The 144,179-nt window shown below is 35.0% G+C and overlaps 5 protein-coding genes and 1 pseudogene across 7 annotated transcripts; 2 read left to right on the top strand and 4 right to left on the bottom strand.

Moving 5' to 3' along the window:
• The first annotated feature begins 19,792 nt into the window (after positions 1–19,792).
• LOC115966539 (chaperone protein dnaJ 20, chloroplastic-like) lies at positions 19,793–24,740 on the top strand. The gene is made up of 2 exons (XM_031085755.1): positions 19,793–19,900; positions 24,387–24,740. The coding sequence occupies exons 1-2, from the start codon at positions 19,793–19,795 to the stop codon at positions 24,738–24,740; spliced, it is 462 nt and encodes a 153-aa protein (XP_030941615.1).
• A 3,241-nt stretch (positions 24,741–27,981) lies between these two features.
• Positions 27,982–32,845, bottom strand: LOC115968571 (high affinity sulfate transporter 2-like). Its single transcript, XM_031087991.1, has 14 exons — positions 32,779–32,845; positions 32,312–32,673; positions 32,143–32,191; positions 31,828–32,035; positions 31,425–31,599; positions 31,245–31,310; positions 30,876–30,989; positions 30,664–30,780; positions 30,454–30,580; positions 30,056–30,342; positions 29,751–29,941; positions 29,164–29,249; positions 29,000–29,076; positions 27,982–28,400 (listed from the first exon to the last, which is right to left on the bottom strand). Exons 2-14 carry the CDS (start codon positions 32,630–32,632, stop codon positions 28,257–28,259), a joined length of 1,962 nt encoding a protein of 653 aa, XP_030943851.1. The 5' UTR covers positions 32,633–32,673; positions 32,779–32,845; the 3' UTR covers positions 27,982–28,256.
• Positions 32,846–54,563: 21,718 nt separating this feature from the next.
• LOC115968570 lies at positions 54,564–69,960 on the bottom strand (annotated as a pseudogene). Its single transcript, XR_004086772.1, has 15 exons — positions 69,806–69,960; positions 69,284–69,440; positions 60,591–60,887; positions 60,441–60,489; positions 60,135–60,342; positions 58,546–58,720; positions 58,364–58,429; positions 58,011–58,124; positions 57,798–57,914; positions 57,588–57,714; positions 57,190–57,476; positions 56,883–57,073; positions 56,340–56,425; positions 56,176–56,252; positions 54,564–55,571 (listed from the first exon to the last, which is right to left on the bottom strand). The product of XR_004086772.1 is annotated as a sulfate transporter 1.3-like (transcript).
• Positions 69,961–75,050: 5,090 nt separating this feature from the next.
• On the bottom strand, positions 75,051–93,585 carry LOC115968242 (protein TIC 40, chloroplastic). 2 transcript variants are annotated; one of them, XM_031087578.1, is made up of 13 exons: positions 93,068–93,453; positions 92,923–92,980; positions 92,791–92,808; positions 89,203–89,461; positions 86,582–86,688; positions 86,369–86,495; positions 83,678–83,750; positions 82,193–82,233; positions 81,390–81,435; positions 80,987–81,081; positions 76,507–76,610; positions 76,276–76,323; positions 75,051–75,559 (listed from the first exon to the last, which is right to left on the bottom strand). In XM_031087578.1, exons 1-13 carry the CDS (start codon positions 93,313–93,315, stop codon positions 75,500–75,502), a joined length of 1,284 nt encoding a protein of 427 aa, XP_030943438.1. In that variant the 5' UTR covers positions 93,316–93,453; the 3' UTR covers positions 75,051–75,499. The 2 variants fall into 2 exon arrangements, with proteins under 2 accessions (XP_030943438.1, XP_030943437.1); XM_031087577.1 differs by having other exon boundaries at positions 75,119–75,559; positions 89,200–89,461; positions 93,068–93,585.
• A 20,704-nt stretch (positions 93,586–114,289) lies between these two features.
• LOC115968937 (protein RAE1-like) lies at positions 114,290–128,707 on the top strand. The gene is made up of 11 exons (XM_031088479.1): positions 114,290–114,554; positions 114,639–114,725; positions 114,854–114,931; positions 117,411–117,604; positions 119,111–119,252; positions 121,530–121,610; positions 123,626–123,754; positions 124,983–125,060; positions 126,383–126,454; positions 128,059–128,139; positions 128,224–128,707. Exons 1-11 carry the CDS (start codon positions 114,507–114,509, stop codon positions 128,272–128,274), a joined length of 1,041 nt encoding a protein of 346 aa, XP_030944339.1. The 5' UTR covers positions 114,290–114,506; the 3' UTR covers positions 128,275–128,707.
• A 1,808-nt stretch (positions 128,708–130,515) lies between these two features.
• LOC115968936 (beta-xylosidase/alpha-L-arabinofuranosidase 2-like) lies at positions 130,516–135,768 on the bottom strand. The gene is made up of 7 exons (XM_031088478.1): positions 134,974–135,768; positions 133,345–133,629; positions 133,064–133,233; positions 132,880–132,977; positions 132,204–132,554; positions 131,533–131,943; positions 130,516–131,318 (listed from the first exon to the last, which is right to left on the bottom strand). The coding sequence occupies exons 1-7, from the start codon at positions 135,484–135,486 to the stop codon at positions 130,747–130,749; spliced, it is 2,400 nt and encodes a 799-aa protein (XP_030944338.1). The 5' UTR covers positions 135,487–135,768; the 3' UTR covers positions 130,516–130,746.
• Positions 135,769–144,179: the final 8,411 nt, after the last annotated feature.

The following is a 144,179-nucleotide window of genomic DNA, read 5'->3' as shown; positions in this document are numbered from 1 at the left end:
TTATTGTATGGAAGAAGTTTGAATTAAATACTTGTTTTATTTTTTACTTGTGGAATGTATGGATCATTTTTTTTTTTTATATATATAAATGTGTTGTTGAAATAAATGTGTTATTTAAATGTGATGTTTTAATAATGTAATGACATGTTACAAATTAATATCAAAGCATGAAAAAAATAAAAATAGAAAATAAGTTTTAGCGACGAATTTTTCCATCACAAATATAGCAACAAAAAATTGTTTTAGTAATGAAATATTTCATCACTAAATGTAGCAGAATTTTGTAAGAAATGATTTTAGTGACGAAAATTTTCGTCGCTATAATTCTGGTGATTCAATATTTTCAATTTTTGATGTTGATATCCCAAAATTTTAAAATGCTTATATAAAATCTTGACAAATCAACCCCACAAAAATTGAACTTACTATTAGAAAGAGGATCACTCAAGTTTTTGGATTTAAAATCAAAACATGGACCAAAATATATTGTAAATGAACTAAACTGTTTATAAATAGCTTGAGCACAACTTAAGAAAATACTTGTCTATGTTCGTTTATTTGGCAAGAAAACCAAGCTCCAGCCTAAATTTAGGCTCAATTATTAAATGAATCAAGTTTGAACATTATAATGTATTCATGAACAAACTCGTGAATATGAGACTTGATTTAAATATATAATATTATATTTTTATGTATATACTTGTCTAAAAATATAATACATTTATAGACTTAAGATTGGATTTTATATGCTTGTAAATAGGTCCATATAATATCAAAGTATTATTTCTAGTTCATTCATATTAGAAGTAGTCTAATTTTAGTAAAAATTCATAGATTTGTAAAGGAGTAGAAAAATGTGCATTGGAAAAGTTTTACAATAATCAAATGATCCTATTCCTACTAAAATTTAACAACGTTATCCAACACAGCTCTGAGTCCACAAATTTTTTTTGTTATGTAGATGTTACAATGTGAAACTCCTGTCCATAAATCTAAGTAGCCACTTGAAGATTCTAATCAATTCAAAAGTTATGATAACTTTTAAGGAATTGTAGAGTAAATTATATTATGCACAACACACTCTCTTAATCATAATAATTTATTTTTGGATAATCATAATAATTTATCTATTATGATTATATTATATCATTTTATAGATGTTACTCAAATTTAAGTTTCCTTAAAGTCTACCAGTGATATTTGCTATATGTTTTGGTTGCATCTTTGCATTGTGCCATTTTAGGGAGTTGCACAGCTTCACTCTGTAGGTTATTCTTGAGGAGCCTATGAGCTGCTAACTTTGAGGAATATGGGGTGCTTTGCTGAGCATATATTCATGAATAAGTGGTACTTAAAATATTATTAAAACAGGATTTTGAAATTTTATTTATTTATTTAAATTACACGTTCAATAATAATAATCCCTCATCTACTTTTTTACGTCTATTTTCATGTTTTAAGTGTGGATATTTTAATTAAGCCTTTTAAAATGTCTACATCAACGTATCAAATTATCAATTGTAGATATTGTGTAAAATGAAAGATGTAAAAAAAGTAAAAGAAAATATTTTCAAAAAAAAAAAAAAAAAAAAACATAAGAATTGGGAAAGACAATATTGCTACACCTCACCAATTAAATACTAAACGCTCAGGAGTCAGGAGTCCCAAATTTTGGAGGTGCTTCATGAGAATTTATGGCCAAAGCTCGCCTATGATTTTAGGAGAAAAAAAAATTAACTGTTAGGTCCACAATATTGCTACTAGAGGTTGATGCTAGGGTTTATTTCTGGAGCAATATTCGTTTTTTTTAGAGAGTTTCAACTAATGGCATCCGCTCATAATGATAACTATTTATTATTAAACTAAAACACTAATTAGTTTTTGGTATAAACAGGGATAAAATCTCAGATCTCTTATTTAACCATCAGAAACTTTACCAGTTGAGCTAATTGGAATCTACTACTGGGGCAATATTTAGTTATGAATTATCATTATATTTTATCTATTATTTATTTTTGAGTCTTTCAATAATGAGGGAAATTATCCTTATCAATTAGGAAGTGTTTGAATAGGAGTCGATAAACACAATACTTATCCTTACCTGTTGCTCAGATTGATTAGTTGTTTCTTTCAATTGGTGTCTGTAAGTCTTTACAGGACGTAACACTAATAAAAGAAGCATTAAGAAAGCATGATTTTTACACCCATAGAATGGTAGTTTGAAATATTTTGGGGTTAGCAAATCTGTTTTGGGCCTTTTGGCCCGATCAATGATGTGGTGGGTTTGAATTATTTATTTACAAGGTTTATTGAATTTGGATCCATGGGTTTGGCACTTGGCAGTCACTGTTGACTGTTTTGGGTGAATGACAAATTGTCAAAGTCCCAATTTTATCGGATGTCCCCGCAATAAGAGAGTAAAAATGACATTCTCATATGTATTTGACACCAAAAATGTAGTAAGAGTTGATTGAAGAACTAAATTGCTCATATTTGAAAAGTGAGGATCTAAAATGATCAGATTAAAAATCTATGGACGAAAATAACATTTTTGTTTTTGGAAATTTTGAGGAACAAAATAATAGTTTAACCAAATATTATTATTAACTATAAGAGGATTAATTGTATAATTTTTTTTTTAGAATGCTAAGTATTTTAACACATACATACAAAGATGGGAAAATGTCTTAAAGAAACTGATAGTAGTCGTAAAGAATTTGTATAATATATAGTAAGGGAAAAATGCCCACATACCCCCTGAACTTTGAAGTAATCGCCAAATTAAGAGAATAATTTAAATACACAAAGTGGTGGCTCTGAACTCGACGTCGTGCTGTGGTGGTTCTAATTCTACAGTTTCTCTCTCTCTCTCTCTCTCCTCTGTACCACCGGTCAGGCTTAGGTTGTTCTTCTTTCTCTGTTGGTTTTTTTTTTTTTTTTGGTAAGATCTGTTGGGTTTCAATTTCATGAGATGAGTTCATATTTTAAAGTTACATGTGAGTGTCACGTGACTATTCCGTTAACACATTAACAGGAGACTAACTAAAGTATTGATTTGACAGTTGTGTAAAGTTTAAGAAGTAAATTGGCCAATATAAAAGTTGAGGGGGTGTCTTGGCCACTAGCCTAAAGTTTAGGGGGTGTATGGGCATTTTTCCCTATATAGTAATCTATATTTTGTGTAACCACACTTTATGTCTTATGAGCCAAGATTTAAAGTTCATTTGTCAATTACCTATCTTGATTTTTAATTAATCAATCTTCTCCGTATTAAAGAATGAGATCTTAGTCTTACCAATGAACAGTGGCGGCTGCAGATATACTTCAAGGGGTTCAAATGAATCCCCTGACTTGAAAAAAAAATTATATATATAAAATATTGCTTTACTTATTTAATTTACTCTTAAAAATATTTTTGTGCACTTTGTTTTAAATCTTGTACTCCCTGATTACATATCAGCTTATTCCACAATCAAACAACAATTTAGTGTATTATTTATGTATGGATGAGTGTGGTTGTGTGGGTTAATAATTATGTAGTGCAAGTAGGGTTGAGTTTTGTCATTAAGTTTAAAATATTTTTTTATAAAAACAATGATAAATATATAACCACAATTGTGTAAAAAAAAAACATTATACAAACTTAACAAAATAAAATGGTTATACTTACATTGACAATAGATATTGACAAATAATAATAAACTATCATGACACGTTTTTAAAATATAAAAACTCATAGAAGGAAATTGTAAAACTTTACGTATTTGTGTTTTTTTTTTTTTTTTGATAACTCAATATATTCAAGTTTTTTATTTATTAAATTTTTTTTAGTTTAAGTTTCTTAATGACCCCCTAGAAAAAAATTCCTAGAACCGCTACTGCCAATGAAGCATTTCATAAAGCAATGCATTTACTGTATATTGTACAATTACAAATTTACAAGGAAATTGCAACAATATACTAACATCTTTAGAAAGAAATTAGATATTTACTAATGAATTAAGTTATATTGTTTAAAGATTTTTACTAACTTTCTATAATGTGTTATTATGTAACTGGATTGACAACATTCTCAGTATCCTTATGAAGAATAAATGTTGACAAGGATATTAGCATGTATTTGTAAATTTCTTTGGTGTGCTACAAAACGTTCCATATCAAGATTTTTTTTTTCCACCTATTTATTTAGATTCAGTGGTGGAGTCAAGATTTTAATTCAGGAGAGCAAGATCAAAAAATAAAAAATTAAAAGTATAATTAATTTGAAAAATTAATCAATAACAAAAAATATATAAAAAACTATATGTTTATTTATTTTTATCCATAATACATATTTCATATCATCAAAATAAAGAAATCAAGAAAAATAAATTCATAATTAATAACAATCAAATTAAGAGAATAATTTAAATACACAAAGTTTAAAAATATAATTTGATCGTCAAAATAAAATGAGAAAATAAATTAATATGAAGATGTTAAAGAATATAGAAATTTTTTTGTAAAGTTGTACACATGTCTGATTTCTTCCTTGAATGTTTTTACGTAGAATATGACCTTTCTTCCATTGTTATTTTAAGTAGCTAAAATTTGAATTTATATAAAAAGTTAGTATTTGAAACCCACAAAAATATCAAGAGATGAAAGAGAAATGTTAGTTGACACTCTATAGTTTTAAACTTCAAACCATCGATAATGCTATAGATTTAACTTTTTCACAATAAAATTCATACTTATTGAAGTGGTTGACTATAAGTAATGAAGTAAAAGGGTTGGATACAGAGTATCAATTACGTCTACCGTTCACCGTTAATTACTTTAGCAATTGTAAAATTTGTTTGTGAAAAATTGTGTATACAACATTAGTGTTGGTATACAAAGATATAGCATTAAAAAAAAAAAAAAAAATTGCGGCCCCACTAATACTTCAGTGAAAGAGAGTCAAAACAAACATTAAAAGGATCCGTTTGGTTGGAAGGATAAAAAAATAGGGAGGGAATGGAAAAGTGGGAGGATAGAAAAAATTTTAGTTTCCCTCGTTTGTGTTTGGTTGAAAGAGTGGAAAACTTTTTTATTTGGTTGAGAAGAAAAATGGAAAAATAGAAACTAAAGTTTATATAAATTTACTCATATGTCCTTATTAAAAATGATGCTAAATTAAATAATAATAAAAAAGCAAATAAACAAAAAAAAAAAAATCACCCAAATTTGTTAAAAAATAAAAGATATGCCAAGTACAAAATAAAAAAGAAAAAAGAGAAATTAAGTCACGTTCAAGTAAAACCCAAAAAAAAAAAAAAAGGAAAAAGAAAGTAAAAAACAACCAAAACGGCAAAACATGAGAGGAAGGGTAGTTCAGTAATTTGACTGAAACTACTTTTTTCTTCTTTATTTTCTCCCTAAATTGAGGAGATAATGTTTTAGTAGGCTCAGAGAGAAAACATCTAGACTTCAGCAATTTTTTTTTTCTCTCCTCCGTCCAACCAAACACCCGCAAAATTTGTTTTCTCTCCCATTTTCTCTTTATTATTATTATTATTTTCAATCCTCCGTAAAATCCACCTAATCAAATGTACCCTTAAATTTTACCTAAGCCCCCACAAATCACCATCTTTTATGCAAGAAAAGACGAAATGAGGTTGCTAAGTTGCTTTATGGAAGTGAATTGATTAGTGCAAGGGGGGGCAAAATAGTGAAATACTTCTTGTAAAGTGGTGAGCTGTGCTAGCGGTGTTGGGCTGCTTTCTGCGGCACTAGGCCCAAGTTTTCTGGATAAGGGAGTTGGGACCGATCCAGCTGCAACTCAAGTTGGTCCGGCTTGTGCGCAAACTAGGCCAGGTTTACCAGGAACATGCTTGCGGCAGGCAAAGCTGTTTCAGACAAGTTGTGACAGACATACATAATAATAATAAAATAAATAAAATATCTGGCCACTCGTGGGAAATGACCAAACAACCCTCAAACACAACTACAGCAATGATAATCACTTTTACAGAAGGAAAAGAACAGAACGAAAATGAACAAGTATTAATATGTATGGGTTAATTAGAATGTTAGGAAATCAACTAAAATTTGGTCCGGAGGAGCAAAGCCAGAGAGGAAAGAACGTTCCTTCTTAACGCAATTAATCTCTCAGGAGAAGTCCTACTTTGGAAATTAACTGCCTTGAGAGAAACGGACCTGAATGGTTTATGCACAGAGGCTCCTTGTGATTTTCACAGAGAGCAGGACTTCGTGAGGGAGAGAGGGAATCAATCTACCGGTGCATGCCTGCCGTTCTAATTCTCACTTTATTTTCTTTCTGGTTGTTTTCTTCCCTTCCTTCCCATTCGTTTCTTTTTCTATTTCTTGGTTTTTCTCTTCAAATTCTTATTTCTTAGTTAAGGTTCCCGTTGTTGCTCCATTTTTCTGTTCACGGCAAGACTCTCTTTTTATAGTGCCTGTTGTGACCGGATTTTACTGTTTTAGCGCTTAACCTCCTTTGTCTGGTCTGGGTGTACAGGCCGACCATTACTATTCCGTCTGTGTGCCACCCCCCATCACCAGACAAAGAAAGGTATTTTGTTTGCTTGTCTGCCGTGGCATCCTTTCCTGCTACAGTCTAGGTTCTTTCTCTCTCCCTATCCCTTATGGTATATACCTAGTAGTTCCAATTCAGCTTGCTTCTTTTGGGTAGTAAGTCATCCCAGCAGGACACCTCCCCGAAAGAGCCTGAGCCGGAACCCCAAAAATAGATTTTTCCCCTCTCCCTGCCACCAAACCATGCCCTCTGAATATCTGACCCCCGACCTCACCATGCTCTGTATTGGCTGGGTACAGGTTGGTGGTGCCTGGGCCTTACGTATGCCTTCCTTCCATATGTGTCCAAAATTTGCCTACTACCCATTCGTTTGTTGTGGTCTAGAGGCTTACCTACATAGCCTGCCGTCCATTTTCTTTGACCTTTTATGTGGGCTGCTTTTTGATTTCCCGCTCCTCTTAGGAGTTGGGCCTTATTTGATGATGGACCTTATATTTCTTTGGCCCACTTCTTGATTTCCCTCATTTTCTGCCATATTGTTCTGTTATTCCTGCTGTAATGACTCAATTCTGCTAGGCCTCTTTAGGCCAGCCGTTTACTCTTTCCCTCAGTGACTTGGTATGACCACTGGTTTTTCCTACTTATAGGCTCCTGTGTCCCTTTTATCTTTCTCTTGGGCATCCTTGGCCCACTTGCTTTCTTTGGGCTTCCTTGGTCCACTTGCTTTCCATGGGCTTTTACTAACTTCATTGGGCTTCCTTGGCCCAATTACCTTATTCTCATCCTTGGGGTTCATGGGTCTGCCATAAATCCCTTACTTTCTTAGTTTGCATTACTTTGGACCTGTGGCGACCTTTTCTCACTTTTCTACATCATATACTGCCCATGTGTATGTTATTTCTCTCTTTCCGGACTTCTTTAAGCCTACTTGCCTCTTTGAGGCCCATTTGTTTATTTCATGGGCCTGTGATTCATTATTCCTGCTGCTTGGGCCTAATGGTTTTGATATTTGCTTGCCAATTCTTTGCTGCCCTTGTTATTGGGCTTTTCTTCTTTCTACCTGGATTCTCACAAATAGCCCTCAACACTTCTAATAAGTAATAAGCACCAACAAAGATCAATTTTTGGGGAGCTCAAGCCTCAAGGGGGACAATTGTCCCCTCTCGCCCCTTGGATCCGCCAGTGGTTCCCAATACATGTCTTTGCAAGTCTTGTGTAATTATATCTTAGGGCCAATTCCTCGTTTGTATAACAAAAGCTCTTCAAATACTAGATCTCTTTCATTCTAAAACTCCAAACAACTAACACTTGCTATCTGAAGAAGTTCAAGTCTGTCTTAGTGCAAATGGGCAAGCTCAAAGCAATTTATGGCGAGGTTTTTTATTATTGTTATCATGGTACTTGTGGCTTTTATTGGAAACACCCGAGTCTTTACTCTTTAGTTGAGATTCTTGGTTATCCTCCACAATGTAAATAGGTTTCATCATAGCCTTAACATTGGCAATTATATATTAAAATGCATGGGTGAAGTGTTTTAATGTATTGATAATATAATTTCAATGTTTTCATAAAATATTCTTACAAATATAATTTTTTTGAAATAAAACCCATAGTGATTTCATTTATTCAATATAATGAGTAACAATAAGAGAGAAATAAGGGACATTCTTCAAGCCAAACAATGTTCTCATTTTCTTTAGGAGCACTAGCAAGAGCTAGAGTAACTCTATTACATCTTAAAAGAACACTAACCAAAGAAATAGTACAAAAAATTTCACAAATAATAAAAATATCCTCTAAAATTTAAGCAACATCTAAAGGTAGTTCTTACCCTACTTCAACAACTCCACAAGTTCATGAATACATTTTGCAACGAACTCTGGAAATCCACATTCTAAATAGAAAAACAATACTTTCCACTTACATAACGAGTACATTTTTGCTAAAAATATGTTTTGCATTTTTGGGTGGTTGTTTGCTTGTAAAATGTGGTCAAATTTGTAAAATGTTTTTACGTGAGAGAAATTTTATTTGCAACCCTCTCTCTCTCTCTCTCTCTCTCTTCATTGACACCATTGATGGTGTCTGGGGTTGTAGGCTTTGGTGGTTAGGCCACTGCTCATGAACTCTTGAAATGTTTCTACTAAAAATGTTGTATAATGAAATAAACAAAGTGTTTGAGATAAAGCATTATAAACTACCTATTTTATAATTTATTGATACGACAAGTTGTAACTGGTGTAATATTATTTTTATATAGATTCGTTATTGATATTGAATGCGCGAAAATGTGTGAAAACACAAGAGCTATTTAGACCCAAAATTAAAGTTATGGCTCGATTGATTTTACTCTGACTTAATACTAAGTGCGGAATAGAGTAAATGCGAGCGGATAAACAAACAAGCTACTTTAACCCATAAACATTATAACACAGTAGTAAAATGAAAGGCAAAAGAGTAGGGAAGAAGAATGCAAACAGAAAATAACACGCTGATGTGTTTTCAAAGAGAAAACTGAAGAACTCGGAGAAAAACCTCTCTGTCGCCTTTCAAGCGATAATCGATCCACTAGACAATTAGTTGTGATACATGGGTTAGCAAGAGACCCTCCAAACCTAATCTACCCGATGTACCTAAGTCCTCTAAGCTCTTACTCCAACAAGGCTTCTCGGAACCGTGTCTTGTCTAGCTCTCCGGATCCCGCAACAAGCTCCATGTTGCATCTGCCATCCTTGACTTCTTCCAATACTTCCCAGCGGCACCAAAACCTCACTGAACACTCTAAAAGGGTGTGGTAAGTGTTTGGGCTATCAACCTTTCAATGGTATGGAAATGGAAAGGTAGGAGTTGAGGAAAACCCATAAGCAATTGTGTAGAGAAATGTGGGTGTAACAATCTCTAGCTCTTAAGGTTTGTGGCTAGAGTTTTCTCTTTAAAACACTCCTCAACTTTTGTGGGTAATGTGAATATATATAGTGTGGGTATAGAAAGTGTGTATCAGATAACACAGTCTGGCAAAATAGAATGTTTCGCGAGTGTCTTGCGGAAAAACCTTACCCGCGAGCTACTCGCGAAACACAGCTGTTTTCATCTATCCTGACTCTTCGCATTCCAGTCATGTGCAGGCACATGCATCATTTTGTGGGATGCTTAGTCGCGAGATACCCACGAAAACTCTTCTGTCTTCAGTTGCTTGAGTCTTCACACACAGTCTCTCTCTATCACACAACCCTTACAATTAAATCCCACCCTAAATATAGGGTACAAAAGATTGAATAAAATTACAATCAAATTTAGCACAGAATTAAAGCTAACAAAACACATAGTTGTAAATTATAACTTTACAGATATAATTTTTATCGTATATCAGTCACAAAGTATAACTTTAACAACTATAAATAAAAAATATAATGAAAAATTTTGAGGGACTTTGGCCCCATTTGATATGCGAGTTCAAACACATGTTTTCAGTTTTTAAACAATATTACACATATTTTCACATATTTTTTCACTCACACATATTTTCAAAAAAACTGAAAACTATTATTTAAATATACGTACCAAACGGCCATTTACTTTTTGGAGCAGTACTGATTTGGGTCCTGACTTGAAACCCATGTATGAAATATCCCCCCAAAAAAACATGTATAGTGTTTGGACTTGGGATCCGAAAGTGTCCGTTATTGGTTTGAATTTTGAATGGGAACGAATTTCAAAACTTGCAAGCTATCCTTTGATAAGATTTTATCCTTTGTCGCTTTTATTGCTTACAAACCTTTCACGTAATTACATGTGCTTGTGAAGATGATACTATGTCTATATGGAATATATTAAGTTTTCAAATCCAAAATTGTCCTATACTCCTATATGGTTCGAGACCCAGTAGCAGAGGGTACGTAAAAAAAAAATTGTGACTTTCTGTAGTTTACTACATTCATGCATTCATATCTTTTGGAAACAAAAACTACATCAAAAAATGGATTCAACTCTCAACTTCACCTTTCCTTATAAATTCAATAGCAACCAAGAACATAAAGTTTCTTGCCACAAAAGGAGAAACAAACTAAGAAAAGCAACCTATACATAATACATGTCAACATTTATATACAAGAGTCAGATATTAATCAAATTATCAAACAACTGCTAGCTTCCTCCTCTTGGCATTGGCAATAATAACAGGCTTGCTCGACTTGTAAACATGATATATAGACCGAAACCTCCTTTTCCTTCGATCGAAAATCTCATCATCTTCTTCAATGGTTTCTCTGATGTTATTAGTAGAACATACATCAGCTGCATCATCACCTTCGCTCTGTTCTACTTTCACCTCCGAGCTGTTCGTGTTGTTATCATCGTCATGGTTGTGGTTGTCATCCGAGTCTCCGCTGAGTTGTATTAGCTGCCGAGCCACGTCCATCTCTGACTCTGAGAAACTATAGCCGATATGCTTCTTCTGGGTTCTTCCATCTTTGCAAGCCAATGATAGTTTTGCCATTATTTTCCCGTTGAAATCGAGAGAGAAAAGACAGAGAGAAAGAGGAAAAATATCAAAGATAGGCATAGATGCCCCTATATATAGAAGAGGATTGAGTCATAGGTCGGTCAATTATTATTATTATATTTCAATACGCGGCTGCAGATTAAGTAAATAATCCCTCCTTTCTTGCTTGAAAAGTAATCTATATTTTGCGTTAGCTTATCAAATATTCTGTTTTTTTTTTTTTTTTTTTTTTTTTTTTTTTTTTTTTTTACTAAAAAAGCTCACACGTCGATCAATAATATGTGTTCTTTTTGGGCCTACGTTATTATGCAGACTGGGCCTTCGCCTAAAACTTAAAAGTTTAGAATGGCATAAATCTTTTTGTATGGGCTACTTTCTCTTTAAAGGTGTTGCATACTTCTTGGTAAATTTTTTTTGCATAGACCTCACCTGGCTAATGGGTCGGGGTAATCAGGTTCATATCGAAAATGGGCCTTCGTTAACAATAATTAAGTTCTTTTTGGGCCTACGTTATTATACATACTGGGCCTTTGTTAACCATGGCCTAAAACTTAAAATTCAGAATGGCATAAATATTTTTGTATGGGCCACTTTCTCTTGAATGATCTATTTGGATGGAAGGAGTTGAGGAGAGTAGAGTAGAGTTAGCTAAAAATAAGCTAATTTTGTACTAAATTTATTCTACTCTCCTCTACTCCACCTCTCTCCCTCTCAATTCAAACGAACCATAAAGATGTTGCATACTTCTTGGTAATTTTTTTTTGCACAGACTTAACCTGCCTATTGGGTCAGGGTAATCAGGTTCAAAAATAATAAAATACTCAGTAATAAAAGTTAAATACTTTAGAGATTTTTAAATTTACACAATTAAAAGTTCACTAATAATATCATTAATATAAAAGTTAGGTGATTTTCCATTAAGTGCCCAAAAATGGAAATAGGAAACAAAGCTATGTAATGTTTCATTCTAAAATGAAACGTTACATAGCTTTGTTTCCATTAATAAGATTACGTACTTCCTCTTGCCAATTAAGTTGTTGTCCCTTTTTCCTTGGATCAATCCATGGATATCTCACCTACTTGTTAGATAGAATTGTGCTTATTATTGTATTTATTTTTTTTAAAAAAAAATCACTTTAAAAAACAGTTTGGCTATGAGTTGACCCAACCTAACTCGACTTGACCCAGAAATTAATTGGATTGAGAATGGATCAACCCATTTTTTCTCCAAGTCCAAAAAATGGGGATCAAATTTGGTTAGGATCCAATTTTGCTAGGAGGATAAATGACACTAGTGTGTAACCCTATGTATATGCATGGTACAATTAAAAACAATTATAATTACACGGTTCAATTATACATTTTTTAAAGATGTTCAAATTATACATGGTATTAGTTTATAATTTTTTTAAACCATATATTTCTAAAATATGTAATGATTTTTCATATATATAAAATTTAATTGGATTTAAACTTTTTAGTTTTTGCACTCAATAATTTATTTGCCACAAATTTTTTTTTTAAAAAAAAATAGATGGATACTTGGCGCAAAAATTGACTTTAATTAAAATCTCATTTAAATTTAATTTGGACTTTTCAATTTTTACACTTAATAATTCACTTTTAATATATATATATATATATATATGTATGTATGTATGTATTCGGCAGAGTCAAGCCTCCTAGGTACAATGAGGAGAACGTGATTCAAGTAGTATTCTGTTGAAAGAACATTTATAAGTGAGGTTTTTTGTAGCTAATCTAGAGGTATAAATCCATATTTGATTATCTTAAAGTGTAATTGTCTTTACTTTCATTTCCATCAAACTCAAATCAAGCGAAATAATCGCAACACAACATCCCTTAAAAATAAAAATAAAAATTCTAATGAAGACAAAATAGGCTGTGTCCAGTGTCCGTACTTCTAGTTTCCACTTTCCAGTTTATTTGATAGATCACAAGAACCTTTTTATTTTTATTTTTTTATTTTTAATTTTTATCTATCCCCAATCACTCTCAATCCCACATAATGGAACAAATTAAAAATTAATAATTGATTGAAAGTAATTACGTTGAAACATAATATTCAAAAAAAAAAAAAAATTGATAGATCACATGAACTTTGTTTTATCTATACCCAATCACTCTCAATCCCACATAATGGAACAAATTATGGAAAGCCAACATTAATAAATGATTAAAACTTTGAGAGTTTATTTTTTTATTTTTTTGAAAGTTGAAACATAATAGAAAAAAAGAAAGAAAAGAATGATTGAAATATACGATATTTAACAAAATTATACAATATTTTTGATATCAAGCCAACACTTGATTATTTTAAGATATGTATTGTACGTTTATTTTCTTTCGTACATGGGTACCATGTAAGCGAAACCCTTTATTTAGTTAAAAAAATAAAATAAAAAAGAGAGTAGGATTGATTTGTTTTGTTTTGTTTTGCCAAAAATTAATGAATAATTTGACCATACTGGCCGTTAATGGAAGCATGGGTGGTCACATTGTTTTGGACGAAAACAAATGAAGATGACTTCCTACTCACATTGGTTATATCAGTCAAAGAGGGCTCGAAGTGGGGAAGGGAGCTGTGTGTGTTCAATTCTTTTTTAGGAGAACACTCAACATTCTGTCATTCTTGGCTCCTCCCTTTAACCCATTCAAAATATTGCCTCGTACCTAGTTTGAACTATAATTCAATATTTGGCTTTTAATCCTTATTATTTAACACAGAAACAAAGCTATAAAAAGAAACTTAAGGCGCACAAACACAATCTTTTAGTCAAACTAAAAAAAATAATTCACATGTTTCTACAATGTTATTATTGTGTGCTCTGGGAGTATATTCTCTTCCTCTTACATAAGGGTTATGGGTCCCACTCACTATGACGCTCACCTCTATGTGAAAGGAAAAGAGTATACACCCGGATTATTCAATAATTTTCCATGTCTATATGTTGTGAAAGGAAAAGAGTATACACCCGGATTATTCAATAATTTTCCATGTTGTGAAAGGAAAAGAGTATACACCCGGATTATTCAATAATTTTCCATGTCTATATGTTGTAAATTCATAAACTGTACCGATTAGAAATTAATTGGTTATGGTTTTGTAATTAAAAGATAAGAAATGTTAATAGATGTTTGTGGGGCCAAAGAATATGACAACCTCGGCCCACTTTATACTGAGCCCAAGACCCACGCCAAGGAGGGAGAAATGGCCGAGGACGAACAAAGAAAGCCCAAATAGCCTAGAAACGTTGCCGATGACGACCCTGCTCTTGGCATCCCAAATCCCAGGAGGAAAGAACAGCACGCCGGCAAAGGCAGCCTCCCAGAGTGCCCCTAGAAGAAGGACAAGTACAGTAGGATACCCATGGGCGTATGATGCAGGAGCAATCTAAAGAGAAACTATCACCTCCGCATTGAATGCACCCAACTAACGTTCTGGCTGCATTAATGAGGAAATGACCCTTGAACAGTGCGGTCTTGGTTGCCGCAACTCACAGAGGGTTTGAGAAGGTGGCTGATGGGATGAGCACTCGAGTAATGACCTGCATGATCAACAGGTGGAGAGTCAAGATCGACTGGAAAGAAGTATATAATGTGAGAGACCCTTCAAGAATGAAAGATAGCGGAAGAAAGAGCAGAAGGAGAGAAAAATGAGAAAATTGTAGCAGTTTGCATGATCTTGAAAACCTCTGTAACCTAGTACTAAAGGAAGAAGAAGAATACTAAGTTCCTCGGACGAAACGCTCGAGGACAAAATTTCATGCTTTAACCCATATCCTTGTTACTCAGCCCATACATAACCATGTCTAGTAATTGTGGTTCGGACTAAGACCTAGTTCTTAAACCCACTATCTACAAATTTATTATATTGGGCTAGTTGGGCTTGAGACCTTTCATCCAATAGAAGAAGTGCTCGAACCCAGCCCCTACAATTAGCACCGACTGTGGAGAGAGCTTATGTGTTGATGAGTGCAACGGTTAATCATGGTGGGATTAAGCTCCTATCAACAAGAGTCCCTCGAGAGTGCCATTTTGGCGATGATGCATGCTACACGGAGGCCTCCCCATCGTTTCCAAGAATACACAGTTATCGTTATAACTCAGCCTCCGCTCAGGGCTACTTTTCGAGGTACTGATTACGCGGAGAAAGTTGCTAAATGGGGCACAGTTCTAGGGGCTTCTGACGTCAAGTATACGCCTCGTACACATGTCAAGGGGCTAGTCCTCGCAGGTCTAGTAGCCCAGCTTGATGAATCCCCATTGGGGAAAGTACTAGATAGAACCAAGGTCTTGTATGGTCCTCAGACTCAAACCTATGGGGAAACTAGCTACTTCAAGAAAAACCTAAGTACTAGACAGAACCAAGGTCTTGCATGGTCTCCGGACTCAAACCTATGGGGAAACTAGCTACTTCAAGAAGAACCTAAGTGCTAGACAGAACCAAGGTCTTGCATGGTCCTCGGACTCAAACCTATGGGGAAACTAGCTACTTCAAGAAGAACCTAAGTGCTAGACAGAACCAAGATCTTGCATGATTCTCAGACTCAAACCTATGGGAAAACTAGCTACTTCAAGAAGAACCTAAGTACTAGACAGAACCAAGGTCTTGCATGGTCCTCGGACTCAAACCTATGGGAAAACTAGCTACTTCAAGAAGAACCTAAGTGCTAGACAGAATCAAGGTCTTGCATGGTCCTCGGACTCAAACCTATGGGGAAACTAGCTACTTCAATAAGAGCCTAAGTGTTAGATAAAACCAAGGTCTTGCATGGTCCTCAGACTCAAACCTATGAGAAAACTAGCTACTTCAAAAAGGTTCAAGTACTAGACAAAACCAAGGTCTTACATGGTCCTCGAACTCAAACCTATGGGGAAACTAGCTACTTCAAGAAGGTCCAAGTGCTAGACAAAACCAAGGTCTTGCATGGTCCTTGGACTCAAACCTATGGAGAAACTAGCTACTTTAAGAAAATCCAAATACTAGACAGAATCAAGGTCTTGCATGGTCCTCGGACTCAAACCTATGGGGAAACTAGCTACTTCAAGAAAATCTAAGTACTAGACAGAACCAAGGTCTTGCATAGTTCTCGGACTCAAACCTATGGAGAAACTAGCTACTTCAAGAAAATTCAAGTACTAGACAGAATCAAGGTCTTGCATGGTCCTCGGACTCAAACCTATGGGGAAACTAGCTACTTCAAGAAAATCTAAGTACTAGACAGAACCAAGGTCTTGTATGATCCTCAAACTCAAACCTATGAGGAAACTAGTTACTTCAAGAAAATCTAAGTACTAGACAGAACCAAGGTCTTGCATGGTCCTCGGACTCAAACCTATGGGGAAACTAGCTACTCCAAGAAAAATCCAAGTGCCAGACAGAACCAAGGTCTTGCATGGTCCTCGGACTCAAACCTATGAGGAACTAGCTACTCCAAGAAAAATCCAAGTGTTAGACAGAACCAAGATTTTGCATGGTCCTCGGACTCAAACCTATGGGGAAACTAGCTACTTCAAGATTAGTAAAAGTTGTGGATATGGCCTAAGTGCACGCTCAATACCTCGGATCATAGGCTCGGCCCCTGCCCCCTAAGAATGTGGGAAGACACAAACTAAGTATCCCCTTAATGCCAGTGAGTTAGAACTTAAAGTTTAAATTTCAATTACGATACGTACACCCGGCAGCAATAGTGTGTATTTGGAGCTTAAAGTTTAAATTGGTAAAATCATTTGCTTTCAAATTAGAGTTCACCTTCCTTCATACCCTGTGTCAAGCGATTCATGGACGGATGGTAACGTTTTATTACCAATTGCTTATTTCAATTTTTTGATAGTTGGGGTTGTAAAGCTGCTTAGAATAACCAAGTTACAAGGCACAAGGTTCACAGTAATAACAATAGTAGTAATAACAATAAACCCATGTAGTCGAAAAATTTTAATTACAACAATTCCAAGGTCCTTAAACAAAAAAGCAGTAACTAAAAAAAAAAAAAAAAACTAAGTTAAAGCTGATACAAAAATTGGCCAGGTCCCCTACTTCTTCAACTTTATTTTGGCCCCTTCCTTGGGGAGCTGAGCAGCATTGGCCTCAGGACCCTTGGAGACATCAGCTGGGGGAATGGTCTGAAGGGGCTGAACCAAGAGAGCTGGCTCCTCGACATGAGAGGCCTGAGCACTGACTATAGACTCGGCAGCCTCTTGGGGTGCTTCGGGATTCGAACTTCCATGTGTTTCTGTCACCCTAGGAAGCTCGCCCCCCTCGGCTGGCTCGTCAGGATTGGACACAGCCAAGGTAGCCTCAGGCCGAGCAGCCTCAGCCTCCTCTGGAGCACTCACAGCCTTGGAGCTGGTAGGAGCGGTCTCACGGATGGCCGAAAGGTAGTATACCTTCTTCACCTTCCACAGATCGGATGAAGCCTCAGCCCCAGCTTGTTTGAGGGTTTCATTCCAGACCTGGGAGCAGTAGAGCCTGCATACTCCAGGGATTTGAGCCTTGAGAATGGCCTGAGTCTCAGCCACCCCCAAGTCATAAGCCTCCTCCTTGGCTTTCTCCTTGGAGCTCTCAGCCTCCGTCCTGGCAAATTTAGCCTCCGTCTTAGCCCTCAGAGCTTTGTCCCTGGCTCACTCCGCAACATTTTTGTCTTCCTCCACCTCAACCAGTTTCTTCTTTAGATCAACGATTTGCTCCTTAACAATCTTCAGCTGATCTTCAGTTTCAAGTAGGCGCTTTGTCTGGCTTTTGACTTGCCTTTGGGCACCGGCTAGGCCAGATTCGGCGTTATCCCTAGCCCTGGTCATCTCCTTCAGCTCCTCCCTAGCCTTAAAGAGGTCAGCCTTGGAGTTTTTGAGGGTCCGCGTAGCGTTCACGCGCTTGTTACGTTCAAGCTCTAAGGACTTGCTCTGCTCCTTAGCCTCATCCTCTAGCCTATAAATGGCCTGGACGGCTTGCCAATTGGAACAAACACCCGATAAATGGGAGATCAAGGAGTAGAAATCAACGGAGTCACAAGTGTAAGAAGCCTTACCATACCCAAATACCTCTTGATGTTGAGGAAGACCTCTTGCCTCCTCAGATTCTTCAACTCGGCCATATCATTAGGGAGCAGCAGGTCCTCTCCAACGCGTCGACCACGTAAATGCCTTCACCGCCCTGGAAGTCCCTTAGGGAAGCGTTGTCCATCAGCGGCTCCCCATGAAGCATTGGGGCAGGAAGCCAAGCTTGGGGCGCAGGTTGGGCATCGACCTCTTTTCCTTGACTTTGATGCCCAATCTTTAATTGCTTTTGAGCCCGAAGGGCTTCACCTTCCTCTTGAGAAGAGCGAGACTTCCCCCCATCCATTGGCTCCTTACCCTTGGAACTCATGTTCCTCTTTGGGTCGATGGGCTCAGGCCCAGGAGGCAAAGTCGATTGGGGAGGAGCAGGAAGTTTGGATTGGGGAGATGGTGGCTGCGATCGGGAGGGAGAAAACCTGGTCTGAATAGGCTGGGGCTGTGGTGGAGGAGGAGGAAGCTTGGATTGTGACTTCCCTGGTGCATCCTTCCCCGGCTAGCCCTCAATCAGGTCGAACAGGCTGGTCGGGAGCTTTCTCTTAAACCCTATCTCCGCCTGAGAAGATGTCCCCACTAACAAGAGATCCGCCTCGGACAAATCGGGGTCACCCAAGTCATCAGAAGGATCCTCGGACGAACTAGCTTGGTCAAACACACTTAATCCTTCTTCGGATAAACCAAAATCACCCTCGGCCTCCGCTGCTTGGTAGGACAAAGAAGAGCCTGCCAACGGGATGCCTTCTGGGACAGGAGATCCTTCGAGAATCAAAAATTCATGCTCTACTACAGTGATTTTCTGAAGCCGAGGATCGTTAGCTCTGATCATGTTCTTCGGGGCGGCAAATGATTCCTGGATAGGATTGTACCCTAAGATCTTGTAAACAGCTCTGACTTGGTTGTCAGTTTCGTTTACAAAAACCGCCGCCTTGAGAATAGTCTCTAAATCTCCCCGGTTGGTCAGGTGAAAGTGTCGTTGAAAGGCGTGTGGATCTGCAAAAAGAAGACATGTTCATATTAATAACCGAACCGTGCAAATTATGATGGCACAGAAGATTAGCCCTCTCATACTCTTTATACCCCACCTAGTTCCCCCTCCTCTGTTGGGCAATGAAGGTCATCGTGACACTCCCCAAACACAATGAGAAAGTCCTTGTTTAACCCTTTCCTAGACTCGGGAAGGCACTGAATAAGCCGAACCTTATCGTCCCCTGTCTTCATCTAGTAGGATTTGCCCTTCAGGATGTGGAGGTTGTAGCACCAGTTTACTTCGTGATGGGTTAATCTTAGCCCTATTTTCTCGTTTAAGGCATCCACACAACCCATGATCCTAAACACATTAGCAGTGCACTGGGTGGGAGCTAATCGGAAGTGCCTACAATAATCCCTCATTACTGGCCCCATGGGGATTCTCACACCACCTTCTATAAAGGCGATTAGGGGAATCACCACCTCGCCCTCGTTTCTCCTAAAATGCCATTCCCCTTCCTTGCAGTACCTTAAACTTATATTGGAGGGTATCCTATAATCGACGATGAATTTTTCCATCGCCTCTTCGGTCTCAACCAACTTTTTTAATTTACCCATCTTTAAAAACAACTAAAGAGACTCAAGGAATGACGAAAGAAGGAGAGGAACAAGAGAAAAAGAAACTTAGAAGAGAGAAAACGCAGGTTGGAGAGAGAAGAAAACTTACAGAAATGAGGAAAAGCTTCTCGGACAGGCTTTTTATGCTGGAAAGAGACTTGAGTTTGGCTGGAAGTTTGACTGAAACTAGGATATGTGCGCAAGAACTCTTAAGTGCAAAGGTAAAGAGACAAATCAGTTCAAATGGGTATTTATACCTCCCATTAAAAGTAACTGTGCGAGTTTTCCCGCCTATAAAGGTAAGGAACTCTCAACCGTTAGATTATCATCGTACCATTGAACGTGAAGAGCACAGAACCGCCATAATTTAATGAAGACAAGCTTCATATACCAAGGTGCCAGGAACGTGCCTCAGGCAAGCGAAGAGGCTCTGGCATTGATGAAGATAAGACTTGACAAGCCATGACAGAGGCCCGATGTCACCAAAACCCTCATTTCCGTCCAAAGAGCTGGACAACAGGATTTTGAGGGGCTATTGTAGGGCCAAAGAATTTGACAACCCCGGCCCACTTTATACTGAGCCTAAGACCCACGCCAAGGAGGGAGAAATTGCCGAGGACGAAAAAAGAAAGCCCAAATAGCCTAGAAACATTGCCGATGACGATCCTGCTCTCGGCATCCCAAATCCCAAGGGGAAAGAACAACATGCCGGCAAAGGCAGCCTCCTAGAGCGCCCCTAGGAGAAGGATAAGTACACTAGAATACCCATGGGCGTATGGTGCAAGAGCAATCCAAGGAGAAACTGTCACCTCCGCATTGAATGTACCCAATTAACATTCTAACCGCATTAATGAGCAAATGACCCCTGAACAATGCGGTTTTGGTTGCCGCAACTCACAGAGGGTTTGGGAAGGTGACTGATGGGATGAGCACTCGAGTAATGACATGCATGATCAACAGGTGGAGGATCAAGATCGACTGAAAAGAAGTATATAATGTGAGAGACCTTCCAAGAATTGGGGATCACAGAAGAAAGAGCAAGAGGAGAGAAAAATGAGAAAACTGTAGCAGTCTGCATAATCTTGGAAGCCTTTGTAACCTAGTACTGAAGGAAGAAGAAGAATACTAAGTTCCTTGGACGAAACGCCCAAGGACTAAATTTCATGCTTTAACCCATATCCTTGTTACTCAGCCCATACATAACCGTGTCTAGTAATTGTGGTTCGGACTAAAACCTAGTTCTTAAACCCATTCTCTACAAATTTATTATATTGGGCTAGTTGGGCTTGAGACCTTTCATCCAATAGAAGAAATGCTCGAACCCAGTCCCTACAATGTTCTTAGGGCAATGATTAATAATCTATTTAAAGAAAGTTTTATGGGGGGGAAAAAAAACAATTAATGTTTTGACAATTTTTTTCATTTTCCATAAAAGTGGTTTTAAAATTTTTAAAAATGGATTGTTAACTATTCCTCTAAAAGCACTTGTTAGTATGATCCTTAAAAAATAACTATTTATTGTTATATATTAGTTTTCATTAAATTTGCAGAATTAATTTTTATTATGGATGGCAAATGTGAGGCGGCTGGTGTTAGCTGTGGTGATTGGATCTTAGGTCAGTGGTGTATGGTATTAGTTGGTCAATTTTGGGTTGTAAGAGACTTGGTATTGTGGATGGCTGATTGGGTGGTTGATGTGGAAATTATGGATGGGTTTGACCACCACCAAAACCAAAGTGGTGAGCACTGACCAGCATATATAGACATATAAGTAGGCGGTTTTGTTTTTATATTTTTATTTTATTTATAAAAAAATATAATGGACGTCATTTAAAGATAACTTACAATTGGCATTAATGCATTATGGTTAATCTTTCTTAATGACATATGAAACTTCAATACTAACATAGATATTGTCAAGGGCCATAGTTGTCAAATCGTGAATCGATTTTTGATTTTTTGTATCGTGTATCAATACACAAACACCTAATAAAATTATAAAATAATTTAGATATACATATATAAAAGGTATATTCATTATAAATTCAAAATATATTCAACTAATGACCAATTTAATCATTACTTATATAATAAAATTTAACAAAACTAGCTAAATAAATCAAATTAACTTATGCTTATAACATGCACATTCAAATTAATTAAACTCAGAAGTAATACATGATATTTGAACCAAAATAATAATATTTTTTCGTCATCTTGGTTAATCAACTCGATCCATCTAAGTCAATGTTATCATCATATTCAGCATCTTGCAAAATTATTTTTTCATAGACATTTTCTTTATTATTATCAACATTTACTTTTTTTTTTGGTTTTTTAATTCTAATAATTTTTTCTTTATATTTTTTCTTGGCATTCTAGCTTTTTAGACTCAAAATAATAATAAAAAAATAAAAAATAATTATATTTTCATTTAATACATTATTAATATCATAGAAAATAAATTTGCACATATGAAAGTGAGTGTTATGAGTATAGTCTAAATTCTATAGGAGAAAGAGAAGGGGGGAAAAAACTCATGGACTTGTTATTTCATTAGACTCAATTAAGTTTCCCAATAATTTTGTATTAACAAAGTCTAACAACTTGTTTAAATCAAATAAAATCACAAATTTTAACAAAAAAACCCATTTTAAACTCACATGTCTATGTATCGTACGATACGTACGATTCACCAATACGATATGATTCATACAACACGCACCTATGTATCGGATGATTTATAAGCACTTACAATACACCCTTACGATACGAAACTTTTTATACACGATATGAAACGTATTGCGTATCGTACGATACTAACAACTATGTCAAGGGCCTTTTAACTCAACTAGAACTTTATATTGTTTCCTATAAAAATATTTATAGTTCAAATCTCTCTCACAATTATTTGAATTATAATTTTTTTTTTTTTAAAAAAAACCTAATGTAGACATCTCAAATCTCGCAATTCTCTCTTGTTGCTCTCTTAAAATTCTAAAATAATTATATTCTTAAAATAAGTTGTGAAGAGCTTTATAGTTTAACTAACACACTCTGGTGTTTCCATCGAGTACATTGAGAGTTTAAATCCCCCCACCTCTACTATCAAATATTTAAAAAAAAAAAAAAAAAAAAAAAAAAAAGCTTCTATACATCATTTTCATTTATGTAGGGTGGGGATTGGAATGGCAACAAGGAAAGAAAATGAAGAAAATAAAGAGAATATAAATAATTTGTTAGAAAGATTTATCGAAATTTTTTTTACACTAACATTTAATTAAAACTTTTGGTTGTCATATGTGCAATCACATCATATTATTATTAAGCAATTATAAAGCGGAATTAATTAGGTACAGTTCATTAGGATCCTCAATTAGATTCAAAGAAATGTTTATATTGGCTAATGAAGCACAAATAATGTTTTTTTTTTTTTTTCAAATGAAAATTAAATTCTACGCAACTATATCTTTGAATTTAATTGAGAAACTTAATGTATTGTAAGTAAGGAATTGTATTTAAGTTTTACTTAAATAAAATGTTAAAGATCATATTTATATTGGTTTATGTTTATTATGTGTAGTGGCCCAAGTGGCCTGATTTAGTATAAACTATAAACTACACCTAACCCTAGACTTTATATTTTTTGTGAAACACCTAACCTAAGACCTTGTAGCATCTATATATACTCTACTAGGGTTCTTTATAAACATGTACCCATCTAAAACTTCTATATCTTCTATATCGTAGATGTAGGCCATCAAGTCAAACCATGTCATTATATATATTCTCGTGTCCTATCTCTCTTTCCTTGCTTTTACATCTTCTTTTCATTAATTTTAAAATAAAATAATCGTATTGATATAGGTTTCACGAAGTAAGAAGTAAAACTAGTAACTAAAATGATTGGACATATTAAAGAAATTGATTTATTCTAAAACTAATAGCTTCAAAATATATACCCATACAAAAGAGCAGTTTTCATTTCAATAATTAAGTGTTAGAGAACTTTTTTTTTCCCACAATGATCTTAATGGTTAATTATTAATAAATTATCTAACATATCAACAAATACGTAAAATACAATATTTTTAATATCCTTGTTATAAAATTGTGAGTTTGATGTGAAGGAGAGGAGTATGATGTTTTACCAACACTAGATATTTAATTATTATTGTTTTATATATTCTTTTGTAAACATGATTAATTGATATAAAAAAAAAAAGCGTAAAATAAATTGAATCAAAACACTTGGAGGCCGCACACCACGATAACAACCAATCGATTCGATGCTTACCAAGGAGAAAACGCGTTTAGCTTCGTAATTACCAACTTCACCACTATTTCAATCTCCATGGCAACTTCAAGAGCCAAGTCAATGCTTTCACGTCGTGCACATTCATTATACTTTCATTTCCTTTAATAAATAAAGAGACTAAAACCGCAAGCCCAATAGACTGTGCTCCCTATATATAAGGATCGACATCAATGACATATATTCCTCTTTCTTTCAAGCTTTTGATTTTTAAAAGTCATGGCTTTTTTGCTAAGTTCAAGCCAAACCAGTGTCAATTCATTGCTCTCTCTTTCACTTCCCATTAAACAACAACGGCCTCGTGTGCTTGTCAATAGTGTTTCCTGCAGAGCCACCAAAGTTATTGTTAGTGAAAATAATTCAACCAATTTCTATGAGCTCCTTTCTTTGAGTCCAAACAACGCAAACATCAACGAGATAAAGAAAGCATACAGAAGCAGGCTCTTCGATATCACCCTGATGTTTGTCCACCTCCCATGAAGGAAGAGTCGACCATAATGTTTGTTCAACTGAATGCTGCATACAAGACTCTGTCAGATCCTATGTTGCGCAAAGAGTATGATTGTGAATTGTTGGGGCTGAGAAATAATTATGGATCAACATTGAAGATGGATGTGGATGTTGCAAGAACTAGGTGGCAAGAACAAATTAATGGATTGAAAAGTAGGTCAAATCGTCGTATGGCTCAAAAGGAGGGGTCAAGGGGTAGTAGAATAAGGGCTCAGAATATGAGGAACAAGGACTAATATTTTCATTTAAAAAAAAAAAAAAATTACACGTTAATAGTTCTCAGGGTCTGGGCAATTTATCTGTTGTATTTGTTATTACTTTGTAATAGTTTGTTCTAAATTTATTTATTTATTTATTAACATTTTACATGTACGTATGAAACCGTGTATAGTACACCTTAGGGGGAATTCTTTATTTATTTATTTTTAAAATGTCAAATTTCCAAACTTTTTCATTTCAAATTGCTAATGTTGTATGTGATTATTAATAAATAGAAAAAGTGATGTTAGTAGTGTAGCCTAAATGAGAAATGGTAAGAATTTGTCATGTTAATAATTTGTAAAAATATTGTATAATAATTTACAATTGTAGCATTATTATTTATTTTTGAATGCTTTGATTTTTCAGCATAGATATCGATGTGTGAAGTATCTTTGACGCGTGGGGGTTATTGTTAAGATAATGTAATACCCATTCTTATTTGTATGTATGGTTTTGAACTTCAAAACTCACATTAATTTATGCTGAAAATAGTTTCACAAATAAACAAGTTTTGATTAGACAAGTGTAAACCAAATAATTAGTACGTAAGAACATAAAAATAAAAAATAAAAAGAGAAGTTTAGGAAATGTTGTATAGAATCATGGAAAAACGTTGTCCTTAAAGATTGATTTGTACAATCCAAAATAAAAATTTGGTGTAATTGGTTCTCAGCACTAAATAACATCCTAAGATTGGACTATAGTATTGACTTTTGTATTGGACTCACTTCCACACACAAGGTTTCAAGGAAAACCTTTTAATTTGCCTTTCCTTTACAATAGATATGGTAGAATACTATTCACACAAGAGAAAATACGTGGGAGATCGATGAGTAACACTTTCAAGAGAAGAAAAGAACAGTGTTATTGTTCAGAGAGAGAGAGAGAGAGAAAGAGAGAGAGAGTAATTAGTTCTAATGAAAATTAGGTGTCCTGATGGTGTGTAAAGTAAGCCACTAAGTTAGTTAGATAACAATAAAATAATAACTAAGCTTACAAAGAAAGCTAAATTCAATGTGCAGAAATAAATCATAAATGCTCATAATATCTTGAAAAAATAGCAAAAATAAAAGTCCAAAGTAAAATTGATTTGGACCTAAATGTTCGAGATGACACAGTGTACGTACACGTTTGTTATAGATAAGATACAAGTTCATACTAGACCCATATATTAATATATCAATGGAGGTACATAATTGCTCATAAATACAAGAATGAGCTCACTTCAAACGAATGTGAGTTTGACCATAAAACTCAATATTTGGTACATGTGCACAAAAACAATTTATTCGAATAAAAAGAAAATCTTATAAATATTAAATAGGTGTCCAAGAAAAGAATAAGCCAAAACCACAAAAGACATCCGCATTAGCCAAAAGTGAAATATTTCTCAAATATGAAATTATCAAAACTGGAGGTTCATGGAGTAATTGAATTTATTACAATGAAATTTAGGTTATGTTGGAGTGTTCTTGAGGACTTGCAGGAGCTTTTGAGTATACATCGATTGATGTAAGTAAAGATTGTTGGCTCGCTATATTATGTTTAAAAATACAATTTTTATTTATTCAATATTCATTTGTTATTTTTTTTTCTATATGTAATTTAATAATTTTATCTATGTTGATTTATTGCTTATTAAAATATTACTCCTATAAATTTATTTGACTCAATTGGCTATTTAGAAAGTTTCTATTTTCTTCAAGGCCGGTTTGGATCAAGCACGTGTAAATTTTGTGAAGGAAACTAATGATTTGATGGAAATATTTGTTTGAACTATATATATGAAATTATGATATATGATTCTTCTAGGATATGGAATGAAATTAAATTAAATACAAATCCGAAATTAATTATACCTTCTTTGGACCTACCAATGGGGCTATACATTGGCCAAGAGACTAGTTTTTATTCTAGGGCTTATCACCAGAATTGATTGGAAAATACATTCTGAAAATTAAATATAGCATGATCATATTAATAAAAATTATTAGGTATATCAAAATTGATTGGATATGTGTAGAGTTTCAAGCCAAATGATACATATATACACACACACACACACACATATATATATATATATATATACATATATATATTTATATTTATTTTAAAGTTTTTGGAATTCATTGCAAATCATATGCCAATTTTTTAATTGAACTGACAAACAATTTCCAAACCTATGAGTTTTATTATATAAATAGTTTATTTATTTGTTTTACTTGTTTTTATGCTTAATCTAGTTTAGTTTGGATTTTGGTTACTTGTAACAAGTTTGGACATTTATTTTTTTTTTTTTTGATGAGAAGTTTGGACTATTGTTGGGGTGGTGCGTGTGACTACTAGAATATTGAAATTTGTGAACTGATTCTGATAATTAAAATATTCTAGGAAATTTCATTTACGATTTATTAGAGATTAGCTCATGAACAATCGTCTTTTGTTTCTTAGAGATTAGTCAATAGAATTTATATTTATTACCAAATCCCTATTAATTATTGAATTTTGATGAGACCATATGCACTTTGGATAAATAATCTTGCTGACCGCAAAAATCTCTATTTCTCTTCTCTTTTGTGCTTGTAATTTTTTTTTTTTTTAATTATTGTTGAGAAGAAGTAATTTTCTTTATTTGATTTTATGGGATGGGCTAACAGTACTATATCATACATACAAGAAATGTAAGAGCAAATAACCTATATATAAAATAGAATAGATGGGATCGTTGTCTATAGATGAGCATCATTGCCTTCCAGGTGAATAGGGGAGAAAATCATCAAGATGCAAAATACTAACAGTGCATTTGGTTGGGCAGAGAAGTGAGAGCATAAAATGGGTATAGAGAAAATAGACAATAGATTGATAAACATGATCCCTTATTTGGTAGAGTATAGTGGAAGAAGGGGAAAAAAAAGTGAAAAATGATTATATTTTATTCGGACCATCATTTCTGATCTTTCTAAAATGTTAGTAAATAAGAGAGAAAAGTCTTATATAGATGATTTAGCAATCTTATTCCTTTACTTTATTATATTACAAATACATTAATAATAATTTATATAAGATTGGTTGTTTTCTCTGCACCTTTTTCTCAAACCTTTAAAATGATAAACTTTATACACTTTAATTTATCCTCTTTTTCCCTCAATCTTCTATCCACTCTACGAAATAAAACCTGAACAAAATTGATTCAAATGAAAGGAATAACAAAATAAGTACAAAGAAACTCAGAGAGTCAGAGTTCATTGAAAAGAAAATGAGTGGATGAAAAAGAAAAAAGCAAAAGACAAAAGAAACAAGATGCCCAACGACCTACGTTATATTGGCCATTCTACATAAAAAGATTAGGGCTCCCCAGAACTGAAAATAAATTTGCAAACAGCTATGACAACTATCAAACACTCCACACTATTTCACAATTTAAACACCCCAGCTTCACACCTTAACTAACTATTTGCATTCTTTCACAACACCCTCGCTCGTAATATATATTATGGCAGTTCTTTAATTCTCGGCGACAGTGTTTCAATAGCATCTGCAACTGTGAGAAAGATCATGTCTTCACCGATCTTTTTTGTAAACTCGGATGCATGCAGCTTTTCGGTCACGATTGCCCCGGGGTTTGCTAAAACAAGCTGTTACAAAACCATGATCAAATTATTGTCACTAATACTTATGGTCCTTTAATAACTTCACACTAATGAGTGAAATTCAAATCCTAATTCTTCTCATAAAATGATAACATATAACTTAATCGAGCTACATTATTCTTGGCATATCAGTTAATGAGTAGAATTATAGTCTAGTATGTAGAAAAATAAAAAATAAAGAAAATAAACAAACCCTACAATTAAAGTGTTTAAATGGGGTATGGTTTTCATCAAAGAAGTTTATTTAGGATTATTTAGAAGAAATATGAATTGGTTGCCATAACCAGCTAGGTAGTTACATATATTTGAAATTTATTAGATTATAAGGAAATTTAATTTTGGTGAAACGTGTTATACATGTTAGGTAGCTAGGTTTACTTGTCTAACAAAATTTAGATAATTTATGCTTCAACTAGGAGTATTCTATGTTGATAAAGAAAATGCATTGAGTGTAAATTAATGCTAATTAGCGAACATATAATATATGAAACTGTAAAAGTCCTAGACAAATATCAAGATATATCTACACACAGTTGAGAAAGCAAATAATAGGCACATAATTTCTAAGTTTAAATTAATCTTACCTTAACATCTCTGTTCTGAAGTGTCTTATGTAACTCTTCGAAGGAATGGATACCACTGGTGTCAATATCAGTAACAGCTACAATATTGTGAATCATATGAATATATTCCTCTAGTAAGTATTAGAACTGAATCCATAAGGACCATGACTAAACAAATTGCTTACGTGACATTTCAACGACGAGATATTTGATTCTGGGCCCACTGTTTATCTTCAAATCTTCTTCTTCATTGCTTAGCCATCTCAAAATCCTGCAAAAAATTGGATTTAACAATTGTCTACTGGACTAGAGTTCTTACTTTCAATTTTTTCATTGTAGTCTATTGAACAAAACTAGGCCATTTTTTCCCTTTCTATGACTTTGGAGGTTCTTATGTTTGCAAAAAGTATTCCTTATTATATGTGGAAATTATCACAAAACTTCCGTGAAAAAGTCCGGGGATCATAACATACACAAAAGCCCTACATGCCTAGGTAATTGTTTATTTATGTGCAAAATCTATGATTTTATGCTCACATGTGGGCAGGAGGAGGTAATATCTTATGTTTGGATTGCATGTAGTGGAAAGGTAAAATCTTTTTTTCGGACGGTAGGGGGCCATGCCCTCCAATTGATCTTCTTTATGTTAAATTGAAGGAAAAAAAAAAAAAAAAAAAAAAAAACCCCCTTAATCTAAACAATTTTAATTCGGCAAAAAAAATATATATATATATACTGGGCCGTTAGTCTGTCATAGAGAGTCTAAAAATACCTCTCCTTAATATAGTTGGAGTTTGAAAAGTAGATAGCAGAATCAACTCGAATAATCATAATTCCAGAAACAGTTTTTGCAGTAGAATATTGCTCCACATTCCTGTAAACAAGAGTCCCTGGGAGATTCCCAAGTACTGCAGTTCGTGGCCTTGTAACCTGTAGGAGGATTTTGGCAAAGGATATAGCCACCTATCATTACAAAAGGTAAGAGTTTTCAGTGAGAAAATCAAAAGATGAAACACTCAAAAATGGGATTGAGTATTTTTATTCAAAACACAAAACTTTTGCTGAGCTCTTACATACCGCAATTAAAAGGCCTATCTCCACACTTTTAAAGACCACACCAAAGAAGGCTCCCATACAAGCAAGAAAATCGAATTTATCAACCTTCCATAGTAGCATCGCAGCTGGAATGTCAACTAGGGGAAACACCGCTGCAATGATGATAGAAGCAAGTACAGCATTTGGGGTGTACTTAAACAATGGTGTAATGAGTTCCAATGTTAGAAGAACAACACAAGACATCACAATGTTGGCAACTGCTGTGTTGCAGCCAGCCATGAAATTTACTGCAGAGCGAGAGAATGATCCTGCATGCACGCGACAAAGATGATTAATAAAATGTTGAAAGAAATTAATCTGTGATTAAAATTTAGAAGCTCAGAAATATATAATTTCAATTTGAGCACATTTTTACACACCTGTAGCAACATAACAAGATGTCATGGAGCCAACAATGTTCATAGTTCCCATTGCCACCATTTCTTTGTTCCCATCCACATTGTAGTCCTTCACAGCAGCAAATGTTCTAGCAATCGCTATAGCTTCCTAGAATCCAACGGATTATGGTTTAAGATTGGATAGTATTATTAGGCTGAGTTCTCTTAATGATTGTAAAGAAATTAGCTTACCGTCAATGCTATTAAACCCACAACCACACCGATCTTAAAACCTTTGAGAAGTAAATCTCCAGTCCAATAGATTTCATGAGCAGATGATGGGTTTATGCCCTTTTTTATATATTTCACCTGACACGGTAAAAGAAACCGCAATGTGAGCTTGCCAAATCCTTTTTGTGGCAAGCTAAACACAAAATCAAAATGATAAAATTAAGAGTACTTACAATTGCTACACCTTCCTTATCAGCACGAGTAATATATACACAAAATGTGGCTACTATGACAGAGGTCAATGGAGCAATAGCAGATACCCAAAATAATTTGGGGTATTTTTTGGCCTGTGCCAATATCAAAGAAAAAGTTCATAACAATGAAAATGATTTAATTTAGGTAACATAGGAATTGAAGAATAAAAATCCTCTACCCACATAGAATTCTAGTTTATATTCCACCAAAGAATTCCTATTTTTTATTTTTCTTTATGAAGTAGAAAAAATGAAAATTTAAAAAGAAAAAATCCTTATAGTTGAGAGAGTATAAAGCGAAACATTAAGAGTGAAACATGGTATTTTTATTAGAAATAGGATACTTACGATGTACTTGGTGAGGAAAAGGAAGGCCAAGAATGACAACCCAATTACTATGGTCTGCCAGTTCCACTGTACAACAAGTTAGAAAGTCATTCATACTCACTCATGGGATTTTCGGACCCATAATAAACATTGACATCATTTGATGAAGAGAAAAAAATAAAATAACATTACAAATTATACCCCATGATGTACTGATCCAAAAACTGAATGCATCACTGAAATAATGTCAGTCTTCTTCGTGAAGTTTGTTATACCAAGAAGACCTTTGAGCTGTTGAAGGCCTATGGTAATGGCAGCCCCAGCCATGAATCCAACAATGGCAGCATGAGACAGAAAGTCAATTAAGAAACCCAATCTGCAAGCAAGGGTCAAACCATCAATTTAATGTTAGGGAGATTACAAATTTTATTTTATAACAAAAAGTAATTTAACCATTAAATGAATGTTAAAATCTACCAATTATAGCAATTAAAGTCAAATATGTAGTACTTTTAGCATTTTCCACTTGATACAGCTATCTAAAAAAGTAAAAAGTCTATAACTGAATTGTCAAAGAACAACAGCTAATAAAAGAATAATATACCTGAAAAATCCAAGTGCGAATTGAGTGACTCCAGCAAAAAAGGTAGCAGTGAATACAAGACGCCTATAAGCAAGAGCATTTTTCTGTGGATCAATCTCATTCTGCGCCATAGTTCCAATCAAAAGAGACACCACGGCCACTGGTCCTATGGCAATATCTCTGGAGCTACCCATGAAGGCATAAATAAGAGGTGGAACAAAGCTAGAGTCTAGAGAAAATCAACAACCAACAACATTAATTATTGATTAATAAAGTAGAACATATTGTAGCAAAAAAAAAAAACCGAGGATGTTTATGAGAAACAACGAAACTCACATAACCCATATTGGGGATCAAGATTTGCTAGCTTTGCATATGCAATATCCTAGTAGGGAAAATATTTGAGCATCATTAGAAATGGAAACTGAAAATTAATATATATATATATATATATATATATATTTAGCTAAGCTTATTTTGTTTTATGGAAATATTTTTCACTCACCTGAGGGACACACAGGCTAGCTATGGTGAGTCCAGCAATCAAGTCACCTCTGAACTTTTCCAGATTGTAGTTTCTTGCCCATTCAAGAATCGGAAAAATAGCTTGGAGTACAAGAAAAAACCTTGTATGACCTTTTTGGCCCTGAAAAGCTTTTAAGGGTTCATCGTGGAAAAAAGTTTCCTTGATAACAGTTCGAAATTCAGTGAGAAGATTTTGCTGAGGAGGCCTTTCCACCTTGTGAATATGAGAAGAAGGTTGTGGATGGCGTCGCGATGAATGTTCGCTCCCGATCTCCATTTCCTGAGTAACACGCCCACTCATAGAGCCAGAAACTAGTTAGCTCTAGTATATGTATATCAAACCTGTGTCAAAACAAGGGCAGAGAAAATTGATTAGAACTTATAAAATACTGCTAAAAATGATTTTATTCAACAGAAGCAAATTGTAACAAGTCAGTGGTTACTAACTATGGAAAGTAAGGCTGAGTTAGGCCGATAGATGAAGATGGAAGTACAAGATACAGGGAAGTTTTGCTTATATATATAGGCAAGCCTAAGCTTTTTGGTCTATAAATAAATCTCCCACATATAGCATTACGTTGTGAGTATTAGTGCAGTCTTTTCTCTTTTTCTACAATACTACTTTGGGTGGATAACATTTTTTTTTCTTCTTTATTTAAAACTCACTCGTTTGAGTGAAGCAGTACAAAAAGAAAGTTTTTTTTTTTTTTTTTTTTTTTTTTATATCAGTTCTCATTTCTCCTCTCTGTATTTTTTTTTTTTTTTTTTTTGGTTGTTGTTGTTGGTGTTGAAGATAACTTAAAATTCAGTTCTCATTTTTTATGAGACAAACTTCTAACTCGTATCTCAATCTCTACTTTTACTTAACTCAATCCAGGTTTCCACTTGCATCAAATGAATATGCTCTAGGGAATTTCTCTCAATGTAGACTCTGTCCAAGTTGGCCTTTGCTTTATTATTTTTCTTGTTTGAAATTGAAAGTCCAACTTGGCCTTTCACAGTCTAAAATGACAAGTATGACGGTGATGGATTTCATCATTGTCAAAACTCTCAAAACCAATCCAGAAATAGTTGTAAGCAGAATGTATAAAAAAAAGTCAAATAGCCACAAGACCTCAAATATATATATATATATAGTGAATAAATTAAGCTATTAAACTTTAATATAATGAAACAAGCAAACTCGAAAGACGTATTCATATCGTGCGCTTCCGTATCAGTGCTGTATTCACATATATTCAGCTCAATAAAAAATGTAATATTTTATTTTTATGAAACCAATAAACAATGTCAAAAATGAAAGAGAGGAAAACAAATTACGTCTAGATTCATCGAACCTAAAAGCGTTGAATCTCTGCCCTCTCCATAAAACAAGTAGAAGGATTCATTATTAAGTAGATAATATAGAACAAAATGGGGATATACCCATTTCGCGTAAAACATGTAGTAAAATGGTCATATTTTAAATCTATTTAGGAAAAGTACTTATGTTTTAAACTATATTTTCTAAAAATCAAATTTTAATGAAAAACTCGATTTTTAAATAATCGAGTTATAAGCAATAAAAATAAAAAAAAAAATAAAAAAAAAACTACATGGAACTCGAGTTCCATTCAAGGAACTCAAGTTCCATGTAGTTTTTTTTCAAGTAACTCGATTTTCACCAAAACAAGGTAGATAGGGACACAAACTTATCGATCACACTATGTTTTCTATGAATGATATATTCTTTAAAAAAATAAATAAAAATAAAAAATTTAGTTATTGTTTGAATAAAATCTAATATACACCTCTTAAATTTGGGTCATTTGTTATTTTGATAGGGATAGGAGTAGAAACTTATTGATCAAAATTTGTTATTTTGATAGGTGTGGGGCCCAAATGATTTACGGGCCAGGCCCATCTACCTGGGGAAAATCCGAAGGCCCAAGCCGAGGAGGGCTATGGCCCAAGTTCGACAAAATAGCCTGTGGATATCGCCGAGGATGGCTCAGTCCTCGGCAGACCCAAAGTTCCCCCCCCTGAAGGAAGGGTAAAAACGGTATAGGACCGAAATCAGGACGAAAGATCTAAAATATCCAGGGAAAGCTGCTCTCACTGCCATTCAATGCTCTGAACCTGACAGAGCCGCAGTCTTTGGCATTTACAACCACCCCCAACGACTTTGAATATGGGCTGATGGGACAAGTATCAATTTTGGAAAGGTTGACCCTGTACGTGGGCGAAGGACAGTGGACGCAGGCGGGTATAAAAGGAAAAATAAGTAACCTAAAGAAGGGGGTTGGGAAAAATGGCCAAAAACCAGAGCCTCCCAGCCCACCTCCAGGAGAAAGACTCCAGGGGTGTAGGAAAACTTAAACTGGTACGAACACCGCGAAAAACCCACCGCCTATCAATCAAGGCCTAGCCTTCCAAACCCACGCTCTACAAATGATGTTGTTAGGGGCCTTTTCACGTGCGAACCCGACACTGTTACGGTCCGCCACGAATTGCGTCTTTACAATTGGCGCCGTCTGTGGGGAAGGCTTGTGTGTTGGTATAGGAAGTGGGTCGATAGAGTTTCTTCGTTATATCTAACCGTTGGTTATAGAGTTCTAGTACAAAGTTCTGTTACGGACTACGTTTCTTGACTAGGGGCTTGGTTGAGGAGCTAACTCCCTTAAAGCCAAGGTCCCCCGTAAAGAGCAAACTAGGCACGTGGTAACGTTAACCGTGTGGATAAACTCTAGGGGCTTGGCTGATGAGCTAACTCCCCTAGAGCCAAGACCCCGCACAAAGAGAAAACTAGGTTTTGGACAGAACCAAGGCATTGCATAGTCCTCGGACTCAAGCCTCTGGGGAAACCAACTACCTGGATGTGGAAAACTAGGTTTTGGACAGAACCAAGGCATTGCATAGTCCTCGGACTCAAGCCTCTAGGGAAACCAACTACCTGGATGTGGAAAACTAGGTTTTGGACAGAACCAAGGCATTGCATAGTCCTCGGACTCAAGCCTCTGGGGAAACCAACTACCTGGATGTGGAAAACTAGGTTTTGGACAGAACCAAGGCATTGCATAGTCCTCGGACTCAAGCCTCTGGGGAAACCAACTACCTGGATGTGGAAAACTAGGTTTTGGACAGAACCAAAGCATTGCATGGTCTACGGACTCAAGCCTCTGGGGAAACCAACTACCTGGATGTGGAAAACTAGGTTTTGGACAGAACCAAGGCATTGCATGGTCTACGGACTCAAGCCTCTGGGGAAACCAACTACCTGGATGTGGAAAACTAGGTTTTGGACAGAACCAAGGCATTGCATGGTCTACGGACTCAAGCCTCTGGGGAAACCAACTACTTGGATGTGGAAAACTAGGTTTTGGGACAGAACCAAGGCATTGCATGGTCTACGGACTCAAGCCTCTGGGGAAACCGACTACCTGAATGAGGAAAACTAGGTTTTGGACAGAACTAAGGCATTGCATAGTCCTCGGACTCAAGCCTCTGGGGAAACCAACTACCTGGATGGGGAACCAACTATTTTTAAAAAAAAACTATGGCACATAAACCTCAAAATTCATCCGAAGAGAACTCCGCGTTAACAGATGGGTTAATACCTTGATTGCGCGGATTCCTCGGTCCACCCTCTGATCCCCCAATATCAAAGGGGTTGATGCGATACGGCGTAACATATTATCCAGAAGCACAACCAAAGCCCCTCGCTACTCGGCTACCCTCTCGGACGAATTACTTAGAGTTTGTCGTACTCGGACATCGCTCTTGCATGCACCGCGTAGCACTCAGCCGTTATCCCGGTTAGTTCCAAGAGTTTAATTTATTTGATGACTAACCTTGTTATGTTTGATAATATTTGTAAGTCTAAACTAGTAGGAATCTGTGTTAAGGCCTTTCTCTGCCTAGAATATCATTAAGGGCAAACTCATATTTAATATTCATGCATAAAGTAGTGGTTACGGAGAAGAAAGATATGTATAGAGAAATAAACACATATTTTATTAAGACAAAGGAACAGTACAGTGTACAATGGAAAGCTGAAACAAAGCCTACATCGAAGCTAACTACGTAAGTAACGAAGAATACAAGAGAGTGAAGATAAAGCCGAGGAGGCAGTTCAGAGGAGAGGTTGGCTACTGCCTCGAGACCTTATTCCCCCTCCATGCTTTTGCACGCCCATAACTCAGGCAGCAAAAGAACCCAACTTGGGACCTGCACCGGTACAGAAAAGGTGCAGGAAACCTGACCTCAGGCTAACACCATCTACAGAAAAGGTGCAGGGAGCCGGAAGTTGGGAAGCCCCCGCAAAAATTTGCCTGCTACAAGGCAGACGGCGCTGATGGCGGAAATTCCTTTTTCTGACATACCAAAAATCTGGCATGACCAGAACCTGCTTCGGATTTTGACTAAAAGAAGGAGGAATACCATCTTCCTCCTGTCAAGGCGGAGGACTGGCTTGAATCTGTGCCATCCTTGTCCATACCATATCACCTTGAGGATTCGGTGCCTCTGAAGCGCGCGGAGACCTTTCATCCCTATCCAAGCCTCAAACATCTTGCTTTGGGGCAGTGGCACTAGAAAGAGAGATCGCGGATATGGAAGAAATATAGTTCTGAAGGGAACGGGAGAGTTCATGTGCAAGTGAAGTGATCCCCTATCCCATTTATACCCAGAAGTAAACTGATGGCATTTAATTCACGCAGCGTCCCAAGGAACGCTACAGACAAAATGTCTCTGGCTCGATTTCCAACGTCATCTGCAACCCTGAGGATAAAGGAGTCTCGAGAGGGTGCACCTCGAACACTGGGACGCCAAAAGGTACCGCGTGATCAAAGGTTATGGAAACACCTCTTAATTTGTGGGCCCAGTAAATTCGCGGCCCAGGCCCGTTCAGCATATGGGCCTAGGGACAGAACCAAGGCCTTGTATGGTCCTCGGACCCAAGCCTATGGGGAAACCAAGTACAAAAAATTATAAAAATTACAAGTTTTGGACAGAACCAAAGCCTTGTATGGTCCTCGGACCCAAGCCTATGGGGAAACCAAGTACAAAAAAATTATAAAAATTACAAGTTTTGGACAGAACCAAAGCCTTGTATGGTCCTCGGACCCAAGCCTATGGGGAAACCAAGTACAAAAAATTATAAAAATTACAAGTTTTGGACAGAACCAAAGCCTTGTATGGTCCTCGGATCCAAGCCTATGGGGAAACCAAGTACAAAAAAATTATAAAAATTACAAGTTTTGGACAGAACCAAGGCCTTGTATGGTCCTCGGACCCAAGCCAATGGGGAAACCAAATACTTGGATAAGAAAAGGTTTGAATCCCGTAAGATGGGTTACTTGATAAAAACGTCAGGTCACTTCATCCACGGCTTAAACACCATAAAAGGTTAAGGCCAATAAAGGTGTAAGGAAGGGGGTGGAAAGCCCCAGCACTTAGTCATATAAGAAAGCCGCTCATTTGGTAGGTGCTATATCTTCAAATGGTTATTCCTTACATGACATCAAGCCTTCGTTTCTCTCCTCGGCTAGCATGGGGTAAGTATTACTCTTCACTGATCGGCCTTATTATGTCAAGCATTTCTATTAAAGTTATGGCGACGTCTTTTTATTATCAAATCTTTTGGTCTTAGCCGTCATTGATTTAGATGCTATATTAATATGCCGAGCAGCGTTTGTAGATCCAAAAGAAAAAAAAGCATAGAGACAAAACATGCGAAATAAAATAACAACGATTTTTATTAATACGAAAAATTATTACAATGTACAAAGAAGGGCTCGAACGAGCCTATACAAAATGCGAACTGCCTAAGCGATAGTTACATCCGTAGTACAGATAATTAAACTCCCAGGCGTCTTCTAAACTCGTTTTCAAAGTCTCTCCAATCTTTGCCTCGATACTGCTCATATAATGATAAGAACCTTCTTTGGGAAGAAATGGCGGAGAAGGAAATAGTAAGGAAGAAATCAATGAAGAAGATGGAGGAGATGAATGAAGAAGATGGAGGACATGAGTAAAGAAGGAGGAGAAGAAGAGAGAAGAGATGAAAAGAAAGAAAAAGGAGCAAAAGAGGGAGAAGTGGAAGCACCAGGATGGAACTGGTGCTGGGAAGACTAAGAAAGGGAGATGGAGAATAGCCCCAGTGAAGGAAGAGAGGAAGAAGTAGAGACGCTTAGTCCCTACCTCGATCCTGACTCCCAACACACTGGAGCCATACTAGGTATGCTCATAGGAGAGCGGTTGGTACTGATGATGGGTGTTCTCGACTCAGTCACGCCGAAAGTTTGACGTGACGAGTCCCTGCTTCGGATTTTGACTAAAAGAAGGGTGAGGTTGATTTTGAGTCTTCGCCATCCCTGTCCCGATCGAGCCATAATGAGCTTTATTGGAACATGGCGTCTATGGGAGGGGTTTGGCTCCTGCATCACTCGTTGTTATGATAAAGTGTATCACGATTTAGTTTGTGGACCAGTGGGTAAAATGAACCCTCGGGGAGACCAAATATTTCAAATCTCAGAAAGATGAGAAGGAATTCTTTACAAAAACAATAACCTCCGCCTTTCCTTCTTATACTGAGGGTGGAGCGGGAGACATTTAATAGGTTCAGATATCCAAAGGAATCTGCCAACACGAACATGCCGGTTCCGTTTCTCCACCCCATCAAAACAAACCGCCGAATTAAAGCAGTCTCGTAAATAGTGGTCATTAAAAGCACGTTTTGGGATACCCAAACGATAAGAGCGCATCAAGCGCGAAATCAAAAGGCTGCCTCATAGACCGGCGCGTTTCTTGGACAGATGAGGAGCCGCCAGCATTATTAAAAGGCCAAATTGATTGGGTCGTAGGAAGAGGTTTGGCATCACCAAAACCCCCCTTTCCAACCAAGAGGTTGGACAGCCGGGTTTTGAGGGGCTATTGTGGGGCCCAAATGATTTACGGGCCAGGCCCATCTACCTGGGGAAAATCCGAAGGCCCAAGCCGAGGAGGGCTATGGCCCAAACTCGACAAAATAGCCTGTGGATATCGCCGAGGACGGCTCAGTCCTCGGCAGACCCAAAGTTCCCCCCCCCCTGAAGGAAGGGTAAAAACGGTATAGGACCGAAATCAGGACGAAAGATCTAAAATATCCAGGGAAAGCTGCTCTCACTGCCATTCAATGCTCTGAACCTGACAAAACCGCAGTCTTTGGCATTTACAACCACCCCCAACGACTTTGAATATGGGCTGATGGCACAAGTATCAATTTTGGAAAGGTTGACCCTGTACGTGGGCGAAGGACAGTGGACGCAGGCGAGTATAAAAGGAAAAATAAGTAACCTAAAGAAAGGGGTTGGGAAAAATGGCCAAAAACCAGAGCCTCCCAGCCCACCTCCAGGAGAAAGACTCCAGGGGTGTAGGAAAACTTAAACTGGTACGAACACCGCGAAAAACCCACCGCCTATCAATCAAGGCCTAGCCTTCCAAACCCACGCTCTACAAATGATGTTGTTAGGGGCCTTTTCACGTGCGAACCCGACACTGTTACGGTCCGCCACGAATTGCGTCTTTACAATTGGCGCCGTCTGTGGGGAAGGCTTGTGTGTTGGTATAGGAAGTGGGTCGATAGAGTTTCTTCGTTATATCTAACCGTTGGTTATAGAGTTCTAGTACAAAGTTCTGTTACGGACTACGTTTCTTGACTAGGGGCTTGGTTGAGGAGCTAACTCCCTTAAAGCCAAGGTCCCCCGTAAAGAGCAAACTAGGCACGTGGTAACGTTAACCGTGTGGATAAACTCTAGGGGCTTGGCTGATGAGCTAACTCCCCTAGAGCCAAGACCCCGCACAAAGAGAAAACTAGGTTTTGGACAGAACCAAGGCATTGCATAGTCCTCGGACTCAAGCCTCTGGGGAAACCAACTACCTGGATGTGGAAAACTAGGTTTTGGACAGAACCAAGGCATTGCATAGTCCTCGGACTCAAGCCTCTAGGGAAACCAACTACCTGGATGTGGAAAACTAGGTTTTGGACAGAACCAAGGCATTGCATAGTCCTCGGACTCAAGCCTCTGGGGAAACCAACTACCTGGATGTGGAAAACTAGGTTTTGGACAGAACCAAGGCATTGCATAGTCCTCGGACTCAAGCCTCTGGGGAAACCAACTACCTGGATGTGGAAAACTAGGTTTTGGACAGAACCAAGGCATTGCATGGTCTACGGACTCAAGCCTCTGGGGAAACCAACTACCTGGATGCCTGGGGAAACCAACTACCTGGATGTGGAAAACTAGGTTTTGGACAGAACCAAGGCATTGCATGGTCTACGGACTCAAGCCTCTGGGGAAACCAACTACTTGGATGTGGAAAACTAGGTTTTGGGACAGAACCAAGGCATTGCATGGTCTACGGACTCAAGCCTCTGGGGAAACCGACTACCTGAATGAGGAAAACTAGGTTTTGGACAGAACTAAGGCATTGCATAGTCCTCGGACTCAAGCCTCTGGGGAAACCAACTACCTGGATGGGGAACCAACTATTTTTAAAAAAAAACTATGGCACATAAACCTCAAAATTCATCCGAAGAGAACTCCGCGTTAACAGATGGGTTAATACCTTGATTGCGCGGATTCCTCGGTCCACCCTCTGATCCCCCAATATCAAAGGGGTTGATGCGATACGGCGTAACATATTATCCAGAAGCACAACCAAAGCCCCTCGCTACTCGGCTACCCTCTCGGACGAATTACTTAGAGTTTGTCGTACTCGGACATCGCTCTTGCATGCACCGCGTAGCACTCAGCCGTTATCCCGGTTAGTTCCAAGAGTTTAATTTATTTGATGACTAACCTTGTTATGTTTGATAATATTTGTAAGTCTAAACTAGTAGGAATCTGTGTTAAGGCCTTTCTCTGCCTAGAATATCATTAAGGGCAAACTCATATTTAATATTCATGCATAAAGTAGTGGTTACGGAGAAGAAAGATATGTATAGAGAAATAAACACATATTTTATTAAGACAAAGGAACAGTACAGTGTACAATGGAAAGCTGAAACAAAGCCTACATCGAAGCTAACTACGTAAGTAACGAAGAATACAAGAGAGTAAAGATAAAGCCGAGGAGGCAGTTCAGAGGAGAGGTTGGCTACTGCCTCGAGACCTTATTCCCCCTCCATGCTTTTGCACGCCCATAACTTAGGTAGCAAAAGAACCCAACTTGGGGCCTGCACCGGTACAGAAAAGGTGTAGGAAACCTGACCTCAGGCTAACACCATCTACAGAAAAGGTGCAGGGAGCCGGAAGTTGGGAAGCCCCCGCAAAAATTTGCCTGCTACAAGGCAGACGGCGCTGATGGCGGAAATTCCTTTTTCTGACATACCAAAAAACTGGCATGACCAGAACCTGCTTCGGATTTTGACTAAAAGAAGGAGGAATACCATCTTCCTCCTGTCAAGGCGGAGGACTGGCTTGAATCTGTGCCATCCTTGTCCATACCATATCACCTTGAGGATTCGGTGCCTCTGAAGCGCGCGGAGACCTTTCATCCCTATCCAAGCCTCAAACATCTTGCTTTGGGGCAGTGGCACTAGAAAGAGAGATCGCGGATATGGAAGAAATATAGTTCTGAAGGGAACGGGAGAGTTCATGTGCAAGTGAAGTGATCCCTATCCCATTTATACCCAGAAGTAAACCGATGGCATTTAATTCGCGCAGCGTCCCAAGGAACGCTACAGACAAAATGTCTCTGGCTCGATTTCCAACGTCGTCTGCAACCCTGAGGATAAAGGAGTCTCGAGAGGGTGCACCTCGAACACTGGGACGCCAAAAGGTACCGCGTGATCAAAGGTTATGGAAACACCTCTTAATTTGTGGGCCCAGTAAATTCGCGGCCCAGGCCCGTTCAGCATATGGGCCCAGGGACAGAACCAAGGCCTTGTATGGTCCTCGGACCCAAGCCTATGGGGAAACCAAGTACAAAAAATTATAAAAATTACAAGTTTTGGACAGAACCAAAGCCTTGTATGGTCCTCGGACCCAAGCCTATGGGGAAACCAAGTACAAAAAAATTATAAAAATTACAAGTTTTGGACAGAACCAAAGCCTTGTATGGTCCTCGGACCCAAGCCTATGGGGAAACCAAGTACAAAAAATTATAAAAATTACAAGTTTTGGACAGAACCAAAGCCTTGTATGGTCCTCGGATCCAAGCCTATGGGGAAACCAAGTACAAAAAAATTATAAAAATTACAAGTTTTGGACAGAACCAAGGCCTTGTATGGTCCTCGGACCCAAGCCAATGGGGAAACCAAATACTTGGATAAGAAAAGGTTTGAATCCCGTAAGATGGGTTACTTGATAAAAACGTCAGGTCACTTCATCCACGGCTTAAACACCATAAAAGGTTAAGGCCAATAAAGGTGTAAGGAAGGGGGTGGAAAGCCCCAGCACTTAGTCATATAAGAAAGCCGCTCATTTGGTAGGTGCTATATCTTCAAATGGTTATTCCTTACATGACATCAAGCCTTCGTTTCTCTCCTCGGCTAGCATGGGGTAAGTATTACTCTTCACTGATCGGCCTTATTATGTCAAGCATTTCTATTAAAGTTATGGCGACGTCTTTTTATTATCAAATCTTTTGGTCTTAGCCGTCATTGATTTAGATGCTATATTAATATGCCGAGCAGCGTTTGTAGATCCAAAAGAAAAAAAAAGCATAGAGACAAAACATGCGAAATAAAATAACAACGATTTTTATTAATACGAAAAATTATTACAATGTACAAAGAAGGGCTCGAACGAGCCTATACAAAATGCGAACTGCCTAAGCGATAGTTACATCCGTAGTACAGATAATTAAACTCCCAGGCGTCTTCTAAACTCGTTTTCAAAGTCTCTCCAATCTTTGCCTCGATACTGCTCATATAATGATAAGAACCTTCTTTGGGAAGAAATGGCGGAGAAGGAAATAGTAAGGAAGAAATCAATGAAGAAGATGGAGGAGATGAATGAAGAAGATGGAGGACATGAGTAAAGAAGGAGGAGAAGAAGAGAGAAGAGATGAAAAGAAAGAAAAAGGAGCAAAAGAGGGAGAAGTGGAAGCACCAGGATGGAACTGGTGCTGGGAAGACTAAGAAAGGGAGATGGAGAATAGCCCCAGTGAAGGAAGAGAGGAAGAAGTAGAGACGCTTAGTCCCTACCTCGATCCTGACTCCCAACACACTGGAGCCATACTAGGTATGCTCATAGGAGAGCGGTTGGTACTGATGATGGGTGTTCTCGACTCAGTCACGCCGAAAGTTTGACGTGACGAGTCCCTGCTTCGGATTTTGACTAAAAGAAGGGTGAGGTTGATTTTGAGTCTTCGCCATCCCTGTCCCGATCGAGCCATAATGAGCTTTATTGGAACATGGCGTCTATGGGAGGGGTTTGGCTCCTGCATCACTCGTTGTTATGATAAAGTGTATCACGATTTAGTTTGTGGACCAGTGGGTAAAATGAACCCTCGGGGAGACCAAATATTTCAAATCTCAGAAAGATGAGAAGGAATTCTTTACAAAAACAATAACCTCCGCCTTTCCTTCTTATACTGAGGGTGGAGCGGGAGACATTTAATAGGTTCAGATACCCAAAGGAATCTGCCAACACGAACATGCCGGTTCCGTTTCTCCACCCCATCAAAACAAACCGCCGAATTAAAGCAGTCTCGTAAATAGTGGTCATTAAAAGCACGTTTTGGGATACCCAAACGATAAGAGCGCATCAAGCGCGAAATCAAAAGGCTGCCTCATAGACCGGCGCGTTTCTTGGACAGATGAGGAGCCGCCAGCATTATTAAAAGGCCAAATTGATTGGGTCGTAGGAAGAGGTTTGGCATCACCAAAACCCCCCTTTCCAACCAAGAGGTTGGACAGCCGGGTTTTGAGGGGCTATTGTGGGGCCCAAATGATTTACGGGCCAGGCCCATCTACCTGGGGAAAATCCGAAGGCCCAAGCCGAGGAGGGCTATGGCCCAAACTCGACAAAATAGCCTGTGGATATCGCCGAGGACGGCTCAGTCCTCGGCAGACCCAAAGTTCCCCCCCCCCTGAAGGAAGGGTAAAAACGGTATAGGACCGAAATCAGGACGAAAGATCTAAAATATCCAGGGAAAGCTGCTCTCACTGCCATTCAATGCTCTGAACCTGACAAAACCGCAGTCTTTGGCATTTACAACCACCCCCAACGACTTTGAATATGGGCTGATGGCACAAGTATCAATTTTGGAAAGGTTGACCCTGTACGTGGGCGAAGGACAGTGGACGCAGGCGAGTATAAAAGGAAAAATAAGTAACCTAAAGAAAGGGGTTGGGAAAAATGGCCAAAAACCAGAGCCTCCCAGCCCACCTCCAGGAGAAAGACTCCAGGGGTGTAGGAAAACTTAAACTGGTACGAACACCGCGAAAAACCCACCGCCTATCAATCAAGGCCTAGCCTTCCAAACCCACGCTCTACAAATGATGTTGTTAGGGGCCTTTTCACGTGCGAACCCGACACTGTTACGGTCCGCCACGAATCGCGTCCTTACAATAGGTAAATTCAAGTCATTAGTTATTTTGCCTGTTTGGGTACTCGTAGTTTTCGGTAATTTATTTTTATAATATTTATCAAAAGATATAATTTTTAGTAATTTTTAAGTTAAATTTGTGATAAAAAGCTAAAAAATAACTTATTTCCAAAAAAGATAAAGAAGGGAGTATTTGACAAAATAGTTAGACAAAAAACTTTTAACTTTTAAGCCGTGGTAACTTCTTATCAAAAAAAAAAAGTAGTGGTAACTTCCAAATATGTCTTAATTATTAACTCTTTTTTATCATGTCAAAATAGTCCTTGTCTTTAAGTAGTGGATGAAAAAAAAAATCCAAAATAACAAATAGTGAATTTTTTTTTTTTAAATACAAGATAGAGATTCTATTCTAGCATAATATCCAAGTGCATATGTGTGTAAAACTCCCTTTTAGGGACTTGAACTCCAATCCTTACCCTCCCATATTCCATAAATAATAATACTTGTGCTACATAACATTTACTAAAAAAACCAAGGAGAGTAGAAAAACCTAGATTCAACAACCTCATCTAAACACAACGGGAGCATGTCACCTACAGATGGTGAGTATACAATCCTTGCAATGTGATAAGGTGGTCCACCAAAATAACTAGAACTCATTAAAAATACCATATCATCAGCAACTCAAAAATATCTAAACAATTCACATATTTATTTCTTCTTCCTATACCCATTTCTAAATGGTTGAATTAGGGGTGTGCAACCAACTCACCAATCTGCCAAAACCGATCCGATCTAACCCAACCAATCAAGTTGGGTCGATTTTTAGGAGTGGGTGGGTTGGGTTGGGTTATGAAAATATTTTTAATAGTGGGTTGAGTTAGGTTTGGGTCATAACAATCACAACACGCCTAACTCAACCCAACTCACCTATATTAAATTTTAAATTGTACTCCCTCCGTCTCACTTTGTTTGTCCTCTATTCCATTTAGGGATGTCCCAAAATATTGTCCTGTTTCTAAAAATAAAAGTCATTAATTTACTAGTGTTCTTATTATACCCCTATTAATTTACTAATTCAATTTTTTGATAAATTTATTTAAGGGTAGTTTTGGAAACTTATACATTTTTAAAAGATAGACAAGATAATAAATGATGTTCCCTTAAAAAATTTGATTTTTCAAACAGGACAAACAAAGTGGAACGGAGGGAGTATATATTTAACATATATTTAAAACTATATTATATAATTAATAATTTTTTTATTTAATTTTTCCCCCTATACAGCTCTTTCTATATAAAACTCAATTACCTCACAAATCCTAACAATCTGATTTCGCTCTTTGCCGCCTCCCATTCCCACTCCCACTCCCATTCTCTCACTTCACTTTTATTTGTTTATAACTGGGTTGAGATATTAATTTATATATATTTTGTTTATTAACTCAGTTGAATATATTTTATTTATAACTGAGTTGGAATACTAGTTCATATATATTTTATTTATCAACTCAGGTGGCAAGTGAGATATATTTTTTTGCTCAATTTAATAATAATAATAATTGTCCAACTTATAGGTTCAACCCGATCCATGTGGTTGGATTGGGTTGGGTTGAACTCCTTTGATAGGTTGGATTAGATTTTTTTTAACCCACCATGGTGGGTTAAATTAAAAAATTCCCTCAATCTTACCCAACCTGACTCATGCATATTCCTAGAATGAATAGTCATAGACTAGAGCCACCACCAACCACCACTCATCATTGCCTCTCTTCATCCTGTGGAACTCACCCTCACCCATCAGGTACCACCATGGATCGCGTGGTGTCAATAAACCCACCAAAGCCACCCAATCAGTAGCCACTAACCTCCTCCATACACATACGTACACAAACATACACACACACAGAGAGAGAGAGAGAGAGAGAGAGAGAGAGAGAGAGAGAGAGAGAGAGAGAGAGAGAGAGAGAGAGAGAGAGAGAGAGAGAGAGAGAGAGAGAGAGAGAGAGAGAGAGAGAGAGAGAGAGAGAGAGAAACGAAGCTAAGACAGTGAAACCAATGGCATTGTTGTTAGTGTCACTCTCATCCATCTCAAGGGATCTGCCTCGAGATTGATGAGCCCTACACCTGATTGTTGGTGTTGGCCACTCACCGCTCTAACCAGCACCAACACCATCATCTTCATGCTTTCCGCTGAGTAGAGATCAATGAGTGGCAAGAAAAGAAAAGAGGGAAAAAAGAAAGAAGAAAGGATTTCAGGAAGATACTTGGTGGAGTTTTGCAGTGGCAGCTATGGCATTAGATTTGGTAGATTTTTGTAGTCCGATGGCTGGTTCGAGTTAGATGTTGTTTGGTTACAAGAAATGAATGAGAATGGTTTGGGGACTAGTAATAAATATATGGGTTGTTTGGTTATTGCTAAGTTAGCGATGAGGTGGTGTTTTTATTTAGCTTGTGTTTTTTTACTGGGTCACTTGTATTATATTGCAGGATTTGATATTCATTAATTGGACATGATAAAAATTGCTTCTAAACAAAACTACATGGTTTTGTAATAAGTTAATGGTGGATAGAGGAATAACCTAGTTTGTCAACTAACGTGAACAAGGAATGAAAACAATGTTAGGTTCATAGATTTATGTTGACAAACCATGAACAATTGTAATACGTAGAATTTTTGTTAGTCTTAATTTAGCATTGAGAATATGTCAAAGAATAACATGAGTCAAGATTCAAGATATGAATGAATCAAGAATTTCAGACACTAGAATATTATTGCACTACATTTTGACATAAGCCCGATCTATTGAGTTTCACTTAACTTGATCAATGGAAGTATATGTCTCAACCAATCGAGAATCATGCATATAGATCTTGAACTATTTCTGTCAGATGTTTGATATAAGGTTACTTGCACTTCAAGTCCACTATATAAGCAACCCTATAGCACGCTTTCCAAGACCACAGGAGGGCAATGTATCGTACAAAGATTTGAAATTTTTTAAGCTCTTTTGAAGTATCAACAAGAGACTTATGTCCATAAAAATGATTTGGTGATCAAGTTATTGCATCCAGTCTAAGTCGAAGTTGCTAGTACAAATATTTGAGAGGTGTTCTAGGAGTCGTTAGCAGATGTGTGGTCACATGCAACAAGTCTAAAATAAAAGAGTATGTGGATTTGAGTTATCGTGTGGTTATGTTAATAAGTATTACACGAAGAAGTAATAAATTTATGGTGAAATGTATTGTATAAACTTTCATTTTATTTTAGTAGATTTGTTTACCTTGAGGATTGTAAGTTAAATCTTTGCAAGCTTTTACTTTGAAACTGTTTGTTTTATTGGTTTTCCTGAATCATCATTTTAGGTGTTTATGTGTGATTCATGCTTATGTGATGTTATTCAATTTAAATATTAAAAAAAATTAATCTAATCAATCACTTGCTATCCTTGTTTTTGAAGTAATATAAGCCTTCTTAGATCTTTCTATCCTCGTTTTTCGATGATCTATCCTCGTTTTTCGAGTGTGCTTTCTTAATCCTTCTGATGTGTCTCTGGCTAGTTTGGATTTAATTTGTCACAGAATTTGAAAATTATATGAAATTAGTGTCTTGTATCAGAGTTTTTTTTTTTTTTAAACAAGATTCTCTTGCATCGTTAGCTCTCATTTTCTATATATGATGCCTACGACTTCTACTCAAGGAATTTCCAATGGCTTCTTGGTGATGGCTCACAAATGTTTTTTTTTTTTTTTAATAAAAAAAACCCACTAGAAATTTTGTTGGATAGTGTTTTAATGAGATTTTAATCATATGTGTTAATATCTATTGTTTTATTTAAAAAAATTGTGTATGTCATTATTTTATTTAAGGGTGTCATAGAGGGGTTTTATACCAAATCCTTATTGAATTTAAACTATTTTCTAAATGCTTCTAGTAATGTTATAAAAGTATTCATTAGCATTCAACTCCAAAACAATGATACTTCTCATCTTACTTTCTTTTTCTTCATACATCCAAATAATAAATATGATTAGTTGATGGGCATTGATCGTCTACCACTCTCGTCCATCACCTGAGCAATGTTGTCAACAAACTCTCGTCATGAGATGGTGGATGACCCATGATCCCCAACTACATCTCAAGAGTCAAGACCAGGGATGGACCCAGGTGGGGCCCGACCACCCCAGGGTTCAATTTTTTTTTTTTTTTAATATAGTTATTATATGTTTTATTTTTGTAGTCAATCATCTTTTCCAAAAACTTAGGCCTCCATTTTCTCTAATAAGCGTAACTAGTCTAACCCAAATAACAACTATCCAACCCAAAAACTTAACAAAAATAATAAAAAACATTCACAATGGTGATTGTATTTTAAGGGGGAAAAAAAAAACAATTTTACCACCGAAGAACCAAAAAATCATATGTTATAGGAGAAACTAAAGCTAAATTTTTTGCAATTACAGTAAACTGGTATAAATATTAGTTAATTCTAGCAAGTTGTTAAAAATAAAATACAATATTTTATTATGATTATATTTCTTCCTTCAATTAGAAAACTCAAACTCTCTCTCTTCCTTTATTATTTTAATGAGATGCTTATATTATTTTAAATGAAGTGATAAAAAAAAAAAATAGAACATTTGATATTGAGTGCTCATTTGGAGAGCACTTATTAGTGCTACGTCTGCGTTTCCTCAATTTTTTTTTTTTTCTTTTCAGCTGCAATGGTTGACCCGTTCTTGTGTGAACAGTGCACTTATGCACCATACACGGGTCCCCAAACTCCACTTTTTATCAACTTTTTCATTAAAAATAGGTCTCACAGCACTATTCACACATTTAAAAATTATTTTGCTACAGTGTTTTCAGTTTTCAGTTTTCAGTTTCAGCAAAATAAGTTCTATCCAAACAGACTCTGAGTGTATTGTAAAGTGATGTGGTAAAATAGATAAAGTAGCTTTTTAAGGTGCTAAAAACTAAAATTTTTAGCACCACCACTGTAAATGCTCTAATTTCAACAAAAAAATAAAAAATCTTAGCCAGTCTAGAATTAAAAATTTTTTTTTTATTATTTTTGTTTTTGTCTTTGTTGGTAGATAATTGCATCTTAATGTATTTAGAAATAACGATTTTCTGTATTTATAATTTTTTAATACTATATGGATACCTATTTGAAGTTTTTTTTCTTTATACTCCGGTCTTCACTATCTTAAAATCCTAGGTCCATCCCTATCAAAACGTGAGAGAGAGAGAGAGAGAGAGAGAGAGAGAGAGAGAGAGAGAGAGAGAGAGAGAGAGAGAGAGAGAGTGTGTGTGTGTGTGTGTGTGTGTGGATTTAACTCTCCACTAACCCAATATCATCCGAAATGGGAGCATATCCTAAGATTTCAACCCAACCCACGTCATGCTCACATTAAAGGAAATGAAGTGATTTTTAGGATAAGGGTCAGTCTAGAATGTCTATATAAAGGACTATCCATATTTGCAATGCATGAGAGAGCCTAAGTTTTTTGATTCCTTACTACTCTTTTGGTGATTTCTAAGTTCTCACTTAAGCATTAAATGGGCTTAGGCAAGCACCACACCGGTGCTTTTCGAGTGAGCAGTTTTTATTTTAAAGGTCTTCGTAAGCTCAAGTTTGGATGAGTGATCCATTGATTTTCTATGCATCATTAACTAATGTTGTTCGAAGGGAGCTAGGCCATTTTCTCCCAAGAGAAAGGCTCCATGTTCCTACACTAGCCATTAGGGACGAAGCCAGACTTCAAATTAGGTCGGAAAGCTTAATGTAAGCTTATCAAATTTCATCACTTTCATTAACATTGTAATCTCATATTTGTAGATGCAATCCAAGAACACACTGCAATAAACTAATACCAATTCCATTGTTAGTGATTTTTCAAAATTGTATTTTAGGATTTCCAGAAATTAGGACACCAACAATAAAGGTTGACAGCAATAAATCATCATTATTAGCTTATGAATTATTCATGTATTTTCTTTGAATGATACTAGGGACGCATTTGAATCCACGACATGCCCCACTAAATTAGCCCTAAACAAAAAGCCAAATAAACATGCCCCACAAACCACAATAAATTTAATATTAATAATTTATTGACACAATAAAGTCACAAAAATTTTATTATTGAATAAGGCAAAAAGCACATTTTAGTCCCTACATTTTCAGACTATTCTCATTTTAGTCCCTACATTTTATTTTTACCACTTTTGGTTCCTATCCTGAAAAATGCTTCTCACTTTGGTTCCCACCGTTACATCAAAAACGGAGAAAGCTGACGTGGCAAACGGCAGGAATAAATAATACTAAATTAATGTCCACGTGGCCTAAATTAATAATAAAAAATGTTTTTTGGCATTAAAAAATGCCACATCAGCATCTAAATTAAAAAATTAATTTATTAATTTTAACTAAATAAAAAAAAATTAAAAACTAAAAATCATATGAATTGAGATCTAAGTGAGTCTTGAACAAAAACAATAAAAACACAAACCTAGAAATAAATTTTTTTTTTTTTTTAAAAAAAAAAACCACAGATTGGCCACAAATCCTCAACAAACCCCAAAAAAGAAAACCCAAATCCTTTATGCTTCTCACTTTTAGATCTGGATCAATAAACCAACCGCTGCGTAGATTAAATCCCAAGTGTCATTTTGAGCACCAAACAGCATCGCTGGAGGAGATGGGCTGTTTGGGCTTCCATTGCTTGAGACACCGCTTCAACCTAACCAGCTTCCAATTCCACTCGACGTCAACTGAGGCGACCCAACCATGACCCACTGAGTCAACTCACCAAAAAGAGAAACCCATATAAGAACTCAGTTCTTGAAAACTAAGAGACTAAAAAGAAGAAGAAGCTAAAGTAAAGGGTTGTTTTGCTTTAGAAGAGAAAGTTACCTTGGATTTGGTTTGAGAGAAACTACTCAGGATGGTGAGTTTCTAAGTTTCTTGAAGAAAGGACTGAGTCAAGCGGTGAGTTAACCCGATGAAGAAGCCTTCATCGTCACTGCTTTAATTTCTATTTCGGTGGAACCCGTAACGGACTTAACCGGGGAGTTGAGAGCTGAGCTAGAGCCAAACGAGTCGAACTCGTAGGGGAACTTAATTGGGAAGGTGATCTAATCGGTAGTGATTGGGTGGTCTATCGGTCCAAATCTAAAAGAGAGAAGCATAGAGGATCCAGGTTTTTTTTTTTGGGGTTGTTGAGGATCTGTGGCCAATCTGTGGTTCTATTTTATTTTATTTTATTTTTTAATTTATGAGTTTGTGTTCTTGGATCTGGGTTTGTGTTCTTGTTCAAGACAAACTTAGATCTCAATTCATATGATTTTTAGTTTTTAATTTTTTTTTTTAATTTAGATACTGATGTGGCATTTTTTAATGCCAAAAAATATTTTTTATTATTAATTTAGGCCACGTGGACATTAATTTAGTTTATTTATTTCTGCCGTTTGCCACGTCAGTTTTCTTCGTTTCTGATGTAACAGCAGGAACTAAAATGGGAAGTGTTTTTCAGGATAGGGACTAAAAGCGGTAAAAATAAAATGTAAGAACTAATATAGGAATATCCTAAAAATGTAGGAACTAATATGTGCTTTTCTCCTATATTTTCTTTGAATGATACTAGGGACGCATTTGAATCCACGACATGCCCCACTAAATTAGCCCCAAACAAAAAGCCAAATAAACATGCCCCACAAACCACAATAAATTTAATATTAATAATTTATTGACACAATAAAGTCACAAAAATATTGTTATATTAAAACTAATAATTCAGTGTAAAACATAAAATACATAAATTTTCTATTGATTGAGTAGGACCACAAAAAGCATGTAAAGTTATGATTTACAATTATGCTTTATATTGGCTTTTATTCCATAACAAAAAGTATTGTAATTTCAATAATTTATTTCCATGTATTTTGTGGGATTTTATTGCATTGGTTTAGTATTAAGTAGGTGAAGAATCAAGTATGCAATGAAAATTAGTGCAGTTTCGCGACTAACTCGCTAGAAGTTTGCTAGTAAAGGTTTTCACGAAAAATCTATGTGAGAAGCACATGCTAGAAGCTAAAGAGTCAAGTGCCAGACAGCATTTCACGAGTACTTTGCGAGAAAGACCATCTCGTGAGATACTCGCGAAACTCTCTGCCTGGAGGATTTTAAGTGTTATTTTCTTACCCTTCACCTATCCTATATATACCTTCATTACCCACAAAAGTAAGAGAGGCTATTTAAAAAGAAAACCCTAGAATGGTTTCTACAACACAACACACACACCTTTTTTAGAGAGAGAGAGCTACTTATCCTTAAGTGAAAAATCATCGTAGTCTCTTCTCCTTTCATCTCCCATTGTTATACCTTAAGAGGAGATTTGTACACAAACACAATTTATACCTATTTAGAGTGTAGAGAGTGTTTTGGAGCTTGGGAAGTTTTGGGAATTTGCCAAAAGAAGCCGATGAGGCTTGGCAGATGCAATCGGCTGGTATTACAAGATCCAGAAAGCTAGTGAAGACAAGATTCCAAAAAGTCTGTTGGTAGTAGGAGCTTAGAGAGCTTAAGTACATTGGGTAGGCTAGGCTTGAAGAATCATTTGTTATTCATGTACTCTAACTTATTCACTAGTAGATCGATTTCGACTTGAAGGGTTGCAGAGAGTTTTTTTGTCGAGTTTTTCAGTTTCCTCTTCAATAACACGTCTTGGTGTTATCTTGTGTTTACATCATTCTTCCCTTACCCTTTAAGTTTTATATTTATTGTTGCTTACTTGCTTATGGCTTTGAAAGTAGTTTTGGTGATTGCGCTTCATTTACTCTTGTTCCGCACTTAGATAAATTAGAGTAAAAGCAATGAAGCCGTAAATTTAAAATTGGGGGGTCTGAACAAATATTAGTGTTTCACACTAATTTGAGCTTTCAAAGTCAAACAAAATACCAATTTCAATTTCATTCTTTTCTTATTAGTCCCCACTACGGCACTATCCAAAATTCCCCCCTAACAATAACCACAAGTTATAAAAAAATAAAAAAATAAAAATAAAAAATCCAAAACCTTTTTTTTTTTTTTTTTTTTTTGTGGTCTAAATGTTAGAAGCCATACATTTACACTTGAATCTTGAGAGATATCAGTCACTAGTACTACCTACTAGTTCTATTCTTTGTCACAAATACTTCATACTAGTGGAGAGAAGCGAGGGCTAGGAGACGATGACAAAGACTAGTGTGTGGAGTGGTATGCGGCAGTGACTGGTGTTAGTAGAGTGGAGTTGTGGATAGAAGACTGAGTTGGAGCTCTTGATTGAGCAAGAAATTTTGGTTAAAAAATGGTCAGGGTATTGTGATTGTTTTGTTGGTATTTGGGTTGTTTAGACCAGATTTATGATTTGATATGTAGATTTGTGCTCTATTTTATTGGTTTTTAGGTTTTGGCTAAAGGTTTTTCAAAGTTATTCTTATGGCAATTGGGCAAAATGGGAGTCAAATATATAAAAGTCAATTTTCCAAAAACTTTAGAGGGGTCATTGCCCCCAATGCCAAGACATAGTTTCGTTCCTACTAGCCATGGAGGCCAACACTAACACTGCCATTTATTCATACTTAACCTCACCCACGACAAAACACATGCCAAAATAACTTAAATAAAAATAAAATAATCTAAAAAAAAAAAAAATCCCCTCCAATGCTAAAATATAATCCAAACAAAAACACAAATTTACAATAATCTCAAAGCACATTTCCAATATATAACCCGCCCCACACCCCACAAAAACATTCATGTACAAAAATCCCATTTTCCCCACTTTAGCACTCACAAATTCATGATAATCTAAAATCACATTTCCAACACCACTCCTCCAATGAAAACATTCATGTACAAAAATCCAATTATACTCTACATTATTGACTTCAAACAATTGCGTTTTTACAGGTTTCCTCTTCCTCTTCTTACCTCTATTGACATCGGCATTGTCCTTTCTCACATAATCGAATTCCTCGTTATCAGATCGCGTAGAAGTATAAAGAGTTCATTGAGTCGTAATAATAATACTATTATTAACATTCTCAACAACAACTTTGGTCACTTTATGGGTAATTTACTCCCACCTCCTTCGCCTCCTCCTCTTCAACGTTTATCGCCTCTTTTCGTCAGCATACATATTGAACCAAAAAATAATAATATAATTCATTAGGGTTGCAGGTGGAGGGAGAACCCTTTTTATCACATGAGCTCTGAGATGGTGTGCCCGAACAACTGCGACAACAATGGCACTCACGATTATTGATGATTTTCTAAAACTAACAATATTACTAGTTGATGGGTATTGCTTGTCCTACTGGCTACTACTCTCATCCACAATTAAAGTTATCGACATACTCCCATCACAAGGTAGTGGACGGCCTATTATCCCTAGCAACGTTTTGGGAGTTATGATGTGCAATCCACAAAGAAAGTGTACAGAGTTAATGTCCCAGGCTGAAATTTAAACACCCCAACTTCACACCTTAATTAGCTATTTGCATTCTTTCATAACACCCTCACTCGTAATCTATTTTATAGTAGTTCTTTAATTCTCGGCGACAGCATTTCAATAGCATCTGCAACTGTGAGAAAGATCATGTCTTCGCCGATCTTTTTTGTAAAATCCGATGCATGCAACTTTTCGGTCACTATTGCCCCGGGGTTTGCTAAAACAAGCTGTTACAAAACCATGATCAAATTATTGTCACTAATACTTATGGTCCTCTAATAAACTTCACACTAATGAGTGAAATTCAAATCCTAATTCTTCTCATAAAATGATAACATATAACTTAATTGAGTTACAATATTCTTGACATATCTGTTAATGAGTAGAATAATAGTTTAGTACATAAAAAAAAAAACATAAAGAAAATAAACAAACCCAACAATTAAGGTGTTTAAATTAGGCATGTTTCCATCAAAGAAGTTTATTTAGGATTATTTAGAAGAAATATGAATTGGTAGCCATAACTAGCTAGGTAGTTACACATAATTTGAAATTAATAAGATTATAAGGAAATTTAATTTTGGTGAAACGTGTTGTACATGTTAGGTAGCCAGGTTTACTTGTCTAACAAAATTTAGATAATTAATGCTTCAAATTGGAGTAATCTGTGTTGATAAATAAAATACAGTGGGTGTAAACAGATGCCAATTTGCAAACATATAATATATGAAAGTTGTAGAAGTCCTAGACAAATATCAAAATATGTCTAAATTAACACAGTTGAGAAAGCAAATAATAGGCACATAATTTCTAAGTTCAAATTAATCTTACCTTAACATCTCTATTCTGAAGTGTCTTATGCAACTCTTTAAATGAATGGATACCACTAGTGTCAATATCAGTAACAGCTGCAAGATTGTGAATCATATGAACATACTCCTCTAGTAAGTATTAGAATCGAATCCATGAGGACCATGACTAAACAAATTGCTTACGTGACATTTCAATGATGAGATATTTGATTCTGGGCTGATTGTTTATCTTCAAATCTTCTTCTTCATTGCTTAGCCATCTCAAAATCCTGCAAGAAATTGGATTTAACAACTGTCTATTGGTCTAGTTCTTACTTTCAAATTTTCATTGTAGTTTATTGAACAAAACTAGGCCAATCTTTTTTCCCTTTCCATGTTTTTGGAGTTTCTTATGTTTGCTAAAATATTCTTTATCATATGTAGAATTTATCACAAAACTTCCATGAAAAATTCCGGATCATAACATACATAAAAGCCCTACATGCCTAGGTAATTGTTTATTATTCTCACATGTGGGCAGGAGTTAATATCTTATGTTTTGATTGCATGTAGTGGAATGGTAAGATCCTTTTTTTTGGCGGGAGGGAGCCATGCCCTCCACAATTGATCTTCTTTATGTTAATTTTTAAAAAATGAACCCCTTAATCTAAACAATTTTCATTTGGGAAAAAAAAAAAAAAAAAGGGGGCTGCTAGTTTGTTATAGAAAGAGAAAGTCTCAAAATACCTCTCCTTAATATAGTTGGAGTTTGAAAAGTAGATTGCAGAATCAACTCGAATAATCATAATTCCAGAAACAGTTTTTGCATTAGGATATTGCTCCACATTCCTGAAAACATGAGTCCCTGGGAGCCTCCCGAGTACTGCAGTCCGTGGCCTTGTAACTTGTAGGAGGATTTTGGCAAAGGATATAGCCACCTATCATAACAAAAAAAAAAAAAAGGAATTTTTAGTGAGAAAATCAAAAGATGAAACACTCAAAATGGGATTGAGTATTTTTATTCAAACACAACCTATGTTGAGCTCTTACATACCGCAATTAAAAGGCCTATCTCCACACTTTTAAAGACCACACCAAAGAAGGCTCCCATACAAGCAAGAAAATCGAATTTATCAATCTTCCATAGTAGCATCGCAGCTGGAATGTCAACTAGGGGAAACACCGCTGCAATGATGATAGAAGCAAGTACAGCATTTGGGGTGTACTTAAACAATGGTGTGATGAATTCCAATGTTAGAAGAACAACACAAGACATCACAATGTTGGCAACTGCTGTGTTGCAGCCAGCCATGAAATTTACTGCCGAGCGAGAGAATGATCCTGCATGCACGCGACAAAGATGATTAATAAAATGTTGAAAGAAATTAATCTGTGATTAAAATTTAGAGGCTCAGAAATATATAATTTCAATTTGAGCACATTTTTACACACCTGTAGCTACATAACAAGATGTCATGGAGCCAACAATGTTCATAGTTCCCATTGCCACCATTTCTTTGTTCCCATCCACATTGTAGTCCTTCACAGCAGCAAATGTTCTAGCAATCGCTATAGCTTCCTAGAATCCAACAGATTTGGCTTTAATATTGGAGAGTTTTATTAGGCTGAGTTCTCTTAATGATTGTAAAGAAATTAGCTTACCGTCAATGCTATTAAACCTGCTACCACACCGATCTTAAAACCTTTGAGAAAGAAATCTCCAGTCCAATAGATTTCATGAGCAGATGATGGGTTTATGCCCCTTTCTATACGGTTCACCTGACACAGTAAAATAAACCGCAATGTGAGCTTGCCACATCCTTTTTCTGGCAAGCTAAACACAAAATCAAAATGATAAAAATTGATAATACTTACAATTGCTACACCTTCCTTATCAGCACGGGTAATATATACACAGAATGTGGCTACTATGACAGAGGTCAATGGAGCAATAGCAGATACCCAAAATAATTTGGGGCATTTTTTGACCTGTGCCAATATCAAAGAAAAAGTCAATAACAATGAAAATGATTTAATTTAGGTAACATAGGAATTGAAGAATAAGAATCCTCCACCCACATAGTATTCTAGTTTATATTCCACCAAGGAATTTTTATTTTTTATTTTTCTTTATAAAGTAGATAAAATGAAAATTAAAAAAATAAATCGTTATAGTTGAGAGAGTATAAAGTGAAACATAGTATTTTTATTAAAAATAAGATACTTACGGTGTACTTGGTGAGCAAAAGGAAGGCCAAGAATGACAACCCAATTACTATGGTCTGCCAGTTCCACTGTACAATAAGTTAGAAAGTCATTCACACTCACTTATGGGATTTTCCGACCCATAATAAACATTGACATCATTTGATGAAGAGAAAAAAGAAAAATAATGTTATAAACTCTTTACCCCATGATGTACTGATCCAAAAACTGAATGCATCACCGAAATAATGTCAGTGTTCTTTGTGAAGTTTGTTATACCAAGAAGACCTTTGAGCTGTTGAAGGCCTATAGTAATGGCAGCCCCAGCCATGAATCCAACAATGGCAGCATGAGACAAAAAGTCAATTAAGAAACCCAATCTGCAAGCAATGGTCAAACCATCATTTTAATTTTCATATGATTGATGTTAGGGACACTATAAATTTTATTGCATAATAAAAAGTAATTTAACCATTCATTTATTATGTTATTAAAATCTACCAATCATCTATATCTATATATTACTAAAAGTTTAAGCGTAGTATTTATTGTTGCTACGCTCCTATTGAGCCACATCAGCAGCCACGTCATTCATTTATTTTTTTTATATTTTCATTTCTCCATTTAAACTTTTCTTCCCCTTATTTTAAAAAAAAAAAGGAAAAAAAAAAAAAACACTTTTTTTCTCCCTATTAGTTCACACACCTACTGTTACATTTCTTCCACTTTTCCCTTTCTTTTTTGCCTCTTTATCTCTCTACTACTTTACCGTTATACTTCCTTACGCTTTTTTATAATTTGCCTCTTCTTCTACTTTTACACCTACTGTTACAATTCTTCTAATCTTTCCCTTTCCTTTTTGCCTCTTTATCTCCCCATTACTTTACCATTATACTTCATTCCTCTTTTTTATAATTTGCCTCTTCTTCTACCCATTTTATTTTGTATAAATTTGATATCATTTTCTCATTCAATCCATATTTTTCCCACACAAAACTGTGAGTACTCTCTCTCTCTCTCTCTCTCTCTCGGTGAATTTTTATTCTTTCTTATAACTATAATTAAGGTAGGTGGTTTTTCTTTTTTAATATGTGTTTTGGTATTTTGTTTTTTATTTTTAATATCCCATCAAAAAGTCTTCTCTTTCCCTTATATAGCTTTGGTTGAATTTTAGTTTGGGTTAATATTTAATTTTTTGGGAAACATGAATTTGAATATGCCTACCAATTATTTGAGTAATAAATTATTATAAAACCTATTATTTATTCCTTTAGTTTCATTTTAATTTTGGTTAAGATAACATTGTAATTTTGTAATAAATTTTGATTATTATGATAATTTCCTTATTCCTTAAGAGATGAGAAATTTGAATAATAAATTTGAAACTTATAAAGTTTAGTTGTATATTAAGCAAATATAATACACTACAATAGAAATTAGTAGAAATTAGAAGAATATGGTTCACCTTAAAAAAATATTAATCAAACATAAAAAAAAATAATAATAATAATAATAATAAAATGATATATTTGTAGAGAAAAAAAGATTAAAAAAAAAAACTTGTAGAAATCTTTTTTTTTTTTTTTTCAAATGGACAATACTTGAAGTAATGGTTTTTATATATATATTACACATTTTTACCGTAATATTTATATTTCCACACATCGCGTGGGTCTGCAACTAGTATTTGTAAAAGTCAAATTATGAAGTATTTTTTAGCAATTTCCACTTGATATAGATAGAAAGTCTAATGCTGAATTGTCAATGAACAACAGCTAAAAAATAATAATCTACCTGAAAAAGCCAAGTGCGAATTAAGTGACTCCAGCAAAAAAGGTAGCAGTGAATACAAGACGCCTATAAGCAAGAGCATTTTTCTTTGGATCAATCTCATTCTGCGCCATAGTTCCAATCAAAAGAGACACCACGGCCACTGGTCCTATGGCAATATCTCTGGAGCTACCCATGCAGGCATAAATAAGAGGTGGAACAAAGCTAGAGTCTAGAGAAAAGTCAACAACAAACAACATTAATTATTGATTAATAAAGTAGAACATATTGTAGCAAAAAAAAAACCGAGTGATAAACAAGGAAACTCACATAACCCATATTGGGGATCAAGATTTGCTAGCTTTGCATATGCAATATCCTAGTAGGAAAAATATTTGAGCATCATTAGAAATGGAAACTGAAAATTAATAATATATTTAGCTAAGCTTATTTTATTTTATGGAAATATTTTTCACTCACCTGAGGGACACACAGGCTAGCTATGGTGAGTCCAGCAATCAGGTCACCTCTGAACTTTTGTAGGTTGTAGCTTCTTGCCCATTCAAGAATCGGGAAAATTGCTTGGAGTACAAGATAAAACTTTGTATGACTTCTTTGGCCCCGAAAAGCACGTAAGGGTTCATCGTGGAAGAAAGTTTCCTTGATAACAGTTTGAAATTCTGTGAGAACATTTTGCTTAGGAGGCCTTTCCACTTTGTGAATTTGAGAAGAAGGTTGTGGATGGTGTCGCGACGAAGGGCCACTCCCAATCTCCATCTTGTGAGTAATGTTAGGTTCTAACAATTTAGAACAATTGGCAAAAACTATGAATACAAACTTGTCTAGGTATAAATCTTATAGTTTATAGGATATATTAGACAATGCTCAGGGTACTGTAAATCAAAATACAAGAAAAAAAAGTTGCAAGTTCAAGAATTTAAAACATACTAGGTTTGACCAATCGAGATGCAAGTTTTGTAGGTTTTAATTTTGGCCCACTACTCATTAAGCCCAATAAGTGATTAGAGTTCCAAATCTATTTCACATAATATTTAAAAGAAATCTTAAGGCAAATTTTGTTGAGACTTTGGAGGTGCTCTTATGAGATCTAAAAAGTGTTGTACTTTCTCTTTCCAAAGTTACTATCAGAAATCATTCTCATACCATTAAAACTGATAGATTTGAAATTACTGCAACAAGATCATACATAGTTAATAATTTAAATCTTCAATGGTGGTCTTAGAATCACAAATTAGAGAGTTTGTGTTGCTAAACCTTTAAGTGAGATCTCAAAGTCACAAGCGTGGCAGTTTGGGTTTAGCAAATCCAAAGTAGAAGAATCCGTGGAGTCAGAGTTGCACGTACTCATGTTAGTAAGTTCTACAAGAAATAGCTTTAGATTTAGGGTTTAAATTTATTATAATATTTCATTTTATCATAGTAGATTTGTTTTACCTTAAGGATAGTTAGATCAAATCTTCCCCAAGTTGTTACCTTGAAATAGTTGGTTTCATTAGTTTCTCTAGGTAATTATATCGTTGTCTTATTTATTTTTCCGCACTGCATGATATAATCTATTACTGTTTAATTTAGATCTTATAATTAACCTAAGTAACTACTTGGCTGATTCATTAGGTTCAACAATCTGTTTTTAAGGAGTCCAAACAAATAAACAAGTAACACGCCCGCTCCTTAGAGCCAGAAACTAGTTAGCTCTAGTATATATGTATATCAAACCTATATTAAAACAATGGAGCAGAGAAAATTGATTAGAACTCAGAAGATACTGCTAAAAATGATTTTTATTCAACAGAAGCAAATTGTAACAAGTCAATGGTTACTAAATATGGAAAGTAAGGCTGAGTTAAGCCGATAGATAAAGATGGAAGTACAAGATACAGGGAAGTTCTTATTGCTTATATATATAGGCAAGCCTAAACTTTTTTTATTTTATTATTATTTCTTCTGATATGAGCATACGACTTAGCATCTAGCTGTCACGAATATGAAGTATAGAAAGGCTTTTTTTTTTTTTTTTTTTTTTGAGGAAAGATGTATACAGAGGATGACTTTCTGAAAAAATTAACCTACAACTTAACGATGAATTTCAGAGGATGACTTTCTGAAAAAATTAACCTACAACTTAACGATGAATTTCAAGCTCAATATTATCAATCATTAACTTTGTATTTCTTTTAATTTTATGGAACCTTTATAATTCTTGTTTCACTTTAAAGAATATATATATATATATATATATATATAACACGATATTCTCTTAGATAGAATTACACAAAATCTGAATTTTATTAATCTGAATTATCTTTGAAGCCTACAATATATTTAAACAGTACGAAAAAAACCTACTGAACCATGTATTTGTAGGACAAGTATCCTAGTCACTGCATTGTGAATATTAATTTGGTCTTGCTCACTTTCTACATGGCATTAGAGCCGTAGCTTCTAGAGCAATCTCTCTAGTTGCGTTAGATTTTTTGTCCATATCAAATGCCTATTTTCTCGAAGGCCCCGCAACATGCAACATCACGTGTATATATATTCTTATCATCATAAGAACTACCAATTTATTCTGAGCAGAATGTAAGGAATACACACTACAACGAACCTCAATTGATCGTAGTAGTTTTTGTAGGTGTCTTATTTGTTAAAGATACCAAAAATAGATGTGAAAGCAGAAATTTAAAAAAGTAACACAAAAATTACATTGTGAGTATTAGTTCAGTCTTTTCTTTTTCTACAATACTACTTTGCGTGGATAACATTTGCTTTTCTTCGTTATTTAAAACTCACTCATTTGCGTGGAGCAGTATAAAGAAAGTTTTATTGTCCAGTTAATTAAGAAACCATTGAAAGCAACTTGAGATATCTGAACGTGTGAAAAAACTATCGAAGTATCAACATTTTTTTTCTACTTGCATTCAAATGAATATTGTCTAGGGAATCTCTCTCAATGTAAACTCTATCCAAGTTGGTATTCTCATTCTTATTTTTCTAGGGTTAAATTAAAAGTCCAACTTGGTCTATCACAGTCTAAAAAAACCAATCCAGACCTAGTTGTGAGCAGAAAGTATTAAAAAAAAATAAAAAATAAACAAAAAAAAAAGTCAAATAGTCACAAGACCATAATTTTTTATTATATATAGTGAATAAATTTAGTTATTAAACTTTAAAATAATGAAACAAGCAAACTCGAAAGACGTACTCATATCGAGCGCCACCGTATCTCCGCATTGTATTCTCATATATTCAGCTCAATAAAAAATGTTAATTTATTATTATTATTATTTAAGAAACCAATAAACAATGTCAAACATGAAAGAGAAACAGAGAGGAAAACAAATTACGTCTAAATTCATTGAACCTAAAAGCGTTGAATCTCTCCCCGTAAAACTAGTAGTAGAATTCATTTAATTTATATAAGCTATAAACAGATAACATATACTAATATTTCTACCAAAAAAAACATATAGTAATATTTACGAAAATCATACTAAATAGGAGTAATTTATAATAATATCTCTCATGTTATTATTATTTGCCCATTTGCTGCACGACAGGCCATGTATGTGGGAAAAGAGAAAGGTATTATCACAGACATTTTGGAATTTGATTTCCCAGAATTCACAGACAATCTTATTATGTGGGGGTCACTAGGATGCTCATGACCATCTATCTATAAATTAAAATATAAACGAAAAATAGAACAATTCCATTACCAAAGAATCATTCTAACTGTTAATATATATTATGTTATAGGCTTTAGGCCCAATTAGGTTACTTGTATAGCACACTGGTACTTGTACTACACTCTACTTGTACTGCACACATATGCCTCCTATATAAAGGCAGTGATGTATATTCTTTAATTTATGAAATACAATACAATTATTCTGTATTTCTAACATGGTATCAGAGCCACTGCTCTAATCCTTTGGTGTGCCGCTCTTAAGCAGTCTTGTCTTCTTGGGTGTCCTCTGCAGCCGTTTTTGTGAGCAGCACCGCTGCCTTCACCGCGACTCCAGTACATCAAAGACCACTGCCTTGCCGCCACCACCGCTTCCACATCTCCGATCAGACCACAGATAGCATCATTGGAAAGTAGTCTCTTCGATCTGCCGTTCTGTAAAATTTCGTCTTCATCAGACCTTCCACGCGCCTCCACGCGCCACCAGAAATCTCGGCATCATCTGCACGAGCCGCCACGCGCCGCCAAAACGCATCACGCGCCGCCACGCGCCTCCTGTGTCAGTCACGCGCCGCCACGCGCTACCACGCGCCAGACTTTTCGCTGACGTCATCATCTGCTTGCTTACGTCAGCCCTAGCTGACGTCATCTGCATACGTCAGCGCCACATCATTTGCTGACGTCATCCGTTGACTTTGACCAGGTTGACCGTTGACCGTTGACTTTTGACCAGAGTTGACTTTTTGCAATCCGGGTCCTCCTTACCCAGTTTTTCGCGTAGATTTCATTTTTGCGCTCCATTTTTGCATATTTTGCTTCTAAATGAGAAATAAGGACAGGTCTTCTTCTTGCAATAATCGTCGCCAACAATCCAGCAAACGTCTTTGCAGTTTTTGCAAACGTTTTGGCCACAATATTGAGACTTGCTATCGTCGCAACAAACCAGCTGTGTCTGTATCCGCTGCTACTGTTGCTAACACTGAGAGTGTCCAACCAATGGCTCCTATCTCTGCACAGTCTAAGTCTTCAGGACGCACTTTCACCATGTCCACAGATGACCTTAAAAACATCATCGCCAATGTCATTCGTATGGTTAGTAATGCATCTTATTCCTCTTCTCTCTCAGCTTTATCTGGTATGTCTCCTTCCTCTTGGCTTATGGATTATGCTTGTTGCAATCACATGACTCCTCATTCGTCCTTATTTTCTGAACTTAAACCTGCACCACACCCTCTTAATATTCACACAGCAAATGGTTCCACTATGTCTGGTCATAATATAGGTTCTGTTTCAACCGCCAATCTCTCGGTTCCTAGTGTCTTTAATGTTCCTGACCTTTCTTACAATTTATTTTTTTGTGGGCCAATTAGCTGAGTTAGGTTATCGCATTATCTTTGATTATTCTGGGTGTATTATGCAGGATCCAAGGACAGGACAGGGCAGGAGCTTGGGATCGGTCCTAGAGTTGGGCGTATGTTTCCCGTGGACAAACTTCGTCTTCCACTTGTTGCTCCTGTTTCTGTTGTTGCAGCTGCTACAGCTTCTTCACTTCCTTCCCTTGCACTTTGGCATGCTCGACTTGGTCATGCATCTTCCTCTCGGGTACAAAAATTAGCTTCTAGAGGTTTGTTAGGTTCAGTGTCTACAAAAAATTTTGATTGTGTTTCGTGCCAATTAGGAAAACAACCAGCTTTGCCTTTCAATACTAGTGAATCAATATCCACTGATATCTTTGACCTTATTCATTCTGATGTTTGGGGCCCTTCTTCTGTCTCTAGTATTGGTGGGTCTCGATATTTTGTTGTCTTTGTTGATGATTACTCTCGCTATAGCTGGATTTTTAATATGAAACATCGTTCTGAATTATTGCAAGTATATTCTAATTTTGCAAAAATGGTTGAAACTCAGTTTTCCAAACGCATCAAAATTTTTCGATCTGATAATGCTCTCGAATATACTCAATATGCTTTCCAAGCTGTTTTACATTCCTATGGCACTGTTCATCAACTAACTTGTCCAGGTACCTCTCAGCAAAATGGTAGAGCCGAACGGAAACTTCGTCATATTCTTGACACTGTTCGTGCTCTTCTTCTCTCTGCCAAAGTTCCTGCTCCTTTTTGGGGCGAAACTGCTCTTCATGTTGTTCATACTATTAATCGCATTCCGAGTCCGGTTATCCAAAATCAAACTCCATATGAGCGCCTTTTTGGGTCATCTCCAGACTATCACCACCTTCGCTCCTTTGGTTCTGCTTGTTTCGTTCTTCTTCAGCCACATGAGCATAACAAACTTGAGCCTCGGTCAAGGCTTTGTTGTTTTCTTGGCTATGGCGAAACTCAAAAGGGATATCGGTGTTATGACCCTGTCTCTCATCGTCTTCGTGTTTCCCGCAATGTTGTCTTTTGGGAACATCGCCTCTTTGTCGAGCTCTCTCACTTTCGTGCCTCCCTATCTTCCTTCTCTGTTTTAGATCTTTTTCCAGATGAGGCACATATTCCTTCTGTAGCTGCTCCTGATCCTCCTGTAGTTGCTCCTGATTCTCTTGTAGACTTCTCTGTCCAACCACCAGATATCACTAATCCCTTTCCTAGTTCACCCTTTAATGAACAGGTGGAAGATGAACAGGTTGAAGACGAGCTACCCAACCCCAACCCTGAGCTTGGGTCCCCTGCTCCTGCTCCGCCTGAGGATCTTGCACAAGACATTCCACCTCGTCACTCAACTCGAGTAAGATCTATTCCTACACATTTACTTGACTATCATTGTTACACTGCTCTTGCTACATTACATGAGCCTCACACCTATCGTGAGGCTTCAACTGACCCTTTATGGCAGATTGCAATGAAAGAGGAACTTGATGCATTATCTAAAAACCATACTTGGGATTTGGTGACACTCCCTCCCGGGAAATCTGTGGTTGGTTGCAAGTGGATCTACAAGATTAAGACTCGCTCTGATGGGTCCATTGAGCGCTACAAAGCTCGTCTTGTTGTAAAAGGTTTTACACAGGAGTATGGGATTGATTATGAAGAGACCTTTGCTCCGGTTGCTCGTATCTCATCTGTCCGTGCCCTCTTAGCTGTTGCTGCTGCTCGTAAATGGGATCTTTTTCAGATGGATGTCAAAAATGCATTCCTTAATGGGGATTTACATGAAGAAGTTTATATGCAACCTCCTCCTGGTCTCTCTATTGACTCAAACAAGGTTTGTTACCTTCGACGTGCACTTTATGGCCTTAAACAAGCTCCACGAGCTTGGTTTGCCAAATTCAGCTCTACCATCTCTCATTTGGGTTACATGGCCAGTCATTATGATTCTGCCTTATTTCTTCGTCGCACTGACAAAGGCACTATTTTACTTCTCCTGTATGTGGATGATATGATCATAACTGGTGATGACCTCAGTGGCATTCAAGAACTCAAGAATTTTCTCAGTCAGCAATTTGAGATGAAAGATCTTGGACATCTCAGCTACTTCTTGGGTCTTGAAATCACTCATTCTACTGATGGACTTTATCTTACTCAAGCTAAGTATGCTTCTGAACTCTTGTCTCGAGCTGGACTCACTGATAGCAAGACTGTTGACACTCCAGTTGAGCTTAATGCGCATCTGACTCCCTCAGGGGGAAAACCATTGTCTAATCCCTCTCTTTACAGACGATTGGTTGGCAGCCTAGTTTATCTCACAGTTACTCGTCCAGACATCTCCTATGCTGTTCATCAGGTGAGCCAGTATCTGTCTGCTCCACGATCAACTCACTATGCTGCTGTTCTGCGCATTCTTTGATACCTGAAGGGCACCCTCTTTCATGGCCTTTTCTACTCAGCTCAGTCTCCTCTTGTACTCCGTGCATTCTCTGATGCTGATTGGGCAGGAGATCCTACTGATCGCAGGTCTACTACAGGTTACTGTTTTCTCCTTGGTTCTTCTTTGATTTCTTGGCGAAGCAAGAAACAAACTTTTGTGGCCCGCTCCAGTACTGAAGCAGAATATCGTGCTCTTGCTGATACCACATCTGAGCTCCTTTGGCTACGATGGCTCCTTAAGGATTTGGGTGTGTCCACCTCCTCTGCTACTCCCCTTTATTGTGACAACCAGAGTGCCATTCATATTGCTCATAATGATGTCTTTCATGAACGGACTAAACACATCGAGATTGATTGTCATTTTATCCATTATCATCTTGTCCATGGTGCTCTTAAGCTTTTCTCCGTCTCCTCCAAAGATCAACTTGCAGATATCTTCACCAAGTCACTTCCTAAGGGACACACTCGTGATTTGGTTGACAACCTCAAGTTGGTCTCACATCCACCTTGAGTTTGAGGGGGGCTGTTAATATATATTATGTTATGGGCTTTAGGCCCAATTAGGTTACTTGTATAGCACACTGGTACTTGTACTACACTCTACTTGTACTGCACACATATGCCTCCTATATAAAGGCAGTGATGTATATTCTTTAATTTATGAAATACAATACAATTATTCTGTATTTCTAACACTAACAATCTTCTGATCGTCACGATGATCTCTCTCGGTTTTGGTTGATTACTAATTTTCTAATGACACCTAAATATGGTCCCAAATTCACAGCATGCTTAAGCCATGCTCCAACACTTTGTGGTATTTGGGCTTGCTCTACAAGCCTTTAAGCCATGCCCTCTAAATTTCCACTCACCTTCCTATTCACATGTAGCACACGCACAAACACACTCGTTCCCAAATTCACAACTTGCTTAAGCCATGCCTACAAACACACTCTTGCACTCGCACTCGCACGGTTTTGATAAATTGTCTTATGGCTGTGCTGTGCTCTGCTAGCTTATGCTGCTTGTTTTGGATTTGGTTTTTTCTTAATGTAGTTTTATCACATTTATTGGATTTGGGCAAACATTGATTTGGGTTGGGAATTGTGTTGATAAAAAGCTATCGATCATTGTTATTGGGAAAACGTTGATTTGGGCTAGGAATTGTTAACTTTTGCTTATATAGCAAATCGGTGCCATATGATATGAACCTCTTAACTTGCATCTCAATTGAATTGTGTGTACATGTGCTTTAGCATCAAATTGAAGTATATGTACTCTTGTGCAATTCTGATACTTCCAAAAAGATTAGAATGAAAGCTTACGCTAACAGTTTAATTTCAACCATGTTTCACAAAGGATGGACAAGTGAGTGAACAAGAGGAGAGTGAATTGAACTATTTATTTTTGTGTATGCACTATGCAGAGCTTGAGACTTAATTAAGAGCTCCAATTGAAAGATTTAGGGTTTCTTTAATAAGTTGGGTGAGTTGTAGCTTTAAGTGAGTCCCTTTCCTTGAGTTTTTTTTCCTAATTCCTATATTTATTTTATAATTCTTCTCTGATATAAAAAAAATTGATCCAGCATCATCTTTTCAAAGAAGAGAAACTTCCAAGTAATATATTTCAACAACTAAATAATAAATTAATACAACACGTACCTGTAATAGGAAACTCCAGTGCCAATTCTTCTGTCGCATGTTCCAACTGATTGTCCCAAGACGGAGAGGTTGAGAGGGTGGGATGATGCGTATAGATACAAACAAGGGCTCCTTTTAGCCATACTTTGTGAATCTTTTTCTCATTTTATACACTAAGCTGAAATGAGAGTTTAAAAACAAGAAGAAATGTTAAAACAGTTTCTCCATATTATATATATAGAGAGAGAGAGAGAGGGAGTGATCAGAATCAAGTTATATTTTGAGTAATTCTTGCTTCATTTTGCACTTGAAAAGTATATATTTGAATTATATTTCCTTTGTGTTCTTACCCTGCACCTTAAATTTCGTATCAATTTGTTGTTATTTACTTATTGGTTCATAAATTTATAATCTGTATTTTTTTTTATCTTAATATTTTAGATGCATGTAAAAGATATAACAAGATAATTTAATCCAATAATGAATTTGTTAAAAAAATAAATCCAATAACATGGTGAATATTAGTAACACCACGTTGCATACCTGAGGTGATCTTCTGCATCGGTGTTCCGCTTGCTGCCTCTGCAAACCCTTTCATAAGAGAGAAGAGATAAAGGGTTCTCTTTAATTAGAAGAAATCCATAGAGCTAAGAAAAAGAGTGCCTTTGCTGTTGGATAAAAGAACGAAAACAAAGAGAAGAGATTAGCAAGGCTTCATTACAATTTTATAGGCAAACATATATATATATATATGTGTGTGTGTGTGTTCAGCTTAAAAGAACTACTTGTTTCTAATTCCTGTCGTCTTAGTATTTGTTTCTTGCTGAAACTAGGAATCTATGACCATTTCAACGTTTCGGCAAAGTTAGAATTGTGTTATACACCACCGCCAAGTTTTATTAGCCGACAAGTTTTCACCCGTGAAAAAGCTGAATGAAAATATATATATATATATATATATATATATATATACATATACATACATACATACAAAACACAGAGAGAGACAGATTTAGTCACTTACGGTAACGTGGGGGCATGAGAATTTCCAAAATCCAATGAGTAAAAAACAAATAAAGGAAAGTGATGTCCATAAAATTTTAAAAATTGCATTACACGTTACAATCCATGTTGTCTTCTTAAATGTTGCTTGATAAAAGTTAAAAAGATTTACGACAGATAGTAAATTTTAGAGTTTTATCACCCTAGCTACTAATTTAATAGTCAGCGTCAAATCCAATACTAGTTTGAATTTTATTTTGAGTACTCAATATTCTATTATGCCTAAAGTTTTAGTTTGAATTATGTTCAATATTGAGGTTAATTTAGGTCTGGTTCATGCTCTCATACGTTTTCTAGCAATTAATCTCAAACGTCTTTGCTCAATATTAAAAAATTATAAAACAAAATAAAATGTTTGTCACAAACAGGAATGGAAGCAACCCACGTAGGCTTACACTCTCCAATCCACCATATCCATACATGTTTCACACGTTGATCAACCAAGCATCACAGTCGACCCACCCACGTATGCATTTGCTATTTATTTATTTACCTCTTTCGTGTTGACCTGCACAATCATTGAATTAACGATGAAGTGATCGTATAAACTTGGGTTCTTGACTTCTTTTATTTTTGGGCCCACAATGGAATTGACCAATTTTTAGGCATGGTAGGTACAATGGCACTGGGCCCATTAATTTGTTTTATTCATTATTACGTGGAAAATACAATTTTAAAAATGATATTTTCTAAAAGATACCCTAAAGAAATTCTTTTTTTCACTATTGTGGAGTTATTGTTTTGGTGGCGGTATTTTCTAGAAAATGAGCTATTTTTTAAAAAGTATTTTCTATAAATCTATATTATTTTTTATATATGGAAGAAAATTTAAATGAATTGAAAAATAACCTTCTAACTTCTCTTATTTAATTTGATGTGAGGTAGAGTTGTTTTAAAAAAAATTTAGTGGAAAAAAATTTCTAAAAATAAACTATATTTTATTTGTTAACCTAAAATAGTTTTCCTTTAACTCATTTTTTCAATACTACTAAACACTAAAAAACATAAAGAAATAAATAAATAAATAAAGACTATATTTACACAAAGTTTTCTATTGAAAGAAACGTAGCTGTAGTATTTTCTCCACCCACACACTTTTCTTCTTCTTTGACCAATATCAAGGAACAAAATTATCTCCATTTCATTGAAAATAGTCTTTTCTCACTTGTTTTTCTGGCATGTTCTTCACTGTTAAAGGTGGCATTGCATGATTAAGGTCCAATACGAATTTGCGTGATTAATTTAATGTGGGTATTTGCATGATTATCTTGAATATCATTGATTTTCTTTGCTATATGATGACTTCCTTTTTGTAACTAAACTTGAGGGTCAACTTGATCTTGTGCTTATTCTTGTGTAACAATGTGGAGAGCGAAGAAAAATCCATTGGAAAAATTGGGAGACATTTTGTAAACCAAAGAAGGAAGGGGGAATGGGTTTTAAAGAGTCGGCAAAATTTAACGATGCAATACTAACCAAACAGGTATGGAGACTTGTTTATGATAAAAATTCATTATTTTATGGTGTTTTTAAGTCATAATACTTTCCCAATGGTACTATTTTTGAAGCAAAACTAGTGGCAAAATCCATTCCTGGAATTTGGAAAAGCATTTACTTGGAAAAGCATTTCGAAGGCGAGAAAAGTTATTTTAATGGGTGCAAAATCAAAGGTGGGCGATGGACAAACTATTCGGGTCTTCAAAGATTGTTGGCTACCCGGAATTTCTAGTGGCAAAGTCACATCTGGTTCCTCGGTTTTGGGCAGTCATGAGGCTCGGGTGGCTGCCTGCTGTCACAACCTCGGGTGACTGAGATGTTCGCAACCACCGCCTAGTACAATGGGCTCACCGCAATAAAACCAGGCCTAGTACATATGGCCTGCTGTCACAACCTCGGGTGACTGATATATTAATTCTTGTTTTTATAAAAACTCACTCACATGTAAGTTAAGGGTCTTTTTCTTGATTATTTTTATTTTCTATTTTATTCTTCAATTTCAATTATATTGGCAAATGCTTTTTGTAAGTTAGATATGATTTAATTTATTGTGTGCATCGTATCAACGTATTATTAGTATAGCATACCATATAATTTATTATATTTATAGAACTTATAATAGTTCAATAAGATCGTTACTTGAGTATAGGAACAAGAAAAATACATATAATTCCCCATTATACATAGAACCCTTTTAAGGTTTGAGCATCTAACATTTAAATCCCACATAGTATTTTTTTTTTATGTAAATCATTATTTGAGTAACATTTAACTCCTTGGTCTTTTGAACAGTTTTTAAATTATGCACGTAAATTAATTAAAGATGACTACCTTTGCACCCTCCTTAACCTCCCCCCCCCCCCCCCAAAGGGTCACCCTTTTTTTTAATACAATAAAATTTCAACATGTAACACCTGCTACATGATGATTAAACTTTATTATCCAACCAAGACACTAATCGATTTTTAGTATAGAAAAATATCGAACCATTTAGTTTCTTATTCAACAATAAGAGACTTTATTAGTTGAGCTAATTAAAACCTACAAAAAGATAGCCCATTGAATACTCAATGCTCACACGTCCTTTTTCGTTTGGTTGCTATAAATCTCTACTTATATCACTCATGTGCCAAATTCATCATTGATCTAGTTTCTACTCTTATGGGATAGGTTTCAATAGAAATTGTTGAGTAACAACACCAAATGATTATATTAAGGGTTCCTTATGGAAATTTATTGACACTAAAGAAATTGTAACAATCATTAATAAGAGGATTTGTGTATTTTCCTAAATTTATTTTATATAAATAATTAGTGCACCACCACCTATAGAGATAACTAGTCGATGTCCCAATCCTTTTTCTATATTTATTACATGGTATAACCTTACATTACTAAAGCTAAGGATCTTGCTTTTATATATACCAGTCGCAGACTATACAATCTGTGGTTATGTGTACTTATATCATAATGTGATATAATATATAAGTTTTTCTGTAATTTGCTAAATATAATATATTAGGATTAGTCATCTTGAGAAGAAGAAGACTCATTTAACCAAAGACGTATTTAACACTCAACAATTTTCTTTTCTAGGTTCCACTCCCCCCCCCCTCACCCCCTTTCCTTTTTTCTCTTTCCATATTGCATATAAGCATCATCCATTTACTCTCTCTCTCTCTCTCTCTCTCTCTCAATGCGACAACTTCTCGTTTTTTAATAATTAACTAGCTAAGCAGATTTTGTTTTTATATAAACTCAAATTCTCACTTCCAAGAAAACAACTTAAGAAACCATATTGAAATTAAACCTAGGCGATAAGAGGGAGAGAGAGAATACCTATAATGGAAAATTAAAAAACACAACACCAAATTGTATCAACCCTTAACATAAAAATTCATTAAGGGGATGAAGGGCTGCAAGAAAGGAAATAAAAATGCTCCAAAAAGAAAGAAGATAATCAAAGAGAGAGAGACGGGGTTATAGTCGACGGACTAGACCTTACAAGAGTGATCAAGGAAGGAGCGGATTGGGTTGGAGGGGATCTGGGTTTGCCTCAGTCTGCGTGGCCTTCATTACAAGCACAGCAACAAAAAAGTCAAGTCCCAAATCATAATGGTTCAAGTGGTTATTATGTTTTTTTGTATGCAGCGTGATGATGTGATCATTTTCAAAGAAATGAGTGAAATCTTCATCTCTCTGTCTTGTGATCATCTAGATTTGTTTGAGTTTAATTGTTTCATCAATGAGTTATGCCAGTCTTTGGGATGAGTTGTTTCAAAGGTGGATGAAAATTTTATGATCCTTTGTATCTTGTTCCCAACAGCAAATCCACACAGGTTTTTTTTTTTTAATCCTATATTTCCACAAAAAGGAAACTTGTTTCCTTACATAGTTCAAGTAGCTAATACATGGTGTGTATGTTCGTTGTTGTTTTGCCTAAACTTCAGGTCCTATATGACAAGATCTTGAAAAAGTATCCAAATCCAAATCACTGCAGAGGATTCTCCGTCCAAATGGTTCCTACACAGAACTAGTGTGAAGATTGCAAACATATAAGAGGTTAAAAATACAGAAATTTTTTGACTGGTGTTTTTAAAGTCACACCCATCTAAGTCATACAAGACTACTAGCTTTAGGTTTAGATGGAAATCCATGAATCAATTTTTGGGTCTGATGGCAGGTTCGAATTCTGAGTTTGATTATTTGTTGATAATCAGGTTGTTGATTGTGTTTAAAATTTTCTGAGGTTGATCTTGAATGGTTGGGTATGCCTTGATTTGGTTGCTAAGAAAATGCACGAAAAGAAAAGCCAAAAATGTTCTTCCTACCTAGAACATGAATGTCCTTCCGAAAAAATTAATGAAAAGCAACCAAAAAAAAAAAGTTAATTTAATTAGAATTTTTTTTTTTTTTTAGTTTTAATTGTTTGACCGTGAGTTTCTTTAATTTAGAAAATGCTGACATAACATTTAAAAAATACCGAATAAAATATTTATTTATTATTTTATTAGCCATGTCAATATTTACTGTGCAAACAAGGCACTCTGTCTATCACATATGAATTTTCTGTTAGTAGGTTGACGATAGTAACCAAAATGAAAGTGATTTTTCGTTTTCAAGGACTTAAGTAAGCGCAAAATCAAGTTGGAGACCAAAAGTGCATTTTCACCTAGCAATTAATCAAATTAGAAAGGCACCATTGTAATTATCAAACTCAAAATGAAAATGAGTAAGAAGACAGTAATTTTATGCAGTCAATGAGCTTCCAATGCTTAAGAAAGAGAAGAGTCTGTGTGAGGCGCAAAGACGGAACCCAAGTGGAGTATTATTGCAAGGATACAATCAAGAGGTATATAGCTATGAAGCGAAACTAAGTCCAGAGGGTACAAAAAAGAGAGAATTTAACTATTTAACTACAAATCACAAAAAAGTAAAACATCAAAAAAGCCATTACGAAAACTTGTTCAGCAAACTACTACATATTCTTAACCATATGATATAAGGTGAGAGAACTCTTAGCTGAACTCAAGTCATTGAGAACTAGCAGCCAAAAATTTACAACAGGATACGGCAAAAACAGTCTCGACTTGTAGCGACGAGCAATTGAACATCGGATTTTCTTTTAACAAATGAGCATTTTCACTCCAGCAATTGGCAACTATGGATGAAAGAAAATCAAGGTGGACCTGTCACTCCAGGGAAGAGTTCTGATAATTTATTGAAAACATCCATAACCTGGAATCAAAAAGTAAAAGGAATGTGATATATACCTTAGTGGCCAGAAAAAAAAAATTGTTATATACATAAAAGTTATTATTATATGCCAGTATGAAATAAGGACAAATCTTGGTCTAAGAAAAGAAAATTAAGGACACATGTTACAAATCAATGTTCCATCCACAAGGATAGAGATTAAGGGACTGTTTGAATACCACTTATTGCTGAAAATCAAAAACTGAAAACTGAAAACTGAAAATACTTTAGCAAAATAATTTTTAAATATGTAAATAGTACCGTGAGACCCAGTTTTAAAAATTTTTTTGTTGAATAAAGTACTTGTGAGTTCCGTGAACAGTGCACAAGACCCACTGGAAACGCAAAACGCAGCTGAAAATTCAGTTTCAGCTCTATCCAAACATACACTAAATATTAAATAATTAATCAACCTGAATGTCTATGGAACAAGCAATGATATAATGAACCAAAGTATCGTGCCAAAATGCTAAATACAATTCACCATTTGGTAATCTTTCAAAAACATACTGAAATTCTTCATGCAAAGTACCTTTAAAACGTGTTTTAATTGGTCATGATGTCAAAACTACCTTAAATGAAGAAGATATTGAAAGGAAAAAAAAAGGATAATATATACTCTTAATATTAATTAAAATGCAAATACTCCCATGAATGGAAAATAACTGTCTTTTAAAGTAAAAAATGCTTGTCCGTACCTCCTTGTCATTTTGATATTTTGCAATGCTCAGTGGGTTCTGTGAACACTGGAAAAGAAACAAAATGTTAGAAATTTGGTATTGCAGAGTAAATAAGTACTTTGGGTACGACCAAGGCCTTGTAACTCAATTGGCACATTCTTGTGTTTCCAACGGAAACATCCATGATTCAAATTCCCCTACCCTAACTATCAAATTATCCAAAAAAAAAAACCTTTAGGTTTGACATACATCCATGATGGCAGCTTGAACTCTAGGGTTTTGAAATGCCATGGCAACTTCAGGATTGGCCATAATTCTTGAAATAGCTTCTTCAGGTGTGAGCCCAATTTGATCTGCAAATTGCAAAATAGAAACAGAATTAGGAGAAGAGAAAATAGAATACTGAACAGCCAAATAGGGTTTTACCTTGATAACATGATGTAATGTAACCATATCCAAACAGAATCATAAAACCAAAAAACTAAATATTATGGGAGAGATTAGAAATGTTCACAAATTAAAGTCAATCGCTAACCGAAGGGGGTAGCAATCAGTTAGGGACTATGCCTTATGAAGCAAAGGTTATTAGTTGGAATATCGACACCCCCCCCCCCCCTCTCTCCCCTCTCCCATTGGGGCCAAAGAATTCATTCTCATAATACATCTTGTAAAAATACTAATTCTAACATAACAATGAATGTAGGAATGCATACAGCCTTAAGAGGAGTACTTCATATAAACAGCAGAAGAAAGCTGTAAATAAAAGACTTGTCAAGGTAATTGGTCCCTACTATGTGTTGTACTGCCTACCATATAACTAAGGATAAATAGTGCCAAGACATATTTGAAATTGGCAAGCTTTAAAAACCGTTACGTGTAATGTGCTATCTTCTAAGCTTTGGCACATACTTTTAGGTCGCACATGGATATGGGATGGTGATGCACACCATGCTGGGCATGCCAAATACTCTATTTCCTTGATGGCAACAAGAAGTATGCTTTTTATTTTATGTTTCAGTTGTTTTTCTAGAGTATTTTCATAATTATGTAATTGTCAGTTGTAGGTCATAGTTGCTGATGCAGCACAAAATACTCTGGGCAACATTTGCAGCTAAAAAATAAAAATAAACTTAAAAATAAATATCTAAGGCTGCTTGGATCAGCACAAACACGATAGAAAACCTAGGAATCAACAACTAAGGTTAGCCAGAGTCAGCACCAGGCAATTATATTCCAACTGAAATTTTATTAATCAAGCAAATTGTCTCCATTGGAGTACAATAGCACACTTAAATAGACTACCAAAACCCTAATCCTAATTGACTTGAGTCAAATGTCAACTGTCTAACAAAAAAATTAACACTATGAAACTAAACATAATAATAATATTGCTAATAAGAACTAAATAAAACCCAATGGACTTGTAGGAAAAAAATACAAGTGACATCTCAAATTAAGTAAAACTAAATTAAAATAGAATTGTCTTCCTGTTCCTTAAATAATTCTCTCTTGGTTGGAGAAAACATGTCCTCAAGTTTTAAGTGTTTAGGAATATGAACTCTTACAGTGGATAATTGCACCAATCCTTGAAACACCTTCTTTTTTCTTTTTCTTTTTTATAATTAACGTAAAAATATTATTAATAATAAAAAAAGTGCCTAACTGAGTACATTGGGGATGTACTATGGGGGCACAAATCAAGAACCAAAAATACAACGATCAAGAAAAACAGGAAAAGAAGAACAAGAAAAATGAGAAAAAACCACACTCCAATCATAGAGTGTGTGCAAGAAGAAAGACTTAATCTCTAGCACAGAACATTCACAACCCCCAAAGCTTCTAGCACAGAACATTCACAATCCTTGAAACACCTTTGACAGCATTAAAAACAAAGAAGTTTTCTTTTCCACCATATCATTAAATTCGTCTAGAAAGATAAAATCAGTGGGTATAACCAATGTTTACAAACGATAAATCCTATCTTAATCCACATAAAGCATATTCATATCAAGATTTTCCACTTTACACACCATGGCGGGTTGATCAATAGCATAGCAGATACATCAAACTCATTATTCATTGCATATTTGCATGTAAACCATTAAATTCTTTGCTCTTGTTGAACTTTCTCTTCATTAAGTAGTTGGAAATCTTCCTTCTCAGTAATAAGCAATATACCCCAACTACTGTGTGAGTTTGGCATCCCATAGTTTTCAGCTTATTTGTTAAAGGTGAAACGAATAGATAAAAGTCAGCTTTTTTTTTTTTTTTTTAAAGTCAAAGGTGAGACAAAAAACAAAATGCTGGAAGCAAAACTTGTTTTTCCTAACAAACACTAGACTACACATGGTTCAAGTATTCCTTTTTTTTTTTTGATAAGTAATAAGAATTTTATTAATCAAACTGAAAAATAGAAGAAAGCAAGTACAAGGTGTTCATGATGGTGAACACAAAGAAATGCTACAAACAAACAAACAGCAACAAACAAACAAACAGCACCAAACAACAAAAATAAACTTAATGAGCAATACTAAGAGACGAAATAAACTCCAAGATAGTGGAACAATCTGAGAAGCCCCAACATCTAGCCCAATCAAATAAAGTCTTTTGGCATAGCGCTTGTAACTGAACCAAGGATTTCTCGGTATCCTCAAAAGAGCGCCGATTTCTTTCCGTCCAAACAATCCACATCAAACAGCCAGGAACCATATTCCAAATGTCTGAATTAAATTTTCCCAGCCAAAAACTCCAACAATACACCAAACTTTCCACAGAACCTGGCATGACCCATTGCGTCCCAAAGATTTGAAACATATAAACCCACAAAGAGTGAGCTATAGGACAGTGGAGGAGAAGATGATCCACCGTTTCCTCATTCCGATGACACATACAACACCAATTCACCAAAATGCGACCCCTAAGCATAAGATTATCCAATGTAAGGATCTGCCCATGAACCGCTGTCCACACAAAAAAAGCGACCCTCTTAGGAATTTTAGCTTTCCAAACACCCTTCCACGGAAAAATGGATACAACTGCACCCCTAATGGTATTATAATAGGACCTGGTATCAAATTTGCCATTCCCTTTGAGACACCAATGAGAAGTGTCACTCCCACCTCCCCTAGGGATCCGAGGTTGAATGCACTCAAGGAAAGAGTAGGCATCCTCTAATTCCCTTTCATGAAAATCCCTATGAAATCTCAAATTCCAAATTCTAACATTACCATCCTCCTGGTTCAAGTATTCCAAACCCCTTTTTAGACTCTACAATGTATTCTTTCTGCTCTAAAGCTGTAGCAACATTTGTTGGCACTTATACTTCTCTTTCAGCACTAGGTTTAGATGGCTCATGATCTTTCTTCATCAACAAAATCTCATTACCTATGTCATTGTCTCTCATGTGTGGTGAATATGGTGAGAACAAAATGCTAGAAGTTTTGAGGACCAAGAAAGAACTATGGATTCTTTTTTCTTACTTCTCTGTTTGCTTGGCTGCCTTCATTGGGTTTTTTTTCTGTCTTCTCTTTAAGATTTCATTGATCATTGTACTCTACATCATGATTATGGTGGTCTCTAGTATACATCCTGTATTCATTGTCTTTATTCTTCAATAAATTACATTATTTATCAAAACAAAAATTCTCTAGTGTGTGAAACATTTCATTGCAACCTATCATCCTTTGGGAGGAAGGATCCATTGACTTGATCCTAGTAGACAGGTCTCAAACAACTTTAACTATGGCATCCATAGATACCAGAGCGGGCTCCATGACTGATTAGGACTCATAACTAGAAACCACATGAGCACTCATCTTATATTCTTCAAATTGTACTATGTAGTTAATAGCAGATCTATTAACATATCTTAAGACTATTTATTCGATCCAAAACATCACCTAATAGGACTGCGATAGATATTTCTCTTGATGGGACTAGGGTAGATATCACACGACCATCTTCATTATCTTCTTTCCTCTTCGTCCTTCTTGCCCACCAAAGAAGAGAGGCCAAGCAAAGCAACATTACCTGCCGCTCCCCTACCCAGGTTGTTAACAACTTCAACAAAATTATTTTCCTTCGTTGAGCTTCCTAGTGGCAAATTGAGCATTGACAGTGGAGGCCATCACCGTGAGCACAGAGCAAGGATGTGGTCCTCAACCATGACGAAGCTTTTGAGGATTTTCTTTTTCTTCTTCTTTTTTTTTTTTTCTTTTTTTTTTTCGCTTTGATTTGTGGGTGTGGTTTTGTTGCTTGATGTGGATCTGATTTGCAGATTTAATTTGTGAAAATTGTGGATCTGTTTTATCTTGTAATTATGTGCATCAAACTAAAAGACTTAACAGACCAAGAGCCTTGTGGCTCAATGACACAATCTGATCTTCCCCATAGGGAGAAACTAGGTTCAATCCCCATCCCCCCACTTGTTGTAAGCCCCCCACAACCCAACAAAACCATAACAGATTTAACAAATTTGTGATTTGTTAGTTCATGATTCTTCTTCAAGAAAAGAAAACCCATGATCTGACCGACCACCTTAAGGTAGGTGCAAGTGAATTTTAACAGATCTGATGGTTGACTTTGGGTCCAAGAACCCTTAACCCAAAATGCGGTTCGGGTTACAGGTTTATATGAAGCCTGACCCAATCCGAACTGTGATCAGCCCCTGATGAATCCAAAATGCAAGGAACATGAACATAAAGCAGAGACTTGTTCAATTCAAACTTACCAAACTGCTGCTTAACTTCTGGACTGTTAAGGTCAAAACTTTTCAAAGAATCCATCACACGGTTGTCCCAGTCGCTGCTTCCACTCATATTATTTCTGGAAACAATATCAATTATGGGAAAGGAATTAAGAACCATCACAAATTGGCCAATTGGGCTATCAGATTTTAACAGAACTACCAAGAGACTGCAGCCTACTTGGCCCAGACGGGAAAACTTAATAATGAATCAGCAATAAACATTAAATGAAACAAAGAATTGATTACTTAGACATATTTCATTACAACATTAACATAGATACTATTGAATGGCTTCCAAAGCACTTGTTCACAGAAAATAAGTGCATTAGTGAGCAGCAGTATTTAAACAAAATCAAATGCATATAAGGTGAAAAAGGGATCTTACAGCATCTCCTCAAGTTGTTGACGATATTGTGGATTTTGAAGCATCCCTATCAAACAATAGACATAAAAATTCAGCATTGCTTAAATTAATGACATGACTAACATTTGCATAAAATAACTAGACTCAAGCCCTTGATTGGGAGCAACAAGCCAATCAGCTCTAGCTCAAATGGCACATTTTTCTCTTGTAGAGCAAGAGGAGGGTGAGGTGAGGTTGTGGGTTTACACACCACTGGGTGGTGTGTAACTACCAATCAAAGGGAAAAAGCAGGGAGCAATAAAATTTATTCTAGCCCTACATGTTATACCATGCTAATAATACATTCTACCATGGACAAAACAAATTATTTGCTTGCAATAAAAGGAAATGAAAATGGCCAATAATCTCTAACTCAAATAAAACCTGCCCCCCTTGTAAGTACAAGGAGGGTGAGGTCATGGGTCAAGGCCAATCGTGCATGTGTAACTTACCAATCTAAAAAATAAAAGGAAATAAAAATGTTCAAAAAAGGACTAGATATTCCATGCAATAAAGGTGATAATGTTGCAGAGACCCTGAATAAAAGAAGAATAGACATCAGCCCCACTAGGCATAGATGCTAACAAATTCAAGTTCTTACTAATTGTTTCCACAGCCAACTTTACAAGCTAAACAATGAAAATATTGTCATTACATTCCATTCAGTTAGATAATTTATTCCGAAGTAGAGCCATGACCCACCATTCTCCAACAGAAGAAGTAAAACATAGTGGCATTTTTTAATCTATTTTTTAAGTATGCTCAGCTACATTGAACAGACTTACATTTGAAGGTATCAGGGTTCCTCATCTCCTCAGGCAAATGGCTGCAAATAATATGAAGAGAATTTAATTTCAAAAGACCCAAAACCAGATACCAGTATAAGCTATAAAAGGATTATTAGAGCAGCAGAAAACACAAAATTACTAATTTCTACAAAATCTACGTGAACAACAATTCTAACTTCCATGGAGCAAAGTTTAGTCATAACCAGCATGCCAGCAATCAAACAAGATTAATGATATTTGTAAGCTAGGAGAAAGAATCAGAGGAAAAACACAAATAATATAATCAAGTTAAAATATACTTTTTAATCCATGCAATTTAGTCTATGTCCAACTTCCTGCCCTTAAATTTAAAAGATTACAATTTCATCCTTGAAAATGTTTACAGGTATCAATTTTTTCATTCCATCCATCTAGCATTCATTTATTCCAGGAGATGAGCATGCCCACATTAGCATATGACTGCGGTACACTGCCATAGATTCCATCTTCATAAATTACTGGAAAGTTCCAAAGGGCAAGTATGTGTAATTTGTGACCATAACAGCATGCTATTCCTATGCCAACTAGATACGCCCTAGAAACAGAAGTCCATACAAACATTATAACACTTTTGAAATCCAAATGTGGGCTAGTCCTATGCCATGTCTACAAGGTTCATCTTTCAGCAAGCAGACCTTTTTCTATTTCTTTTTATTTTTTTAATAAGTTAAAAAATTTATGGATGAAAAGGATCAATCCCATGCTGAAAACAAGGAATAATCCTAAAGAATTTCAAAAGAAGAGAATTACAATCAAAAGGGAAGAGAGTCAACAAAATCACAAATAGATGGATGTGTAACTGAAATTTCTATCAACCATTTTTCTTTTAATACGTGAATTCTAACAACCAATTAGCATGAACAACATTTCATGATTCAGGGACTCACTTATAATTTCAATGAAAAAGATTACTCAGGCAGGAATTCAAACCATAGCAACACACAGATAAGTTTATTATAATAAATAGATAAAATGTAATATTAGGGACAAACAATCTTCTGCCTGTAGAGAAGAAAAAATTTTATTCTTTCAATTTTTTAAGGGTACTCCTGGGAGCAAATCAGGTGGAGACAATGTGGGACTTGCAGCTCAGAGCACTCTAGCACATGGCTATGGGCCATGATGTCAATGAGTCCATACTACAGCCCCTTCATACATTGGGCAGAACAGATCTACTAATCTTTGATTATTGGACCTGGGTCCATTATCGTCTTGAATACTGGGAAGGGGGAAGAAAGAATATTTGTATTCAAGTTGCTTGTATATTGCAAATATGAAAGACATGAATGACTATTGAAACTTTTGATATCTGATAAATGTTTAAAACTTTGTAACAAGAAGAAACATTAACAAAGAAATTTAAACATAGCAACGTGGCAAAATAAATCATTTATAATAATACGAACAAGCATAAATGTTAAATAGACAAAGAAGGCATATTACGGATAAACCATCTTCTGCACTGTTGGATCTTCCATCATTTTCTCCAAAGCTTCCACTGATAAGCCAGGTTTTGCTGTCCAATATAAATAACATACTTAGAAAGTTTGATTAAATCTTGAAAACCACCATAATTGAGACTAACAAGTCAAAGATAGTCTGCAACCCCACCTACGGTAGCATATGAGATCTGATCAACCTTCAAGTCAGACTATCAGAAGTAAATACAATAGCTTCATAAGTTCACAGCCCTTTTATGACAAATGTGTGACTGCATGAACAAAATTTGGTCTGACACTAGACGAAACATACATTCACAGAATTTTTGGATAAAGCAGACAAACATGTGCCCTTGCACATGATACATCTGTTGATATGCATGAAATCACCATGGCAAAGGAACATCTTAATAAGTCTCTAATTGGGGAGACTGGACTATGGTTGTAGTGAGAAGACCTCATGGATGTAGCTTGTGGAAAGGAATTCACGCTGGTTGGGATAGATCCTCTCCCTCCATCTTTTAGGGTAGGAAATGGTAAGAGAGTAAGGTTTTGTCATAATGTTTGGTGTGGAGATCATTCACTGAAAGAATTGTGCCCGTAGCAATACTTGATTGCCTCATATAAGGATGCTTCAGTGAATTCTTCAATTACTTTTAGAGGGGATAATGGAAGTTTGTATTGGAACCTATAATTCTTGATTCTTCAGGGATTTTCATGATTGGGAATAAGAACAGGTGAATGAAATGATGCATTTGCTTTACTCCATGCAGATTTCAGAAGGAAATGAGGATCGCTTATTTTGGACTCCTGATAGAAAAGGAAGGTTTCCCTTCGAAACATATGTGGGGTAGTAAGGTATGCAAGGTGGCTTTTTTTTTTTGCATGAACAGTAACCATGAATTATATCCTAACATTGGATAATCTTATTAAAAGCAAGGTGGTGGTTCTTAATAGATGTATAATGTGTAAGTGTAGTTGTGAAATAGTAGAGCATTTCCCACTTCATTGTCCTCTAGCACAAGAGTTGTGTTCTTTGCATTTACAGCCTTTGGGATGTTATGAGTAATGCCCAGACAGGTAATAAGACTTTTTGTTTACATGGAGAGGAGCATGCAGATGTCATCGAAATCAGGTTGTTTGGCAATCAACTCTTCATTGTATCATGTGGGCCATTTGGAGAGAGAGAAACTATAGGACTTTTTTTTTTTTTTTTTTTTGGATAAGTAAGAATGTTATATATACGAATGGCTACTCCATGCATAAAAAACATAGAGCAAACCCAGAAAGTACAAGGAGGAAACAACGAAAAAGCAAAAAAGAAAACCAAACCACAAATTAATTACAAAGAGAGAGAGAGAGATAATGAAAGAAGAGAGAGAATCACTAGTCGTGAGTCCCCAAGCCCGAGACCAATCAAAAAGAGTCCCACTGAAAGAAGCCAGCATCTGATCACCGGAGCTAATCAAATCCTCAAAAGTCCGCCGATTCCGTTCCTTTCAAAAGTTCTATACTTTTTAAGCTTCTCTATCTTTCAATACTGAGATTCTAAGAAAAATCATTGAGTTGTTAAGCTTACCTAACATTTGATGCTCTTGTTGGAAGTGTAGAATGATTAAAAGTATAGTTCTTAATGTGTAAAATTGAGTTGGGTCTGTGCATGTCATCCATTTGTGGGTGTTTTGCTTGGACATGAAGAGGGAGAGGATGGTCAGCCAGGACCTTTCTTTAGACAAGATGGATTTGATAGTAAAGTATTAGGGATTTAGGAATTGGGGGAATTGGGAATGGAGAGAGAGAGCTAAGATCAATATGAAATTTGCTTAAACCCACAATTGAAGGTAAATTCGACATGGTCCATGCGCACATACCAAATTGCTAACAAGAAGTACCGCAACACACCATCTAACCTAATAACGACCTCCTCAACCAAATCACCATGAAAGAAAGACAGAGGATTGCTAAAGTATCAAAATGGTAATGGCAGTGCTGATTTTTTTTTTGGTGTGTGTGTGTGGGGGGGGGGGGGGGGCGGCCGCGCGGGGGGTGTATTTTCATTGAAGGTAGTGGCAGTGGCAGTAATGAGAGCAAATCATGGACGTGCTGGCATTGATGGTGCTGGTAGCAAAAAAAGGTGGTGAATAGATAGTGGCAAAAATGGTGGTGGAGGGCAAAGCAGTAAGAGTAGTTGTGGTGGTGATAGGCATAATGAAGCTAAGATGGTTGACAATTGTGAGATATGAAATGGTACTCGCAAAAAAAAATTCCAAAATCCCTTCCCTTTTTATGATAAAAGGAAGGAATTGACATTCAAAATTTATATGTTACATCATATGAAATCAAAATAGAAAAAACAATAGAAATTCATTTATATTGTTTCAAGAGATGCCAAAACTGTATAATATTTGTACTATGAATTCAAAGATATATTGATGTTTTGTGTTACTTATCAAAATACATACATACATACATACATACATATATATATATATATATATCTATATTAATCTGGACCAGGGAGGAATCTAGAACTATGAAATAGATTCTAGAAATTAAATAACTAATTTTACATTTTTTTTTTCCTGATAAGTAACTACTTTTACATATTTTATCAGTAAAACAAGTCATGGATATAAGTTTAAGATAAGGCACTTGTTAGAAACAGTAGCTAGTGGAAATACAATTGACTACTTACGGGTAGATTGGGATCCCTCAGAACCAGTGGAGTTACGGGTAGATTGGGACCATACAGAACCAGCAGCGTTAGATTGGGACCATTCAGTGCCACCAATGCCCTTAGAAGCAGCTCCATTTTGAGGAAACTTCATCCATGCTCAAAGTTAAAATCTTTAAATATTTTACTTAAACCATTACAGACTTGTACAAAAGCTCAACAGCAAATACTTACCACCCCACCAATCTGAGCATCCTTGGATGAACTTGTTCCAGTCACTTCATTAAAGCTTTCATAAGGACTCTTTTGCTCAGCCTCTTCCGGAGAAACATCTACAAAAGCTGTTAGTACATGTTGCATTAGAATTTTTGTAGAAAACTTTTTTTCAATTCTGGTATAAATCCAAAGACTTTGCAAATTTACTGAAATTATGGATATCATTTGTTAAAGACAGAAATTTTCTTAGTGTTCCCTTTTTTTCTCTTAATAAGTAATATTCAAGTTCTGAATGGTAAGAAATGCTTAAGACATAAACAAGAATATCTGTAAGCGTTAATGTAAGGCACCTACTATATCCTGTTTATGGAGAGGAATTTATTTGGAGGAGGGAAGTGAGAGCAAAATATGGGGACAAGTGGGGTCAATGATGTTCAAATGAAGTAAAGGGGCACACAGAGGTAACATAATAGGTGTTTTCGAAATACATAAAGTTTAGTAGTGGGATTGGTAATCAAACTCAGTTCTTTTTCTTTCTTTTTTTTCCTTTCAATTTATTAGTGACATAACACACCTACAAGTTGAATTTGTTTTCTCTTCTTCTTTTTTGGGATAAGTAGTTGAACTTGTTTTCAGCATGATTTATAGTTTAGAGAAGTACCTTTGAAAATTTTATTCCCCAAATTGTTTGATATCACAACTTATCAAAAAATATTGTATGACATTGCAGTAGACAAAGAACCCTTTTTTTTATTGGCAAGTTACACGTCTGATAGGCTTTGAACCCCACAACCTTACCACCCACTTTGCTCCTATAAGTTGCTATCTTGTTAATTATTTTCTAATGCTTTGATTCTAGCATTCTAACCATGGCCATGCTGACAAAATAAACAGCTAAGAAAGGAGCTGGGGGTGTTATAGATGCATGGTAGAAGTAATCCAAAGTAGAAATAGAGGAATGTACAGGGTGATCAAAGCTCTATGTCATGGGCTGCCATAAAGGTTACTGAGAAAGGAAACGTAAGCAGTCAAGTACTATATCAGATCATCCATTCATTTTGTTTGAGCAACTAAATGATTTAATAAGGAAAGATTGTAGGAGCTTTGACCAAAATGAGAGAGCAATGAACAACTCAGACAAAGAGAATGCTCATTATGAAGAAAATCACTTCATGGTAAGGGTGTGCATTAGTCAGTTTTGGGGGTTTTTTCAACACAACCCAACCTCATCGGGTGGAGAATTCCCAACCCATCACAAGTCTAAAAACCAAATCATCAAGTGTGTGTGTGTAACTTACCAATCAAAAAAAAAAAAAAAGTCAAAAAACCAAAGCAACCCACATGGGTCGGTTGGTTCATTGGATTGGGCTCATTACAAAAAAAAAAAATTATAATATCCTTTTTGAAATACACAATACCAAAACCAAGACCCTACTATTAACAGTAACTTAACAACCATTTTTCTTCAATTTCCTCTATTTTCTCAGAAACCAAACTGCAGGCAGTGCAAAACAAAAAAAAAACCAAACAAATGAGTCATGGGTCATTTACTTGGGTTGATGAATTTGAAATGACACTCAAAATTAAGCCAATGCAAAAGAAACAAAATGAAATCAACAGACAAAAAACAAATCTAATTATATATACTCTCCATAATCCTAACTCATCACAATCTCTGTTTGGTTGCAGAGAAATCTAGGAAAAGAAAGAAATAATTTCAGTTCTAAAGATACCTTTGATTTGTAGCATTCAAGTAGCAGAAACTAAAAAATAACATAGCATTTTTAGATCGAAATTTAAGGAGAGGTCTCACGAAGAAGCTCTTTTTTTTATAGGTTAAAATAATTTTATTGAAACGAGACTACCTCATGAAAAAAGACATGAAGTAGCCTAAAGAATTATCTCACAGAGAAGCTCTTGCTTGAGAAATAGCAACAAGAGAGAGAGTTGGCTTGGAGGACTCACTTGAGAGAGAGGCTAAGGCTCGCGGAAAGAGAGAGGGAGGAGAGAGGAATCAAAGGTTAGAGAGAGCAGTGGGGTTAGGATAGGGTTTCGGTTGTCAACAGAGGAGGATGTGAGGTGAGGGGGAGAGAAAGGAGGCAAAATTATTTTGGCTGATGAGAACATAATTATACAATTAGAGAGGGTTAGGTATTAAGGGTGTAAATGGAAAAATACAAATTAAAATATATATTTTTTAAATTATTAAATAGGTCAAGTCGAGTTGGGTTGAAAATTCATCAACCTGAACCCGACCCAGCCCAAGGTTTCTTAAAAAATTAACCCTATCTCTAATCCACCTCCCATTTAAAAGGTTTAAAATCCCAACTGTAGGCCCTCACTTATTAAGGGGCGTCTAGACCCACAAGGGAAATATTAGAATAATGGTTAAATGATTATATTCATCGTTTTCTAACAACTTAATCTTTTGGGTCAAGTAGTAGTTTATCATCTATAAAATAGAAACATGAATGAAGCAGTTAATAAATCAAATTTATATATCTAAACTAAGAAAGATCTTCAAAAGGCTCACACAAATTGCATCTAACCTATAATAGGCACGTGCAGCATACAATGAAGATCAAAAGGCAGAAACAAATTCTTTTAGGAACTTAAAACTAGGTTTAGAAGTTTACTACCAACTTTCTTCGGTTCCTGTTTTACTTCTTCTTCATGATTGAGAACAGTTGCTGGAGCTGCTTGTACATTTGTTGCTGGCACATCTACTGTAACTACAGGTTGAGAAGCTGCTGGAGCAGGTGAAGTGGAAGGCGCTGGTGCCGAGGGCATAGGAAATGGAAAAGGGGATCCAGAAGGAAAGGCTGCATTGTTGAATTGGTTATTTTGAGTATTCATCTGTCCCATCAATGTCTTGAAAGCTTGTTGCATCGCATATTTCTGAAAGATTAACAATAAACTTTACAAGGATTGGGATATATGTTGAAAGAGTGAAAGGTTGAATTATGCTATGCCATGCAAGATCCAACCCTATGTCACATAGAAGAGAGTATACATCAATCTCACAACAACATACTGATACAGACACAACAATAAAAGATACCAACATACATTTATTTTTTAAGATATAACAATATACAAATGCATCTCTATCTTATAAATAAGCATAAATGAATGTATGTGTGCATGCATTTGCTATGATTAGGATTGTAAAAAACCACTGAAAAACTGATCCGACCAACCAGAACAGACCCAAAAAGTCAATTCCGGCCAGTTTCAGTTTGTCGGCCATCGGTCTTAGTTCCAATTTTTTAAACAATTCAGTGTTTCAGTCAGTCTCAGAGCCAAGAATTCACACAATGAGAACAAGTCAAATATATTTGTTTAAATATATTTTTTTATGAACCTACTGACCTTTTGTAAACCCACCCTCATGTTATCAAATTCCTTTAACCTTGTCCCTTCTTCACATTCCCATTTTCTTCAGATCTCTTCTATCACTCTGCCTCATTCCTCCTCACACATTTCTTTCGTTTGAAATTCAAATCCTAGCCACCGATATTTTGCTTTCCCTCCTCCACATCATGCTTCCTCTCGCCACAACTCTTTAAACCCCCCCCCCCGGCCCCCCATTTTTTTTTCCTTCCCCTTCAAGTTTAGAAGCATCAACAACTTGATGAGAGAAAGGGTGATATCAAACAGAGATAGGACTTGGAAGGAACTTGTTTTAAGAAAAAAGAGAGAATGCAGTGGGTGGCACCACCATCTTCTTAGTTCTCACATTCAACGCCTACAACATGCTCAAGATCCAGAGCCATATGATTGAGGTTAACAGCCAATCCAATGGACAAGGTCCTCTCCATTGATGTCCATCTCTTTTAATGTTTATTCTTTATTAATACATATATTAACTCTCATCCTTTGGGTTTTGGGTTTTGTGTAGGATTAAAAGAAAAATGACTCTGACACATGGGCATGTATTTCGAAGTCCAGCCCCAAACACCCAGACCGCACTGACCGAACCTGTTACATTAGTGAGGTTCAATGGCTTGCAAGCTCCTTTCCAAAAACTGACAGGTTCAGTTCCCTATCCACCAACTGAACCAAACCAACTCATTTAATAACTGAAAACTCTAGTTCAGTAACTAAAAGTAAAAATTAACTGTGGTTAAACTAAACTAGAGTTATCAGTTATTAAACGAGTTGGCATAATGTAGACCCTGGATTTATTTCACTTTGAATCATGGCCTTTAAATGGACACTCTCCATTTCACTTTGTAATGAAGAGGATCAAATCCTACACACACATACACGTAGGAATAACACTTTTTTTTTTTTATAAGTAATAAGTTTTATTGATATTAAAAAGGAACACCCTAGTACACAGGGAGTGTACAAGGGCTCAATAAATCAAATACAAAAATTGCAAGAATCAAGGAAATCAATAACAGAGGGGAATGATTGCTTTTGCATAGCAAACAACCAATCCAATAAAGTTCTAAAAAAGAATAGCTTGAGGTCTGGAATAGATCTCTCAATATCTTCAAAAGATCTACTATTTCTCCCTCCAAAGACACCACATTAGGCAATGAGGAACGATGGACCAAATATAACCATTTTGATAACACATCAACACACAAACTCAAGAAATCAAGCTCCAACCAATCACAAAAATGGAAGCTAGCACATCTCCTCACTCACACACACACACACAGAATTTACTAAGAAGAAAAAGTGAAATAAAAAGGGATAACCTACTACATGGGAAATACATGAGAAGACCAAAAAAGAAAATCTAACATTTAAAATTCAAAAGATCCAAAAGCTCACACATTTCTGGTAGGAAATGGAACTAAAGGCTACTGTTCAATCAAAGAGAAAGCACAAAAAACAGAAACATCAATTCCAACACAGGTAGTTCACATCTCTATAATTCCTTGCATTCCTCTTCCTCCAAAGACATCACATGATACACAAGAATTTCACCACTACAATGTTTTTCAAACTATCCCTTTCAACATGCCAATCACAGTCCAAAGTCCAGACACCAAAGGCCACAACTCTCTAGCTGTATCACACTCGATCTACACATACAACAACAATCCACAATTCAACATCACACTTGGTCCATTGGTAATATTGATGTCCAAATAAAAAATGGCAATCTTGATGGTCCTCTAACCTTCCCAATACTCCTACATGGAAAGAAATTACCTCCATCAAACTTAGAGAATTATAAAAAGAGTTTAATTGAAAGCTTAGTAAGCTTCCAAATCATTGAATACTCATCCTCCCTTTAGACCTTGGTAGAATATAATACATCAAAAAAAATCAAGAATTTGAGTTCCCAACCTTGCACTAATCTATTAAATCTAAGATTCTAGTTGGCATTTCCATGCTCCTCACTTATATATTCTGACACTATAGGATTCTTTTCCCTTGCAAGAAGAAAAGGTTTTTTTTAAAAATACCACTATCAGTGTAGTGTCCCAAACAATAAGTCATGAGAAAACCAGTTTTATAGTCATCCCCATTTGGATCTAAGTCAATTTGGAAAAGTCTCCCCACCACCACCCCCTTTCTCTCCCTTCCCAAAAAAAAAAAAAAAGTGATATTTTTTTCATAATCTAACCCTTTAAGGGCCCAAAAATTCCTGTAAGCACCACTCTATCCATAAATCCCATATTTTGAAGTAATTCACATCTCTCGAAATTCCTCGCATTCCTCTCTCTCAAAAAACTTTCTTTTTCTTAATCCAACTCTATAAGGGCCTGAAAATTCCTTTAAGCACCATTCTCTCCATAAATCGCATATTTTATATGCACCACCTTCCATCAAAAATGATCCCTCTCTTCCACACACCAAAGCCAAATATTTACCCACCAAAGCTTGACCGAATATCAATAGTCTTCTAAACACAATTGCATTTGGAATAGGAACACACAATCTCAGGACCTCATTTTGATAGTCCCAAGATTTTCCTAAAATTTTGCATATTTCTATTTGACACACTAAAATTCAACTATGCAACAATACAAAGCAATGAACAGAGCAATGCAGCCTTCTTTAAAACACATCATAAATCATATTTGATATGGTAACAGAAAAAAATGGGCACACCCATGAACTCTTTTCTCTTACAAGTAAAAAATAACAACATATCCATGAACATAAGAAAAAGCCCGTGTCTTCGCATCCGCTAATTTTTCCAAATATTGAAATGCATGAATTGTGTACTCATTACCTTATAGGAGAGAAACAACACTCACCTTTAAATTTGTAGCCACCTGCCATTTCCATTGAACTTGTTAAAAAAAACAATACAGCACATAAAGAAAACAATTTTGATAAGAAATAGAAAAAAAAGGCCAAGTGGGTATTGTGTTTTTTTGAGTTCTCACCCATGAAAATAGTGCTGAGAGCCCAACACCAACTCCAATCCAAAACAGAGGTGACCCTCTACAAACAAAGCAAAAAAGAAGCTAAATTGCAATACACAGCAAAAGAATGAAAGAAACAGTGAGAAAGAAAGAGAGAAATGGCTACATATATGAGGGTGGTGGAGGTGGTGGCACTGAGAGTTGTGGATTGACACCAATTGAAGTTGTCTCTTTATTGCTACTACTTCTTGAAGCTGAAGCAGAAATGCTTGCAAAGCGTCTCCTCGGGTCGGGCCCAAACGCCAAACGGGTGCGGGCACGGGTAAGGGTAAGGGTGTGAAATCTGGGTGGTCTGAGTAGCTGACGTGGCAGCGGCGGGGCTGTTGAGGCGGTTAGAAACGGAGTAGTTATCATGATTTTCGATTTTTTTTTTGTTGTTGTTGTTCTGAGATAAGGAGAGAGAAAAAGGGTTTCTTTTCTTTTTTTTGAGGTTCGATTCTGTTTTCAAAGTGGTTTTTTGAGGAACCCTTTTGTGTCTGACTGTGTGTGAGAGTGAGTGAGAGAGAGAGAGAATTGAGGGTTTTGTCTCTGTGAGTCAGAGTCGAGTCCCACCGAGAACGACGATGGTTTTAGTTCTTCGGCACTTAGGTTCGGTTTGGTATAGAATATTTTTCTAAAAATTAAACCATGAAAATTGAAAATATTGCAATAAAATAATTTTTAAAATAAATGATATGGTTATAATATTTTTACAATAAATTTTAAGTGATAAGTTGTTATTAGTTGTTATTATTGGGGCAAAAAAGTAACATTAGCGTTAGTTTGAAATTTGAACCAATAACAACTAACCACCTATAATTTGTTGTAAAAATATTATAGACGTAGCATCTCTCAATTTTTAAATATGTAAATAGTATTATGGAACGAAAGTTTTGTTGAAAAAAAGGTTTGTAAATCTCGTAAACAGTACGTAGGATCCACTAAAAAACACTAAAATGTGTTTCTCAATAAATAAATAAATAAAATAAAATAATGATGAAACGTAGACGCACCGCATTTCAGCGTTACCCAAACGGGTACTTGGTATTAAAGCAATATTTTTATGTCTTATTTTTTTTATGGGATTGTTATATTTTTTATATAAATATAATTTGACATCTAAAACAATTGGAGAAAAATTAGAAAGAAATGAATGATACAAAAATTTTGGTGATTTATTTGATATTGTTTTTACTTTTTATAATGATATCGCTTAATTTATATGAGATTATTACACACAAAAGATATAAAATGTCTGAAATAATTTAGATTATTTTCATTTCAATTTTTTTTTTTGGATGCAATGAGGAATTTTATTTTTTTAAAAAATAGATTACAGAATTACATGTCCATCTACAAGCACTTCTCTATAAGTACCTATTTGAAAACTGTCCCTAATATACTTTTCATAAATAAAAATAATGCAAGTTTCATAAACAAAAACTTTTGTCTTGTTGTGATCTTCCTTTATTTGTTAGTCTGTCTGCTACCATATTGACTTCACCATAAGCGTTAAAAAGATGTACAATCCATTCTTGCTCGATAAGGTCATTAAAAAAAAAAAAAATTGAACTATTTTCCTTAATTGGATTCTTTTATTTTCTATTAATATTTATTTTCTTTCTTTTTTTTCTTTTTTATACAAGATATAATTTATACTTTATCCTAATCTAAGTGTATATGTGTGTGAAACTCTCTCCTGGAGACTTGAACCCCGATCTTTACTCTCCACACTTCACAAGTACTTATACTTGTAGAGTGACCACCGTACCAATGATGCGCGATAGTTTGATTTTCTTAATATATCTCTAATATTTCTTTTAGAAGTACAAATTATGATTAATCTTCTTTATTACTTATTTTAATATATATATATATATATATATGGTAAATGCTAACGAGTGCCTTAAGGGCACTGGTTAAGAATCCAGTTAAAGAAAGTTTTTATGAAAAAAGAAAAAAAAACAATTAATGTTTTGACAATTTTTTTTCATTTTCTATAAAAGTAATATTAATACTTTTCTAAAATAAATTCTTAACCAATATCCTAAGGACACTTGTTAGCATGACCCTATATATATATATATATATCCAGTGGCGACTCTAGGAATTTTGTCCAGAGTGTTCCTATTTCATTTTGAAAAAATTTTGGGTCATTTCGGTCTATTTCGGGTGTTTCGGGACGTTTCGTTACATACTGGCCGAAATTCAAAATTTGGCCGGCATGAAGTTTGTGCTTAAAAAAAAAAAAAGTTCTTAAAACCAAAACAAATTTGGATTTTGCACACCGAAAAACCTCAAAAAGAAAAAAAAAATGAAATGAAATGAAATGAACAAAGGTACCTATACAATAAACTATAAATTCATTTAACATATTAATAAAATTATTAATTATTATTGTTTAGTTGTTTCATTAATTTGTTTGTCTTTTATAAACTATAATTTGTTGTATTGTTATTTCATTAATTATTAAATTATTAATTGTTGTTTAGTCTAACATAATTTAATTTGTTTGTTTTTTTATAATGTATTGATTAATTAAATTATTAATTATTTGTTTTTCTCAATTAATTAAATTTCCCCAATCACAAGAACAAGCTGCTAATCAGAAAACTTCACAATTAAAATACACATTACACTAAAAAGACAATTAATAATTTAATATCTCACCAACACAAACACACACACTAACACTAACCAACACCAATAGATAAGATATTAAGATAAAGACAAATTTAAAAAGTCAAAAAATCAGCCAAATATTAATAAAGATAAAGTTAAAGCTTACCAATTCAGTGGCCCAATCACAGAATCAGATAAAGACAAAGTATTAAAATTAGTATTAAAGAATAAAGAGAGAGAGAGAGAGAGAGAGAGAGTCATAATTTTCATTTCAGAAAAAGTCATTCAGATAGAGAAAGAGAGTCAGAGAGAGTCAGAGAGGGAGGGAGCACCTGCACCGGAGCAGCTGAGCATCGGAGCAGCTGAGCAGGGAGGCCTGAAGGCTGAGGCCGTTGAGGCAGTGACGAGGTCACGAGGCGACGACCGATCTCCGATGAGGGCAGTGGCGAGTGACAAGCGACGAGGACGAGGGGCGAGCGAGCCGAGCGATGATGACGATCTGGACTGGACCGATCTCTGACGACGAGCGAGCTGCGAGCGACATGACCGATCCAATCTCCATGACTCCGGCTGTTGGCAGTTGGCTTGAGCCTGAGGCGTTGCTCTGAGGGACTGAGGCAGTGAGGCGTTGCTTGCTCTGTCTTCACTCTTTAGGTTTGCTTTAGGCCTTTAGGGATTTCTGATTTAGAAAATGAGAAGTGAGTTCTGATTTGATTTGCTCTGCAGCTCTGTATTGGTTTTTTTTTTTTTTTTTTTTTTTGAGAATCCGTGGGTTTGCCTCTGTAATCTGTTGGGCTTGCCGAGTTGCCGTGGGCTTGCCTCTGTTACCAAATTTTATTTTGGGCTTTCTTCATTTATTTATTTATTTATTATTTTTTTTTGCTTGAAAGCAGAACAATTAATTATTATTTTTTAATTCGAGGGTGTTCCTATAATACAGAGCAAGTATAAAAAAATTTGTAAAAAAAATTTTTTTTTTCAGGTGTTTTTTCAAGTCAGGGTGTTCCTGGGAACACCCTGACTTGCACGTGGCGCCGCCACTGTATATATCATGAAAATCAATGTATACGAACCTCACATTATTACAAATTTATTGACTTTTATTATTGTGTTAATGATTTTATTACCCCACTACTGTGTAGGCGCACAACTTTATTGGGCAAATGTTTCTCAAAAAAAAAAAAAACTTTATTGGGCAAATCTGCCACTTCATTTATTTTACAAGCAAAAACTGATAGGTCTTGGGCAAAATTTCTTCAAAGCCCAAGAAGAGCCAAATTTTGTACAATTCTATTATATAGGTTGAATTTCCTCACCTAGAATCCACATATTTTATGATCGGCTCACGGCCCATAAAGCTCTTCACCTCATGGATAGGCTCATGACCCACATCTTCAAAACATCACATAATAGGTCCATAGCATACATTATTTCTCGATTTCACGAATCAAACCTAACATTTTTATCTTTCTCAAAAAAAAACCCCTAACATTTTTAGAGCATCTATATTGGTAGAGTCATAAATTTAGCAATTTGACTAAACAAAAAGTTATTTTATCTATTTTACTATCATACTTTACAAAACATTCAACATCAGTAATTTTATTTTGGCTTTCAATACAATAAAATAATATAAACAATACAATAAAATAATATATCTACTACAATAAAATAAGAGTTTTGTTCAAATTACACCTGATATAATTATAAAAAATGTTACACTACTTAATATTTTTTTAATTGGATGCAAATTTTAAGAAATCCACTGTTAGATTACATTATCTTCGTATATTTTCCATATTTACAAAATTTCGAAATAATCAAAGATCAATAACCATGTCACCAATCAATTGTTTAAATTAAAGTTTTTGTAGTTTAAAATAATGTATAAAAGATGAGTTTATAGATCAAATGGTAAATAACATCCAAATGAAATGAAAATTGGCATGAATGTTAAAAACATATAGATCATGGAATTTAACGATGAAATTTTCAAAATAAGAATTCTATAACAAGTTATTAAGTGGTATAACATTGCTTAGAGTTATACGAGGTGTAACTTGAACCTAACGCACAAAATAATATATCCACTACAATAAAATAATATTTCTATTACAATAAATTACTATATCCACTACAATATACAGCAATCACAACCACCAACGCCACTACCAATGCTGCCACCACCGCCACCGCAACCGCAACCACCACCATCGCCACTATCACATGATAGCAAATAATCGTCCAGTGTATCAATAATATTTTTTTAACCCCAAATTATACATATACAACTTTTTTTTTTATTAAAACAATTTCACAATTGTTAAAAAGCAATCTTGGAACAATATAAACAATGAAGTGGAGAAACCTTATCAAAAAAACCATATAAAATGGAACACATATTATAACTGGAACAGTGTAGTCCATAGATTACTTGCATACATAACTCATATCAAATTACAATAAAAACTCATATCAATAACTCACACACTCAAGTTCCTATGACCCATGCTTCTCAACATATTAAAAAAAAAAAAGTTCCTACGACTCACCTTACAATTGCCATAAATGTTCAATGAGGTCCAATTGGAATTGAGACTAAATTTCTTGGTCTCTAATGCACTCATAAATGTATGTCATAAATCCATCAACTTGTTCCCGTGACACTTGTATTGGAGGATTATCCACTCCATCAATTTGCTCATAATCCAAGTCTACCACTTCATTATCATCTCGCTCATCTTCAACAATCATGTTATGGAGAATTATGCACGCTTTCATAATCTCTTTGAGTGTTTCAAGATGGAAAAATTGTGCAGATCCACAAACAATTACGAAACGTGATTGAAACGCTCCAAATGCACGCTTAACATCCTTCTTATACGCCTCTTAGACTGCTACAAATAATTTTCGTTTTTGTCTTTGTGGAGATGGGATTGTTTTCACAAATATTGTCCACGTTGGATATATGCCATCAACAAGGTAATATGTCATTGTGTAGTCATGACCATTAATTGAGTCATTAACTGCAAGAGCACGTCCTTATGCAAGCTCAGAAAATATATGAGATCGCTCTAACACATTAATGTCATTATTTGACCCATGTAACCCAAAAAATGCATGTCATATCCAAAGATCATATGATGCTACTGCTTCCAAAATAATAGAAAGCTCATGAATATGACCACAATATTGACATTTTCATGCTGCTGGACAATTTTTTCCATTTCCAATGCATGCAATCAATTGAACCTAAAATATCTGAAAAGCCTCGGCATTCGTCATGAGCTAAACATCTAGCAATGTTTTCGTTGTTTGACTTTCTCAAGTATTCCTCAGAGAAAACATCAACCACCGCAGTAACAAATTTTTCCAAACTTTGTAATGTAGTGGTTTCTCCAATCTGCATATATTCATCCATAAAATCACCCAATACTCCATACGCAAGCATTCTAAGTGCAGCAATTATCTTTTGTAAGGAAGATAGGCCAAGTTTGTTGGCACTCTCTCTTTTTTGGACAAAATAAAAGTCATGAGCTTCTACCTTAAATTGAATATGGAGAAAAAGAGAATGTCTCATCTGAAATCTCCTGCGAAATAAAGTGCGAGGAAATACTAGTGAGGGGGCAAAGTAGTCAAGAAAAAGCTTCTCATTACTTGCCAAATAAGTATGTCTAATCTATCGACGACGTTTACATTGTGATATTGAACCCATGACAACTTCTTTGATTATCTCATCCTCATCTAAGTCATCAAGAAGCAACTTGCGAAACAAAGAACGACTCATGGATGCAATATTCAAGACAATTGGAAAGTCATTATTACTATAGATGAAAGAAACATAAGCAATCTATACTTTTAGTGCCATAAGCAATTATTACACCCACATGCACACACGCACATCTCATAACACAAGTAAGATGAACAATAAATTTGCTTCCCATATCAATCTAAGCTTTTAATGCCATAATATTAAACATTAGTACAACATGAGTCAATAATGAAGAAAGAATAATACAAGACAAATACAATGCTAAGAAAGCATTTGGGTTTATACAATCATCTAGTTTAAGATTAAAGACAAGTGACATAAGCTACTACCAAAATACATAAAGACTTATCATAAGCTACTACCAAAATACATGAAGGCATATCATAAGCTATTACCAAAATACATGAAAGCCTAATCTACATCCCAAAAAAAGCTATACCAAAGCATCATCTACATGTGCTAATCTTTTCCTAACATTACAAAATACATGAAGGCCTAAGCTACATCTAAATTAAGGTCAAGCCCACTATTTACTTGAACTTCATCTTGCCATGATTCTCTCTTGGAGTTGTTCATAAAAATGTTTTTGTACTCCGGTTAAGGCACCTGTATCTTTCATCATGATTCTCTTCTCCTTTAACATATGATGCATCTCAAGTTTTTCCCTCTCAATCATGACCTTTTCCTTCTCAATCCTAAGTTTTTCCTTCTCAATATCAATTTTTTTCTCTTCCAATCGAGTTTCTCATTATCCTTCAACTCTCCTAAGCGCAACTTTTCCACTTTGGTACGAAGACCCTTTTTTTCTCGTTCTTGTGATTCCTCAATAAATTTCATATTCTTAGCAAAATATTTCCCAACATCTTTTCCGGTAACTTTGTTCTTTCGGTTGACCTTTTTGCCTAACTACCAATTGGTCTCTCAAAATTGGAAGTGTCACCAAGTCCAAACCCACCATCCCCCTCGCCAATAGATGTTGAATCCAAAGTTTGAGATATAGATGTTCTTGATCTTTCCTTAGGATCACCCCACTTTGGTTGGTCTTCCAACATGAGCTAACAATGTTCAAGTTGAAAGAATCTACCATATTTATTTTTATATAAAGCCTTCTTGTTGACAATCTAAAAAAATTAAAAGAAATATAACATGATTAGTACCTTTAAACTATTGGTGAATGGGTATATTAATACTATTGCAATATAATTTGTACCTTATTTTGTTCAATTGTACCACTTTGATGAATTGCATTAACTTTAGTCATGCACCCACAAAACCTATTTGTCTCCTTATTAATCGTTGTCCAACGACTTATTAGGGAAATAGCAGTATGTGTGCTACCAGAGGTATCGTGCTCCATGAAGTATTCCCAAACTTTTTGACAAAATGTATTATGTGTTTGTTCATTTTTGTGCATGACATTGACACTAGTATTGAGCCATGCCGATGCTAGGAGTTGATCTTCCTCTACACTAAAGTTACTACCATGTTTTACTTTCTTAGAAGAGACATTCTCAACTTGAGGTGGAAAATCAAAAAATGACATAGGATTATTTTGAAATGTACCTAAAAGTGGCGAGTCAATATCAATATCCTTGTTTATGATACAGGTGTAATATGGCATGTCTCCTTGTGACTCCATAAATTAAAAATAGTGATATATGCTTCCAAGCAAACTGAAAGTAAAGACCATTATTATAATAAATTAGAAACAACAAAATATAAACTTCCTTGCACATAGAAAATTTTCAAACTAACATTTACACCAATAAATTAGAAACAAAAGACATAAACTTCAATGCAAACACAAAATTCTTAGAACATTTCCCAAACTAACCATTTACTGTGAGGTTTAGTGTGTAAGGTTGTTTTACTTTTTCCTGTATCAAAAAGAGCAACATCACATGCATATATAGAAGTTTAATTCATTGCTTACTTCACTTTTGAGCTCAACCAAAGCTGCACCTGAGAAATCCTAATCTAAAAACTTCTTCACGGTAGAAATATACAGAAGGATTAACAGAAAAGAAAATGATACAATTGCACAACAAAAAGATGTTGAAGCAGCTTTTATATTCCTATTCAATTCTAGCTTCTTCCATAATTGACCAAAAGTGAAAATCTTTTAGGCAATTACTGTTGTGACTTGGTTCCCACAATTAGTATGTTCTATATCTCATCATTTCCAACTTCTATACGACAGGGTGCAATACTTCGAATAATGGAGCCAAAGAAGTCTATAATGAATCTCTCTCCATTTATAGAGAATGTAAGATCCTCCCTTGATATTTTTCATTTACTCTAGTTATTCACATTTGAACCCAATGTATATAACTTTGTATTTGAAGAGAATGAAAAATCCTCCCCAAACTTTACTCCAGGTCCTCTTGTACATAGTATGAAAAAACCTAACCCACAGTTATATATTGAAAAGTAATTATTGATAAGAGGAGCTATCACATGTACACAAGATGTATACATATATAGCCTAAAGAATTATAAATAATGGAAATTACAAATGAAAAGAGAGAGATCATTGACATAGTTTCACACAATACTACCAAAAAGCATAATTTTACCAATCTTATCATTCTCCAATCACAAACGAAATTTCAACAAATTTAAGATCTTTTCAATAACCCCAAAGCAAAATCAACAACAAAATAAACAAACACACACACACACACACAAAGACCCAAATGCAAATTAAGAAAAAGGGAAAAAGGGACAAAGCTGACTGAAAGTATCGGTAGATTCGGTAACAGATCGGCGAGATAGGTCGAAACTAGGGAGATCGACAAGATGGGTTGGCATCGAGGGTGGATTGGAGCTGGGCTGACGGTTGGGCAACGAGTTCGTGAGGTGGGTCTATGGCGGCTGGTTAGCAGATCGGCAAAGGTAGAGGGAGGAAAAAGAGAGAAAATGAGGGAGTCTAAGGAGAGAGAGGGCAACGGGAAGAATGACTGAAAGAGAAGGAAAATAAAAAGAAAATATTAAAAAAAATTATTTAAATAATTGCACAAGGTGTGAACACAACTTAAAATATATACGTGTTTGTGTGCGTGTATGTGTATATATTACATTTGAGTTTCAATGCACAGCCAAAAGTACTTGTGCACTGTAGCTAAGAAGCCAAATTATTTGGCTTTGCAAAGCCAAATAATTTATTTTTTTTTGTGTTTGCATGGAGGTTTATGTTTTTTGTTTCTAATTTATTGGTGTAAATGTTAGCTTGAGAATTTTCTGTGTGCAGGGAAGTTTATATTTTGTTGTTTCTAATTTATTATAGTAATGGTCTTTACTTTCAGTTTGTTTGGAAGTATATATCGTTGTTTTTAATTTATGGAGTCACAAGGAGATGTGCCATATTACATTGGTATCATAAACGGGGATATTGATATTGACTCGCCATTTTTGGGTATATCTCAAAATAATCTTATGTCATTTTCTGATTCTCCACCTCAAGTTGAGAATGCCTCTTCTAAGAAAGAAAAACGAGGTAGCAACTTTAGTGTAGAGGAAGATCAACTCCTACTTTCAGTTTGCTTGGAAGTATATATCGTTGTTTCTAATTTATGGAGTCATAAGGAGACGTGCCATGTTACACCGGTATCATATACGAGTATATTGATATTGACTTGTCACTTTTGGGTATATCTCAAAATAATCCTATGTCATTTTTTGATTCTCCACCCCAAATTGAGAATGCCTCTTCTATGAAAGCAAAACAGGATAGTAATTTTAGTGTAGAAGAAGATCAACTCCTAATGTCGGCATGACTCAATACTAATGTTGATGCTATACATAATAATGAACAAACACATAATACATTTCGTCAAAAAGTTTTTGAATACTTCATGGAGAACAATACCTCCGGTACCACACACATTTGCGCCTATTGTTAACTCATAATGCTAAATTAGATAAATTTATAAATTGAAAATAAGTGAGAAATACTAAATTTATAATTAAATGCATCATGCATATTACCTATATTCTAGTATTTATCTTTAGTTAGTAACAAGAACCGTTTATAAGATAATATATATGATTCTTATTTTATTTGTAGATCATGAAAAAATCAACTACAATGTTTGATTTTTTTTTCAAAAGAAAAGATTCAAGTTCTTTAGAAGTCAACGTGGGATTGCCAACAACTAGTATTGCTATTCCAATTCTAGAAAATGTGGATGTTCCAATTCTAGAAAATATTTATTCCCTAATTTCAGAAAATGTTGACGTTCCAATCCCAAGAAATATTCATTCCTTAAATCCAGAAAATGCCGATATCATCCCGGAACACGCAAACAAATATGAGAATATCATGTTAATCAACGTAATGAAATTCGACGGGCTTACATTAAAAATGGTTCGCACCAACCTTCTCTAGAGACATACAAAAAAAGTGGAAAACATAATCGTAGCTTTCAAACTTCTTGGTTTGAATATTATTCAACATGGCTTGAATATTCTCCAACGAAAGATGCAACTTATTGTTTACCCTACTTTGTTTTTCATAATCCAAATGGGGTTGTGGGACAAAATACATTCATTGTTGATGGATTTAGAAATTGGAAAAAAGTTGGGGGCAAGAATTGTTATTTTCAAGATCATATAAGAAAAGATCCTAACTTAACTCATAGAGTTGCTGAGCAAAAGTGTAAGGATTTGATGAACCAATGGCAACATTTACAAAGGGTAGTTGATCATTTCACTACTGAACAAATTGCAAATAATCGGTTGCAACTGAATGCCTCAATTTATATTGTACGCATGGTTTTAAAAACCGGACCGGACCGACCGGTCCGATTGGTTCAACCAGGAATCAGCCTCTAATTTGGTCCGATTATGATAAAAAACCGAAAATACCTTAAAAACCAGTAAACAGTAAAAACCGATCGGTTCAACCTGAGAACCGGAAAAACCGGAGGTCGAATCGGTTTTGTAAAATTGCTGAAAGAGATCTGCAATGGAGCTTTTTTTGCAGTAAAAATCTTCTTTTTTTCTCAGATCTGTTGATTGTGAGGACAGATTGTTGCAATAAATTCTTTTTTCTTAAGATTGGCCATGCTTGAGAGAGAGAAAATGACTGAATATTCATGCTTGGGGTTGAAATTAGCTTTTTGGAGTGGTATCTACAGATCTTCAATGAGAAAGAGAGAAATGAGAGGAACTGATGATGGTATTGCAAAGATAAATAATGGATCTAACTTCCTGAGATAGAGAGGAAGATAAGGATTTTGTGAAGGCCAAAAGACTGGAAAAATAAAGAGTCTTTGATGGTAAGTAAAGTGGGGACTGGGAGTGGAGTGCTAGATTCACGAGATATATTAAAAAAAAAAAAAAAAAAACAAAACGTGTGGCTAAGAGTGGCGGAGTGGGAAATTGGATTGTTAAAGAATAAAGAGTCATAACTCATAAGTCAGTGACTTGTCTAGTCATCTGACTTTGGGTTTTTTTTATTTTATTTTTTATTTATTTATTTATTTAAAGTTTGTTGGTTAAATAAATAGTTAAAGTTATACTATTATATTTATATAAACTAAAAGATGAAACTTAAATATTAATAGTTTTGTCAACCATTACTAACAAGAAAAGAAAGGTGGTATGGAGAAAAAAACATTTTTTCTAATTTTTATATTTTCTTAATATAAGTTATTAAAATTCAAATTTTAAACAAATTTTTTTTAATATTTTAATTAAATTATTTATGATGTCACCGGTTCGACCATCGGTCGGACCTCGGTCCAACCATAAAACCGGTAATTAGATATTTTTCCGATTCTTTCACTGTAATGGTTTTTAAAACCATGATTGTACAACATCTTGCCTTTCAAGCTATATCTTTTAGAGGTTGAGATGAAAGTTTTAGTTCATCTAATCGTGGGAACTTTCTTGAATAATTGGGTATTGTGACTTTTTGGAATGAAAAGGTAGCTGAAATAATAGAAAAAACTCCAAAAAATGCAACCTACACATCACCTAGGATTCAAAAGGAAATTCTACATGTTTTCTCAGTCAAAGTGAAGAAGGCCATTCGGGAAGACATTGGTGCTGCAAAGTTTTGTATAATGGTTTATGAAACTCATGATGAGTCCATGAAAGAGCAAATGACTGTGATTTTTAGATATGTTGATGTAGAAGGCTTTGTGAAATAACGTTTTTTTAGGCTTATTCATGTTGTTGACACTACAGCTTTAACTCTAAAAAAAGGGATATATTCTTTGTTATATCAACATTGCTTAGATATACAAAATATTCGAGGGTAAGGATATGATGGAGCAAGCAACATGCGAGGTATGTGGAATGGATTACAAGTTTTGATTTTGAATGATTGCTTATATGCTTACTACATCCATTGTTTTGCATGTCGCTTACAATTGACATTAGTAAAAGCATCAAAACAAGTTATTCCCATTAGTGGGTTTTTTCTTAAATTGCTTTTGGTGATCAAAACTGTTAATACTTCATGCAAGCGTAATGAGCAATTGAAAGTTACCAATGCTAATGAAATAGCACGTTTGATTGATCTTGAATAGCTTAAGACTGGAAGTGGACTTAATCAAATTGGCACCTTACAATGATCTGTAGAAACACGTTGGAGTTCACATTTTAGATCAATTTCTAACTTATTAAGGATGTTTACTTCAATTGTTAAAGTTTTACTAAATATAATTGATGATGCAAGTGATGGAGAACACCAAGCAGAAGCAGAGTCAACTTATGATGGTTTAACTTCATTTGAATTTGTCTTCATCTTGCATCTTAAGAAGGAAACTATAGAGATCACTGATAAACTTTGTCAAACTTTGCAAAGTCAATCTCAAGACATTTTAAATGTCATGCATTTAGTTTCATCTACTAAAGCACTTATCCAAAAATTTAGAAATGATGGATGGAATGGCTTACTCACCACTGTGATATCATTTTGTGAAAAACATTGCATTGATGTCCTAGATATGGACGTTTGTTATGTTGGGAGGCAAGGTTGAGCTCTTAATCAGCAAGATAACGTTACAATTGAGCATCGTTATCAAGTAAATATTTTTTATGCTGCAGTAGATTCTCAATTACAGGAACTAAATCATCTGTTTAATGAATGCAATGGAGTTATTTAAGCTTAGCTCAGCTTTAGAACCTCGAGAGGCATTAAAATCTTTCAAAAGTAGTGATCTTTGTTTGTTGGTAAAGAATTTCTATTCACAAGATTTCACAGATTATGAAAAACAAGTGTTGGGAAGGAGTTTTATCGTTTTGAGCATAATGTAGTCCAGGATCCAGAGTTCAAAAAATTGAATAGTTTATATGAGTTGTATCAATGGTTAGTGAGAACTGGAAATTTAGAATACTACAAACTTGTTTATAGAATGGTGAGACTTGTGCTTACTCTTCTAATTTCTACTACTACTACAGAGCAAACATTTTTAGCTATGAAAGTTGTCAAAACTAATTTTCGAAACAAAATGAAAAATGATTTTTTGACGAACTCTTTGATGTTATACATTGAAAAGGATATAGTTTCGACATTTAGTTTGGTTTCAATTATAGATGATTTTGAAGATTTGAAAGAGTGTCGAGTTTCCTTTTCATAGATGATTGTATTGAGAAATAATAGTGTTTCATGTCTTTTGTTTTTGTTGGTAAATGATTATATCTTAATATATTAAGAAACAATGATTTTTTGGTATTTGTCTTGGTTGATAGTTTATTAATACTATATGGATGCGTATTTTAAATTTTTTTTTTTTTTTTTGCTTATCTACAGCCCCCCTAGCTTGAAATCCTGGGTTCGTCCCTAAAAGAGACAAATAGGTTTTGTGGGTGCATGGCTAAAGTTAACGCAATTCATCAAAGTGGTACAACTGAACAAGATAAGGTTTAAATTATATTACAATAATGTTAACATATCCATTTACCAATAGTTTGAAGATACTAATCATATTATATTTCTTTTAATTTTTTTTAGAATGTCAACACGAAGGCTTTGTATAAAAACAACTATGGGAGAGTCTTTCAACTTGAACATTGTTGGCCCATATTGAAGGACCAACAAAAGGGGGGTGATCCTAAGGAAAGATCAAGAACATTCATAACTTCAACTTCGGATTCAATATCTATTGGCGAGGGAGATGGTGGGTCCAGACTTGGTGACACTTCCAATTTTGAGAGACTAATTGGTAGGAAGGTCGAAAAGGCCAACCGAAAGAACAAAGTTATTGGAAAAGATGTTGGGAAATATTTAGGCAAGAAAATGAAATTTATTGAAGAATCACAAGAACAAGAAAAAGAGGGTCTTCGTATCAAAGTGGAAAAGTTGATATTGAGAAGGAAGAAGTCAGGATTGAGAGGGAAAAACTTGAGATCCACCATATGTTAGAGGAGGAGAGAATCATGATGAAATATACAAGTGTCTTGACCGGAGCACAAATTTTTTTTATTTATTTTATAAACAACTCCAAGAGAGAATCATGACAAAACGAAGTTCAAGTAAATAGTGGGTTTGACCTTAATTTGGATGTAGCTTAGGCGTTTGTGTATTTTGTAATGTTAGGAAAAGGTTGACACATGTAGATGATGCTTTGGTATAACCATTTTTTTTAATGTAGATTAGGCCTTCATGTATTTTGATAATAACTTATGATAGGCCTTTATGTATTTTGGTAGTAGCTTATGATAGGCTTTTATGTATTTTGGTAATAACTTATGTCACTTGCCTTTAATCTTAAATTAGATGATTGTATAAACCCAAATGCTTTCTTAGTATTATATCTGTCTTACACACTACTATTTCCTCATTGTTGGCTCATGTTGTACTAATCTTTAATATTATGGCATTAAAAACTTGGATCGATATGGGAAGAAAATTTATTATTCATTTTGCTTATGTTTTGACTTATGCATGTGCGCTTATGGGCGTAATAATTGCTTATGGCACTAAAAGTATGGATTGCTTATGTTTCTTGCATCTATAGTTATAATTGCTTTCCAATTTTCTTGAAGGTTGCATCCATAGGTCACTCTTTGTTTTGCAAATTGCTTCTTGATGACTCAGATGAGGATGAGATAATTAAAGAAGTTGTCATGGGTTCAACATCACAATGTAAACGTTATCGCTATATCCAACGTAATCATTTGCAGGCAATGAGAGGTTTTTTCTTGATTACTTTGCCCCTTCACCAGTACTTCCTCCCATTTTATGTCGTATAAGATTTCAAATGAGGTTTTTTTTTTTTTTTTTTTTTTTTTTTTCAATTTAAGGTAGAAGCTCATGAATTTTACTTTGTCCATAAAAAAATAGTGCCAACAAACTTGATCTATCTTTCTTATAAAAGATAATCACTGCACTTAGAATGTTTGTGTATGGAGTATTGAGTGATTTTATGGATGAATATGTGCGGATTGGAGAAACCACTGCATTACAAAATTTGGAAAAATTTGTTACTATGGTGGTTGATGTTTTATCTGAGAAATACTTCAGAAAGCCAAATAACGAAGACATTGTCAGATTGTTATCTCATGGCAAACACCAGGGTTTCCCAAGTATTTTAGGTTCAATTGATTGCATGCATTGGAAATGGAAAAATTGTCTAGCTGCATGGAAATGTCAATATTGTGGTTATATTTATGAGCATATTATTATTTTGGAAGTAGTAGCATCATATGATCTTTGAATATGACATACATTTTTTAGGTTACTTGGGTTAAATAATGACATTAATGTGTTAGAGCGAACTCATATATTTTATGAGCTTGCACAATGTTGTGCTCCTCAGTTAATTACTCAATCAAAGGTCATGACTATAAAATGGGATATTACCTTATTGATGGCATATATCTAAAGTGGCCAACATTTGTGAAAACAATCCCAGCTCTGCAAGGACAGAAACGAAAATTATTTGCAACAACCCAAGAGGCGTGTAGAAAGGATGTTGAGTGTGCATTTGGAGTGCTTCAAGCACGTTTCGCAATTGTTTGTGGACCTGCATGATTTTTCCATCTTGAAACACTCCAAGAGATCATGAAAGCGTGCATAATTCTCCATAACATGATTGTTGAAGATGAGTGAGATGATAATGAAGTGGTATACTCGAATTATGAACAAATTGATGGAGTGGATAATCCTCTTATACAAGTGTCACGGGAACAAGCTGATGGATTTGTAACATACATTCAAAGTTATGAACACGTTAGAGACTGAGAAATTCATTCTCAACTCCAGTTGGACATCGTTGAACATTTATGACAATTGCAAGGTGAGTTGTAGGAACTTTTTTTTTTTTTTATATGTTGAGAAGCATGAGTCATAGGAACTTTGAGTGTTGAGTTATTGATGTGAGTTTTTATTGTAGTTTGATATGAGTTATGTATGTGAGTAATCTATGGACTACATTGTTCCAGCCATAATATGTGTTCCATTTTATATGTTTTTTGATAAGATTTCTCCACTTCATGGCTTACATTGTTCAAAGATTGCTTCTTAATGATTGAGAAATTGTATTAGTAAAAAAAAAATTGTATATTTATAATTTGGGATTAAAAAAATATTATTGTTACACTAGACGATTATTTGTTCTCATGTGACAGTGGCAGTGGTGGTGGCAGTTGCAGTGGTTGTGATTGTTGTTTATTATAGTAGATATATTATTTTATTATAGTGGAAATATTATTTTATTGTAATAGATATATTATTTTATTGTATTGTTTATATTATTTTATTGTGTTGAAAGCTAAAATAAAACCATCGATGTTGGATGTTTTGTAAAATGTGATGGTAAATAGATAAAGTAGCTTTTTGTGAGCCAAATTGCTAAATTTATGGCTCCACTAATGTGGATGCTTTGATACAGGGCATTTCAAGTAGCTATATTCTAATCTTCTTGTAACTAATTACTTAGTTACTTAAATGATTTCTTATACATCGGCCAATAGAATTTAGACACTTATCAACCATCTAGAGGTTGCCGATGGCAAAAAATTAGTATAAGTAATATAGTGTATGCTCTTTGTAAAAAAAAAAAATTGATACATGATTGAAAATATAATTTGAGAGATATTTTACAATATAAGTTATTTATATTATAGGGTTATAAATATAGTATTTTATTCTTGAATTATCTTACTCAATTTAGATTCAATATATTATTTCCTCTTTCAAATGATAAGGTTCTTTGTTTTTTTTAAAGGAGTTTTCTAGTTTTTTTTTTTTTTTTTTTAGGAAATTCTAGTTGTTTTAAAATAAATAAAAATTTGAATACTAAAATTTCAATATGCTATAGAATTATTATATTTTAAAAAAGAAGTAATTCTTGTTGAAAGTGAAGCCACCTTTAATATAAAACTAACAAAATCCTTGATTGTTGCAATGAGTAATAAATATGTGCACCAAAATTAAAAAATTGATTTGACATATGACACAAAATTAGACTTCAATTTTTGAATTTAATTAAATTTTCTTTCAATTTTGGCGTGCACACACACACACACACATAATTGTAAATTGTTCTTTTTTCTTCATGATTTTGTTCTTAAACTATTGAAAAAAATGAAAAACTTTGACTCTAGTCTAAACATGTTTGAAGTTATATTGTTCCAACCTATTATATGGCAACTAAAGAGACCATTCATGTTTAGTTTTCGTTAAATTATTTTTTTAATGAGTTGTGTGACTTTAAAATCAAATAGGAAAAAGTTTGGCTTAAACATGTTTAGAGCTTTGGGCTCCAACCATTAATAGGAAAATAACATTAGTTTTTATCATGTGCAATGCACAACTCATTTAACCTAACCAATCAAGTGAGTCATATGCATTGCACATTATAAGACACACGTAATTTTTTTGTTGGTATCTGGAGTTAGGGTTGTAAATGAACCAAGTTGTTTATTAAATAGCTTGATTTTGCTTAAGAAAAAGTTTGTTTATATTTGTTTGTTTAGAAAATAAGCCGATTATATTTGATTTTGCTTAAATTTAAACCCGATTATTAAACGAGCCAAACTCAAGCATAATAATGTGTTCATGCCAAATGAGCCAAACATGAGGATTCAGTTTAACTATATATAATATCATATTTTTGTATGTATACTTATCTAAAAAATAAAAATATATTTATATAGACATGTGTGTGGATGAAAGGCCCAAAAATGTATATTCAGCCATGGGGCTTGTTCGAGGACATTTAGCAGTCCGAGGACGGTTAGACACTAATGGAGATGTATGAATCAGTAAGTAATGGAAGGATTATGTACATAAAAGTTTGGGAAAGTAGTTTGAGGAGAGGTGCCTCCTCGGCTAAGTAGGGTAGAGGTCAAAGGGTTGACTTACCGCCAAGAACGATACATCGGATAATCTTACTGGTGAGGATGAGCATCAAGAGAGAATAGGACAAAGAGAAGCTGAGAAATATTTAGAGGAAAGCTGCTACCTCCTCATTGAATGCTCTACAGATAACTCTCTGGCTGCATTAATATGAAGGTAATACTTGAACAGTAATATTCAGCCTTATAAATACTCCCAAAGACTTTAGGAAGGGGCTGGGGACAAGGATCAAAGCCAGCAGCTTGATTTACACGTGGAGGGCTGAGTTGAAGCAAAACAGGGTAATTTAAAGAAGAAAGACCCCAATTATAGGGGGTTCATCTGAGAATCTATAGAAAAAATACTGTAGCAATAAGAACTGGACTTGTAATCAAATTTAAGAGAGATATATACAAGAACTACTCTCCTTGAACTTTGCTGAGGAAGATTTTCTTTGCATAAAACCTGTTTATCTTTGTTTTTTTGTCGTCTTCAACCTACTGTGATTATTGTCTAATTCATTGAAGTCTAGTTTCTAGCTCGCTCTCTACAAATTCATTGTGTCGGGCTCTTTGGACTTTAATCCTTTTACTTTTTGGGCTTAGGAACCAAAATGTGCCCTTACAATTGGAAATTTGATTGTATAAGTTTGTTAATAGATTCATGTAACATTAAATTACTATTTGTAACTTATTAATGATATAAACAATCAATTCATAATAAATATTCATAAAATTTTGAAGAGGTAAAACATTTTAGTCATAGTTTTAATATATAGGAAAAAAATAAGTTAGTTAAGTAACTCGTGAATAAGTTTAAGATTGGTTGACAAGAAAATGGGCTAAGCTTAAACATAAAATTTTGTTAGGGGATGAACTCGAGCTCACTTATGTTTGAAAAAAATTTACACGAACAAGCTTGTACTTTTAATACTCGGATCAACTACAACCCTAATTGGAGCCTAAAGCTCCAAACATGTTTGAAGCAAAATATTTTACAACCCTAATGAGCGCGTACTTAAAGACTCTTCTATTTATTTTTTATTTTTTGCAAATTGAAATAACATTCATATCAATTTTCTATCCAAAAAAAAAAAAAAAAAAAAGCCCAGGTTCTTATATAAAAAAAACCACATTAATTATATAAAAAAAGTGTATCTCTTTGTTTTTGTTTTTCTCTCACCTTTTTCTTTTTTGTACGTGTTCAAATCTATAAAAAATAAATCCAAGTTGATATAATCTAAATAAATAAAAAAGTTAGAAAGTGTAAAGAGAGGTGTTGCCTAATTTTATGGGATATGGAGAAACATGATGGAGAAAAAAAAATGTTTCTTTAAATTTACTTAAAATTTAGAAGTTTTATTTAGAGTCTACGGTTTAAAGTCCATGGCGTAGACCATGAATAAAACAAACTATTTAAATTTTTGGAAATGAAATGAGAAATTCATGCAAATTTAAAGGACAAAGAATATCTATCTATACTATTAATAACATGATTCATGGTTTGAATTTCATTATTTTACGTACTAAAATATCTTCACACAAATATTTTACAACCCTAATGAGTGTGTGCTCAAAGGCTTTTTTTTTTTTTTTTGCAAATTGAAATAACATTCATATCAATTTTCTAACCAAAACAAAAAAAAACCTAGGTTCTTATATAAAAAAAACCACATTAATTAAAAAAAAAATGTATCCCTCCGTTTTTGTTTTTCTCTCACCTTTTTCTTTTTTGTACGTGTTCAAATCTATAAAAAATAAATCCAAGTTGATATAATCTAAATATAGAAAAAATGTTTGAAAGTGCAAAGAGAGGCGGTGCCTAATTTTATGGGATACGGAGAAACATGATGGAGGGAAAAAAAATTTAGAAGTTTTATTTAGAATCCACGGCTTAAAGTTCATGGCATAGACTATGAATAAAATAAACTTTTTAAATTTTTAGAAATGAAATGAGAAATTCATGCAAATTTAAAGGGCAATGAATATCTATTTATACTATTAATAACATGATTATCTGTTTGAGTTTCATTATTTTGTGTACTAAAATATCCCCACACAAATTCTTAAACTCTAAAAAATATCCCTATTCTTTAGTTAAATAATTTTAAATTAAAAACATAAACTGGTTAATAGAGTAATTTACTATTTTTAAAAAAGTTCATAAGTTTAAAATTTTTTTCTTTTATCTTCTCTCATCCGAATCACCATTTTTATCTGCTAAAAAAAAGACAAAGATGCAAAATTGACCCTCTAGTTTCTTCATATTTCATTTTAGTATTTTAACTTTGTTTTTGTTCATTTCAATCTTCTAATTTTCAAGTTTATTCAATTAAAATTTTTCCATCCATTTTTGTTATTTGTTGTGGTTAATTTTTCAACATTTTAGATTTATCTTCACATTTTTTTATTTAAAAAAATTCATGATTGAAAAATATTTTTCAAACTTTTTTTTATGAAAATTTTTTAACAAAAGTTTGACGGAGTAACTTAATTGAATAAATCTATTTTTTTTTTTTTTAGAAACGAATAAATCTAAAACTTGGAGATTAGTTTTGCATTTTATTACCAATTTTTATTTTAAAATTCAAAATTTCAATAAGGCTAGTTTAAAAAAAAAAAAAAAAAATTTGGTTGAACCAAAGCCAAGGGACGATTACGAAAACATAGCGTAGCTTTTACAACCTCGCTCAGTCCACACACTCGCACAACACAACTCTCCTTGCTGTATTTATTCATTCTCAACTCTCACTCTCTCTCTCTCTGTCTCTCTGTCCCTTTCCCTCCAAACAAAGCAAAAGAGAGGAGAATTTATGTGACTTTCTCTCTCTCTCTCTCTCTCTCTCACTCTGTTCCCCATTTTACTTGTGAAGCTTCTTCAATGTCGAATTTCTTAGTGTCCAATCCAAATCCAAACAATTCATTCGAGGTAAGTAGGTGCTGCCTTTGCAAATCCCAGTGTTTCCTTTGACTCTCTCACAAATTTTGCTTATTATGGTTAACTTTTTCGTAGGTGGGTCAACCTCCGAATGACTCTGTCTCAAGCCTCAGTTTTAGTCCCAAAGCCAACTTCCTCGTCGCCACCTCTTGGGACAGCCAGGTATGTTTGATTTCTGTTTGGTTGCTAAGAAAATTTATATGAAGTTATATATAATGCCATTTGATTTTGTTTGAACTGAAACTTTGTTATCTTATGTTTGTTTGAAACACTTGTGTTGTGTTGTATAGGTTCGATGTTGGGAGATAACCCGTGGTGGGACAAGTCTTGCCAGCATGCCCAGGGCATCGATATTGCATGACCAGCCGGTAACAATGGTGTTTTTGTTTAGTAATATTTACAACTTGTATTTCATATTATGTGTATTTCACATTAATTGATTCACTAAACAGTTAAAATTGATACGCGAAGCTTTGCGGTTTGTTGCACAGGATTGGATAATTATTATCATAATCTTATGTTTGGTTGGTTAGTGCATATAAGTTAAGGATGTATTATGTGATCCTATTGTGTGTTTGATGTAAAGATAGGTGGAATACTTTGGATATTATATACTTCTTTTTGAAAAAAAAAAAAATTATAATTTAAGAAAATTTCACAACATACAAAATTATGTCATATGTAATATACTAAAAGTTGGCTCTTGTGTATTGTGCTTATTTCATGTGACTTAATATAAGTGTTACGCGTTATATGATGTGCTTTCTTTATTTCAGTTACTGTATTTAATGGATCAGATGGGGTGGTTGGCCATGCACATGTTGGTCATGGTGCACAAAAAATGGCGTATTGAGTTTCTGCTCAATTGGTCACTCATTGCTTGCTCTGGAGTTATCTTTTCTCCGCAAGGAACAAATAGTCAGTCTGGCCTAATCCCACCCTCATTCGTGATATTCAAGAATCCTTTGATCACAGGATTATTTTCTTCCTCTGGACTAATTATCTTGGGACTAAAAAGCCCCAAACATGGGACTTTGGACTATCTAGTCCTAATCCTAATCCTCATATGGTGTAACAAATAAGGCCTAAAGGAATCCCAAAATTGATCGATATGCCATTACCTGTTTAATTATGAAAATATTACATGTTATGACTATAAATTGTGTTTCTTGAAATGGAAGAGACTCTAGAGAGTGAATAGAGAAGGTAAATTAGTCTCAAGTTCTTCATATGATCTAAATTTTATTTGAAATATCTATTACTAAAAAAAAATCCTTCCTCTAGCAAATACTCCATTGTCTCCTAACATGAGAATGCTAAAAAAAAGTGGGTAGACACACTATATTAAGTGAATTAAAATTGCTATTAACATCCACACCACTTCAAGAGTACCAATTTAGAAGATTAAAGGTTTACTTTATAATTTTCATTGGGATTGTTTGTCTTTGATTCAATCCTTTGAATCAGCCTAACAGTATTATAATACAGATCTTCCCCATCTTATTAATTGATGCATGTCTTAAGCTCCAAGCTTCTTTTGTCTGCTCCAAATTTGGTGGATTACTCTATTCATGAGTTGTGGATTGGGTATAACAAATGCATCAACTTTGGAAAATTATGGGTGCTTTTTGGAAAAAGGGAAAAAAAGACCATAAGCTAGTGCTTGAAGATGTGAATATGTTGGTCAATCATTGCTGCTTTGCTCTTTTGTATGTCAGTTGTGGTCCCTTGTTTTTTTCTGCCTTTGGGATTCATTGTGTGATGCCATGATAGATGCCCACTCCTATCAGCAAGAGTTCATTGTGTGATACCAAAGATAGTCTTATTTCGGCTTGATACCTTGTTTCCTTTTGTGGACGATTTTGAGAGTGTGGAATAATGAACTTTTCAAAGTGTTAAGAACTCTTCTAATGAGATCAAATTCGTTTTGATGCATTCTTTGCTTGAATGGAGTACTATTGCTATTGGTGGGGCTTCTTGTCCCTCTTTTGTGATTTTTTTTGGATCTTCTGAAGCTTAGATTGTAATACTTTAGAGAAATCTCTTGTTTACCCTATCTGTTTATGAGTTTCTTCTATCTTTTAAAAAAAAAAAATATTTTTAAAGGTCATACCTAGTGTACAAGGCTCTTGCTTCTGCGGAGTTAGAGTGGTTATTGGTAGTCAGCCTTACCCCAATTTTGGAGAGGATTATTTTTTGACTTGAACCTGCAAAACATCGCTTGGGCAGAGGGCACTTGCCATCGCACCAAGGTCTTCAATAAAATTTTACCTTAAAGGTTGACTTGTATCTAATGCACAAGGCTCTTGCTTTTGTGGGGTTTGAGAGAGCGGGTTGGTATGTAGCCTTACCCCCAATTTTGGAGAGGGTGATTCTCTGACTTGAACCTGCAAAATATCTCTTGGGCAGATGGCACTTGCCATCGGCAAGGTCTGACCTCTTATAAGTAAAATGATTTTTACATATTAAAAGTTGAATTGTTGGAATTGGTGTGATGAACTGTAGGTTTAGCTCCATGTATGGTTGCTATTGATTATTTAAATTTTAAGTGGTTATTTTTTATGCTATTCTTTTGTTTTGTTTAACTAATTTGGAGTTAATACATTTACCATTGGGGGATAAAGTTTCCCCTCGAGCATGGGATCATAATTTTTAGTAGAATTAAATATATTTTGAGTGTAAGGAATTTATGAAACTTGAGACCTATCTGGTTCTTGAAGCCTTTTCTCTTTCAGTAAAAAAAAAAAGTATGGTAATAGTTGTAACATGTAATAGTATTTGATTTGGCTATGTCAACTTAGTAAAATATGAGCTGTTTTATCAGTCTTTTATAAAATTATGATATAGGTTTTGTGCTCGACATGGAAAGATGATGGAACAACTGTTTTCTCTGGTGGCTGTGACAAGCAAGTCAAGATGTGGCCGTTAATATCTGGTGGCCAACCAGTGACGGTGGCTATGCATGATGCGCCCATCAAAGAGGTTGCGTGGGTTCCTGAGATGAACCTCTTAGTCACAGGAAGTTGGGACAAGACTTTGAAGTAAAGAAAAACTCCATTTCCATTGAACTTCTCCTTGCTATTCCCTATGAATTCTTACCTACCCATGTATTTTGTGGTTGTTTGAATTATTTTCGAGAGGCAGTTGAAGTGGTGTTTTGGTTCAAATGATGCATAATAGGGTGTAATCAGTAGTGGTAGTTCTTGACTTTTGAATTAGCATAATGTTTTGGTGTGCCAGTACTCATTTGTATGGAAAAAGTACTATGTTCAAGTCACATGACTAATCAAGTATATTATGATTATGCATGTTCATGTGACTTGTTCTGATGGGTGGGTTGCTTTTACTGTCTCAACACTAAAAACAAAGCCTTATTGAAAGCTTGCCCTTATTGTATGATTCACATCATCATCAATCTCTCAATTGTTATGCATTATTGATAAAAGATATTGAAAGCCTTTTGCTCTTTGGTATCTCTTGACCATCAAGTTTTACAGCCCTTTCATATTTGTTCCATTTCTACTAGACTGCCTTAAATTCCGTGTAATCTGATTTAACCCTACTTAACCGAAAGCCTTTAGATTCTAAAGCATCTCTTAATTTTCTAACTTGACATTAACTCCATATTTAGTTTCATCCACTAAGACTATATCATCTACAAAAAGTATACACTAAGGGACTTCCTCTTGAATCGATTTAATGAGCTAATCCATCACTAGTACTTTTATTGTTTCACTTGATGTAAGGTGTCATAAAAAAAGGTTAAGTGTTTATTTATATTAAAAAAAAGGGTGTCATTTAGGCCAGATGCACTATGTTCTCCTTATTTGTTGAATTGTCTGCATGCTCATTCAAAGGCATTCTGCCAAAAAATTGAAGTTAAAAAAAAAATCAATGATTAAAATGAAACAAAAGACCAGTGCTGATTATGGTAGATGGTGAAGTCTGAGTACAACTCCTGAGACCACTACAGATTGAGAAACTCTTTTGATTCCTGTCCTTTTACTGTTTTGGTCTGTATCTAGTAGACAAACTATATTTGCATTATGACCTTTATAGAGAACAAGTGAAATGTGTATATATACAACTTTAAATCTTCATTTATGTACATTGTCCTGCCTTTGATGTGTCCATGATTCTGATATATGCCAAATTCTTTCTTTCTATTTCTAAATGATTATTTATTCCCTGGCTTACCACCAAGAGCCCACTTCTTTCCCGTGTACAATTTCTTTTTCTCCTGATCTTTCATTTGTATTACCTGATTTTTCTCATAGATCTCAACACTAAGGTTCTTCCCCTTGATGATTCTGCCTTTAATTGTTTGCTTCCTGAATATTGTTTGTAACCAATCATAGCCTTTGTCTATTGAGACACATGTATTTCATAATATTCTGAGTTGTAATGTGGATATTAAGTTTGCTGCGTATTCTACTTGTACAATTTTGTGCCTTCCTGATTTTTACTATCTCTATGATCAGATATTCTGTGCTTCTGACTATATAAATTGCTTATGGTTGTTGAGAAATATTGCTCCCTATCTTCAGGTACTGGGATACAAGGCAGTCAAATCCAGTTCATACCCAACAACTGCCCGATCGCTGCTATGCATTAACAGTGAGGCATCCTTTGATGGTTGTTGGCACTGCAGATAGAAATCTTGTAGTTTTTAACTTGCAGAACCCTCAGGTATTCTTTGATTCATAAGACATTATGCAGTGATTTTACAATGGTTTCTTATTATCTATCCAATCATTTTGTGGTGGACTAAATCATGGATTTTCAACTTGTAGAATAGGTAGTAATTCAATGATGGGTGGGTGGAAGATAATATAGGCCAAGACCTTTGAGCTAAGGCTAGAGGAAAGCATTGTTGGAAATGGATTTAAGGCCATAGAAAGGATTCAAGTTATCATGCGATCAATTGTTTCAGGGAGTCAGATGGTTACAATGATAACAGGCTGATCTTCCCCAAGAGCTCAGCTTTTGCAATTCTTTTCCTGATAGCGGGTCACATGTATAGGTTCTTGAACAGTGGAGAAAGAATTAAATGAAGTCTGTGAATTTTTTGTAAAGGAGGAGATAACCAAATAGGATCTTACTGCTCTAGCACAGGTGGAACAGAAGATGTAAATTTCTGTTGGTGTTGGAGTTGAGCAGTGCAAGAAGGTGAACTTATATCATAATACCTGAATGCAAAGAGGGTAGTAGATGGAAGGAGCTTGTGATGGCACTACGGGATTTATGCGGGGTACGAGGAAATAGAGGCACTGGTGCTCAACTATAGTGACTCTCTGACCTGCTTCTAGAATTTCTGAGAGAGAGAGAGAGAGAGAGAGATGACCTGCTTTTGGAATTGCTGAAGGATTAGGGGCAAATTAATCAGAACATTGAGGGGGGATGAGAAGGACGAATAAATTAGAAAATTGAGAAGGATGAGGGGCGGACGATGAGCAAGTTTCAGTATTTTCAATTGGTGCTGATAGCAAATAAAAGTTTTGATGAAAGATTTCAAAAATTCAAGGGTTCATTTGCAAATTAGACATTGAATATGCTTATGATCACGTAAGCTTAGATAGCTTTACTTATTAAAGTGGTAATTGATTGGAATTTGTATATCATCAGTACCTAGGAAGCTAGGAACTAGCATCCAGCTATTGGGAAATTCCAACATAATTCTTCCACACCCCCTTCTGGAGCTTTTAAGTAGAGCTTTCACAATTAAAACAAATAAGGAAAGAAACCATGTAATCAATTACATTAAATTCAGAAATAAAATCAAAATAAAATTCTAACGCAATAAAATCTATCAGCACTTCTCTCCTTGCATCAAGTTTGGAATGTGGTTCCATTATGCCTTATGTGGATAATTTGGAAGGAAAGAGAACATTTGATGGACAGTGATGCAGGTGAAATTATTGAAGGGAAATCAACAAGAACCAAAAATTAACTACAGGAATTAACACCCATGGTTGTTTGGAGTAAGCACCAAGTGGAGATAAAAAACCTAAGAATCAATACTTAGGTTGGTCTTGAATCAACATCAAGGCATTGAAAATATTCCAATAGAAGTTTTATTCATCATAAACTTGTCTCCATTGGAGTATAATACTGCACTTATTTACACTACAAAGAATAAATCCTAATCATAATTGACTTGAGTCAAATGACTAATGAAAATAACCTTAGGAAATTAAAGATAAAACCAATAACCTACTTAACTAATAATACGTAAAATAAAATCTAGTGGACCGATAGTAAAAAATAAAAATACAATTGACTACCAATTGATACTTATAACAACTTGTGAAGCACCTTTGGCAACATTAAAAACAAAGAAGTTTTCCGTTTCACCATACCATTAAATTTCTTTGGAATGATAAACTCAATGAGTGGAATTAGTGTTGCAAATGTTATAGTATCTTGATCCACAGAAAACACCATCATATCAAGCTTTTCCACTTAATATAGCCGTTGCATCAAACTCATTTTTCACAGCATGTGTACCCTCTATTTCTTTGCTCTATTGTTGAGCTTTCTCTTCATCAAGTAATGGGAAAGCTTTCTTCTCAGTTATAAGCAATATACTTGACACTCCAACAGGCTGAATTAAGTTAAGTCTGCTACACATGGTTCAAGTATTTCAATGCTGTATAGACTCTTTGATCACTGAAAACCTTTGAAGATACTTGCCAAAGATCCTTTATTGCTGCTGCCCTACATTCCACTCTTAACATTTTTGCAATTGAGTTAGAGGAGTTTTATTCTTGTTTCTTGTGCTAAACTTTGCTTTCTATTATGTTTCATGATTTGGAATTTTCTATGAGGTGCTCTCTGAAGTACTTGGGTTATGCATATAAGTACTGTTTACGTACCAAGACACACACACACACACACACACACATATATTTTCCCGTTCAGCTTTGCGTTATATTGTTAAGTAAATAATTATTCAGTTACCAACAGACTGAGTTTAAGAGAATCCCTTCACCCCTGAAGCATCAGACGAGGTGTGTTGCTGCTTTCCCTGATCAGCAGGGATTCTTGGTATGCATTGACTCTATGTTTTCCTTACCCTTTATTGTCCTCTCTCTTAAGAAATTCTGAGTTTAACTTCCCCATGCCCCATTTACTATATTTTTCATAAATTTTTATTTCTTCGTTTATCTCAATTTAATTTGATCATAAGCATAATGGTTTAGCTTTTTTATTTTTCCAACTTTTCATGGGATCTTCTATTATTTGGATGGGAGTACAATACAAATATGGTACCAGTTTGCTAGTTATGGTAATTGAAAAATGGGATGTTGATGGCCATTGATTGGGCATAAGATCCTGGGTGATTTTGGTTCTACTATAAAGCTCAAATTTTAATGTTATATATATATAGGCAAAGGCTAATTAGTTTGCTCATCCCTAAGGGGGTGCCCTCAAATTCTAGAAGTCCTGCCAATCCTACTTTGGAATTTCATAACTTAAGAGTTGAACCCCAAACATGCCTATTCCATGGAAGATATACACCACTTGGTTATAGTGGCCAGCGTGGGCCTGATAAGAAGTTTTAATGATGTGGTTTTAGGAATTATTAATATTTTGGTTCTACTATAAGGCTCATATTTTAATGTTATATATAGAGGCAAAGGCTAATTAGTGTTTGTTTGGAAACAATTTATTTAACTGAAACTGAAAACTTTTTGTTGAAAGTACTGTAGATAAAGCTAAAAGGTAGCTGAAATAGTATAGTGAAACCCATGAATAGTACCAAAAAGTGTAATGGGACCCATGAATAGTAGCAAAAATAAGCTGAATAGTAAAAAAAACTGGCTGTTTAAGCCAATGCCAAACGCGCACTTAGTTTGCTCATCCCCAAGGGGATGCCCTCAAATTCCAGAAGTCCTGCCAATCCAACTTTGAAATTTCATTACTTAAGAGTTGAACCCCAAACATGCCTATTACATGGAAGATATACACCACTTGGTCATAGCTGCTAGTGGTGGGCGAGATAAGAAGTTTTAATGATGTGGATTTAGGAATTATTAATATTTGTATATATATACACACACACACAATGGTATATGGTTGTCTTGGTGTTGTTTCAATCTAGAGCATATTTATATTTAGTTGATTTTCATTTAGGTGTTACTTTTTTTTTTTGGGGGGGGGGGGGTGGTGCAAGTGTAGTAACAACCTTTGAAAGTCTCATGCTTAGTCTTTTAACTGCTATATACCACAATGTGTGTGATGCTAAGATGTTGTCCATCAGTCTCTTTCATCTGCATGATGTCTGCAATGTATTATACTCATTTTGGGTTGTTATGGGTGACCTTTTATGCAGTTTGAAAAATTTTGTCAACCTCTTTGAGAATATGATGTGTATGACCTATATCCTCTCCACATTAATATATGTACATATATATACACACATAATGGTATATGGTTGTCTTGGTGTTGTTTCAATCTGGAGCATATTTATATTCAATTGATTTTCATTTAGCTGCTACTCTTTTTTTGGGGGAGGGGGGGAGGGGGGGAGGGGAGGAAGTGTTGTAACAACCTTTGAAAATCTCATGCTTAGTCTTTTATCTGCTATATACCAAATGTGTGTGATGCTAAGATGTCATCCATCGGTCTCTTTCATCTGTATGATGTGTGCAATGTACTGTACTCATTTTGGGTAGTTATGGGTGACCTCTTATGCAGTTCGAAAAATTTTGTCAACCTCTCTTAGAATTTGATGTGTATCACCTATATCCTCTCCAACAAAGATACTTTACTCTGAGCAATGTTTACTCAGTGTCATTAATATGTGTATTTAGGCTCACTATATTGCATAGTAATTTTAATTATATATCAATTATTGCATTTGACACTAGATTTTATTTTGTCTTAATAAGATCATTACAAGTAAATATATGCTCCTATTCTCTTCGCATATTGTCAGTGTCAAATATATTCTGCTGTGTAACTACTCCACTGCCATTATTTCCTGTTTGTCACTTGAATTATGATTATCATCAAAATTACCTTAATTATTGAAACTAAAGTTGTGATGTTCTTACAAGGTTGGCTCAATAGAAGGAAGGGTAGGTGTGCATCATCTGGATGATGCACAGCAAGGTAAAAACTTTACTTTCAAATGCCACAGAGAGGGAAATGAGATATATGCGGTCAACTCTTTGAACTTCCATCCTGTAAGATTCTTCAATGCCACTGCTGTAGTTTCTTGACACTTTTCCTTAATTATCAGCCGCCTTAAGTCTACTTATATGATGAAGATACTTTTGTCTCTCTGCAACTTCATATTCTTGAATTGACGGGTTTGGTTGAGTGAATGTTTACTTTGTTTCAGTTTGTGTAGCTAAGAGTTCTGTTGAGAACTCCTTTAACACTACTCTGCAAAAGCCAACTTCATTGCTTGTAAGATTAAATGTTCTGATGATTGCTGGTGTATGAAGTAGCATATGAAGAAAATCTCTGAAAATCACTTAAGATGAATAGCTTATGTCCATTACTAACCATTTTCTCTTATTTTTCTTGGACAATCCCATGAAATTTTTCTTAAAAACAAGTCAATCAAAGGAGTTGTTGTTTACTGGAAACTATCTAAGTTATTTGTAGTTTGTTAAACAAATTATCAATGCTCTAAGCTGATGTTCAGCCAATTTTACCCACAAACTATTAGAAGGTTGCAAATAATCCCTTCTATTAGACTTATTGTGACATACACAATTAACAAGTGGCCACTAAATGATCTTATCCAACAGAAAAAAAGAAAAGAAAAGAAAGTAGTGGCACATCCATGTTGGTACCTAAACCCTAGGCACTATGACTTGAATATGACCAATAAATCCTCAATTTCCTTTTGAACCTCATTTATGGTTTTAATACAAAAATTTAAATAAAAATAGAAAGAAAATAAACAAAAGAGAAAACCCAGCCTCTGTAATGATAATGGTGGTTTGCAAAAATTTGACAAACACAGTCCATGGCCATCAAATCTTTACCCCAAAAAGGGGAAAAAAGAATTGGAAAACATCCTACGATGGTTCTTAGCCTGTTTGGCTGCCAAGAAAAGGTACAAAAAGTATAGAGGCTTGATTTGGGAGGAAATAATAAAGAGAGAGAGAGAGAGAGAGAACTTGGTTATAAACATTTTATAAGATTGATATCAGCTTCAATGATCAAATCAGTTCTATTTTCAGTCTTTGAGTTGTAGGGCCTTTGAAGCAATGTAACTTGGTTTCCTTCAGAATTATGGTGTGGAATACTTGATTTATTTGGAATTCTCTATGAATAGTGCATACTATTTGTTCTAGCAAGACTTGATAGAATTTTTTATTTATAGAATTAAAGGTCAAGATGTTCATACTGTATTCACTACATCTGTTCAAGATCTTATTTAGACGTCCCTTGTTTTAGGTGCATCACACATTTGCTACAGCTGGATCTGATGGTGCCTTTAATTTTTGGGACAAGGACAGTAAACAGAGACTAAAGGTATGTCCCAGATCTACTATATATAAAATTTCTTTTTGGACAAGGTTCACTGAACTATGCTTCTTGGTGTAACAATTTAGAAAAAATAGTATAGTATTTTTCTTCAATCGCTTAATCAACTAGAAACTTGTTTTGGCACTTAATGGTATGACAAATTTCATCTAACAGACACACATAGAGAAACTCAAATGTGTCTGGATACATAGGGCAAAAATGGCTAAATAGCCTTAATTTTTAAATTTTGTAGCCAAACAGCCCCCTTTTCAAATTATATAGCAAAATACTCTTGTTTTGGAACTCAACATTGCTGGTGTTGAGTTTTGTTTGGAATTTGATATTAGCAATGTCAAGTTCTGTGCGTATTTTGCCACTTAAATTTTTTTTGAAAATTTTACGTAGACTTAAAAATATGTATAGAACTCGACATTGCTAATATCTAGTTCTACTTAGAATTCGACATCAGCAATATCGAGTTCCAAAACAAGGTATTTTGCTACATATGCAATTCACATATGCTAATGACATTAAATGGATGGCATTTATAATATTTTAAAATTTGGACCATTCACGGAACTAGACAAAGGAGAGGATCAAGGTTCAGAGGTCCAACCATTGGTAGACCATGGTGGGACTCAAGTGAAAAATAATTCAAGTAAAATTATTTAACTTTACAAAAAGTAGAACAATTTTGAATAATTTTTTTAATGAGTAAAATTAATTTTATTCAAAATAAGAAATGGTTCACATATACAGAACGTGCAACAAGCCACTCCTACTGAATTACAATCACATAATCAAAAGTTCCAAAAAATCAAGAAAAGACAATGTGGGAATTGGGATGTTGCCCAAGTTGTATTCAATCATATGGGCACCTTAATAAGCACTATTTGATAGCATAAAGAAGACTCCATTTTATCAAATGTTCTCCTATTTCTCCCTTGCCAAATTGTCCACATGACACTCAGAGGGGCGGCCCTCCAAATATTTGAAATTCTATGACTATTACCCATCCATCAATCAGTAAAAAAGGCTATTAGTGTTTTCATTCCTTTTTGGTGATAAGCCTAAGACCATGTGTTGACGTACTAGATGCAGATGGTGATTGAATGTTCCAAACTTTGTTCCCTTGGCTCAGTGTGTGTCCAATTTACTGGTGTGCTGCCTATAGTTTGATTATTTGCAGCTACACATCATTCCAGTGATTTTCCAAGTTGAAAATAGCAACAGGATTCATGCTATTCCTCCCTCCTCCCCTCCCTGCCACCACCCCTTCTTGATTCTTTTCCATGTATTTGTCTAACTCAACTGTGTGTACTTTTCAGGCCATGCTCAGGTGCAGTCAGCCTATAGCATGCAGTACGTTCAACAATGATGGTTCCATTTATGCGTATTCGGTACGTTTTATCTCTTGTGATTTTGCTACCACCAGTGAGTTTATGTCATAGTAGTCTCTCTTTTTCTCCATACTAACACACCCACACACATACCGAGACAATCATGGTTTATTAATTTAAGTGGGTATACACATGATAAGTAAATTTTCCTAAATCCAATTGTACTGGTTACTTGCCAATTTTTGTATGTTTAGGTATCAGCAAGTATTTATTCATGGCATGAATGACAGAATAAATATCTGCCACTTTACATGCTATATTGTAACATGATCCTGCACAAGGGCTCTCCAAAGCACTGTGCATATGAGTTATGTTGTCTACATTGTAGGGGAAGGGCAGAAATTGTGTGAAAAACTCAATGATATGTAGAAATCAAAATTCTTACAGCTTTGATGAAACCATCAAAACGCATGGTTTGGATGCCATTGTAACTTTTTTAGGGTCTCTCTTCTATGGTGAGGAAATCTTCCTCAATGATTTTATTGGTGCAAAAATGTATGAGATGTTTCAAAATATCTCAAATTTTTTAATTATTCTATGGAGATGGAATTTTCTCTTTCTTGTTCTTTTGTGCACAACTCCTGGCAGTTTTAGGTGTATATTCTATTGATATGGAGATGGAATTTTCTCTTTCTTCTTCTTTTGTGCACACCTCCTGGCAGTATTAGGTGTATGTTCTATTGATATTTGAATTTGAATATGGGGCCTCCTACTACCATTTGAAGCTATGTTATGTCTACAATATGTGAGCACTAATTGAACTAGAGAATGCTAGAGCGTTCAAGATAGGCACATGAGTGGGAGGAGGATCTTTTAATTTGAATCCAAATCTTTTCAATTTATAGTTGAAGAAGGGGGTTGTGTGTACACCTTTAATATTATACTTGAATGAGGCAACAACTTTTTTATGATCGGTTTTGTTGGGCAGAGAAGGTGCTGCAATTTTTGCAGAAGTGTTCCCAAATTAATAAATAAATAATAATAAAAATATCTGATTATATCAGCAGGGTAGGAAGGGATGCATGACATTAACCTTTGGTTTCACTTCAAATACTGCTTGCCTTTTGTTTTGTACATTGACAAATCAAATAGGGAGGCAATGGATAATTTATTTATTCATTGTGACATGATAGGGAGATGTGGACTTTTATTTTGCTTGTTAACGATTATTCCACGGATCACATTGCTGAAAAGGACATTTTGGTATTGTAGTGGTGAATTTTGAAAGATAATTCCATTGTTTTTGATGTGGTGTATTTGGAGAGAAACTTTTGAAGGATGTGAATTACCATATGAGTTGAAGTTTTTGTTCTTAAAGTCTCTTTATGACTGGATAATGGCTGTTGTTACATTATCTTTTTCAAAAATTTTGTAACTTTTTGATTTTTTGAATTTAGAAGTTTGATTTGATGTTCATTTGTGTGTTTCTCTTCAATACATTCTTTGTGTTAGGGTAATGTCTTGTATTGCACTTTTATAGTGAAATATATTACTCAGTTATTATGAAAAAAATGTGTCTTGCAGGTTCAGACTGCTAATCTTGCTCTTTTACTCCTTTGGTCTTGTAGTGGCACTGAACTATGTTTTTGAACTTCTGTTTGTAGGTCTGCTATGACTGGAGCAAGGGTGCTGAAAATCATAATCCTGCCACAGCAAAGACCCATATTTTCCTACATCTACCACAGGTTGTTTTTTCATTATTTTCTTATGGAACCACTCTTAAGGTAGTTTACTACAGCTATAATACTATGTGATTTTTTGGGATGCAGGAATCGGAGGTTAAAGGCAAACCGCGAATGGGAACTAATAGCAGAAAGTGAGGCTGGTTCATGGTAGCCATAAGACGCTTGGATGAATATTTGTGTGTATATGGAGGGCATTTGCCTCTGTAGTTTCTGACATATGAATAGGCAAGGCTCTTGTTTGTATAGAAGTCTAGGTAGAATCCCTATTGTGGTTTATTGAATGAACTTATAGTCCCCATTAGGTGAATTTTTTTTTTTATAGGTAAACATTTCGGGTAATATGTTCATGAATATTTAGGGTTATTCTACGGTACACTTTTTTTTCCCTTCACTTTTGTTTTGTATATATCATACCTACCTAATCATGACCGTCAACTATTATATAAAAGTCAGTAACCTATGTTAGCGGTTAAGATTAGGTATGTATGGCACGTAAAAAAAGTGTACCGTAGAACTCTCTGATTATTTAATATCAATTATGTGTATATATAGGATTAAATTCCAGTTATGTTTGATGTAATTTTTAGTTTAATGTTACTTCACGTAATATCTTTTTGTTGGTGTAGGTATTTCATCAAACTCATACCACCGGACATCTTGGTCCATGTGGTATCTCCCTAAGTACATAGTCTGATGAGCTATTGTTCACTTTTCAAATGTTTTTTTCCTATTATAATAATTAGGTGTTGAATAAAAAATGTTGGAAGATGTGTAGTTGTTAAAAAAAGAATAAATAATGAATGAAGAAATAATATTTAAATGAGATAGAGAATCTGTTGGAAGTGTATTTGAAAAAATGAGTAGCTAAAAGGTAAAAGTCACTGTTCATTTTTCAAATAGTACAAAAATTTGGAGATTTTGCTAGAGATGCTCTAAAGGCTTTGGACATCTTGTCGATTTTCTTTTAGATTTCAATTCTATTACCTGATATCTCTCACAATTTATAAGCAATCAAATGTCTGATTTGTACCATGCATCATGTATTTATCCTACAATTCAATCCTAAACCCTAATGGCTCGACCACCTTGGTAATTTCTATCATACAATCCAAAACCCTAATTGCTCAACCATCAAATCCTTTCATATCTGAAATTCCCATCCCTTAAACATCTAAATCCATCAACCAAACCATCAAGAACCAAATTCCCTCATCAAGGAACACTATTTCAAGTGTGTTCCTCACTAAATTTTTGCCTGTAGTGAAAGTAAGCGGTGAGCCCCCTTGTATTTGCCCTAATGGTAGAGGTTAGTGGTGTACTCCCAAGTCATTGGAATAGGATGGGCTTACATTGAGCTACTTAGACTTACTGATGGGATTTTGAGAGTTTACAAATATCAATTAAAATATGTGATTAATCACACTTAAGAGTTCTTGTGATTGGTGATGACTTATACAGGGACAGAGTTAAGACTTGGACTTAGCAGGGCATAAGTATAAACAAATAAAAAAAAATTATTATGAAATTTCAAATAGGCATTTATTTAGTATTAACAAATCATTAACAAATGACAACAATGCAAAATTGCTATTTTTTAATACATTACAATACAATCATTTATGAAAAGGGAATGTGGTGTGCATCTTCTGCTGTTGGGTAAGAGTAAAATTAATTTTTTTAAAAGTCAGGTTGTTTGTTTTGGATAAAATTGGTTTATTGAATTTTATTATTTTTAGCTCTGTCATTGGTAATTTTTGTTGTTAGGCTAATTTTTTTGGGCTTGATAATTTTGTTTTAAATTTTAGATTTATTAATTTTTTTATGACCTTTAAAAGGATCAATGATATTGTTAAAGGGTGGCCAAATGTAATTTTATTGAACCAAATTACTAAAATTAGTAGCTATATATATATCCTACTTATTTTCTTTTATAAATAAAAATTCATTATACAATTCCTCACTTCCCACCAATATTCTCCCGTAATCTTGTGGAGCATGTTGCAGCGACATGTTGATATTTGGGGTCAGTCCCAAACGTAGCATATAGATAGGTTGTATCTTCTGAACTTATGAATGAATTCCAAAACTAGGGCCCTATGAGACAAGTTGATATTTATTGTAAATCTTAGTTGCATAGGTAGAATGCACAAAAAACAAAATGTTCATTTAAATTTCATAATTTTTTGTTAAAGCCAGCCCATAAAGGGAGTAAGTTTAGAGGTTTATTGCTTTTGGAATTCCACATCAATTACAAGAATATGAAAGCTAAAAGACAATTTTTGTCTGATGTTTTAAGTGAGAGCATCTTTTGAGAATCTTGAGGATTTGGTTGATAGTGGATTTTGGTTGGTATTGATTGTGGATGTAGACGTAGAGTTTGCCAAACTACATTAAATTCCATACCTTGTGGTATTTGATTATATTATTATTGTGTGTTTTCACAACAATTTTGATTTTGAGCAATTTGTCTATGGAATTATTAAGAAATGATTATAACTGATTCAAAGCTTGTTTCTACAATTTGAAATGCCTTTATCAGCTGAATTCAATTCAGTAATGCCTTTAGCAAAACCCCCCAAATATCTGCAGGCTTGTTGATGATTTAATTTAAACCCTCACGTTCATTGAGTGTTTCAAGCTCCCAACATGAAGCACATGTTGTCCCAAGGCAACTTTCCTGGTTCCAAGCTCATCCACCACACTCAAGTCCTTGCAAACATCCACCTTGAACTTGACCAACGTTTCTGTTTGCCCTGTCAAGAAGACCTTCTCAAATCCCAGCAAGTGCTTCTGAGGTGAGTTGTGTATTGATGGAGGGGTAGTGAACAAGAATACTGTATGGCTTCCACTAATACTTCCCATGTTTTTGACTCTCAAGTGAATGTCAAAACCCCAGTTTTGACAATGCTGCTCAGCAACGTCTAATGACTTGCATCTTGTTGAGCGACAAACGTGACCCTCTTCTAAGGGAATGGAAACTAACTTTGGTGCTTGAGCTAGGTGGTGGTTGAAACTGGAATAGCTTAGTCCATCTCCAAATGAATACACAGTTTCTCCGGTGTAGAACCTGTAGGTCCGGCCAGGGTAGCCAGTGGCAGGATCTGGCCTCATGTTCATGTTTGTCATGGGGACCTTGTCTAAGTATGCTTGTGGATACCATGTCATGGGTAATCTTCCACCTGAAACAAAGAGCAGTTGATTGGTATGCAGCGAAAGAAGTCATGGAAAGATGATGCCTAGAATATGATTTAACATATAAATTTAAAATTTTGATAATATGTGTATAATTGATTTGTACATCTCTAGAGAAAAATTGATCTGGGAATATATAGCTTGGAATTTTACTAAGTTAGGAGAGTAGTATCATAAAGCAGGAGATGACAATAAACTTACTTGGATTACAATACCCAAAAATCACATCAGCTATGGCAGCTCCTCCAGCTTCCCCAGGGTAACCAACCCATAGGATGCTTGTAATTTTATCATTACTTTTTGCAAATGAGATATCAAAGCCCCCTCCAGACATTATAACAAGAATGACTGGTCCTTTGGATGCCTTTGCAACTTCTGTTACTAAGAGTGTTTGCTGTCCTGGAAGATTGAGGTCAATCCTGTCACGACTCTCTGCCTCGATAGATTGATCTGCACCCATTATAAGTACAGTGGCATCTGCTGAGGCTGCTATTTTCTTGGCGTCATCTACCTGCGCAGTGCTGCAGGCCACATTGGAGCAGCCTGGCTGATAAGTTGTTGCAACTGAGGCTGTCAGACCTTGCAAAGGAGTTGTATATTTGCATGGAGTGCCTGCAAAATTAAAGACAACATTAGACATCAATTTTAGAATGATTTAGAATCATTTTTTAATCTCAAACTTGAATGACCATCTATTCATTCAATTTACCCTCGCTAGTTGTTCAATATTATAAATCAAATTATTCAAGATTTTACAAAAATATCTAAAAGAATATTGATTCAGTGATAGCCACATCAAAAATTCAAGCAATGTATGATGGATTCTTGATTAAGGGGCAACCAGACAAAGGAATGTTTTGATATTTGCCCACCTTCATAGTTTCCAATCATGGTTTTTGTGACATTGGCGTTGGGACCAATTACAGCCAAGGATTTGATGGCAGTGGGAGACAGAGGCAGTGAACCGGGACTGTTTTTAAGCAGCACTATCCCTTGCCTAGCTGTTTCACGGGCCAGTTCCTGGTTCTTTTCCGTACACACATCTTTTGGACCCAAGTTGCCATAAATTTGCTTGCTTGGGTCACCATCAAAGAAGCCAAGTCTCATTAAAGTTGCAAAATTGTTAGAAATGGCCTTGTCAATAGCCGCCTCATCCAAAAGTCCTCCTTTTACTGCAGCTTCTGTGTGTTGACCTAGGAAGGATCCACAGTTAAGATCCAATCCTGTCAAATTAAATCAAACAGACAATCATTTAGTCACCACTACAAGCAGGAAATGTAGGATATACTGCTCTAATTGGACATGATACCAGTAAGAGATATACTCAAAATTCTGGTGCCGAAAGGTAGCAGAATGCAGATAAATTTGGATATGACATCAAAAGGTAATGTATAAATTACTTTTTCCCAATCCATCAACACTAATTAATTAGTGTTAAATTTCCAAAATATTTCAATAATTTTATTGCTGAAGCATTTCAGTCATACCAATTTTTTACATTATCATTGATTTTAATGCTACATGATCTAAGAATGGAAATTAAGTTACCTGCCAATATAGCTTTGGCTGCAGCCTCCTCTGGTGATTTTGTGTATTGTTGAGACTTGTAGAACACATCTACCGAATCACAATCAGAAACTATGTATCTGCAGCAACACAATAGTCGTGTTTAAACAAAACAGTGGTAAGCATCTTGGATTATATAATAGGAAAGATAAGGTAAAATCAATACCCATTTAGTTTCCATTCGCCTCGGATGACTCCAGCAAGCAGGTCCGGGTCTGCGCAGGTTGGCTTACCATTAACCTGGTTGTAGGAACACATGACACTGGCTACATTGCCATCAATCACACAACTCTTGAATGGTGGTTGAAATGTATCATCCAAATCTTGCTTTGTTACCTAACTCATCAAAACAAAAGAAGACAAAGGAAATGAAAATTATGATCCTGAAATAAAATCTAATTAACCCCTTGCCACCAAAAAATTCAATTAAGGTAATTTGTAAATTACCACAGCATTGAAATGGTAACGGTCTGTCCCTTTCCAATTATCAAGATCATAGGCTGTATAATGTTTACAACATGCAGCAACCTTAAGTCCATTTGGATCACCATCTCTTTGTTGAAGACCTCTAACGTAACCGGATCCATATTTACTTGAAAGCAATGGGTCTTCTCCTGGAGTTTCCTGGCCTCTTCCCCATCTGGGGTCTCGAAATATGTTAATATTTGGTGACCAATATGTCAAGCCTGCTAGTCCCACATTGTACATTGCTCTTGCTTCGGTAGAAACCACCTACACACCATAGACAGTAACAGTTCAATAATTTATGTGCCATGTCAATTGTAGATCAGTATTAGGTAATAGCTGCAACTGCAACCTATGCATTGACTTAACTTGAGATCATTCCTTCATTTTGAATTCCCAAACTTTCTGCGTGTGCAATTAATCGGTTCAATATTTTTGTTCTAAAAGTTCCTACTCCTATACCAGAGTCTGACAATACATTTATGCATATGGTGTTGGAAGAATAATGAAAAACCATGTAACAGTGTCACTAGAAATAGTGCCTTCATGCTTTGAAGACATTTACACGACACTCAAATTTCAAAATTTCCCACCTACCCAACTGCTCCAACTTTCAACGTTCAAACCAAATTTTGTCCTGCTTAATTTGATTTGATTTTTTATTTTTTTTGGTTTTTGCTCCTCTTGGTAACTGAAATTTTCTACTCTAAAATCAATTATCTTGGTAATTTCCCATTCTACACGTATTGTATTCTGTGAAAGTCATTAGTTATTAAAAAATGTCACTGCTAATCAATCACCATCGCTATTCCCTGCTGTATCCATTACTCTGCAAGCTGGAAGACTCACAAAAGTCTCCATAGATTTCAAAACACTGCAAACTGCACTCAAATTATAATTCCACCAACTACCATACCCTTTTATATATTTATTTACATTTATGTGTTTCTTTTCAGGCTAAAGCGAAAGTGAGTCATTAAAGAAGTTAACCTAATAACTATCCTTCACATGCTTTTGTTAGTTAACCATAAAGAGATCAGTCCTCCTCGTATCCATAAAGATCTCATAGGAAAAGCAATGAAATGATGATCAGTTCAGATCAACAGCTGTAAATGGCATTTGCATATTATGTATGTCTTTTGTTTAGAAAACAACGTGTAACCGGAAATGAATAAACAATTAAATATACATCTTTTGTGAAGCACTAGTTGTTTTCACACTCTCTCACTCACTCACTCTCTCTCTAGCATTAATCCATTTGATTATAATCTTTTCCATTGTATCTCAGACGGCAAGTTGAACAAACAACATCAGAATTTAATTAGTGATATTGACAAGGATGTTGACACGTTGTTACAGATAATAAAATCATCATATAACCGACACAATGAGTTCTTCTATCTAAATCAAACTCACCCAAAAATAGTTCACACTTCCATTTCATCAAAATTCTTAGTTAAAAAAAAAATAAAAATAAAAATTCAGAAATGCAATTGTAAAAAAGAAAACTATCTGAAAGATCAGAGAATGCATAAAAACATGGCAATATGAAAGGAGCAAAACGAAACAGAAAAAGGGTATCATCAAGCCTTTGAAAAGTCAATTTCTTACCTTTCCAATGGCTTCAAAGAGAGAAGTATTGAATGTAGCAGCAGTGAGAATAACTTGAGGAAAGCTGGTAGCTCCAGGTACCACATTGGAAAAACGAGTCCCTGGGCCCACATAAGAGACTCCATGAAGAGCCTCAGACCACCACTCATACTGTGGTATACCAAGCCTACTCACACTCCCTGCCTTGTTCACCAAGAACCCAATTTTCTCTTGCAATGTCAGCCTCTTCACCAAGTCCCCAACTCTCGAATCAATACCCAAAGACGTGTTACAGAACCCCAAGCTCGCCAGGCTCGAGTTGCTCTTAACATCACAGGCAAAAACAGGTGATGATTGGCCTAAAACCCGGCTGCAGCTAAAGGAAAGCAAAGCAGAGTATATGGAAAAGCAGAGCAAAACAGAGACCTTCGGTGCTCTGTTTGCAATGGTGGTGGCCATAGCCATCGAGTTTGAGACAAAATAAAAAGAAAAATTGTGGTGCTTGAAGAGCACGGGAATATCTTTCTTGGGCATGTAGATGAAGTGGTCGTTATATATAATGCTTTTTTATGGAAAGCAGAAAATAATATCTTAATAAAAGTTACAAAACATGTTGTGTTTTTTTTTTTTTTTTTTTGGTGACCCGTGATAGATGACTGATTGGGAAGAGGATGAAAGCTAGTTCTCCGTTGGCATTGGTATTAAATGTGGTTGTTTGTACGTTTTGGTTTGAGAGAAAGAGAGAGAAAACTAGTTGGGACTTGGGATAGAATCTAATCTACGAGTCAGTTTTTCACTCAGGACTCAAGCTATTTTGTTTGGATTTGGAAAATAGTGCAAAGTGTCTGTGTGTGTATGTATTTTGTATGTAGGAGGAGGCTAACTAGGCTCGGAGCTTGGGTTGGGTGTGTGTGTGTGTGAGAATAGAAAATACAAATGCAGACTTTGACACTTTGTTGAGTGAAGGAAATTAATACGTAGTAGATAGAATAGATAAAGGCATTGTTAAGGTGTCTTATGTTTTTTTTTAATTTGTTAAGAGATTAAGGGGTTGGTAGTGTAAGCAGAACAACAAATTTCAGTTTTTAAACAATATTATATGTATTTTTATATACTTTTTCATCTACACGTATATCCAAAAAATACAAACAACATTATTAAAATAATATTACCAAACACCCTCAAAATTTTATAATAAATTGGATTGGTTTTTTTTTTTATAATCTTTTTATAGAGAGTCGAGTCCCTTTTAATTTAATGGGTATCTTTATAATGCTCTATTAAGAGAATAATATGTGGCCAACTTTATTGCAAAGTAACAAAAATTACTAACTTTGACCAAAAATAGTTTGACTATTTAGAAAAAGTTGATTGATTGCATTAAAATTTTCATCTATGCCATATTCTTAAATGCACTCAATAACAGGACCCTTGTTTTTCATGTTCTCATGATAGCATAACATTATTATTATTTTTTTAATATAGACAAATAGTAGAACATTGTTGGAGAGAAATACGTTAAAAATCTCGTAAATCTCGAAATGAGGTGTTGTTCAGTTGTTGTTTTGGCATGCTCACCAACTCTGAGCTATGAGAGTGTGGGATACGGTGGCTGATATTTCGGCTCTAAAATAGCCAAGCCGGTACAAGCCCAAGCTAATAGCATAGTCACTGCTCCCAAGTCCCAATCCTGTAAGCCTAAGTTTGAGAGCGGGTTTTCCCATTTGCCTACTTCGACCTATCAATCATAAATGTGGTAGGGCCATCATTTTCATGGACCTATCAATCTCTTCTTCTTCTTCTTCTTCTGTGTTTTTTGAGATACAAGACCCATGGATCTAATTATATTCACTTGTCTCTACTATTTCAAGAACCAGCTTGTAACAAAAAAAAAAAAAAAAAATATATATATATATATATATTTATAACAGTGCCATCAATAGTTGATTAATCTGTTTCTAAAATAAAAATAAAAATAGTTGATAAATCTAGATCATTCCGGTCCATTGGATAAATGAATCGATGACTCGGTGTCTATTTGAGTTTTTTCATGTCCTTCGAATTACTTATTTACTTTATATATATATATATATATATATAAAAGAAAAAATGCTTTGGATGTTGTTTGGGGCCGATGGGTGGTTTGTCTTGTCATTTATGGTGGAGTGGTTGACATATTGATGTAGCATCCATGATGGACATTATCAATCGAAAAAAGGTGAGTTTTCAATCGTACTTCAATGGTTGATATAGATTTTGAGAGAACCATGGAGATGACAATCAAGGTGAACTCAACTATATAGGCAATTGCACCTCTATCCACGTTAGGCGAGTTGATATTTTTTCAAGCCTTAAAGGCTTGAGGGGTTCATGAATCTAGATTCGAGTGGTTCCGGAGTGAAAAAGGATGAGATTATACTGTCAATTGTCACCAAAAAAAAAAAAAAAAAAAAAACCCCTATGTAGGCAACTGCCTTACGCCCTTGAATGTAACAGGGCCCCATAATTTTGGTTATAAATCTTACTTTCATGCATAGCAACTTAAAATAAAGATATGTTTTTTATACATTGACTTTTTTTTTTGGTTGAAAAAGTGGCATTATGAAAAAAATGGAAGAAACCTATTGTAGGGGGTAGCTTGAATATGACCCACCTTGGCTATGTAAGGCATAATTAAAAATTCTCCACCTCGACATGAGCATGCTGACGAGGATCTGTATTTGTCAAGGATATAAAGTGGTGCTTTGGGAAAATCCGCCAGCTGAGGACAAGATTCAGCAGCAGACACAAGTTACTAGAAAATCTTCTTAATAGCAGAGTTTGGGTCTCACTTCTAGCACACGACGAGACATGTAGGAACAGTGATATAGACTTAGAGACCCGCTCAGGTCCCACAAGTGGAGGGACCCATGCATAAGTGGAATATTCCAATATCATGATGGGTCCACTAAGAGAAGGGTATAAAAAGGGAAAGAAAAATCAGAGTAGGGGTTGGAACCGGAATTGGGGAGTGAAACATGAGAGAAAAAGAGAGGATAGAAAACAATCTCAAGGATAAGAGAGTCCAACTCGGACCTCAAAAGGGAGAATTTAGCCACTTGGTAGCCTCCTTGGCTAGCCAAGATTCTAAGCAAACCACTATCAAAACACCATCTAGCCATTACCTCTTACAATACAAATTGTTTCTGGGACCTTCCATTGTGGGCTACGTCCAGCCTAAAACACATTAATTTTAGGGTTTGATCCCATCTAGCCAAGGGTTATTGGGAAATTCACCACTGTCAGGGGTTGTTTTTTTTTTGCGTATAGCCACGTGCCTTTGGAGGTGTGACTTTACTAGGCCTAGATTTGTTTTGGGGAGGTTAACCCAGAACTCGACAATGGGCCGCATAGACCAATGGCTTGTGGTGTATTTTTAAGCCTGCAAAATAAATAAAACCCAAAGTCTTAGAATCATGATAATGGTTGAAATAAATAAATAATATGCTTAGCATGATAGCTTTGATTAAATGGTGAGTTGATACATTATCATTATGTTTATTAAGTGATGTCCAATATTAGAAAGTGTTTAATTAAGTGTCTAATGTCCAACAATGGGATGAGTCCAATAGTCCATGTCTAGTTGCGGTTCATGGTTCATATTCAACATAATAACGTATGTCCGGCAATGGTCCATGTCCAAATAATATATGTCCAAGGTGGGTAGATTGATTTATTAATATGTATGTTCATTAATGAAATATTAGTGTAATCATGTTTCATTAAATAATGAGGTAATATTAAAGTAACTTGCATCTAGTGGTAAAATAATAATGAATTAACATATACTTAATGATGTAATTTCAAAGATGGAAAAAATATTAACTTATCTTCATAGTTTGTAGCTCTAGCCGTAGAACAGCAGTGGACTTAACCTTTCAGCAACATGAGAAAATGAGTCTAGTGGCATAATAGCTTTAGTTGAGTGGTATAATGATAATGAATAAAATATACTTAATAATATAAATTTGAAGACAAGAATATAATGACTTATCTTCATATTTTGCAGCTCCAACCATAGAACAACAGTGGACTTATGACCTCATGATTGAAGGGGGAAAATGGGTGCAACTAGAAGGAGAGAGAATATGTCCAGCTGTGTGCATAGGTTGGTTAAGTTCATCCTCTTTATCGTGCACTTAAATGATTTTCCCCATGTAATGCTCTTTTCGTTTTTAATCAAGTATGAGTGATGTTGCCTTCTATAAGAAGGGCTTTTAATTTTATAAATTTTTTGCCTTTCATAAGAAGAGCTTTTAGCATTATAAATACTAGTGTTTAACCCGGGCAATGCGCGGGATCATTTGAAATCTCATAAGTAGCAGAGAAATTTGGCTAATAAAATCATTTTTTAAAGAAAAAAATTGTTGCAAAGTGTGTAAGACACGTTAGTTATCAATTTGTTTGTTTAATTAATCCAACCAAAACACTCAAAACTAACTCATATTTCTTAGTTCATATACAAATCAAAGGAAAAAAAAGAAAAGAAAAAGAAAATAAGTAAAGCTAACAACAACAACAACAATTGCATATTTAAAAACACTGCCAATAAACTGAACCTAATAGCCTGAGCAGTACAAAAAATAAAAGATACCAAGTCTAATAGAACAATTTTGAAATAAACATCAAGAAGGAAAATTTAAAAAAAATAATAGTAAGCATTCCAGTAAATCAAAACAATAAATCAGAAGAGAAACAATTGTAAAATAAAATACTAAGAAGAAAAATACAAAGGCAAGAATAGAAGTGAGTGTGCTAAATATGTTTAAAATCATGAAATTTGGTGTAAAGATAGAATTAATTCAAATGTATTCTTTGAAACTTGAAATCTGAATTAAAATTTGAAAATCAAATTTTAATGCTAAGATAAGAAGCTAGTATGGGGTAATTCTTATGGATTACATCATAAACAACCATCCAAACCCACAAAATGTTCATCCAACGGGTACAAACTATCAGTCGTGATAGAACATGATAGAATTACAATGACAATACCAACTTCAATGAAATACTTCAATTTAAATTACTTTATCAAAATTGAAACAAAATTGTATCATAATTATATGATTTTGAAATTATGTAGACACAAATATAACTGAAGCACCACTTCAAAAACCGAAAAAGCTTTTTAATTCCTCAAAGCTTTTCTAATCAATCTAATGAATCACAAAAGTCAAGCAAAAAACAGAAGTTAGCATCTTGCTATATTTTAATATTTTTCATCACACTTATAATAGTAATTGAAAGCCTATAAATGCATACTTTTGGATGAGCACATCAACCAAAAAGGCTTTGCTTTTACACCAACAACAAAGAAAATGCCTTTATTACAAAAGAAGTGTAAGACTGTTTTTCTGCAAAACACTAATTACAAATGCAGGTATCAATTATACAAAAAGGTTTTAAAAAATAAAATTTATAACAATTTTTTTTTTCAAAAGTATACTACAATTAGAATCCCTAAATATAATAATATATTTAAAAAAACAGTTGAAGAAACAAATTAAAGAACCAAACAGATATGAACAATGCAACTGCAAGAAAATTGTACCTACAAATAAACCATGCATGTTACTTAAAGAATCAGTCTCATAAATATGGTCATTAACAAACTCTTCAAAGTAAACAAAAAATAACCTTAAGCAAATATTCAAAATTCCACACTCTCACCCCCCCTTACAAATAACAGAACAGGTAATAGAGAACAAAAAACCCAAAAATTATAAATTTATTATTAAGTTTAAAAGATAACAAACCATTAAAAGTTAGGTAGGTTTCAAAATTTTAGAAACTGTATTACAAAAAGTTACTGTTGTGAAACCTACAGTTGGTACACTCCTCCATGGATCTCAATTTAAAAATACATTTGAGCAGTTCATTGAGTTGCAAAGCTAAATTTTCAATAAAAGCTGAAAAACTAACACCAAATGGTGGGTGCATGCACATATGATAAATTTTGTGAATTATAAAATCCAACAACTACTATATGTGAAACACTTTATGCTAAGGTCCACAAACTAAATATTCAAAACTGGCTTGAAATTGTAATTAGCAGTTATACAACCCTCAAGATTACAAAGTAAAATATCTCAAAAATCAAACAACACAAACACAAATAAGTAAACAAAAAATAAAAGCAGTTCCTACTTTCTAATAAATCGAAAAATGAAAATAAATATCAATAGAGGCATATTTCAATAGAGAAATAAAAATAAAATTAAATATCAAAAAAGGAAAACAACAATGGCGATTGTATATTCCAAGCATTCAGTTTAAAAAAAAAAAAAATACAATCTAAACAAAAATCTGCCAAACTAAAACTAAATTTAATCAATACTACAATCGAACAAAACAGGATTCAAGAAATTGTAAAAATAAATGAGAAATTAGGGAAAAAGGAGGAAAAAATGCCTACCATCAACTATACCCATTTTTTCCTGGAAACCCTAGAAACGGCAAATGAATAGAAAAAAAAAAAAAAAAAGAGGGAAAAATGTCTACCTTCTTAATTGTTTGTTGTTGAAGAGCAGAGTTGGGATAGTTTCTACATCGTCTGTTGCAGAGACCGAACAGAGGTTTCCACCGTTGCAGAGGTTTTCACTGTTGCAGAGGTTTTATATTTCGTCTACTTATACTACAATTGAACAAAAAAGGATTCAAGAAATTGTAAAAAAAAAAAAAAAGAGAAATTAGGGGAAAATGGGGGAAAAAATGCCTACCTTCGACTATACCCATTTTTTCCCTGGAAACCCTAGAAACGACAATTGAATTGGAAAACAAAAAGGGGGAAAATGCCTACCTTCTGAATCATTTATTGTTGAAGAGCAAAGACGGGATGGCTTCTAAATCGTCTGTTGCAGAGAACAAACAGAGATTTCCATCGTCACAGAGGTTTTCACTGTTACAGAGGTTTTATTTTTCGTCTGTTTGATAGGTTGGAACACGCAAATCCGGTTTGTGTGTTTGAAAGTGCAGCGAAGTATCGCTAGTCTGAGTGAGTCTGAATTTTGATCGGGAAATACGGTTTTTTTTTTTTTTTTTTCTCTTGTTCTGTGGAAAAGCGACTGGTTTTTTTTATAAGGGCTTGCGTTTTTTTTTTTTTTTTTTGGATCAGTGTGTTACTATCTGAAAAGGAATCTCTCCAAACGTACCGTGCGGTTTTTCAAGTTTAAAATTTATACGTGTCAGTTTTTTAGATAGGCATTTTTCCTAACGTGTCAGCACCTCCTTAAAGGCTTCTGCTATTATATATAGTATTAGATATGTCTTCCATGAGAAAGGGCTTTTGTAATGTGTTCTTGGAAGAGTGTTTGATATGTTTTAAGATGTGTAGAGATGGTAAGAAGCATATATATTTTGTGAGATATGGTAAGAAGCATATAAGAAACATATGTATAGGAATTATATGTAGATACTTTGTTGGACATGGATCTTGTATATGTATACTACGTGAGACATGGAGTTTAAAGATATATGAAGAGTATGTATGGGTATTTTGTGAGGAATGTGTTTGTAAAATATATGGAAGTGTGAGATAGATGATATGAAGGCTAAATTTAGTAAATAGATGAGATTATAGCTGCTGTTGGAGTGGTTTTTTGTGTTATGTCATGGGTTATGTTGCTTTCTAAGAAGGGAGATTTTGTATGAGAAATAAAGAATGAGATGGAGACGTGCTTTTGGGCAGCAAAATGATGAAGTTTCAGAATATTAAAGTGTGGGAGAGATGGATAGTGTGTGTTGTTGTGGTGTAATAGGTGTAATGTAATAGTGTTATCTAAGAAGAGATATCTTTTTAAGGGAGATGGAGAAGTATGAGGAAGTTTAGAGATATGTGCAGCAAGGTGAATGAGGTTTCAAATTTATTGAGGATGAGAGAGGGCTAGATCAAAGAGGGGATATGAGAGAGAGAGAGACCCCTTAGTGTGTGGCTTGGTCCTCTTTAAATAGAGCCAAGCTATGTAACTAGATCAGAACTTAGTTGAAGGGAAAAATAGCAAATGAGGAAAAGTCTTTGACAAAGTAAGTAGTTTCATTAGAGAGATTTTGTTTTTTAGCCAAAAGAAGAAAGCTAGGGACCTTAAGGCTGATGGAGTTGCTGCCACAACTATCAATCATAGCTGTCACAACTGGCTGATGACATCTCTTGCTTGGAGGACAATACTTGGCATTAAATTCATGATTTGGCTAAAGATGGTAAGATAATCTTTATGGGATCCTCTTGTTTCTGGTACCACAGCTGCTGGGATTGGGCATTAATGGGCGAATGACATCATTTTTAGGACATGTGTCAACCTATTGGAGCTTCTGCAGCTTCTGCTGGGGCTGTCACAGCTTCTGCAGAAGTTGTTTGCAACTTCCACTGGAATTGTTTCAGCTTCTGCAGAAACTGTTGTAGCTTCCACTTGAGCTGTTACAGTTTGTGCAGAAGTTGTTGTAGCTTCCGCTGGAGCCATTTTTGGTGTTTTCTACTAAGTTTCCTCTCTTGGAAAAATTACATGTTTAGTCCATATATAATTTTGGTAAGTAATAGACTAGTTGGTTGATATTTGATGAAGTTTTAGAGATGTAATTATGGTCTTTTTGTATTTTAATCAAATCTTGGAGAGTGTTGAGGTCTAAAAAGGATCATAGAAAAAGAAGCATAAGGAATAAAAAGTCAAGCCCAAAAGGATAAGTCAAGCCCAAAAGGAAAAATCAAGCTAAGCCCAAAGTAGCAGATGCAGGAAACCCATGAAGGAATAAAAAAGCCCAGGGGATCCTGAAGCCCAGACAAAGAAGCATCCAAAAAAAAAAGAGGATCACGGCAAGGGATAAGAAGCAAGGATCCTCAGGAACCTTCAAGAGGCGCAGATCCCTTCAGGCACAAAGACAAAGGAAGACTAGGACAGCTCAATAGAAAAAGACAGAAGAAGAAAACAAGAAACAAAAGCAAAAAGAACGCGAGCGACCTCTCATGGCACAGACAGAAAAAGCCTCGGAGAACCAGGACAGGGAAGAAGAATGATAACAAACGACTTTCAAAAATGGCAGAACAGGATTCCGCTCAGATGGAAAAGAAAAGGGAAAAGTGGAAGACGCCAGAAATGGGGATGCCGAGAAGGGCATACCTCAGCACATCCTAAAGAAGATGGCCAACCAAGAACTTTCAAAAGAATCAGAGCTGAAAGAAGGAAAGAATGAGAAAA

The sequence above is a fragment of the Quercus lobata genome, chromosome 11 (genome assembly GCF_001633185.2).
Source record: "Quercus lobata isolate SW786 chromosome 11, ValleyOak3.0 Primary Assembly, whole genome shotgun sequence".
In the NCBI taxonomy this organism is placed as follows: Eukaryota; Viridiplantae; Streptophyta; class Magnoliopsida; order Fagales; family Fagaceae; genus Quercus; species Quercus lobata.
This window is presented reverse-complemented; position numbering and strand designations above follow the sequence as displayed.

Bases quoted from the DNA above. Each gene is read 5' to 3' on its own strand.
- LOC115966539 (XM_031085755.1), top strand. From the start codon at position 19,793: ATGAGGAAAAGCTTCTCGGACAGGCTTTTTATGCTGGAAAGAGACTTG. The intron at 19,901-24,386 runs GTAAAGAGACAA...CCTTTCTTTGAG, and splicing joins AAGAACTCTTAAGTGCAAAG to TCCAAACAACGCAAACATCA.
- LOC115968571 (XM_031087991.1), bottom strand. From the start codon at position 32,632: ATGAGTGGGCGTGTTACTCAGGAAATGGAGATCGGGAGCGAACATTCA. The intron at 31,600-31,827 runs GTATATTATTCT...CCTTGCTTGCAG, and splicing joins TTCGCACTTGGATTTTTCAG to ATTGGGTTTCTTAATTGACT. The intron at 30,581-30,663 runs GTAAGCTAATTT...GTTGGATTCTAG, and splicing joins TGGGTTTAATAGCATTGACG to GAAGCTATAGCGATTGCTAG.
- LOC115968242 (XM_031087577.1), bottom strand. From the start codon at position 93,315: ATGATAACTACTCCGTTTCTAACCGCCTCAACAGCCCCGCCGCTGCCA. The intron at 86,689-89,199 runs GTAAACTTCTAA...ATGTACTAACAG, and splicing joins GGAACCGAAGAAAGTTGGTA to CTTTTGTAGATGTTTCTCCG. The intron at 82,234-83,677 runs GTAATATGCCTT...TATTATTTGCAG, and splicing joins GTGCAGAAGATGGTTTATCC to CCATTTGCCTGAGGAGATGA.
- LOC115968937 (XM_031088479.1), top strand. From the start codon at position 114,507: ATGTCGAATTTCTTAGTGTCCAATCCAAATCCAAACAATTCATTCGAG. The intron at 125,061-126,382 runs GTATGTCCCAGA...TGTACTTTTCAG, and splicing joins ACAGTAAACAGAGACTAAAG to GCCATGCTCAGGTGCAGTCA. The intron at 126,455-128,058 runs GTACGTTTTATC...TTCTGTTTGTAG, and splicing joins GTTCCATTTATGCGTATTCG to GTCTGCTATGACTGGAGCAA.
- LOC115968936 (XM_031088478.1), bottom strand. From the start codon at position 135,486: ATGCCCAAGAAAGATATTCCCGTGCTCTTCAAGCACCACAATTTTTCT. The intron at 131,944-132,203 runs GTGGGCAAATAT...TTAATTTTGCAG, and splicing joins CATGATTGGAAACTATGAAG to GCACTCCATGCAAATATACA. The intron at 131,319-131,532 runs GTAAGTTTATTG...TCTTTGTTTCAG, and splicing joins TTTTGGGTATTGTAATCCAA to GTGGAAGATTACCCATGACA.